This window comes from Lagenorhynchus albirostris, chromosome 11, assembly GCF_949774975.1.
Source record: "Lagenorhynchus albirostris chromosome 11, mLagAlb1.1, whole genome shotgun sequence".
In the NCBI taxonomy this organism is placed as follows: domain Eukaryota; kingdom Metazoa; phylum Chordata; class Mammalia; order Artiodactyla; family Delphinidae; genus Lagenorhynchus; species Lagenorhynchus albirostris.
Genome location: NC_083105.1, coordinates 863,533 through 998,397, shown reverse-complemented (window position 1 = coordinate 998,397; position 134,865 = coordinate 863,533). Strand labels below are relative to the sequence as shown.

At 58.6% G+C, this 134,865-nt stretch overlaps 7 protein-coding genes and 1 long non-coding RNA gene across 33 annotated transcripts; 4 read left to right on the top strand and 4 right to left on the bottom strand.

The window, feature by feature from the left end:
• The first annotated feature begins 386 nt into the window (after positions 1–386).
• Positions 387–44,769, top strand: MOV10L1 (Mov10 like RNA helicase 1). The gene is made up of 26 exons (XM_060164921.1): positions 387–483; positions 2,108–2,292; positions 7,028–7,190; positions 8,498–8,610; positions 9,032–9,219; positions 12,157–12,300; positions 12,553–12,797; positions 13,182–13,293; positions 14,594–14,788; positions 18,487–18,601; positions 22,182–22,359; positions 22,656–22,726; positions 25,823–25,914; positions 35,253–35,311; positions 35,762–35,859; positions 36,258–36,366; positions 36,649–36,818; positions 37,299–37,445; positions 37,911–38,032; positions 38,209–38,308; positions 38,415–38,579; positions 39,915–40,088; positions 42,484–42,633; positions 43,390–43,497; positions 44,054–44,191; positions 44,283–44,769. The coding sequence occupies exons 1-26, from the start codon at positions 387–389 to the stop codon at positions 44,376–44,378; spliced, it is 3,534 nt and encodes a 1,177-aa protein (XP_060020904.1). The 3' UTR covers positions 44,379–44,769.
• Positions 44,770–49,775: 5,006 nt separating this feature from the next.
• On the top strand, positions 49,776–58,997 carry PANX2 (pannexin 2). Its single transcript, XM_060165591.1, has 3 exons — positions 49,776–50,001; positions 56,001–57,431; positions 57,786–58,997. The coding sequence occupies exons 1-3, from the start codon at positions 49,776–49,778 to the stop codon at positions 58,106–58,108; spliced, it is 1,980 nt and encodes a 659-aa protein (XP_060021574.1). The 3' UTR covers positions 58,109–58,997.
• A 3,997-nt stretch (positions 58,998–62,994) lies between these two features.
• TRABD (TraB domain containing) lies at positions 62,995–72,031 on the top strand. Its single transcript, XM_060165590.1, has 7 exons — positions 62,995–67,695; positions 68,073–68,720; positions 68,914–69,054; positions 69,624–69,734; positions 69,830–69,969; positions 70,213–70,581; positions 70,703–72,031. The coding sequence occupies exons 1-7, from the start codon at positions 67,663–67,665 to the stop codon at positions 70,878–70,880; spliced, it is 1,620 nt and encodes a 539-aa protein (XP_060021573.1). The 5' UTR covers positions 62,995–67,662; the 3' UTR covers positions 70,881–72,031.
• On the bottom strand, positions 67,911–76,437 carry LOC132529271 (uncharacterized). Its single transcript, XR_009543408.1, has 5 exons — positions 76,081–76,437; positions 75,215–75,349; positions 72,228–74,988; positions 70,337–72,007; positions 67,911–70,246 (listed from the first exon to the last, which is right to left on the bottom strand). It is a non-coding gene; the product is annotated as an uncharacterized LOC132529271 (long non-coding RNA).
• Positions 76,438–76,444: 7 nt separating this feature from the next.
• SELENOO (selenoprotein O) lies at positions 76,445–95,985 on the top strand. 2 transcript variants are annotated; one of them, XM_060165577.1, is made up of 9 exons: positions 76,445–77,033; positions 87,597–87,800; positions 88,779–88,959; positions 89,794–89,924; positions 90,321–90,601; positions 94,014–94,164; positions 94,965–95,150; positions 95,247–95,403; positions 95,497–95,985. In XM_060165577.1, the coding sequence occupies exons 1-9, from the start codon at positions 76,468–76,470 to the stop codon at positions 95,680–95,682; spliced, it is 2,043 nt and encodes a 680-aa protein (XP_060021560.1). In that variant the 5' UTR covers positions 76,445–76,467; the 3' UTR covers positions 95,683–95,985. The 2 variants fall into 2 exon arrangements, with proteins under 2 accessions (XP_060021560.1, XP_060021561.1); XM_060165578.1 differs by having other exon boundaries at positions 95,497–95,673.
• A 70-nt stretch (positions 95,986–96,055) lies between these two features.
• Positions 96,056–117,963, bottom strand: TUBGCP6 (tubulin gamma complex component 6). Of its 10 annotated transcripts, XM_060165574.1 has the most exons (25): positions 116,972–117,963; positions 115,939–116,102; positions 111,943–112,153; positions 106,340–106,513; positions 105,217–105,338; positions 104,377–104,455; positions 104,156–104,265; positions 103,857–103,948; positions 103,624–103,763; positions 102,486–102,635; positions 101,787–101,868; positions 101,614–101,702; positions 101,420–101,535; positions 100,064–100,202; positions 99,679–99,750; positions 98,370–99,486; positions 98,151–98,209; positions 97,811–97,946; positions 97,562–97,730; positions 97,331–97,472; positions 97,043–97,237; positions 96,833–96,965; positions 96,545–96,758; positions 96,283–96,464; positions 96,071–96,204 (listed from the first exon to the last, which is right to left on the bottom strand). In XM_060165574.1, the coding sequence occupies exons 1-25, from the start codon at positions 117,710–117,712 to the stop codon at positions 96,113–96,115; spliced, it is 4,920 nt and encodes a 1,639-aa protein (XP_060021557.1). In that variant the 5' UTR covers positions 117,713–117,963; the 3' UTR covers positions 96,071–96,112. The 10 variants fall into 10 exon arrangements, 8 of the variants coding, with proteins under 8 accessions (XP_060021552.1, XP_060021557.1, XP_060021553.1 ...); XM_060165569.1 differs by having other exon boundaries at positions 96,056–96,204; positions 97,811–98,209; XM_060165570.1 differs by having other exon boundaries at positions 97,811–97,975; positions 98,151–99,486.
• A 137-nt stretch (positions 117,964–118,100) lies between these two features.
• Positions 118,101–123,720, bottom strand: HDAC10 (histone deacetylase 10). Of its 13 annotated transcripts, none has more exons than XM_060165579.1 (19): positions 123,409–123,720; positions 123,200–123,334; positions 122,873–122,969; positions 122,540–122,637; positions 122,336–122,440; positions 122,105–122,173; positions 121,797–121,923; positions 121,553–121,618; positions 121,325–121,384; positions 121,158–121,247; positions 120,914–121,020; positions 120,766–120,833; positions 120,419–120,686; positions 120,215–120,299; positions 119,733–119,824; positions 119,534–119,590; positions 119,182–119,260; positions 118,798–118,980; positions 118,101–118,712 (listed from the first exon to the last, which is right to left on the bottom strand). In XM_060165579.1, the coding sequence occupies exons 1-19, from the start codon at positions 123,465–123,467 to the stop codon at positions 118,524–118,526; spliced, it is 2,034 nt and encodes a 677-aa protein (XP_060021562.1). In that variant the 5' UTR covers positions 123,468–123,720; the 3' UTR covers positions 118,101–118,523. The 13 variants fall into 13 exon arrangements, 9 of the variants coding, with proteins under 9 accessions (XP_060021562.1, XP_060021564.1, XP_060021566.1 ...); XM_060165581.1 differs by having other exon boundaries at positions 120,419–120,647; XR_009543404.1 differs by having other exon boundaries at positions 118,579–118,712; positions 118,798–118,924.
• Positions 123,721–125,892: 2,172 nt separating this feature from the next.
• Positions 125,893–134,172, bottom strand: MAPK12 (mitogen-activated protein kinase 12). 4 transcript variants are annotated; one of them, XM_060166795.1, is made up of 12 exons: positions 133,939–134,172; positions 133,737–133,866; positions 131,988–132,046; positions 131,022–131,133; positions 130,903–130,932; positions 130,602–130,649; positions 129,922–130,036; positions 129,635–129,706; positions 129,254–129,333; positions 129,096–129,174; positions 128,829–129,002; positions 125,893–126,447 (listed from the first exon to the last, which is right to left on the bottom strand). In XM_060166795.1, exons 1-12 carry the CDS (start codon positions 134,061–134,063, stop codon positions 126,368–126,370), a joined length of 1,104 nt encoding a protein of 367 aa, XP_060022778.1. In that variant the 5' UTR covers positions 134,064–134,172; the 3' UTR covers positions 125,893–126,367. The 4 variants fall into 4 exon arrangements, with proteins under 4 accessions (XP_060022778.1, XP_060022780.1, XP_060022781.1 ...); XM_060166796.1 differs by lacking the exon at positions 125,893–126,447 and adding an exon at positions 126,454–128,517; XM_060166797.1 differs by lacking the exon at positions 130,903–130,932.
• Between the last annotated feature and the right edge of the window lie 693 nt (positions 134,173–134,865).

Below are 134,865 nucleotides of genomic sequence, written 5' to 3'. Positions count from 1 at the left end.
CCTAACAGCACCGAGTTGTGAGATGCTCTGCCTTCCCCGCTCCTCCGATGGACGGAAGGAGGCCCACCTAGGCGAAGCCCCGCCCATCTGCGCGAAGCCCTGCCCACCAGCACACGCCTTGAGCTCCAGGCATGACGTCACTCCCACGCCGCGCACTAACGGTCAGCAACCGCCAACCACCCGCAGCTAACAGGCTTGGCGCGTGCAACACCCCCATTGGCCGAGCTCGACCAGGCGTGGGCGCAGGCGCGGGCGCCACAACCCTATTGGCCAAGCTCGAGGGCGCGCAGGCGCAGGCTCGGCCGCAGCAACCCCATTGGCTGAGGGCAGCGGGAGCGGCGTGCCGCGTGCGGGCGCCTAGGGCGGCGGAGACGAACGGCCGGGCCATGCTGCACCTCGCGGGCAAGCTGGTGGCCTTCTTCTGGAGGAGGGCGGAAGAACCCGAGGAGGAGGCCGGGCCGCCGGGGCCCAAGCTCGCAGAAGGTGCCTCGCGGGAAGGGCTGGTACGCGCGGCCCCCTGAGGCCGCCCAGCCAGACGGTGGCCCGGGACTGTGGACGGGCGCGGGGGTGGGGGTGGGGCGGCTGGTGACGTAGTGAGAGCCGCTGAGGCCCTCAAAGCCTGGTTCCTGCGCCTGGTGGGGCGGGAGTGGGGGAGGAGCGTGGTCCGAGCCGGGTCCCAGGGCGTTAGTGTGACGAGATCGGGATTTGAGAGCTTTTGCTTGTTTTCTGACTCGAAGCTGAGGCGTGTCTGTCCCGTGATGATCTCTTCTTTGCAGTGTAACTTAAATAGGTCTTCTCAGTACGTAATAGCATTTTACGGCTTTTGGGGTCTGTGCCTCCTTGTTTCCGCTTTGTGTTTTCATGCGCCGGGAGCGCCTTGACACGTCGTCCCTGCGCGGCTTCCCGTTCTCTCTGTGTCAGTGTCCCTTGCGGTTGTGTGCTTCGACAGCTCTGAAGAGTGTAACCTGGCGGTCTTAAACTGTCATTTTAGAGTCTCGTGGCATCCTCCTCCTGTTTACTTGAAATTGTTTTCGAACCCATCTTCCTGAAGTACAAGCTGTACGTACTTCTGTTTCTGCCACAGCGTCCCTCCCTGCACCCCGAATTACACGGTTGCTTTTCCCCAAGGCTTTTCGCATTTCCTCCCAATTCCTCTTTGCATCTGAGACTTGAACGCCGGGTGGTGATTCTCTAGTTGCCTTCTCTAACCTCTGAAAAGACGAAATTCTCCGCAAGAGAAGCCAGAACGTCAGCCGTGGAGTTACTTGTTGGGGCAGCACGCTAACAGCCATCTCTGCCCAGAGTTGTTAATGCCTCTTTGCCGCCTGGAGTAAGTCGCTTCGTCCGTCCGCGGATCTTGTCTGTTAAATGTGGCTTGAACAGCAGTCGGAGTTCCAGCCAGGCTTCCGCGGGCTTCCGTGGCTGGGCCGTGCCCTGGGCACTTGGGTGTCTTCTGTGTCTGACAAGGAGCAGACGAGGTGCTGTGCGGACTCGGAGCACGGGTTCTGGCCGGGGTCTCTTGAGTGGATGAGGGCAGGCCCTGCTCTACGCCAGACTTGCCCGCCAGGCCCAGAACGTCTTCCAGCGCCTGCTTTGGTGAAATAACACAGAATCGCCTGACCGTGCTGCTGGTGGTATTGATAACAGCGGTGATGAGGATGCGCAGTAGCCACTCCCCTGATGCTGCTATAATGCTAACAGCAGTTTACGATGCCCCCAGCCTGTGCCAGCCACTCAGAGGTCTACGCACTGCACGCGCCTGTCACGTAGTAACCCTCACACAGCTCTCTCGGACAGAGACCATGACTGTCCCCGTTTTACAAGTGAGGACAGGCACGGGGTGGTTAAAGCCCTAGCCCAGGTTCCACAGATGGCTGGGGAAGAGCTGGCCGTCAGGTGCAGATGGGCTCTCCCCATCGAGCCCACCGCCTGTGCCCCTGGGAGGAACCTGGGTAGTCTGCCTCTAAAACCCTGCTTTCTGAGCACCCCAGTCCCCAGGGAGGTTCTCAGCCCACAGGGCTCCTAGCCCCACGGACGCTCTGGGGGGCTTAACTGTAGTGTGCACTTGATTTGTGGTCAATATAACCTCTCTGTTTACCCGTCTTAGGTGACACCAAGTTGAAAACTGTCCAGGGTGTCGTGACAAGGTACTGCGGCGATTATGGCATGATTGATGATTTGATCTACTTCTCCAATGAGGCTTTGACTAGCAAAGTGCTTCTAAATGTTGGACAGGAAGTTATTGCGGTTGTGGAAGAAAATAAGGTGTCGAATGGACTGAAAGCAATCCGGGTAAGGCCTGAGTTCATGAGGAAGCCTCTCTACACCTTGGGCTTCACGCCGCTGTCCTCCTGTTCAGTTACCTGTCAGAGACAACCTGTAGCTTTATGCCATGGAGAGAAACACTGTTACCACTTCTGTATCTACTCTTCTAGTCTTCTAAAAAAGTATTGTTAAAAATAACTATTTGGATCCTTTGTTATCCAGTTAGCCAAGATAATTAATGAACTCTACTATTCAGCAAGTGTTTCTTTAAAAAAGATTGTGTTTTTGTACTCTGATTTCCTGGAAGTATAATTGTTAGTCAGAGAGTATGTGCACATTTAACGTGTTAATGGTTATCATCAAATTATCCTTCAGTAACGCTGCAGTAATCATACTCAGGGGCAGGATGAGACACTTGTTACCCACGTTGGCAAAAGGATGTGGACGTTATTGATCTTGGAAATCTGCACCAATCACTTTGAAAAGGGATCTTATAATTTTAATTTGCACTTAAGCCTTAAAGTAGATTAAATTTTCACATTTTTTCTATGAGTTACTTTAGTGTCCTTTTATCATTTTTTTGTTGGGTTCAACTTTTTAAAATTAAACTTTCTACATTTTGGAAATTAGACTTTTTAAAGCAAAATTATTATATGAAAATGTTGCAAATGTTTCCCCCCAAGATCATCTTTTGACTTTGTTTTATAAAGTCTCATTTTATGTAGTTAACGTGTCTGTCTTTTCCATGTGGCTCTCGGGCTCTGTACGAATCCTTAGAGAGGCTTTTCCCACTTTTCATTCGACATGCACTCAGGTTTTCCTGTGAAAATTTATGGACATTTAAATGTTTAATTTACCTGGAACTTACTGGATGTACAGACTGAAAGAAGGAGCCAGACGTTTCTTCCCCGGTAGCGCACCAGTCATCCGCTGAGTGGTCCCCTGTTTCCTACTGAGTGGGAAGGTCCCTTTCTCACACACCAGAATCCCATCTGCCTGGGACCCCGTCTGGACCCTGTCGGTTCTGATGCCTGCACGTGGCCCACGTGGCACGGTTGTGTCCTCAGGTGGCAGGCTGTTTTCTCTCTTCCTCCTCTTTGTGGATGGACTTCTCTGGGCTCTCCCCTCGATGTGGATAAACGTTAGAGTAATCCTGCCATTTCTCCTCCTGGGCTCAGACTCACCCAGACCAGCACTGAGTGTGTGGATCCATTTAGGTCAAGAGACGTGTGGATCATAGCAGGTCTTCTCCAGCTACAAATTATGTCTGTCCACTTATTTAAGCCTTCCTTTGTGTTCTTTTGTTCACTTCAGTTCTGCAGATTCCTTGTGAAGTTTATTTTTGAGAATTGTAATGTTTTTGTTCCATTATCAATATAATTTTTCTTTGTATTTTCAAATCAATCTTTTTCTTTCCCTCTAGGAAATCTGTTGATTTTTTTTTGTTACGTAATTTGGTATCTTGCAAATTTACTGAGCTCCACTACTTTTTAAAATGGTCAAGACATACTTTGTTACCATTACATTTTAGTAAATGCCACCTACCAGCCATGTGTGGCTATTTAAATTTAAATTTATTAAAATTAAATAAAATTTAGAATTAATTCCTCAGTTTCACGAGCCACATTTCAAGCACTGAACGTAGCTGGTGGCACCAAATTGGACGGCGCGAATGTAGAACGTCTGTGTGGTGGCTGGAGGGCCTGCAGGGCCGCTGTGGCCGGGAACGTGCCGCCAGCGAGGAACAGGCGCTTCCTCCTTGCTCTCCACCTGCACTTGGACTCCGCAGGCCAAGTACTTGCCTTGTTTGTTTTTAGCTCTTCTGGAAGATGCTTGAATCACTTGATTTACCAACATTTAACAGTTTTAACTGACTTCCTTTGTGAAAGTTGTGGAATTGGCTCGTTTGCTCTACCCTCTGGATTTGTTTGCTCATTTTTTATTCAGGTTTTTTTATTGTGGTAAAATATGCATAACATAAAATTAATTTTAATTTAAATTTTTTAATGCCATTCAGTGGCACTAAGTACATTCATGTTGTTGTGCGCTTATACCCACTGTCTGTTTTCATAACTTTTCATCATCCCAAATATAAACTCTATACCCATTAAACAATAATCCACTATTCTACTTTCTGTCTCTATAAATGTGACTATCCTGGGTACCTCATGTAAGTGGAATCGTATGATATTAGTCCTTTTGTGTCTGCCGTATTAGACTTAGCATAATATTTTCAAGGCATATCCGTGTAACATGTATCAGAACTTCATTCCTTACTATGGCTAAATGATATTCCATTGTATGCATAGATTACATTTTGTTTCTCCACTCACCTGTTTTGGGCACTTGCGTTGTTTCTACTTTCTGGCTGTTGTGGGTAATGCTGCTGTGAAAAGTACCTTTCTGAGTCCCAGTTTTCAATTCTTTTGGGTCTATACCTTGGAGTAGAATTGCATGCTCATGTGGTAATCCTATATTTAACTTTTTGAGGGTACGCCAAAGTTTCCCCAGTGGCTGCACCATTTTACATTCCCACCAGCAGCACAGGGGTTCCAGTTTCTCCACATCTCCACCAACTTGAATTATTTTCCCATTTTTTGATAGTAGCCACTCTAGTGGATGTGAAGGGGTGTTTGATTGTGGTTTTGATTTATATTTCCCTAATAATTAGTGATGTTGAGCATCTTTTCATGTGCTTATTGGTCATTTATATATCTTCTTTAGAGAAATGTCTTTTCAGTTCTTTTGCTTATATTTTAATCAGGTTGTTTATTTTCTTGTTAAGTTGTAGAAGTTTTTTTATATATTCTGGATATTAATCCCTTATCAGATATGTGGTTTACAGATATTTCCTCCCATTCTGTGAATTTTTTAACTTTTTCTTAGTATCGATAATATCCTTTGATGCACCAAAGTTTTAAATTTTGATGGAGTACAATTTATCCTTTTTTAATAGCCTATGCCTTTGATGTCACACTTAAAAAAATCATTAACTAATCCAAGATCATGAAGATTTTCTCCTGTGATTTCTTCTAAGGGTTTTATAGTTTTAGTTCTTAAATTTAAGTCTGACCCATTTTTGAATTAATTTTTGAATATGGTATTGGATGAGGGTTTGACTTCATTCTTCTGCACGCTGAGAGCCAGTTCTCCCACCACCGTTTTTTGAGAAGACCTTTTCCCTCTTGAAGGGTCCTGGCACCTTTGTTGGCACCTTTGACCAGATATGTGAAGGTTTATTTCTGGGCTCTTTATTTCGTTGGTATTTTGTCTGTCTTTACACTCTTTTAATTACTGTAGCTTTGTAGTAAGTTTTTTTGGGTTTTTTGTTTGGTTTTTTACTTTTTTTTTTTTTGGCTGCATTCAGTCTTTGTTGCTGCGCGCGGGCTTTTCTCTGGTTGCGGCGAGCGGGGGCTACTCTTTGTTGCGGTGCATGCGCTTCTCATTGTGGTGGCTTCTCGCTGTGGAGCACGGGCTCTAGGTGTGTGGGCTTCGGTAGTTGTGGCACGTGGGCTCAGTAGTTGTGGCTCGCAGGCTCTAGAGCGCTGGCTCAGTCGCTGTGGCGCATGGGCTGAGTTGCTCTGCGGCATATGGGATCTTCCGGACCAGGGCTTGAACCCATGTCCCCTGCATTGGCAGGTGGATTCTTAACCACTGCACCACCAGGGAAGCCCTTGTAGTAAGTTTTGAAATCAAAAAGTGTGAGTCCTCCAACTTTGCTCTTCCTTTTCAAGATTGTTTTGGCTATTCAGCATTACTCGAGATTCCATATGCATTCTGGGATGGGTTTTTCTGTTTCTGCAAAAAACATCATTGGGATTTTGATAGAGATTGCATTGAATCCGTAGATCGCTTTGGGTAGTATTGACGTCTTAATGTTAATCCGTGAACGTGAGATGTGTTTCCATTTATTTGTGTCTTCTCTGACTGCTTGCAGCCACATTTTATAGTTTTCAGTGTACAGGTCTTCCACCTCCTTGGTTAAATTTATTCCTAAGTGTTTTATTCTTTTTGATGCTATCGTAAATGGAATTGTTTTCTCAGTTGCCTTTTTTAAATTGTTCATTGCAAGTGTATAGAAATACGACTGATTTTTGTATATTGATTTCATACGCTGGAACTTTGCTGAATTCATTTATTAGCTCTAAGAGGTGTTTTGTAGATTTTTTAGCGTTTTCTGTGTGTAAGATCATGTCATCTATAAGTAGATAATTTACTTCTTCCTTTCCAATTTGGATATTAAAATTTCTTCTTCTTGCCTAATTGCTCTGGCTGGGACTTTCAGTATTATGTTGAACAGAAGTGGTGAAAACAGGCATCCTTGCCTTGTTCCTTATCCTCGGGGCAAAGCTTTCAGTCTCTCACCACCGAGTGTCATGTGAGCTGTGGGTTTTTCACACGTGGCCTTTATCCTATTGAGGAAGTTCCAGTCTCTTCCTATTGGATTGAGTTTTTATCGTGTAAAGGTGTTGAGTTACGTCAGATGCTTTTTCTGTATCAGCTGAGATGATCATATATTTTTTCCTTTGTTCTACCAGTGTGCTGGATGGTACTGACTGATTTTCATTTGTTGAACCACGTTTGCATTCTGGGGTAAACCCCCCTCCATCGTGGTGTGCAACGCATTTCTTATGCAGCTGCATTCAGTTTGCCAGTATTTCATTGAAGATTTTTGCCTCTGTTCATAAGGGGGTCTTGGCCAGAGGTTTGCTTTCCTTGGAGTCCTCAGTATGTCTTAAGTAGCAGTTTGCCTGTCTTGCAGGTGGAAGCCGTCTCAGATAAATGGGAAGACAACAGCAAGAGGCACGGCAGAGGGCTGTCCGACTCCAGCCCCCGAGTGCTGGTCGGCTGCGTGACCTCGCTGATGGACGGCGCCGGCTACATCAACCAGACCACGTACTTCTCCCTGGAGAGTGTGTGTGAAGGTACACGGGATGCGTTTCTGTTTCATGTTTAAAATTAGGTTTTGTGGGGTTTTTTTTTTTAATGTTCATAACGAGATTTGAGATGGACCAGGGACCGGTTTTCATCTGCCAGGTCCTCAGAGTGTTGCCCTTAAAGCCTCTGCCCAACATCTGGTTCCTCCTATCTGGATCTCATCCCAGGCCTCTGACATCCCACCCCACCCCACCCCACCCCACCCTGAGGCTGGAGCTCTTTACCCCAGATGCCCCCCTGCTCTGCCCCCAGGCCTGCCCTGTATGGACCAGCCAGCCTTGCCCTTTCCCTTCTGGTCTGTGTGTTTGAGCAGTGGCTTTGCTGGGGGTGCTCTGTAGCTGGGCTGCCTTTGTGCCTCTGGCAGTCTGCCTAAAACACCCACCGACCTGGAAGCTGGTGCTCCAGGAGCTTTGCCTCCGGTGGCTTTGTGCCGCTGCACGTGGTGCAGCACGGCCCCGCTGCTGAGTAGCAGTGTCCGCAGATGGTTGGGCTGCTGTGTGCTCGTCACCAGCTTTCTTGAGAAACAAACTCCATATTTCATTAGGCACTGTTGTTTTTTGAGCTTAACTGCTGCAAAAATGTTTATTACAAAAGAACCAAAAGGTTATCACCGGTTGTGGCTACACCGCGTGCCACGCCCAACCTGTCCAGACCACTCTCTCCCCGCTTCACGTCAGGACGGCTTGGCTGCCACCTCACGTCACTGCCCCTGCCGTTTCCCCGCTTTCCCGGCCACCCTACCAGCTCCCTGGCACAGCGAGGGGCTCCCTCTCCTGGGCTGGGATACCCGTAGCCGCCCAGGCCTCAGGTCTGAGCACACCTCCCTGTGTCACCGTGCACCCTGGGTGCCCCCGATGGGGAGGGTACTCACAGTGTCTGCAAGGGGCTGGCACAGGGGTGCCACACGTTCCCATACCTCCTGGAGCCAGGGCTGTGGGTAGAGGGCTGCCATTCTGCCCACTTGGTTGCAGTTGTTGATGACACTTTGTTACGTGTTTCTTTGTTTGAACTTTGGGGAGTATCTGAAATCAGATGGGGCCCTGACACTGTGCAACCAGGTCCCCTGCTCTTGCCTTGTAGGCAGGAAGACAGGTTGGCCCGTAACAGCCTCTGCTCCGTTGGCGTGGGTAAACCTGGAAGAGAATCCAGGTGGATACGCTGGTTCCTAACAGGAACAGAGAGCACCTTTCTCAACCAGTCATGTGTGTCTCAGAACAGAAACATAACTGCAGAGTGAATTGTACACTTTGATGTTGCATTACCAAGTAACATGCCCGGTTTCCCTGCCTTGGAGGTTTCAAGCCTTGCAAGGGGGACTGGGTGGAGGCCGAGTACTGGATCCGGCCGGGCACGTGGAGCAGTGAGGCCATCTCGGTGAAGCCACTGAGGTACAAGCGCGTGGACCGGGTAGGTGCTGAGCCTCGAGCGGCCCGGGGTCCTGGGTGCGATGGGAGGTCAGGATAAATGAGGGTCCGTCTCGGGCAGAGAAGACCCTGATGTCTTACCGAGGTCACCGGCGGCCGGCCTGCACACTCACATAGTTAAATTCTAGGTCACGAAGGGACGAGGAGTGTTAAAGCGTCTGATGGTGGGGATGCGTGGAGTGGGGTGTGGGCTCTGCCCTCGCTCGTAGCAACGGCTGTGGTCTGGGGAGTGGGGACTGGAACAGAGGAGGGAATTGAGGTTGCGGGTGGAGGTGTGCGCTGGGCCCCGCTCCCTGCCTGGCCGGTCCCGCTGGGGGCATTGCTCCTCCTCCGAGACCAGGCCTGAGCCTCACTGGCTGCGGCAGCCCCTTGCACACTGCCAGCGTCTGGTGCTGTGCTTGCAGGTCTGCGTGTCCAGCCTCTGTGGGAGGAATGGGGTGATCAACGACTACATCTTTTTCACTCTGGACTCCCTGAAGCTCCCGGAAGGCTACGTGCCACAGAGGCACGACGTGGTCAGCGCGGTGGTGGTGGAGAGCAGCCAGTCGTGCTACACGTGGAGGGCCCTGTGCGTGACCCCAGTGCAGAGGCGGTGAGGAGGCGGCGGCTCGGGGGGCGGGGGCCTGGGGTGCATCTGAGAGCCGGTTGAACAAGGCAGGTAGCAGACCGTCCAGGCCCTGAGCTGGCGGGGCTGGAGGGAGAGCCCTCGTGGGGGCTGGGGGTCCTCACAGCTACCTGAAGGCTGAGTGAGAGGCCGCCTCTTGATAGCTCATGGTGATGATCTCCATATTTTCGTGGGCTTTGTGTGTTGTGTTCTTTCACGTGTTGGCATTTTGTAGAACACGTTGGACGTGGTCAGTTCTTTGTTTTATTTTGGCTATGCCAGTTGTGTCACGCATGCAGTACCTAGTTCCCCAACCAGGGATCGAACCCGGACCCTCTGCATTGGGAACGTGGAGTCTTACTCACTGGACCACCAGGGAAGTCCTGGTCGGTTCTTAAAATTACTGAATTTCCTGTATCTGGTTCTTCCTTCTGTGCGCCCGTGACTTCCTGCCTCCAACACGCGTGTTTATGCAGCACGGCAGGCCTTCCTGAGCTCCCGCCCCGTCTCTGCTGCTCTCTCTCCGTAGTGCTCGTCTCAGGGAGCTCGTTACATGGTTTCTGAAGTCCTTCTGTTTATTGTCTGATCTCCTCAGCGGAGCAGATTGCTTGCAGGGGGGAGTGTCTCATGAGCCACAGGACGGGCAGGCAGGGGAGCCCCATCTCAGGAGGACTGAGCTGCCTGGCGCAGCTGGGAGGGATGTGCTGGGACCGGGGTGTGGGCAGAAGGGGAACATGGTGAGGTGGGCCCTGCCGTGACCAGGCTGTCTGGTGGACACAGCCTCCTGCCCCACGGGACCTGCTCTCCTTTTGGAGAATGACTCTGCCCGTCCTCATAACAGCGAAGTGCGGGAGATGCATACCCTTGCCCCCTCCACCGGGAAGGCCCAGGAGGCCCGGGAGTTCTGGCTTCAGTCCATCTGATGGGCCCAGGGGTGTGAGGATGTGAGGCCAAGCAGGCGCTTGTTTGCCAGGCATCTGTGCCGGGATCTTGGAGGCCGAACCGGGGCCTCGGCTCCCTGCTGGCTCTGTGATCCTGCTGGCCGTCGGCCCTGCCCACATTAGGTATTGTCACTCGGAACCTCCTGCCACTTTAAGGGAGCTCCGTGTTGTTGGGACTCGGGCTTCCTGATCGTTGTCTTCACGGCACAGTTAACTGGGCTCCTGACGGCCGTGGGCAGGGGCGGATCGTGGGAGGGCAGCCAGGACTGGTGCAAACTGGCCATCCGAGAGAAGCAGCTGCCGTCTCGCCTGCAGGCCAGCGTGTTCGTCGGAAGGGAGTCTGGGTCCCTGTTGCCCTGTCTGTCTGATTCTTCGCAGCACTTACCTTAACCTGCTCTGTGACTCACCATGTTTCCAGAGGACCCGCCTCTGCCGAATGGAGTGGGTGGGGGCAGGAGCGGGGGGCTCCCTGGCAGTGGGCGGTGAGCTTCGGGTGAGCCTCCCCTGGTGGCCTGGCTGCAGTGGACTCTGGCCCCTCCAGTGAGGGGAGCTGGTCCCCGTAAGGGTGACCAGTCAGGCACTTACCCCGAGCTCCATGCGTCTGCCTCGAGCAGCCGTCTTCACGGGGCCAGGGAAGTCGTCACACCTTCATTTTCAGACACTGGCTGTGAGCCAACCCCAGCTCTTGGGCAGCCCCTCATCATCCCCCCGTCAGTGCGGGGCTGGGGTGAGCGGTGGAGGGGTCGCTGGCCCGGTAAGCAGTGAGGCCCCGCGTCCTGTCCACCCAGCAGATGCCCCGTATGCTGTGGTCCCTGTGCTGCATCCTGACCGTGGTTTCCTCCCATCCTGGTCCTGGCTCCACGGCGTTAGCCCCAAGTGGAGGATGCTGCCCTGCACTCAGACGCACCGTCCGGCTGCCCGCTCAAGGGTCTGAAGGACAGCGAAGTGTCGTGTGCAAAGCAGGGACCTGCACTCCTCCGGGCCAGGCCTGTAGCGGCGTCCAGCATCCCCCCTCCAGGCTCCGGGTGGGTTCCGCCCAGAACCCGCAGGTGGCTGCTGACTCGGGTCTTGGTGCGTCTCTGCCTGCCCATAAGCCGCTACGGCTGGCCGTCTGCCAGGACAGATGACCGCTCCCACGGCCGCCCCAGGCGGGGGCTGAGGCATGGCTGCCCGATCCCGGGGCGGCCCTGGCCGTGTGGATGAGGAGAGGAAGGTGGGGAGCGGGGGGCGGGCAGGGCCGTGTGGCCAGCAGGGAGTTAAGGGGGGCTGGCTGAGAGGGCGTGGCTGCTGTGGTGGAAGGTGTCTCTGGGTGGGTGTGTGCACAGGGACCAGGTGTGAAGGAGCCTGTTTCCAGGTGGCACTACGGGAGGGTCAGGGAGGGCAGGAAGGAGCTGAGGGTGCACGGTGGGCACAGCGCCCGAGCTTCATGGCAGCGTCAGGACAGAGGGGGACGAATGGTCCCTTCTCACGGGAGGGTGGAATCTGCTCATTTTCTAAAGATAAAAATTCTCATTTAATTAGTTTCAAATATTTTGAAGCCACACTCTTTTTCCAACGAAAGCTTAGTAATGGGTCACTGACGAGCAAAGCCCCTTGCGGCAGCCGGGGAGGGTCTGGGGAGGAGCATTGAACACCCTTCCCTCTGTGACCAGGGCTGGGGGGTGCGGGGGCGAGGAGTCCCGGGGCTCGGGGGGTGCACAGCTGGCGAAGGCTGCCCGTGTTCTCAGATCCCCAGAGCTCCCACCAGGGCCCTCCTCTCCTCTGGATTCAGCAGGGCTTGTAGTTTCTTCTTCAGGGTGATCTGCTGTCTTACTCAGAAGTTCTCTAAGTGTCGTCCTTACTTGGTCGCCTCTTTGGGGTTGGCCCCTTATCCCCTCGCCCTGTGGTTGGTGTGGCCCGGAAGGGCAGGGAAGGCAGGTGGGGCCTCAGGACGCGCCACCCGCCCACGCTGACCCCGACACTGTCCTGTGGCTGCTTTATCCAGGGGCACCTCTGTGGTCCAGGAGACTGCTGACGAGGCCTGTGGAGCCCTTTTACTGAAAAACAAAGGTGACATTGAAGTCACGAGGATGACAAATTTTGGAACGCTGAAAGAAGGAGAAAGCAAAAATGTGGTGATCTGGATAGAGTAAGTTTGCCACTCAAACAGAAGTACAAACTGTGGTTTAAGAATTTCTGTAGAACCGATTTTATTTTGCTTGCTTATTTTTTCCTTTATGTATATCTTTCTAGATTTTCCACCCTGAAATAGCCTTTTTACTTATACTCATAAAAGTATTTGCAATTGCCATTCACTAGTTACATTGAATTCTGTTTTATGGTAACAGTATTTTAGCTTTAGAAATCCTATCTCTGTTCATGGCTAATTTTCCTTTTCCAGGAATAAAGGAGACACTCCTCAAAACTTAGTCAGCTGCAAGTTGGGTGGCTGGGATAAAGCTAAACAGTTCAGATTTCAGATGCTGGATAAAATCCAGACGTGCCCCGAAGTGTCTCTTGTTTCCGTTCCTGTGAAGGAGAAGAATTTTGCGGATGAAAATATTAACTCATTAGACAGCTGCAGGAAAAACAAAACCTATCAGACATTGGAGAGCAGTCTGGTGAACAACAGAGAAGCCTCTCCAGGTAGACGTTTCAGCTGTTGCCATTGGATCAGCTGCGCGAGCCCTGTCGGGTCCGGGAGCTGGTGCAGCTGCTCCAGGGTCTGGGCAGGCTAGTGGCAGCGTTTACCCTGTGGGCTCTTTGGTCTGGACCCTTCTCTGATACTTGGGGCTAAAACAGCTGGAGAAATGCCCGGCGTGCTTTACACGAGCTGCTTCGTGCTTTACACGAGCTGCTTCCTGCAATGATTCTAAATTGGGAAGAGGATGCCTGCAGCCCCCTTGCCTGTCGCTCACCTGTCGGGGGCTTCGGCCACTCGTCTATGTGTGATAGTCCCTTCCACCAGCACCACCACTGTCAGAACAGTTCACCTTTGGTCTAATTTTGGATTTAAATTTCATCTCCCAGATGACTATGCCTGTAAAGGAGAAAAGCAGAAGAATGTGTCACAGAAGCCCGAACCTGGTGGGCTCATTCCTCCAGGTGGAAAAACCCTGATCGTGGTTACCTGTGATGCAAAGTACGTGGCTGGAGGGTACGGAGGGAGTTGACTTTGCAGGCATCTGCGCGTTTGTCTTGTTCGGTTTCGCTTATGGTACTTATAGGTTGGATGTAAAAAGTATTGGTAACTATTTTGATGGGACGAAATCACAAGGAAAAGCGCTAGTGGAGGAAGTGGCTTGAGTAAGGGTACCCCCGCTGACTCCTGACCACGGAGGACGGGCACGGCCAAGCCCCCACAGCCTTGGGAAGCCGGGGCCCCGAGGCCCCTGCTGCTGCTCCCCGGGCCTGGCCTCAGCTCGGCCCTGAGACCTGCCTGCCCTTCTCCCTCCACCCGGGCAGCCCAGCCAGACACAGGCTCCCGAGCCCTCGTGGGCCCTTCCGTCTCCTGCCTCCTTCCCCGTGTCCAGAACCCCCGGCTCTGCCTGCTGGTCCCCTGGCAGCTGGGCGCTTTGGTGCAGTCCTTCTCCCCTCCCTCATCTCATCTACACTTGGTGATTTAAAATTTGTCAGAGGGTGGCTCTGATTAAATCAGCGCCTTGCTTCAGGCCCGGTGGCGCGTTGAGCCAAGGGCAGTCCTCGAGCCAGTGGTTGGTGATGCAGCCCCCGTGGCGCCTCCATAACGTGACAGTGGGGCCGGGACTCGAGCAGCAGCGGAAAGTGGGCAGAAGGCAGAGTGGGAGGTGGTGTCTCTGGTCACGCTACACAGCTCTGATTTAAACTTGGGAGTACTAGAAATATTGTTTCCATTCTTAAGCGTGAGAATTACAGACAATACCATTTCAGGTGTGTGATTTTAGCTTGGGAAAACGTTAGCATTGCTTATTTTAGAACGTCCATTTTTTCCCTCTAAAAGAATTATTAAAAGCTAAGGGTGGGCTTACCTGGTGGCACAGTGGTTAAGAATCCACCTGCCAGTGCAGGAGACACGGGTTCGAGCCCTGGTCCGGGAAGATCCCACATGCCGCCGAGCAACTAAGCCTGTGCACCACAACTACTGAGCCCTCGTGCCACAACTACTGAAGCCCGTGCGCCTAGAGCCCATGCTCTGCAACAACAGAAGCCACCGCAATGAGAAACCCACGCACCACAACGAAGGGTAGCCCCCACTCGCCACAACTAGAGAAAGCCCACGCACAGCAACGAAGACCCAACGCAGACAAAAATAAAGAAATAAATTAATTTTAAATTAATAATAAAAAAGCTAAGGGTGACTGGTTTGCTAGCTCTGTGACTTTCCCTGTGTGAACGAAGGGAGATTGTGTTGAACCTGCCTCTATTACTTACGACTCACACTAAACTGTGTCTCGTTTCTCCAGGAATTCTGGCCGCTGCAAGGAGCTCCTTCTGCTTTGCTTCTCCAATTTCATAATCGGGCGATTCCTTGAAGTGAACGTCGTAAGTGAGGAGGAATCACTGATAGCTGTCCGAGAACCCTTTTCATGGAAGAAGTCTAAAAGTTCCCAGGTGTTAGCTTCCACCAAAACTACAGTTGTCATGACCATGCAGAAAAGGTACCATGAGCGGACGACAATGCAAGCCCAGATCTTGGGCTCACGGTGTGAGGGATGCACGTAGCTGCTGTTGTTGGAGGGAGGTGGACGTCCTGGATAAAGGGGTGCAGCTGAGGCCCAGCGCCCTCCATTGTCCTGGGGACACGCTGTGAGGATGGCGGGTGGGGGGGAGGTGGCTGCAGCACCCCAGCTAGTCTCAAGGTGACTTGCAGTGCAGGCTGTGATTTGACCCTTGCCCTCAGCTCCTGCCACCTTTCGTGTTCCCATCAGCCCAGCCCGCCCACCTCCCGAGACAGCCCGTGTCCCACATGGGCACCCAGGGCACCAAGCAGCGAGGGGTCAGTGAGACGTGGTTGGCATGGCTTTCGAGGGCCATTCACAGCACCCGAGTGTCGCTTGTCGAGGGCAGGAGGGTTGCTTGGCTGTTTGAAGCCCATTTGAAGATGTGACACCTTTGAAAAATGAAATTAAGAAAAAGCATGTAATCTGCTAGTGACGCGTGGCTGGGGGCTTGGGGACAACCTGACCGTATCTGGGGTGTCGTCTGGAGAAAGTGCCGCGCATCCACGCTTTCTCGTCTGCAGTTATAAATCCCAAAAGCTCTGAAAAGCAGATTTTGCTTTTTTAAGTTAGGTGCCAAAAAATCATGACCTATAGGCTGGAGGACGTTCCACGACTTAGTCATGTGGACGCGCCCCCTCCTCTGCTGCCCAGAACTCACTGGGATGGTACATGCGGTTTTTCTGTGGTGGGAAGTCCTGAATCCCAGATCACATCTGACCGGGGAACAGTTGAAGAGAAGGTACTGTGGGCTTCCACTAATGCGTGGGCTGGAGGGGAATCTGTTCAAGTATTGTGTGCTCATTGACCTTTGGGGTTAGACCATTGAATCCCAGCACTGCCACCCGGAAGCTGTGCCATCTCAGGCCAGTTTCTCAACCTCTCTGAGCCTTAGTTTCATTTGTAAAGTGCTAGTCCCCCCCTGCCCCACACGTGCCATTTCTGGCACTCAGCAGTCAACAGCAGTCAGTCAGTAAGAACAGTACTGGGCGTGTAAACAGTAGTTGAGTGGCTCTAGGGATAGAACCTGAACACAGGAGCAAGAAGTCATGTGGCCTGCGGGCGGCAGGTCCACATGGCTGGACTCCAGTTACAGGAGCTTTTAAGAACCTCTGGCTGTCGTTTAGTGGTGCACCAAGCAGCTTTCCCGTTACAGTTTGGCTTAACTAGAGGAGTGAAGTAGAGCAACAGCACAAGTATTTAATCCTCTGGTAAGTTTTTCCCCATTGAATATTAATACATTGTCACTGTACAGGAGCGTCCCTAAAGCAAACACTCGGGACTTCCCTGGTGGCACAGTGGTTAAGAATCCACCTGCCAATGCAGGGGACGTTGGTTCGATCCCTGGTCCGGGAAGATCCCACACGCCGCGGAGCAGCTAAGCCCGTGCACCACAACTGCTGAGCCTGCGCTCTAGAGCCCGCGAGCCACAGCTACTGAGCCTGCACGCCACAGCTACTGAGCCCGCGTGCCTGGAGCCCATGCTGCGCAGCAAGAGGAGCCACTGCAATGAGAAGCCCGCGCACCGCAACCAAGACACAACGCAGCCAAAAATAAATCAATAAAAAATAAATGTATAAAAAAAAGAAAATGCAAGTAATCTATATTTAGAAAAAAAAGAGAGAGCACTGGGACACCATCAAATGGGTCCCAGAGGAGAAGAGAGAGGGAAAGGGGCAGAGAACATACATAAAGACATAACAGCTGAAAACTTCCCTAACCTGGGAAAGGAAACAGACATCCAAGTCCAGGACGCAGAGAGTCCCAAACAGGATCAACCCAAAGAAGACCATGCTAAGACCCATTGTAATTAAAAAGGCAAAAATTAAAGGTAGAGAATATTAAAAGCAGCACATTAGGTACAAGGGAACTCCTATAAGACAATTCGCTGACTTTTCAGCAGAAACTCTGCAGGCTAGAAGGGAGTAGCATGATATATTTAAAGTGGTGAAAGGGAAAAACCTACACCCAAGAATATTCTACCCAGCAAGTCTCTCATTCACATTTGATGGAGAAATTAAAAGCTTTACAGACAAGCAAAAGCTAAAAGAATTCAGAGTCACCAAACCAGCTTTACCAGAAATGATAAAGGGACTTCTTTTAGCCAAAAAGAAAAGACCACAACTACATACATAAAAATTATGGAAGAAAAAGCTTATAGGAAAAGGGAAATATACAGTAAAGGTAGTAAAGCCAGCCTCGTATAAGGCTAGTAATAAGGTTGAAAGACAAAAGTAGTAAAATCATAAATATCCGCAATAAGGAGTTAAGGAATACACAGAACAAAAAGATGTCAAATATGATGTCAAAAGCAATAATCATGGGGCTTCCCTGGTGGCGCAGTGGTTAAGAATCCACCTGCCAATGCAGGGGACACGGGTTCGAGCCCTGCTACAGGAAGATCCCACAGCCGCGGAGCAACTAAGCCCATGCGCCACAACTACTGAGCCTGTGCCCTAGAGCCTGTGAGCCACATCTACTGAAGCCCGCGCACCTAGAGCCCATGCTCCGCAACAAGAGAAGCCACCGTAATGAGAAGCTTGTGCACCACAACAAAGAGTAGCCCCTGCTTTCCGCAACTGGAGAAAGCCCACATGTAGCAACAAAGACCCAACACAGCCAAAAATAAAAAATAATTTAAAAAAAAAACAATAATCATGATGGGAGGAGAGTAAAAATGCAGGGTTGTTGAAAATGCATTTGAACTTAAGAGACCAGCAACTTAAATAAACATAGATGGATGAATGGATGGATGAATAGATGATGATGGATAGATGGAGGAATAGATAGCTATGCACATTGTGGAGAATATAGTCAACAACAATGTAATATATTTGCGTGGTAACATATCGTAACTATACTTATTGTGATGATCATTTTGAAATGTACAGAAACATCAAATCACTGTGTTGTGTAATAAGGAATAACAGTGTTGTAGATCGATTATACTTCAAAAACAAACTTACAGAAAAAGAGATGAGATTTGTGGTCACCGGAGGTGGGGTTTGGCGGGGGGAATTGGATGAAGGGGGTCAGAAGGTACAAACCTCCAGCTATAAGATGAATAAGTACTAGGGATGTAACGTACAGCGTGACACATGTAATGAACGTGGCAGTATGTTATATGTGGAAGGTGTCGAGAGTGATCCTGGGAGTTCCCGTCACAAGGAGATATTTTTTTCTTTCTTTAGTTTTGTATCCATATGAGAAGGTGGGTGGTCACTACACTTACCGTGGTCATTATTTCATGATGCATGTAAGTCAGATCATTCTGCTGCGCACCTTAAATGTCTACAGTGCTGTCGTCAATTACATGTCCGTGAAACTGGAAGGAAAAAATAAAGCATAAGAGTTGAGCTTATTGGAAGCTTAGAAACAGTGTTTTCAAGCTCACTGGTCCCAGGGGCTTTTGGGAGTTTGGCATGTTCTTCTGCTGGAGGCAAAGCAGCTCCCGGGAGAGCGGCCCCAAAGCTAAACAGCGCTTTGCAAACCACTGCCTGAGGCCAGCAGTTCACGTACCAGTTGCTTTTGGTGATTGAACCTCTTTCTGAAATAGGAAAGGATGTTTAAGTGGAGACGTCCGGGGTGAAGTGCCTGGTGCTGAAGGGTGGTTTCTAACTTGCGAATCTCCTTTTAAGGAACCTGAGACGACAGCTTCCGAGTTTTCTCCCGCAGTACCCGATACCAGACAGGCTTAAAGAATGCGTGGGGCAGAAAATCGACATCCTGACCTTTCAGCCGCTACTCGCAGAGGTAGGAAAAGTGTCTCACGTGAAGTACTGATTCTTTCTGAGCAAACTCAGGGTGAACCTTTGTTGGGTTCAGCCCTGGTGTGGGCTGTGTTCACCCCGGGAGCGGCGGGGCCCATCACTGTGTCCCTTTGCAGATTGTCGGGGCTTTGAGGGCTGGGGGCAAAGCGGGGGTGGGGGGACCCCCTGCCCCGCCATCCCGGCCTCTCTTCTACCCTGTGGCCGAGCCTCCCAGCAGCTTTCCATTTGTGACAGAGCTCTGAGCAGCTAAGCAGGGGAACCGGGAAAAGGCCTGTAGCCACACAGACCAGTGGGGGGTGGGGGAGGAGGAGGCCAGGCCTCCCGTAGGGCTCCTCTGGCAGGTCGTCTCCTTGTCACCCTCCCTGGCGGGGCTGTTTCAGATCCGCTGGGGGAGGCCTGTTCTGAGCCTGCCCGCTGTGGCAGGTGGTGGTCAGAGCTGTGAGAAGGGGTGGACCTGCCAGAGGAGGCCAAGGGCAGGGGCAGCACTGAGCAAGGCTGAGGCAGGGGTCCAGGGAGGGAGGGAGAGTGTCTGTTCCGCTGGCAGCGATGGCGGAGCGCGGCCCCTTTCCAGGAGGGCACTTTCCCAAGGGTTTGGGTGTCTGCTGCCTGAGGAGTGGGTGAGTGGAATGAGGGCCAGGGCCTGTGCTGCATCAGGGCAAGAAGGAGGGAGGAGACTGGATGGTGGCTGCAGGGAAACTTGGGACTCGCCAGAGATTCGTGGAGGGTGAGGGAGCCCTGATCTGGGAGAGCTGGGGTGGCAGGCGGAGAGGAAAGGAGGCTTGGGAGGAAGCTGAAGGCACCGAGGAGCACGCCTGCCCTGGGACTGATGGACAGAGCCGTCTGTCTGCTGGGCCAGAAGCTGCCCCCGGTGCTGGTGCTGTGATGCTGCCTGTGCCACCGGCCTGAGGTGCCCCACCCCAGGGTCACACTGGCGTCCTGCAGCGGGGAGGGTGCTGCAGGGGCACTGGGCACTGTCCAGGGACGGCATGACCACACAGATGGAGCAGCACCAAGGAGGGTATGTGGGCAGGACTGTGGGTTGGAAGCGGGGAGATCCACCAGGCAGTTGTTGCAGTGATGGTTGCAGGGCCTGAACTGAGGCCGGAGCAGCAAACCAGCCCTAAAACACCTTCAAGAAGAACTTCGGGGCTGAGAAATCGATGCCGATGCAAATACAGCTTCTGGGACCATCGTGTGCCGGAAGCACGCCTGCACCTCTCCTGTAACGCAGCCTGGGCGCCGGGAAGGGATCTCCTCGTGAGCGTAGCAGTTACAGGTGTCTTCAGCATTCATGATAGTATGATAGTAATGGTCATGAAAAAGTGCTGTATGGTCTAAGGTTCCACAGTACTTGCCCCTTTGTGATTCTTTAATTCACGCATGTGGCACCCCAGTACTTCCTGACTTCCTGTGCCCTTGTAACCGCCTCCCGACGCAGGTCCCCTTCCTGGGGCTCCTCCCATCCTTCTGGGGGACCTGAGCATCCCCTGCAGTGGTTGGTCTATCAGCCTTGCGGGTCTCGCCCGGTCTTGACCTCTGGGCAGGCGCTGCAGAGACGCTGCCCCGCACATCCTCCCTCCTGGCGTTTCTCCAGGGGCTCTGCTTTCCTTCTCACCTTGGTTCTTTTGCACGGAGTCTGTGTTTTTTTTTTCTAGCTCCTCTTAGGATTTTCTCTTTTTCACTAGTTTTAAGGAATTTAATTTACAGTGTGAGTTGCTGTAGTTTTCTTCACGTTCCTTGGCTTGAGTTTTTTGAGCTTACTGGGGAAAGTGAATTTACGGTTTTTCTCAAATTTCAAAGTTCTTGGCCATTCCGTCTTCAAGTATTCTTCCTGCCCCGCTCTCCACGTTCCCATTACATGTGTATGAGGCCACGTGAAGTTGCCCCACAGCTCACGGCTGCTCCGTTCATTTCTCTTCGGTCTTTTTTCCTCTGTGTTTCATTCTGAGTAGTTTCTGTTGCTGTGTCTTCAAGTTCACTGATTTTTTGTTTTGCAGTGTGCAGTCCCATCCAGTGTTTTGTTTGTTTTGTTTTGTTTTTTGCGGTACGCGGGCCTCTCACTGTTGTGGCCTCTCCCGTTGCGGAGCACAGGCTCCGGACGCGCAGGCTCAGCGGCCATGGCTCACGGGCCCAGCCGCTCCACGGCACGTGGGATCCTCCCAGACCGGGGCACGAACCCGTGTCCCCTGCATCGGCAGGCGGACCCTCAACCACTGTGCCACCAGGGAAGCCCCAGTATTTTTTTTATGTCAGACATTGTTGATATCATCAGACATTGTTGCTATTATCTCCACAAGTTCAATTAGGCTCTTTTTTTTATATTTTCTGTCTCTACTTAATATGCTTAGTCTTTCCTCACTTTTGTTTTCTTCAGTTTTTTTTTTTTTCAACTTTTTGAATGTATGTAGTACAGTTACAACAAGTGTATTAATGTTCTTGTGATACTGGTTACATCACAGGTGTCATTTTTGGTTCTGTCTCTGTTGATAGGTTTTCCTCCTCATGGGTTGTAGCTTGTGCTGAGTTCCGTGCCTGGCCATCTTTGTTTGGACACTAAACATTCTGGATTTTACCTTGTTGGGTATTTCATATTTTTCCGTTCTTGAAAATATTTTTGAACTTTGTTCTGGGATGCACTTAAGTTACTTGGAAATGGCCAGATACTTTTAAGCCTGGCTTTAAAGCCTTGTTAGGGGCTTCCCTGGTGGCGCAGTGGTTGGGGGTCCACCTGCCGATGCAGGGGACGTGGGTTTGTGCCCCCGTCCGGGAGGGTCCCGAGTGCCGCGGGCCGGCTGGACCCGTGGGCCGTGGCTGCTGGGCCTGCGCGTCCGGAGGCTGTGCTCCGCAACGGGAGAGGCCACAGCAGTGAGAGGCCCGCGTACCGCAAAAAAAGAAGCCTTGTTAGGAGGGACCAGAGTTGTTTCTAATATAGGGCTGATTCCTTCTGAGTACTCTACCCGGTGCCCCTTTACCTGAAGCCTTTCCATTTGGGCTGGTGGGACCCACAGCATTCTCAGCCCTGTGTGAGTTCTGGGATTTGTTACCTCTGACCCCGTGGTTCTCAACAGGTGAACCTCCCCCCAGGAGACATTTTTGGTTGTCACGACTGAGAGTGTGAACAGCATCTAGTGGGTGGAGGCCAGAGATGCTGCTAAACACTGTGCAGTGCCCGGGACAGCCCTGCCCCAGAGACCGGTCCACCCCAGTGTCGGGAAGTGCCGAGGCTGAGGAGCCCCGTTCTGCTCCCATCACGTGCATCTCCCCATCCGATGTGGTTTCTCACGCACGTGTGCTGACCTCTGCGTGGCGGAGGGCTCACATGGCTGCCCCGGGCTCGCTCTGAGCAGAGCTTGGAGGCTCTGTCTGATAGGAGCTGGGCGGTTGGGGCTTCACTCAGATGGTTCCCCATCTCAGGGCCACTGCCCTGAGCTGCCCAGTCGTCAGTGTTTGAAGGCTGTTTCGTCTGTCCGTGGGACTTACCCACCCCAGAGCTGCTGGCTTCCTGATGTGGGTGTGTGTGGAGTGGTCCTCAGCGCTCACTATCTTGCTGGCTTCTTTTTCAGCTTTTGAACGTGTCAAATCACAAGGAGAAGTTTTCAACTTTGCTCTGGCTTGAGGAGATTCATGCAGAAATAGAACTGAAAGAGTATAGTATGAGTGGGGTCACCTTGAAAAGAAACGGGGACTTGCTGGTTCTGGAGGTCCCAGGATTAGCTGAAAGTAGACCTTCTCTTTACACAGGTAGGTTTGTTACATGTCATGTTTTCCTAGATGGACTAGAAACATTGAACCACAGTCAGGAAAAAGAATGTTTTTAACTGGCAACGCAGTAGTCACGCTGATTTTCTTTGCTTTGGGTTATAATTTCACTCAGAACTTGGCCAGCCTCTCTCTCTTCACACTGATGTGATTTTAAGCTGTTGATCCCAGTAATGTTTTTGTCTTACTCCACTTCTTCAGAGTGTTTGATTTTACAGTACAGCAAAAAAAAACTTATTGATTTTGTAGTTTTACGTGTGGTAATGTTTTTTAACTAGGTGATAAACTGATTTTAAAAACTCAAGAGTACAGCGGACACGTCATCGAGTACATCGGCTATGTGACTGAGGTGAGAGGCCACTGTTAGTTAGTTCATGTTGGACTAGCCCAGCGGACGGTTGCAGAGGTAAACTTCCTGCCTCAGCTCGGGATGGGGGTCCCCTGGTGTTGATGGTATTTTGGAAAATTTGAGGATCAAATGAATATTTAAATAAATGTGATGTGTAAAGAAATCTTATCACTTTCAGCCGTGTAAAACACACTTACCTGTTAAGTACATCACATGTAAGGCGTGCATTTAGTCAGATTCGGCGTTCTGAATATGTTCTAGGAGAGAGAGCCTGCGAAGTAAAAACACACCTACACATTGAACACTCTGGTGTCTCCACGGGGAAGGCTGTGTTGGTCTAAGGCCCCGTGCCCATGCGGCTCTGAGCGCGGCCAGGGCTTCTCCAGCTACTCTCCCTGCTCCCTGCCGGGCACAGCGCAGGGACGGAGCTCGGGGGCCGCGTGGAGGGACCCACGGAGCCCGCACGCTGCCTGATGTGGGAACTGGGGCACCGAAGCCCCGAGCTGGGGTTGGGGGGTACGAGGACCAGCAGAGCCTCCCCCAAGGGTGGGGCCGGGCCCTCGCTGGGGCAGCAGGCGATGTGCCCCCAGGGACAAGGGGAAGACGGGCATGAATAATCCAGTGTGGAGACTCGTTCCTCTCCTCGAGAAGATGAGGAAGTGGCATCTGATCACCGTAAAAGACAGCAAGGATGTTGTTAGTGGAAAGGGCCCAGAAGGCGTCTCCAAAGGCGAGAAGCTGTGAGCACATCACAGGGACGGCCGCTGCAGGCTGGGAAAGGCAAGAGAAGAGGCCGTGAGCACATCGCAGGGGCCGCCGTTCCAGGCTGGGGCCTCGGACTCCGCAGACCTCGCCATACGGGCTGCCGGGGCGCCAGCCAGGACCGCAGCATCACACGAGCCCGCTGGGGCCGATAGAAGCAGAAGAGGTGGTGGTTTGAGTCGAGTGGGCCTCTCAGGTGGGCGAGCTGTGCCTGGAGAGCAAGGTGGGGTGCAGGCTGGCCCGGGGCAGGAGTGTGCCCCCGCCTCATGGTGGCGTCGCTCCCGCCAAGTCAGAGAAGCTTGGACGCGGACGCTCCCACCACCCTTGAGACGCGGTGCGCTGTCCCCACGCCCCAGGCCGCTGGACCAGGCCTGAAGGTCGGGCGAGCCTCTTAGGCCTCGCGTGTCGTGGTTTACCCAGAGTAAGTCGCCGCCCTGGAGGGCGTGTGTCCTGGGCACCGGAAGCCTCCCTGCCTGCACAGGCATCCACGTCACTCTCTCCCTTCAGAAGCATCTTGCTCCTGCCTGACGTCCTGCACTGACCCAGCTCTGCAGACAAGGCCCTCACCCCCCGAGGGGGCGGTCCCACGTCCCTCACTCAGCACTCCCCGCACAGGGCCAAGGCCCCGTCTCGGGACACGCCTGTCCCTGTGCTCCTCGGGGCATGCTCAGGGCCCGTGACCATGGCCACAAGGGCCCACGTCTGGGAAGGGAGGGAGAGCACGGGGCGGGGTGGATAGGGGGTTTTCGAGGCGTTTGTAGAAAGATGGCCACAGCTGCAGCCCTTGTCGCCTGTGAAAGCAGAGCCGGGATTTCCTGGGGCAGGAGCTCACTCTCCTTGATGACAGGTGGCCTGGCCGGGTGCCCCCTCCACTGCAGGGCAGGAGCCACTCAGCCTCAGCTAGAGGGCCCATCACCCTCCCCAGCGTGAGACCCCCTAGCTGCTGGCAAGGGCGTGAGGAGCCCAGAATGGCCAAGTGACCATCTCAGCTTCCAGAGAGTAGACCAGTTGTGCCCTTAGGACTGCCCTGTGGACTAAAACCTCCGAAGAAGCAGGACCAGGGATCTCGGGGGAGGCCCCCTTGGCCCCTGACTCCCAGGCTGGCGAGTCCAGAGCTGAAGCTGCCCTGCCGACCCTCCCGCGGGACCGTCCGTGCAGCTGGCCGCTCCTGAGTGATGGGTGCCCGCTAGAGCTGTCCTGTCTCGGGTCTTGGCTGTTGCTTTCCGTGATTCTCCGGAACCCCATGGCCAGCGCAGTGGCCTGGGTGCCATGAAGGCACCGGGGCCCTCAGGAGCGCCCCCGGATGGTGGGGCAGGCAGAGCGTGGTGCTTCGGGGAGCGGCGGGGTGGGGGGATGGAAGGCTCCTTGGGCTGAGCCAGCACTGCCCCTGGCCCATGCGCACCTCTGCAGAGGGCCTCCCTGTCTGCTGGGAGCAAACAGGTTGCTTGTTCCCTTCTCTCCGAGTTTAGCTCCATAAGCAGAGTTTTTGTTTCTAAATGCTATTTGACTCATGAGAGCTGCCCTATTGTGTGGTTTTATGTTATCTTATGCTTGCTTATCTTGGTTTTCCCAGTTTGTTTTGTTTTGCATAGTTTTTCAAATTTCTGTAAATGATAGCATCAGTAGATGATGTCCTTGGGGCCTCAATCTGTTGATAGCAATTCAAGTCAGTCCTCACTGCTGGTGGTTTCCTTGTGTGCCTGATGGTCTGTGATTACAGATTTATTTTCATTTGTCTTAATCTCTGGGAAACCCAGGACCCTGTGCTGGGCTTGCTTTCCTTTTAAGGGGCTTGTGTTTGCTTCTGCCGAGAGCAGGGGGTACTGTGAGCTTCACGTCGCAGCCTCTGCCCTTGCTGGCCCCCAGCTCTTGGGAGGCCCCGCTGCCTAGTGTTCCCGTCCTGTTTCAGCTCCTCTCAGCGTGGGGTTTCCTTCCTGCTCCTCTGAGGATTCTTATGCAGGACCTAGCTTTGGCTGGAGGGTCCCTGAATGTCTGCTTCCCTGTCCTGATGGGGGAGGGGGTCTCATGGCCGGCACCCCCTGCTCTTTGCGGTCGATCACGTGTCTCCTTCAGAGGTGGCGGCCTGTCTTGCACACCCTGTGTTCGCGAGCCCGCACGCCCGGTGGAAGCGTCGGCAGGTGTGCTGCTGGGGGTGGGGGCGGAACAGCGTGGTGACTGAGTCCTTTCCCATCATCTTGTACTCATTTCAGATGCCAGATTTCAGCTCAGATCTGCAGGATGAATGCTTCATGATGAGTTGCTGAATATGAATAGGAGATTGTCCCAAGAAATCAAGTACATAGTATAAAAAGTCAATGATTTGTTTATTTTTAGATTCATGAAGAAGATGTAACCCTTAAACTTAATCCAGAGTTTGAACAAGCATATAACTCTGAACCTATGGATGTGGAATTTACATACAACAGGTAACGCTTCCAGGGACTCTTCCTTCTGGGTGGACGGCTGTCTCACCTTCCTCGGTCCCTTGATACCTAGGGGGCGGCATGCGTGCTTGTGGGTTGTGAGCGGGCTCCCTGCACCCGTGTCACATGCCTCTGTGGTCACAGCTTTGTCACCAGCCGTTTGGTAAGCGTTTGCATGTCGGTTCCTTTTTGGATCTTAAGTGAGAATCCGTGGTCCCTCATGTGCCGTCACCACCAGCCGCTCCTCCTCCACCTCACTTGTCACGTGTCACGAGGCGGGGACACCACCACCAGCTGTCTCTCCCCCTCCTCCACCAAGCCCCCACCATTAGCTGGGATTTTGTGTTTCTCTCTCCTTTACTTTTTAAAACAGAAGTTGGTGTGTTTGCGCACAGACACACACACGGGCAAGTGTTTGCGTTAGTTGCAGCTGTTTTGCACTTGCCGCCTGTGGTCTGGAGCTGTGGGTTTGCTGACACAAGGTCTGCGGGCTGTGTCCGCAGCCTCCTTGTGCCCCACCGGGCGCGTATGCCCTCCTGCCAGTGGGTACAGCGCTGCCCGCGCTCTGGCGGCTGCTGTGGACACCCGCTGTCTCCTCGTGCACACCCACCCCCAGGTTTTCTCGGCTGCGCACTCGGGGTGGGCTCGGGGTTTGGGGGACGCTAATGTTCCAGCTGTACACGTGGTGGCAGAAGTGCCCCAGCAGCTCAGGGTCTGTAATGCCCTCCCGAAACCTGATTTTGTGAAACCCTCGGCGTGTGCCTGCCTGGTAGGTGTGAGCTGTGTCTCGCTATGGTCTTGATGTATGTTTCTCTGACTACTTCTAAGGTCAAGAGTCCCCCTGTTTATTGGCTGTAAAATTCCTTCATCTGTGAAATGCTTCCTCGTGTCTTTTATTGACTGTAATTTGATTTTTTAAATTATTTGTAGCTGTCCTTTCTGTATCCTTTATGCTAGACTATTCTTAGATACACCTGTTACGGACAGCTTCTCTGGGTTTGTTACTTGTCTTTTCACTTTCTTAAAATATCTTTTGAGTAACAGAAGGTGGTAGTTTTAAGATAGTGGAATTTATCAGGGTTTTTGTATACCAGTGCTTTTCGTGTTTTGTCTAAGAACTCTTTCAGTGTTTGGGCTGCAGCCAGGTTGGAAGGTGTTGCAGGTGAATGGATGGTGCAAGCGTGGAGTTGGCCCTTTTGAAGGGTGTTTGGCTGGGAAAGCAGAGAAGCCAGGACAGAGAGATGAGTGAGGAGGAGGCGCCCAGGGTCCGGGCGGCCTTGCCTGGTTTGCTGCTTACAGTGAGAGGAGCCAGCACCGCTCGTGTGAAGCCAGTGAGGGGGGTGTGGCGACCAGGCAGCAGGAGTGACGCGTGGGGTCGCGGGCTCCGGACCCTGGCCGAGGCCGTGGTCTTTGGCAGAGGCACACGTCCTCCATTGTGCTGGGCACACATGAGATGGGAGCCGATGGTGAGTGGGAATTTGTAAGGGCTCCTTGTCGCTCTAGGATGTGAGGTGAGGATGTTCGCAGAGAAAGAAGAGGATGTGGACCTGGGGCGGGGGCGGGGGCAGAGGAAACACTGCTGCAGTCGGTGCAAGAGCCGCCCGACCGAAGGACACGGGCAGGTGGGCGGACGGATGCGCTGTGGGGCGTGAGCCTAGGAAGAAAGTGACCAGGAAGAAGCCAGAGGGCCGTGGGGCTGAAGACCACCGGGCAGTTTCCTGACCCAGAGTGTTGGAAAGACAGGAAGTTGAGGTCGAGGCAGGATGTCGGAATCTGAGTTCAGAGGGGATGCTGTCTGCAGCCGTCCAAGTGGGGAGCGAGGCGGGAACGAGGGCCAGTGGCTGCTGCTTCTGCGCAGAGGGTTTGCTCGCCCCACATAAGTTTTTGGTGGTTTTGCATTGTTACTCAAAATCAGGCGATTTCACACTTTAAAAAATCTGTATTTACCACTTATTTTGACAAACGGAAGGACTGGGCGGCACCGCAGTGCAGCAGGAGGGACAGAGCCAAGAGGCCGGGCCCTCTGGACGGGCAGACGGCTGCACCTTTATGCTACGTGCAGGCATTTTTCCTTTTTAAGAAAGTAGGTTTACTGAGAGGTAATGAACGTAAAATAATCTATGCGTGTTTAAAGCGTACGGCTTGATGGTGTTGACATTTGTACACCCCGTGAAACGAGCTTCACGGTGAAGGCTGCGGGCAGGTCTGGCTCCGCAGGTGTTTCCTGCTGCCCTTGTCATTCCTTCTCTGCGCCCCAGCTCCCAAGCAGTACACATTAGTTTGCATTTTGTAGAATTTACGTGAGGACCTACTCTTTTTTGCCTGGCATCTTTCACTCAGCTTAATTACTTTGGGATTCAGCCTTGCTTTTGCATGAATTCATTCCTTTTTATGACTGAGTAATGCTCCATTATAAGAACATACCCGAGGTTACTAATCCAGGCATCTGTGGGTGGACACTGGGCTGTTTGCAGATCTGGCTGTTAGAAGTGAAGCTGCTGTAAACATCCGTGTGGACAGGCATTTTGATTTCTCTTGGGTAAGCGCCTGGCAGTGCCATGGCTGCAGGCGGCAGCAGGTGTACACTGAGCTTCCTGAGACACTGCCAGACTCTCCTCAAGGGGCTGCACTGCTCCTGTTCCCACCGTGCTCCCCACGTGCACAGCCCTGGGGTGCTCGGTGGTTCCTCCTCAGGCTCGGTGTGCAGTGAGGGCTCACCTTGCTGTGATGACCGACGCCGAGCGCCTCCTCCGCTTGCTGGCCGGCATCGGCCTTCGTGAAGGTGCCCGCTCGGGTCTGTGGTTCACGTTCTGTATCGTTTGCTTTATTGTTGAGTTTTCAGAGTTGTTCACATATTCTCAGTACAAGTCCTTTATCAGGTATGTTTTTTGCAAATATTTTCTCAGACTGTGGCTTGTATTTTCATTTTTAGTAGTGTCTTTTGAAGAGCAGGAATTCTTAATTTTGATGACGTTCAGTTTATCGGTTTTTCTTTCAGGGATCATGCTTTTGGTGACGCATTTAAGAAGTCTGCCAAACTCAAGGTCACAAAGATTTTCTCCTGCATTTTTCTCTAGAAATTTTGCAGCTTCAAGTTTTACATTTAGGGCTGTGATCTGTTTCGAGTTAATTTTTACAAGTGATGCAAGGTATGGATTCATTTGGCGGGGGCTGTCCAGTTGTCCCAGCACCATTTGTTGAAAAGACAGACTGTCCTTTGTCCAGTGAGTGACCTTTTCACCTTTTTGAAAACCAGTTGAGGGGATATATGTGTACATATAGCTGATTCACTTTGTTCTGCAGGAGAAACTAACACAACATTGTAAAGCAATTATACTCCAATTAAAATACATATATTAAAATAACATTTAAAATAAAGGTTTATAAAAACCAAAAAAAAAGAAAAGAAAGCCAATTGGCCTACGCATGTGGATCTATCCCTAAGCTGTCCATTCTGCTCCACTGGTGCGTCTGTCAGTCTTGCAGCCTACACCACAGAGTCTCGGTCACTGCCTTTGTGATAAGTCTTGAAATCAGGGAGGGCACGGCCTCCACTGTGTCCCTCTCTTGCAGAGTTGTAGCTGTTCCGGGTCTTTGGTATTCCCATGTGGATTTTAGAATCCGCCTGTTGGTTTCTACAAAAAGCCTCTTGAGATTCTGATCAGGACGACATTGACTCTTTAGGTCCACTTAAGGGAGAATTGACATCTTTTTTTTTTAAATTGAAGTATAGCTGATTTACAATATTCTAGTTTCAGGTGTACAGCAAGGTGATTCTGTTATATAGTTTGTATTTTTTTCCGATTCTTTTCCTTTATAGGTTATTAGAAGATATTCGACACAGTTCCCTGTGCTGTACAGTAGTTCCTTGTTGGCTGTCTGTTTTATGTATATAGTAGTATGTATTTGTTAATCCCAAACTCCTAATTTATCCTTCTCCCCTCTCCCTTTTGGTAACCGTAAGTTTGTTTTCTATGTCTGTGAGTCTGTTTCTGTTTTTGGTAAATAGATTCATTTGTATTACTTTTTAGGTTCCACATATAAGTGATATCAAATAATATTTGCCATTGTCTGTCTGATTTCACTTAGTACGATAATCTCTGGGTCCATCCATGTTACTGTAAGTGGCATTACTTCACTCTTTATGGCTGAGTGGTTGGTATTCGGAGAATTGACATCTTAATATTGAGTTTTCTAACCCTTGGAAATGGTATATCTCTCCATCTAGTTAGGCAGTTTTTCATTTCTTTAGGCAGTGCTTTGTACTTTTCACTGTACAGGTTTTGTATATCTTTTGTCAAATTTGTCCCTGACTCTTTAAATGCAATTGATGTTTGTATATTAATCTTGTATCCTGCCAGCTTGCTAAACTCACTTGATGGTTCTAGTAGCTTTTTACAGATTACATAGGATCTTCTGTGTATACAGTAAAATCATGTATTCAAATAAAGACGGTTTTGCTGCTTCCTTTCTCATCTGGATGCATCTTGTTTTTTCTCGCCTCGCACTGGCTAGAGCCTCCAGAATGGTGTTAAGTAGGAAGTGGCGGGAAGTGGCGTCCTTGCCTTGTTCCTGATCTTAGGCCAGTAGCGCTCACTCTTGAACCATCTAGTGCTGTGTGGGCTGCAGGTTTTTGTATTTGGCCCTGTCAGGTTAAGGAGATAGACTCCTAGTTTGCTGAGATTTATTTAATCAAAAATGGATATGGGATTTTGTCAAATGCTTTTTCTCTATCTATTGAGATGATCATGTGGGTTTTCAGCTTTGGTCTATTAAGATAGTCAGTTACATTGATTGTAAAATCAACTTTGCATTCTTAGAATAAACCCCGCTTGGCCATGATGTAATTTCCTTTTATATATTGTTAGATCTGATTTTCTAAAATTGTAGTAATTTTTTCGTCTATGTTCATGAGGAATATTGGTCTTTAGTTTCTTGAAGTATCTTTTTCTGATTTTGGTACGAGGTAACACTGGCCGCACAGTAAGTTGGAAGGTGTCACCTCCTCTTCCATTTTCTGGGACAGTTTGTGTAGAATGGGTATTACTTAGGTTGACAAAAATATTAATCAGTAGTCAATCTAAGAAACAAATGAAGAATTTTATTTTAGCTAACCTGAGGATTATAACCTGGGCGACAGTCTTTCAGAAGCTCTGAGGACTGTTCCCAAGAGGTAGGGAGGAGACCAGTATAGGTGTGAGTTTGAAGGGGTGTGTGCAACCAAGCACAGTTTGGTGGGAGATCACTGCTATTCACACGGAACAGATGCCTTAGCTAATGGTTTTAGTGCTTTTCTGAACATGGGAAGAAGCAGAATACTGGGTTTATAAAATTTTCTCCTGAAAATATCTAACTATCTGCGGACCAGTTCTGCCAGTTTTCCCAGAGCACAAATGCTTCATCCTTATCTTCCCTGAATTCCTTTTGGGAGGTACTGTGCAGTGGTTAACGACTTGATTCTTGTAGAACTGGAGGGTGGACAACATTTTTTATGTTACAGTCCCCTCCCTTTTGGTCTTAATTTCAACCAAGGTTTGGGAGGCATTTAGTGACCGTTTTGTCCCATGGTGCTAGGAATGCTCATTGCCAGCTCAGATGGGGATTTCATTGCTGGGCTCCTCAGTGTGCTGGACTAGGCCCTGTTAACAGTATAGCCCAAAGCCTCCGGACCACCTGTCGCTCTAGTCATTTATGGTCCAGGAAATGGTTCCCGCTGGTTGCTTCTTCCCACATCTAGAGTTACTCTGCTGCAGTCATTGAGCTTATGGAACTATGTATTTGGTCAATTGTTTCAGGTCACCTAGTCATCATTATTTTTATCGGGGGCTCAGTCACACATTTGGTAATGCAGGAAGCAATAATCTTGTTGTTAGGAAGAATAGGAAGAATACAGGTGATAGAGCTGGTAACACTAATAAGGTCATAAGTATTTAAGCTGAGAACTACCATTCACTGCAGCCCAGAGTCTCCCCAGGTCGTCTGACCTGTCTGTTCTGCACCAATCACTGTCTTTAAGGGAAACGACACATTGGCCTTGTCCATAAAGTCCACCAAAGATGTCTGCACGTGTACAAGGAGAGTGGTGGGTCACCGTGACCCCTCACAGGACTGAGAAAGGAATGTTATCTTCTAAGGAGTTACATGGCTGGCTCCAGAAGGAGAAAAATCAGTCTTTGGTTGAGCAGGTATTTCTGCCATGGGGGAGGTCAGGTTAACACATAACGCAGATGCAGATACACACTAGTCGGAGGGAGGAGGCCGAAGTGCAGAGAACAAGTTTATGTTTAAAGTTTTCTTGTCTTGCCTTAAAATATGACTTTCATCAGTTCTTCCTTAAATGCTTGGTAGAATTCACCAGCAAAACCTTCTAGGTCGGAAGTTTTCTCTGTGGGAAGCTTCCTGACTACAAATTCAGTTTCTTTAGGAGATTAAGAACCTTAGTTTCTTGCCACATGGACTCTGGTAGTGTGTGTGTCTTTACGGATTTGTGCGTTTCATCTGCGTTATCTCATGTATTTGTGTGAAATTGCTCATGATATTTCCTTATTGTTCGTTTAGTGTTTGTAGAGTCTTTGCTGACGTTACCGCTCTCGTTCCCAGGACTGGCAACACGTCTGCCCTTTCTTTTCCTGTCAGTTTGGCTAGAGCTTTGTTGGCTTTACTGATCTCATTGAAGGATGGACTTCCAGCCTCATCAGTATTCTCTCGTGTGTCTCTGTCTCTAGTCTATCGGGGTTTTGGGGGGGGGGGTTTGGCTGCACTGCGTGGCTGGTGGGGTCTTAGTTCCCCAACCAGGGATCGAACCCGGGTCTACGGCAGTGAAAGCCCATGTCCTAACCACTGGGCCACCAGGGTACTCCCAGTCCGTTGGGTTTTGCTCTGGTCTTTATTATCCCTGCTGGACCTTTAGGTTCTAAGCTTCTTCCTATCACAGACAGTGAAGCAATAAACATTCTTACGTCTTTGTACCGTGATGGTGGGAGAATTGTCATCGTTGCCGTATGGGGTCTAGGAGAGCTTCCTTTAAGTCCTCTCTTCTTTCTGTTCTTTGTCCTCCTTTGGAATCCTTGTCTGTCATTGTGTTAGCTCCCACCCAGCTGCTTTACTTTTCTCTCGTGGCTTCCATCTCCGTGTCTTTGTCTTGTTTTTTGTTTTAGTAAATACTGCTGGTATTTTACCATCTAGTGTCTTGCTGTCCTTCGGATTAATTGTGTTAAGGAATTTTAAGGGTCAGTTTCTGTTCTGAGCTATTACATTCATTTCCTTTTTGGCATTTCTTGAGATAATAATTTTTTGTTCAGCCTATTCAGGAGATGGATATTTCGACTGGATAACTTTCTGTCGAACCTTTCTTATAGGCCCAAGATGAAAAACGTGGTGTTCTGTGTGGTGAATTCCTCCCGTAATGTGCTCCAAGGATTTCCTGGGAAACGTTTGGCTCGTGTTTTCATGCTGTTTTCATGCTGTTAGGGGTAAGGTGCTGGGCTGCAAGTTGGCGGGAAGTCTGGTTTCCTCGGGCGTTTTAGAGTCTTTGTTATGGTGACTTCCCACTGGAAGGTTTCTTCCTCTTTAATTCACCTGCTTTAAGTTGTCTTTTCTTTCTTGGAGTCACAGCCTTGCTAAGTCCTAGGAGGGTCTTTTCTGGTTGCTGCTCCTCGTGAGTGGAGTTTATTGTATCCCAGGGGTGATGGGGCTGCCAGGAGCCTGGGGCCCTGCAGGTGAGGCTCCGGTTCCTTCTGGCCCCGTACACGCCCACAGAACGCTGCGCTGTGGGAGCAGGCCCTGACGGTGACCTGCATTTTCCGGAAATCCACCTGTGGCCGGAGTTCTGAGGTGGCTTGAACCAGCTCTCGTGCCTTTGCTTGTTCGAGGCCAGATGCTCCTTTCTGAGCATTCTCTTCTTTTGTGCTTTGGAGCTTTGGTCATCTTGTTCCATTGAAGGTGGAATTTTATTTTCCATTTTTTGTTCTTTTTGTTGTGTTAAAATACAAGAGAGCAGGGACTTACCTGGCGGTCCAGTGGTTAAGACTCCACGCTTCCACTGTAGTGGGCACAAGGGTTCTATCCCTGATCAGGGAACTAAAATCCCGTTTGACGTGAGGCAAAGCCAAAAAAATAAAAAAAAAAAGGAGAACAGGCCCACAGTGGAGTCGCTTATACTAAGCCCCACGTCACCAAACTGAGGTTTTACTGAATTGCAGTCTTGGCTGTCCCAGAAATGGAATTGTGAACCAGTCAGCCAGGAACCCCCTGATTAGCACTGGGGGGTCGTCTCCCTGAATGACCCCTGCCGTCCCCTCAAGGACAGTGACCTTTGCCCCAGCCCGCCTTTTGGCCTAAATCCCTCCTGTCCCTGCTCCCTTCTGCCTGTAGAAGTCTTTCATTTTGAGCATCTCCTCAGAGCTCTTCTGTCTGCTAATGGGATGCTTTACTGCCTGATTCGAATCAATTTTTGCTCTAATAAACTTAAATTTTTTTTTTAATTTTATTTTTGGCTGTGTTGGGTCTTTTCTATAGAGATTCCCCATCTGCTCAACCATTATGTCCATCTTTAAATCTTAAATGTATTTATAACAACTGTTTTGAACTTCTTGTATGCTAATTGAGTGTCTAGTTCATTTCTGGGTCTGTTTCTTTTAACTTTTCCCCTGAGGATGCTTCTTATTTTCCTGCTGTTTTGCTTGTCTAATAATTTTTTAATGTATTTAATTTTTTTATTTTTGGCTGCGTTGGGTCTTTGTTGCTGCGCACGGGCTTTCTCTAGTTGCGGCGAGTGGGGCCTACTCTTCGTTGCAGTGCGCGGGCTTCTCATTGCGGTGGCTTCTCTTGTTGCAGAGCGTGGGCTCTAGGCGCGCGGGCTTCAGTAGTTGTGGCTCGCAGGCTCTAGAGCGCAGGCTCAGTAGTTGTGGCTCGCGGGCTTAGTTGCTCTGCAGCGTGTGGGATCTCCCCGGACCAGGGCTCAAACCCGTGTCCCCTGCATTGGCAGACGGATTCTTAACCACTGCACCACAAGGGAAGCCCCAATACTTAGCATTTTTAACATGCTTCAGTTTATTTTTTTACTGTTGTTCTGAGTAAATTTCACAGGAGTGAATCTTTACCATCAAAGTTATTTTCCTATTGATGCAGCTCTGACAGTTCACAGGCTATATTTCCTCCTTTTTCTACTTGTCCACTTTATACATTAAAACAGGAATATTCCCAGAAAGGAAGGCATCCCTGCTGTCCTGACAGGTGTTGAGAGTTTCCTCGTAAAACTCCTGCTGGTTGCTCCAGCCTGGTCTCATGTGAGTGTTTCTTAAGGGTCCCAGGATGCTGACCCACATCACTCTCTCCCACAGGACCACCAGCAGACGGTGTCACTTTGCGCTTGAACAAGTTGTCCACTTGGGCGTAAAAGGTATTAACTTTTGTGGGATGACGGTGTTACATCTTCCCAGAGTATTTTTAGAAGCGTCACGTAAAAGTTTGTCTAAACCACGGTCTCTTCATTCATACATTAGAAGTAAAACTATGTGATACCCAGTGTTTTCCTTTCTATTGGGGACGTTCAGTGTTTTCTTACAATTTCAGCTATGTAGAAATAGCATGCTTAAGTTGTTAAAAATAAAATGATTGCACTCTGCTTTCCCCCCAAATGTAACTCATTTTTGTACTTACAAAGAGACAAGTACCTGGCTTTGTTGCCAAGAATACGCGGTGCTGGCACTATGCTGTAGGTGAGAAGCAGTGCACAGGGCCAGAGGAGAGGAATACACAGACGTGAATTTCTTCAGGACGAGCTGCCTCTGTTCATCTTTCTTAAGCTTTCCAGTAATGTCTGCCTTCTCGCTTTTTCTTGTTCTAAAAGTGTTGTTTCCAGAAGAAATCATTTTACAGTCTCCCCAAGTGACATGGGATTGGAAACACGCACAAGACATCAAAAACCACGGACAGCCCACCTCCAAGGTATTGCTTTATTTATTTTATTTTTTATTTTTTTGGCTGTGCTGGGTCTTCGTTGCCGCACACGGGCTTCCTCTAGTTGCAGCGAGCGGGGGCTACTCTTCCTTGCAGTGCGCGGGCTTCTCATTGCAGTGGCTTCTCTTGTTGTGGAGCACGGGCTCTAGGTGCACGGGCTTCAGTAGTTGTGGCACGCGGGCTCAGTAGTTGTGGCACGTGGGCTCCAGAGCGCAGGCTCAGTAGTTGTGGTGCACGGGCTTAGCTGCTCCGCAGCATGTGGGATCTTCCCGGACCAGGGATTGAACCTGTGTCCCCTGCATTGGCAGGCGGATTCTCAACCACTGTGCCACCAGGGAAGTCCCAAAGCTTTCTTTTTAAGCCATTTTTCTGCATGATTTTTCTAGAATAGGAAAGCCTTGAAGGACCAAACTAAGCACACCCCAGAGGAGCAGCGAGCGGGTGCCCAGGACACACCAGGGCCGTGGGCGTTCGCCACAGAGACAGGCAGGCTGGGTGAGTCTGGGGACCAAGCCAGCTCCTGCAGGACTTGGTGGGGGGGATCTCGGGCAGGCGAGGGGACATGTGTTCTGACCCTCCTGATGGTGGGCTGCTCTTGTCCACCTGTTAACAACCACTCTTAACACCTTGGTGACACTGCACAGGTGACGCGGGGAGTGGGCGGAGTGGCCTATGCTTTTGCTCTCAGCCGACTATCCCGAAGCGAGTGGCGCTGGGACGGGTCGTGAGGGGACCAGCCGTGACCTCCGCCGACCCTGTCTCTCCCTTTGGATGCAGTCAGCGGAGCCCCGAAAGCGAGAGAGGAGTTTTTCAACCCCCTGCTGAACGAAAACCAGAAGTTGGCGGTGAGGAGGATTCTGAGTGGAGACTGCCGCCCGATCCCCTATGTGCTCTTCGGGCCTCCTGGGACTGGCAAGACGGTGACCATCATAGAGGCTGTTTTACAGGTAATGGTGGGTGGGGACGGGGTCACGGTAAACAGAGCTGTGTGCTCCTGTCATCGGGAAGCATCGGTTTAAACCATAGATCAGAACGTTGGAAAGAGTTTGAAAAATCCCAGTTGTTTCGTATTTAACAAAGTTTGTTATGTGGCTAGAGGACTTTAAGAGCTCATTTCCTACGTTTAGACAGGAGTCGCTCCACTTCAGAATCGAAACTGCACAAGTGTCTGGCGCCTCCACTGAGATTTAAATTGAGTTGTGGACATTGTGTTCAGTGTCCTGCGTTGCTGGGGACTCGGGTCGCCCGTGGGTACCCAGGCCCGGGAGACGGGGACTCCACCACCTGCACACAGTGGCAGGGCCAGGCTCAGACGCATGAGGGGTGACGTGGGCCCATGCAGCAAGTCCACGTCAGGAGCCCTCATGGGTGGGCTTGGCACTGGCCGCTGACCCGTCCCCTTTTGCCTCCCGTGTGTCCTGGGGAAGGTCTTCCACGCTCTGCCGGACAGTCGGATCCTGGTGTGCGCACCCTCCAACAGCGCGGCCGACCTTGTGTGTCTGCGGCTGCACGAGAGCCAGGCACTGCGGCCGGGCGCCATGGTCCGCGTGAACGCCACCTGCAGGTTCAAGGAGGTGAGCGTCCTCCCCCGACCTTGTCCCAACACCACAGCAGAGCACGAGGACTGTTTCCTTCCTGAAGGTTTAGTGACGTTCTGGGCGTTCCCAGCTATGTTAAATGCTGAAGCTACTCTCTTATTTTTCCCCAAAGGTACAGTTGCTTTTTGGTTCTGTTGGTTTACTATAAACGCTCTCAGTTTGGTTAACAAAAGAGATTGAATCTAGAAAATGTATGTGGTGGTTTTGGGGAAGGATCTGCGGGATTCACTGTTATAGTCGTGGTTCTGGAGTCTGTAAAACATGGACTAAGTTGATAGGAAAACACAAGACGCTTGATAGAAAGAACAATCTTAGATCAATAGTGAGTCACAGCTAAGAAGTGGCAGCAGGACGAGGTTATCATTCAGAATTCCAGTCAGCTTTGTGACTGTCCAGTGTAAAGAAATGCTCAGTAACCTGGCAGACGGCCTGCCCCCACAGAGCGCCACAGAGACCATCAGGCCGTATTGCAGAGATGGGGAAGACATCTGGAAGGCCTCTCGCTTCAGGGTGGTCATCACCACGTGCAGCAGCGCGGGACTCTTCTACCAGATAGGGTTGAGGTGGGCTCTTGGGGCTTCCTGGGCAGAGGCGGGGAGGAGGTGGTGTGTTCGCGGAGAGTCGGGAGGTACCCGGGGGTGGGGGCAGGAGCAGGGGGGCAGGCGCCCCAGGCAGCGAGGCAAGGCCTTGCTGGGCAGGACACGTGAACAAGAGTGACCCCGGAACGTGCCTTCTCTAGAGTCGGACACTTCACGCACGTGTTTGTGGACGAAGCGGGCCAGGCGAGTGAGCCCGAGTGCCTCATCCCCCTGGGGCTGGTCTCAGACGTCAGCGGCCAGGTGAGGCTCATGCGCTGTAGTCGCCCCAACCTTGGCCCCTGCGCGCCACACACCAGGGGACTCGCTCATGAGACGGATGCCGAGAGCCGTCCCGTTCGTGTCACAGATCATCCTCGCCGGAGACCCCATGCAGCTCGGACCGGTCATCAAGTCCAGACTTGCCACGGCCTATGGGCTGCACGTCTCTATGCTGGAGAGACTGATGTCCCGACCAGCGTATCTGCGAGACGAAGATGCTTTTGGAGCCTGTGGTGCCTACAACCCCTTGTTGGTGAGCTTGGACCCCACGTGCTTCTTGGTGGGACTCGAGCAGAGGGGCCCACGGGGGAGCTCACCACCCTGTGTCCCCTGAGCCACACCCAGGGGCAGGGCCCAAGCAGCCCACCCTCCTGCCACCACCCCCAAAGTGCACCTGAGGCACTTTCAGCAACTCCACGGTCCCAGGAACTCAGGAACTGCTTCCAGGGCCTGCTGAGGGGCTCCCTGGGGGGCCGGCCCTTGCAGGCAGCGCCAGCCCCTCAGTAAGAGAGCTTCAGTCTGTGTCGCTGTGGGAAACGGGAGGGAGCTCTGGAAGTTTACCTGGGAGAGAAGGCAGCGTGTCTGCGGTCTCCCGAGGTACCGGTGGATGCCAGTCCCTGGGTTCTCAGCCGACCTCTGATGACACAGAGGGATGGGCCTCAGGGTCTGCACTGCAGGAGCCCCCAGCACCCTGGAGCTCGGGAGCTTTGTGTCCGTGGGGTCCCCTGTTGAGGTGAGCCAATAACATTATCCTCTGGGCTCCCCCAGTATAGAGACAAGGAGAGGTTCCCCTCTGGACTTCGAACAGCAAGCCAGGTACGGTGATCGTGGGCAGATGGTCAGGGCAACTGCCTGGGGCCTATTCCACGTTCCAGATTGTCAGCCACGGGCCCTTTCCCCCTGGAGAACAGGGAGGGCACGTGGGCACGGGGCGGATGGGGCGGCGGGCAGGTGTCCAGGCCAGTACCGCGGGGCCCGGCCCGGCCCGGCCCAGGGAGAAGCCGTGCTGCTGGGTCAGGTTTGGGGTTTAGATTAGTGTCTCAGAGGCTGGACCTGTCTTGGTGACTGAGTTGAAGTTTGTCAACAGGAGAGTCCTGGGCCTCTGGCCTTCTCACCCCAGGAAGAATGAAAGACTAGGGTGAACTTCCTGGCCAGTTGGAGGCAGGAAACAAAGCTGTCCTTGCTCCCCGTCTTGGCGCTTCGTCCCCCGGCGCCTCGGGGGGCTGGCTGTGGGTAGCCATCCTGCCTCGGGGCCCAGGGCCCGGCTCCCACCGCAGCCAAGCCAGGACCAGCTCCCCGGGCTGCTCTAACGGCCGGGGTCGCAACACAGGGAATCAGGGTACAGCTTGCAGACAGCCTGCAGCCCCACACAGGGACACTTTCTCTCCTGTTCTTTTCTGTCAGAGCCCAGTCGCCCGAGGTGGAGGTGCCAAGAGCGCTTCCAAGTCCAGTGGAGGTGACGGGGGCGGGCGTCACAGGCAGGGCCGCCCGGGTGTGATTCGAGGTGACCACGCACCTTTCCCCTGGAGGCACGTCGGGTGCGCGTGCTAGCTTTGGCCCTGGACCTGCCCCTGCTTCCTACCTGCAGGTGACGAAGCTCGTGAAGAACTACAGGTCCCACTCAGCTCTGCTGGCCCTACCATCCAGACTGTTCTACCACCAAGAGCTGGAAGTCTGCGCAGACCCCAGGGTGGTGACCTCCTTGCTGGGCTGGGAGAAGTTACCCAGGAAGGGCTTCCCCCTCATCTTCCACGGAGTGAGGGTGAGTGTGGGCCGGGCTTGGCAGGAGGGCGACCCCTCAGTGCTACCTACGGTTACACGTCTCCTGGTTACCATGTGGAATCTGGTGGTTAACCCAGCATCATTAACCCGGCATTTCCTGAGAGCTTGTGGTGGGCTTGCTCCCTGCTGTTCCCGGGGCAGAAAAGCCAGTGAGGAAGGGGCTCTGCCCCTGCAGGACCAGCCCCTCAGCACTCGGGTGGCTGCACAGAAGGCCCCGGAGGGGGGTGGCCCGAGGTGGGCATCGAAGGGGGGCATCCTGAGGGAGTTGACAGGGTCGATCGGGGGCTGGGAGGTGAGCAGACCTGAGGAAGCTCCTGCCACCGCCCCACCCCTTCCCCCTGTGATTTGATGGTATCGAGGGGGAGGACCAATCCTGGGGACAGAGCCTGCCCTCCTCCAGGGCCTCACTGGGTGGGGGGCCCCCAGAGGGAGGTGTTAGACGCCCGGTAGCGCTCGCTAAAACCAGGGAGTTTGTACTGGGAGTTTGGTGGTTAGAAGCCGAAGTCAGGTTTGGCATGAGCCCCTCCCTCGCCAAACTCTCCTGCAGAATTGGGGCTGGAGTGGTGTCTGCCCGTCCTCTCAGCAGCCTGCCTTCCCGGGGACAGCACTCGGCCCCTCGACGTTTAGCTTGACCCGCTGTGTCAGCGGTGGGCTCGTGTGTCCAGGTGTGGCTTGGGGTGCCCATCCTCTGGATGGGGGCGAGTTGGAGGAAGAGGGGGCCCTGTGGGGAGACCAGCGTGGTCGCTTGGCACGAGGCCCCTCCAGGAATGCCGCTCCCCCAGCCTCTGCTCGAAGGCTTCCCCAGGTTTCAGGGGCAGCAAAGCAGACGCGGTGGGGGCAGCAGAGCAGTCAGCCAAGAAGGGGAGGTCCGCCCGAGAGCACCCACGCTCCCAGTGGAGGGACTGGCCTTGAGGAGAGGTCAGCTCTGCCCACAGCAACCCATGTGTTTCCTGCAAACTACGTAAGGGTCACAATAGGCTCATTCGCGACAAAAACTGGGTGTAGAAGGGAGTGGTAAATGTGCAAAAACGTTGTGTAGAAGGAAATGGAGACTCGAGGTCCACTGGATAACCTGCCATGGAGCTGTGGAGACTGAGGTGCTCGCTGTGAAAAGAACAGAGTCCAGAAAGGTTACCTTATTTAGTGGGTATTTCTTGGGGCCTGACTGTGTACTGGCTCCATTCTGGGCCCCCAGAAGAAAATGAGGGTGAGGCCTCTGGGGCTGGGTTGCAGGGAACAGGGGGGTCCACTCCCACCGTTGGAGCAAAAGGGCATTGTCGTCCGTTGTTTCGAGGCTGCAGCACTGCCAGGGCCCTCGCTCCCCCACAGGGCACTCCATCCCTGGAATGAGACCTCCAGGTGTCACCTGTGTGCTCCCCTCGTCAGCCCCTCCCCCAGAGCTCCAGAAGGACCCCCATCTCCCTCACTGCTCTGTCCCCAGCCCAGGGCATCTCACAGAGGGGCCCAGTCAAGGGGGCAGCTGAACCCCAGCAGTGCCCAAGGGGGGCTGGGCCCAAGGCAACTGGGGTCTTGTCCTAAAGGAAGTGCGGCCGGGAGCCGGGAACCTGCGCCCAGACGGCAGGGCTGAGTGGGCAGCGTGGCTGCACCCAAGCCTCAGATTCTGACCGTCTGGCCTGTTACAGGAGAGGCAGCAGCCTTTGGTCTAATTGGAAAACCAGCTTTGGACTTTATTCTCACCTGTTTTCTGCTTCATTCGTCTCAGATGTATCTCTGCTCCTCCCCTCGCTGACTTGCTTACCTTTCCTTTGCTTGTTGTAGTTCCCACGAGGCGGGCGCGTGGCCCCTGTGCTCCTCGCAGGGGCTCGGGTGGCCACGCCCCCCAGCTCTGCCCTTCCACGCGCGTCTTCGTGTCTGTCGAGGTGCTTGAGACTTTATTTTCCCCTTTGACCCAGGAGTTCTAAAGAAGTGTGTTTCCACGTGGTTAAGGATGTTTGGGTGACCTATATTTTACTTCTGAGTGTACTAGGTTCTGATCAAGAACGAGGGCCTGTAAATTCTGCTTTTAAAAACTTGTGGCCACATAGGTATCAGCCGGCCGGCCGCCTCCCCCAGGCGACGAGGTCTGCTCTTGCCAGGACGCACGGGCATTTTGGCAGGGGGTGGGGTCCCATTTCAGAGACGCGCCCAGCCAACCCTCCTCCCCTGGCATCTGTGCATCCAGAAAGAGTCCTTACTGCTGAGCATCCGTCTGTCCTGCTGGACCACAAGTCTGCACGAGAGCAGCGCTCCTCCTCTGTCTCTGCTGAGTCACCACCCTGACTTCTCCCTAGTTCGTAGACCCTTCACAAGCTCCTATCGAGAAAATGACGTTTTTGTGATGGACGTGCCATTCTCTTGTCTTCCTGCTAACTCAGGGCGAGGAAGCTCGAGAGGGGCGAAGCCCATCGTGGTTCAACGCTGCCGAGGCCGTCCAGGTCATGCGCTACTGCTGCCTGCTGGCCAGAAGCATCTCCAGCCAGGTGTCCGCTGGCGACATCGGCGTGATCACGCCTTACCGGAAGCAGGTGTGGGTCTGCCCCAGCCAGCTCCTCTGCGCCTTCCTGTTTGTGGGGTCTGAGGAAGGAAGTTGGACACGGCTCTCTCTGCATCTGTACAGCCGCTGTGCCTGTGCCCCAAACAGGGTGGGGGGGCGGGGGCTGGGGACACGTGGTGACCTCACCTCGGTGCGCATGCGGTCACTGCGTGTGAGAAGGCCCGTCCCCTGGGCTGAGGGAGCCGCCTCTGGCCTGCACCCTCCAGCCCCTTGTGCTGGCGGGAGCTGAGCTTTTGTCCTCCTCACAATTTCAAGTTGCGTCTCCTTTACTAGCACCTCTGGAGACCTTCACACACCCCCAGTCTTGCTCAGCTCATCAGCTGCCCCCGCTTCAGAACCGTCCCCCGCCCCGTCCTCTCCCTCCTGGCTTTCCTGTTGTGGCCACACAGCCTGGTTCCTGTCATAACCACTCAGGCCCTGGGGGTGGGATCCTCTGGACGGCGCTCTCTCCCCGCCAACCCCAGGAGGCGCTCTGGACCCACCCCCACTCTCAGCACAGGGAGTCCTCGCCTCTTGACGCAAAGCCCTGCTCCTGGGAGGTGCTGCCCCGGCCCCGTACACCCCACCTGAGATCGGCGTTTGTGCTGTGAGCGGCTTAGAGTTGATGAGCCGAGATCAGGGGTTGAAAGGCCATGGGGCTCAGTGGTTAACGTTCAGCTTACGCTGTAATATGTAAAGAAATGGTCAGATTTGTGAAATTTTATCTTTGATCTCATCTCCTTCAAAGGTGGAGAAAATCAGAATTCTTTTGCAAAATGTTGATCTGATGGATATAAAGGTTGGATCCGTAGAGGAGTTTCAAGGGCAAGAGTATCTGGTTATCATCATCTCAACTGTAGGTACCCCCGTCCCAGGGGCCTGCGCCAGGCTGGCTGCTGTGCGGGGCCTCCCGGGGGCAGGAGGGGCCTTGGACCATCACCTTGAGCAGTTAACTGTAGGGCGTTCTTTTTAAAAAAAAAAACGAAGTACAGAAACCCAGGAAGAAGTAGTTAAATGTTGGAGAAGGAGGGCTGGGATGTTGAAGGGGCGGGATTGGCAAGGAGCCTGCGGGCCGGGAAGGTTGGCTCGGCTCTCGGAAGTCTGTTCTTCTCTTTAAAATTCCCTTTATGGACAGTGCGTGTTAACTGCTGGCAGGTTGGGGAGTTCAGGTAGGAGGAAAAGCAGCGTCGCCTCAAGCCCCGCAGCGGAGGTCACCCCTTGGCGTGTGGAGCGCCCCCTTGGCTGTAGGCGGAGCGCCGGGAGGCCTGCTCCTCACCCATTGCCTTTCTCTTCTGTGACCACAGATGGAGTCATACTGACGCTGAACGCTTCTAAATGCTTTTTATATATTGAGTTTCTTTCCACACCGAAAAATTTTAAACACTATTTTTATCCATCTCTGGGTTTCTTAGGTGCGGTCAAATGAAGACATATTTGAAGATGATAGATATTTTTTGGGATTCTTGGCCGACTCAAAAAGATTTAATGTTGCAATCACCAGACCCAAAGCCTTGCTGATTGTGGTGGGAAATCCTCATGTTCTTGTCAGGGTGAGCTGGGGCCCAGGGCTCAGGGAGAGGGGCCCAGGGGGGCAGCGGGATGGCTGTCAGGTGCGAGCCCCGCCCCTTTGTGTGTCGTCAGGATCCATGTTTCGGGGCTTTGCTGGAGTACAGCATCACGAATGGGGTGTACACGGGGTGCAACCTGCCGCCCGAGCTGCAGCCCCTGCAGGAGTGAGCACTGCCGTCTCCTGCCCCTGCGGGCCCTGCCCCTGGGCTGCGGCCACCCTCCACCCGGCCCTGGGAGGACATTTGGGGTCAGCGCCTCCTTCCTTTCACAGCTTAACGAGCAAACTTCAGTGCCCCTCGTAAGACCACCCTGGGAAGAGGGGGCTGCCAGCCCCCCCCCACGGTGGTCCCTGAGCGTGAGCCTGAGCTGTCATGGGGACCCCGCTCACTGGACCCCACATTTCCAAGTCTGCTGCCATGGCCGGGTGTGCGGCCGCCCCTCTCTGCCCAGCAGAGCCCCTGCGGAGAAGCAGTGGCCGGAGGCCACGTTCCACACCCCGAGGGACGCCATCCGGGCTGCGGCCTGCCTAGTTTCCAGCCGTGGCCACAGGCCTGAGACCCCTGGTCTGACGTCTGCTCTCGCTGCTGTCAGCTCCGCACGCAGCCTGTGCGCACCCCGGGCAGCCTCTGCAGCTGTCACCGAAATAAATGCTTGAGTGGGACACTTGCGTGGCCTCCGCATCCACTATTGGGCTTGGCGGTCAGGCTTTCACATGGCCTCCAGGCCCTTGAGCCACGTTCAGTTCACACGCCAGCTGTGTGAAGCCTGGGGGCTCCAGGGCTCTTTGCCCAGAGCTGGGCCGGCAGGGCAGGGGTGGGGGTCAGCATCCTCCCCGCCCTGCATCCTGGTGCAGCTGGGCGGGGCCTGTATCCGAGCCTTTGGAGGCCACAGGCAGGGCCACAGAGACCCTCCCGTGGGTGCTGCAGAGGTGGAGGGCGTGGCGGGAGGGACAGGGCAGACAGTGTCCGCACCAGGGTTCCCAAGGCCACCCCAGGACCCTAGCACCCCCCGTGACGGGCTGCCCCCGCCCCTGCTCCTCAGGGCCTTGTCCCTTTGTCGGCAGCTGTGAGCACTGGAAATGCCGTCTCCTGGCTCACAGGTGGGGAAGTTGAGGCCCCGGTGGCTCAGCCCGGAGCCCACAGGGGCCCCCGGGCCTGGGGTTGGGCCCTCCTAACTGCGGACACATCACAAATGGCTGCCGTGGGTCAGTTGGTGGGGGAATGGCTGGGTTCAGAAACAGAGCCAGTAGCTTGTCAGGACATGAGAAGGTTCTGGCCTTGACCGCCTGCATGGGCTGCCAGGATGGTTGACAGGTCACTCTGAGCAGCCTCAAGCCCCACCTGGCAGAGTCTGAGTGGAAGTCGGTCCCACTGAACCCCCTCGGGCTGCACCTCCTGCCCACTTGCCACCTGGCTCTGCCCCCCTTGGTCTTCTCCGTGGCCGAGTCCCAGTCCAGCACACCCTGCTTTGCCGTGCCACCCTCTCCAGAGCAGGGTCTTGGGGGCCGGGCCTCTGACACCAACCGGTGACAGTGGAGACCTAGAAATTCCGGGGGTGGGGGGAGAACCAGTGTTGGCTGAGCACACGTGGCTGGGTCCCACCCTCCATCCTCCGTGGCGAGTAGCGGGATTTGGTCACCACCACGTGCCAGGGCAGGAGCGGCAGGGGCTGCAGGCAGTAAGGGGCTGGGCGGGCCGGGGACACCTCAGCAGGGTCCCAGAGGTGTCTCTGGGGCGGCAGTACTCAGGGCACACCTGTGTGCCAAGGGCAGGAGGGCACTGCACAGCCTGGCTGGGCCAGAACAGGCAGGACCCCCCATGTGACCTTTGGATGGGGATGGGGGCCGGTGCCCAAGCAGGGACGCCTGCTGCCTGTGGGCAGAAGCGCATGGTGCCTGCCCTCCAAGGGTCAGTCTGTGGGAGGCCGAGCCACCTAGACCAGCATGGAGACCTCGTGAAGCAGAGGTAAGAGGCGCCACAGGGGACTTGCCTGGTGGCGCAGTGGTTAAGAATCCGCCTGCCAATGCAGGGGACATGGGTTTGAGCCCTGGTCCGGGAAGATCCCACGTGCCGTGGAGCAACTAGCACGTGCACCACAATTACTGAGCCTGTGCTCTAGAGCCCGTGAGCCACAACTACTGAGCCCACGTGCCACGACTCCTGAAGCCTGCGTGCCTAGAGCCTGTGCTCCACAACAAGAGAAGCCACCACAATGAGAAGCCCACGCACTGCAACAAAGAGTAGCCCCCGCTCGTTGCAACTAGAGAAAGCCCGCGCAGCAGCGAAGACCCCACACAGCGAAGAAAAAAAAAAGCACTGTGGGCAGGTGTGGTTGCACAGAGACCCCCTAAGCGAGACTTGGAAACTGTGTGTCCCGCCCCTCGTTTGTAAGTTACCCAAGCTGCTTCTTCCTTTTTTAAAGTTGCTCATGCCCAGCATGTTGTAACTGTTGCCATTTTAAAGTAGAACAGTTCCAGCAGCCTTTTCAGCATCTCCGGCAGATTCAAAATGCCATTGCAATTTGACGCTCGCCCTCGTCCACTTAAAAAGGACCCCAGCAAGCTGTCCTTTCACAGCTGTAATTGTCATGTTATTCTTCCTTCCCACAGAACTGCACCCCAGTGCAGAATGTGCTGGGTTGGAAGTTATGGCGTCACAGAGGGTCTGTTCTCCCGGGCACACAGTGGGCTGTGGCCCGCCTCCCCACCCAGCCCCGCGGGGCCAGCTGAGAGCTCTGGCCAACGAAGGGCCAGCAGAAGTGCCGCAGACTCGAGTGGACCAGCTCCACCTCCTCCACCAGGTGTCTGGGCGCCCCAGGGCAGCGGCTCCAGTCTCCAGAGTGAGGGGGCCGGTGGGGCAGAGCTCCCAGCCCACCTGCTGTCCAAGTGTGCGGTGAGATGACCCTCCACCGTGTTGTGCCATGGCCTGTCCTATCCAGCACCCTCGGCTGCTCCCAGACAAAATACCTGCAGTACATCGAGGGGGTCATTTGTCCTAATCTGTGAGACCATGAGGCCAGACCTGGGAACAAGAACTTCCTCTGTGTTCTCAGAATCGTTAGGTACGTACTCAATCAACACGATGCACAGACATTGCAAATATTCGTAACAACGTGGAAGTAGAATTGGAAATGCGTCAGTTGAGCCGCCCGTCTTCAAGGGCGAACATTACTTGGGGTTCGCCCAAGTGATAAGACATGGTTCGAGCGTTAGGCTTTCTTCCTATTTTTCGTCTTCATTGATATGCGAGCTGATAAAACGTCACCTAAATAGAGATGAGAATGAAGGTTTGACTGTAGTAATGTCCCTCAACCTTCCAAAGCCCTTCCATGTGTCAAAAGCCACATGTCAGTGGATCAGCACGAGAAAGGGCAGGCTGCTCCCCTAATGCCATCCTGCCCCAGAGACAGGATTTGGGGAGAGTAGCCTCCCAGTCTGGGCTGGCCGGGGGTGAGGACCGGAGCAGCCCCTGCTGTCCACCCATGCCCAAGTGGCAGGGAGGGTGGAGCTTGGAGACTCTGCAGGGTCAGAACCCCTGTCCAGGTGTCACCTCCCCACCCAGGCCCCTCTCTGAGATGAGGACAGCGTCAGAGGGGCTGCCGTAATGGGGTAGGGGTGCAGGGCCGCCAGCTCCAGCTGCGCCCTCTGTCCTGTGGGTCCTGTGCGCTCGTCCTGCCAGCATCCGCCGCGCACCCGCTGTGCTCCAGTGGCACCTCTGCCACCTGCCATAGCCACTTGCCAATTCTGAGAGCACGTGGAGACCAGCGGTTTTTCTCCTAACCAGACTAACCAACTGAAATACACCTCAGAAAGCGGCGGCTGTTTGCAGCGGAATTACTACAGGGTGTCTTGGAAGTAACCTGAAGAACCAACGAGACGTTACAGAGAAATAATGGTTCTATTACAGGAGGCACAGCAGATGTAAGTAAATGGAGGGCTGTGCCCTGTCCGTGCATGGAACAGCCTAAGGCAGCGCAGACTTCCACCTTCCCCGTCCTCCAAATGTATACGGAAAAGGAAAGGCCATGAATACCTAAGTCATTAAATGAGGGAAAAGGAGAATGTGGGGGGCCTCCAACAGCATGTGGGATCACGGAAACGTGCTGCTGCAGGGGAGAGGCCAGCCCTGACTGGAGGTGTCTGGGTTGTTGGGGATGGAAGCAGCCCGACTCCCTCAGTGAGCAGTACACAGGTAGAACGGGTGGGCGTCGCTCAGAAACGCTGGTGAGTCTTCAAAAGCACAGCGACCCCCGGACTTCCCTGGCGGTCCAGTGGCTAAGAGTCCGCGCCCCCAATGCAGGAAGCCCGGGCTCCATTCCTGGTGAGGGAACTGGATTCCGCGTGCATGCTGCAACTAAGACCCGGCGCGGCCTAACTAGATCGTCCCGGACCGGGGCACGAACCCGTGTCCCCTGCATCGGCAGGCGGACTCAACACCTGCGCCACCAGGGAAGCCCCGGATGAATTACTGAGTGAAGTTGAAACTCCAGCCATGCTAAATATTTTACAAAGAGCACGTGTATATCCTATTGCAGTGGGATGGGGACCTTTTATGAAAGAATAAGAGGTGATACAGCGAGTCTTGCAGGCAGTCTGCATGAAGGTGGCAGCTGGGCTCTGCGCCAGAGACCGAACCCAGGAGGGTGCGAGAGGGGTGGTGCCTGAAGGTGGGCACGGGGGTGTCGGAGCGGAGGGGGTAAAGGTCAGGAAGATGCGGGCACAGGCCGACCGGGAGAATGCCATTGACCAAGGCAAACGGATGGGGTGATGGGGAGGAGGTGCAGGGCTAGAGAGGCCGCAGGACCGCGTGGAGGTGACGCGGGGTGGGGCGGGGAGGGCACCGGGGCGACGGCTGCAGTGCCCAGGCCGTGAGGAGACGCCCCGCAGCGTCCGCCGGCCGGCTGCCCTGCGTGGGGGGCGGCAGTCCCCCGTCTGCGTCCGCAGCAGCCCGGGTGGGTGGGAGCCTCAGCGCCCACGGTGGCGGCCAGGCTTCGGTGGAGAGCAGAGAGCGGGTGCGGGAGGCGGACGAGGAACCCCCCTCTCCGCGGGGCGGCTCCCGGACGCGGGGCTGGAAGACGGGGGCCCAGGACGCGGCCGGCCCCACCGCATCTCCGCCGCGTGCAGCCACCGCCGACCCTCAGGCGAGGGGAGCCCCCCACTCGGCCTCCCCCTCCTCCCTGCCCTGAGGAAGAGGAAGAACTAGTCATTGTTCATTCATTTTATTTAAATATTTTTTGCCAAGTCATCACCGGCGCCGCATCTGCGTGCGGGGGTGGGGGGGGCGGGGGGGGCGGAGCCACGCCGCGCGTCGCCGCAGGTAAACAGCCCCCTCCCCGCGGCGGGACCGCAGCCGCCGCCCGCCGCTCGGGGCGGGGGTCCCGCCGCCGCCCCCGCCGGAAAGAAGCGCCGGGGCCGCGCCGTGGCTGCAGCCGAGGCGGGGGCGGCGGCCCCTGCGCCCCCCGCAGCCCGCGCCGGCCCGGGCGGCCCGACCCCTGCCCCGGGGGGCGGCGGCGGAGCGCCCCCCGCCCCCACCGCGGGCCCCGCGCCCCGGGTCCCCCGCGCCCCCCATGCACCACCTCCTGGAGCCGTCCGCGGACATGGCGACGGCGCTGCTGGCCGGCGAGAAGCTGCGCGAGCTGATCCTGCCCGGCGCGCAGGACGACAAGGCGGGCGCCCTGGCCGCGCTGCTGCTGCAGCTCAAGCTGGAGCTGCCGTTCGATCGCGTGGTCACCATCGGCACCGTGCTGGTCCCCATCCTGCTGGTCACCCTGGTCTTCACCAAGAACTTCGCAGGTGAGGCCGGAGGCGCGCGGCGGGAGGGGCGCGTGCCCTCCCGGGCCACCCTCGCTGCGCCAGCCGCCGCCGCGGGCCTCCCCACTGGGGCCGGCCGTGTGGGCGGTGCCCCGGGGTCTCCCCGCAGACCCTCAACACTCCCCCACCCTTGCATGTGTCGCCGGTCGCTGGGGCTGCCTCCCTGACCCCTCTCTTCCGATGTATTGAATTTACCTTCCGTGGGCTCACACCTGGCGGACCCGGCGGTCCCAGGCATCAAGGAGATGTGGGTTCTGGTGTGGAAGAGGGGCGACCAGAAGGGGGAGTGGGCAGGGTCTGAGGGGAGGAGGAGTGGCCAGGTGGGGACCAAGAAAGGAAGTTACAGGTGATGGGGACAGTGGACACCAAAGCACGGCCTCTGGGCAGGGTTCTGGGGCGGGTGGTGGGATGAAGACCCTGAGAAGTGGGCAGATTCTGGTCGGTTGCTGTGGGGGGGGGCACTGGGAGCCTGGGCAGGTCTTGGGCAGAGGCCCCCCAGGGCAGGCAGGGCCTGGAGGAGCAGCAGGCAGTGGTGGGCAGTGGACCCTCCTGGCCTCAGCAGCAGGCCCAGCGCCTGTGAGGCTGATGCAGGTAGAAGAAGAAATCGGACAAGGGCAGTGACCACGGCAGCGTGGACGGGATGAGAGGTTGAAGGTGCCGTCAACAGACGTGGTCCTGATTAGATTCAGTGCATTTGGGGAGCACCTGAGGGCCTCCTAGGGAGGGGTGACCCCAGGTGAGGCAGGAAGGAGGAGTGGGCTCCCGGGGCCCAAGGGTCCACACGCGGCAGGTGGGTGGGCGGCTGGAGACGGGAAACGGCCCCCCACGCAGGGTCTGGCTGGCAAGCGGTCTCAGGGCCCAGATGTCCAGGGAGGCCCCTTCGCAGCCCATCAGCCCGTGGCACGGAGGGCGACTCTCCCCTGAGGGACGTGGACAGGCTTCCTTGCACAAAGGACTCACCCGTTAGGGGTCCCTGTGACATGAGGGTGGACGTTGTCCAGGCTGCCTCATCCCACCCCCGGGGGGGGCACTCCCGGCCTCGGCACGCTCCCCAGGAGCCTGGGGGGGAAGTCAGGCTGTGCACAGGTGTCTCCTGGGGCAGCCTTGACAGATTAGCACAAACTTGTGGCTCCAAATGCTAGAGCCTTATCGTCTCACAGTGCAGAGGCCCGAAGTCCAAAATCCAGGTGTGGGCGGGCCATGCTCCCGAAGTCCCAGGCAGAGTCCCTCCTTGCCTCTCCAGTGCTGGAGGCTCCGCAGTCCTGCACCCTCCTTGGCTTCATTGTGGCCGCATCACCTGATCTCTGCCTGCATTTTCACACCTCCTCCTGGGTGTCTGTCCAAATTTCCCTCCTCTTATGAGGACACCAGTCATTGGATTGGGGCCCCCTTGATCCAGCGTGACTCATGTCAACTTGATCACATCTGCAAAGACTCTTTCCAAACAAGGTCACATTCACAGGGACCAGGGCTTGGGGCTAGAACATCTTTTGGGGGAACAATCCTACCCACTCCAGATGCACACGGTGGGGCAGGCTGAGGACTCAGTCACCGTCAGGCGACCTCCTGTGACAGGGCCCCCACCTTGATATCCTGCTGTGAACCAGCTCCCCCCATGTGGGGGGGCCTCAGCACCTCTGCATCCAGCCAGGCTGGGCTGCTGGGTCTCCCCGAGTGTGTCCTTCATCTCTGCTCCTGGCGGTGCTCTTGGTCTCCCTGTGCCGCCTGCCCTTTCACACCCACCTGCGTGTGTCTGGGGACACTCCTGGGCCCGATGCTGGTCGGGAGGGGCCCGGTGCCTCCCTAGCGAGGGCGAGGCAGGCCTTCTGAGCCAGGGCAGGCGGGTGCCGGTCCTGCGGCCCAGCACCCCGCGACCCAAAATCCACTCAGTGGAGCATGTCTGGCGCGTGGGGCCCAGGTCTGCCCCATGGTAATCCTGTTCCAGGTCACAGAGCAAATGGGGAGTGGCGGTGGCTTCACGAGCTCTCCCGCTGCTGAGTGACTGAGGCCGCGCAGTCCCCTCGCTCCCACCGCGGTTCGGGGCAGTGGCGGCTGCCTCTGCTCCTCTCCTGGATCAGGGTCCGTCTACCTGGCGCTCCTCACAGAGCTCAGAATCGTCCCCGGGTCCCTTCTCCAGATGTGAGGACAGTAGGGGACCACTGCAGTGGATCAAAGGGGGGCAAGAGGAAGCAAGGTCAGAAGCTCTGACCCTCAAGGGGCGCTGGAGGCCCCTCCAGCTGCATCCCCCACCCCCAGACAGGAGCACACCCGACCCGTCCCCTCAGCACTGGGTCACCATCCATCTTCAGGTTCCGAGCCCAGAGTATGTCCTGCCACTGCTGGAAGGATCCACGTCCCATCCACCGGAGCCCGGCTCAGCTCGAGGGGACCCGGCGCTCACCCCCACCAGCCCACCCAGCGCCCAGATCCTCACCTGGTGCCCTGGCGCAGGGGGCGGGGCTCCGACGTGTCTGCCTGTTGGTGACACGTGGGCAAGCACGTGCTGGCCGTTGGGCTCATGGTGAGGAGCCGGCCCGGCGGGAACCTCCCTGGACGCCGGGGCCTGTGCGCATCCCCAGGCTGGAGGGTGGCAGGTGGTGGGAAGGCCCCGGTGGCTCCACAGATACCCGCACTGTGCAGACCCGTTGGGTGGTGGATGGAGGGTCAGCCAGGCGCGCGGCCAACAGAGAGGATGGCGGGGGAGCGGGGCATTGAAGGGCTACCGGCTTCTCCAGATGTTATGTGGGCCCTGGGAAGGGGGGACCAACAGCTGCTTTTTCCTAAACTGGCCAAACGCAGGCAGACCTCGTTTTATTGTGCTTCGCAGATATTGCGTTTCTCACGATTTGAAGGTTTGTGACCGCCCTGCGACGAGCAGGTCTCCTGGTGCCATTTCCCAACAGCATTTGCTCAGTTCGTGTCTCTGCGCCATATTTGGGTAATTCTCACAATATTTCAAGCTTTTTCCTTATTAATACATTTGTTACGGTGACCTGTGAGCAGTGATCTTTGATATTACTATTGCGAAAAGATTACGACTCGCTGAAGGCTCGGACGGTGGATAGCATTTTTTAGCAATAAAGTATTTTTAATTAAGGTACGTACGTTGGTTTTTAGACATACGTGCAGCGTGTAGACATAGACCACAGTGGAGTATAACCAGTGCTTTCATACGCGCTGGGGGAGAAAAGAATTTGTGTGACTTGCTTCGTTGTGATCTTTGCTTTATCGCTGGCCTCTGGAACCAAACCCTCGACATCTCCGAGATGCCTGTAACGGGTGTGCCTCTTCTACCCGCAGTCAGGCAGGGTCTCCAAGGGAACTGGGGCGCTCGCGCTGGGAGGGGACGCTGTTGAGGGCTGGGCTTGGCCTGGGGACCGGGAGCAGCCCCGGGATTGCAAGCGATTCGGAATCGCACACGCGGCTCCTTCCCCGAAGCGCCTCGCAAGCCCTGGCTGCTGCTCTGGCTCGATGTTCTCCACGGCACCGCAGTCGGCCCCGCGCGCTCCACGACGGGGTCTCTGGGAGCACCCGGGGCTGCGAGGGCCCTGGCCCCGGTGTCCTCTCGGGGCATAGCCAGGGGCGCTCGGGTCCGGAGTCCGCACAGTGCCATCCTCAGGAAAGGTGCCCTGGGTGAGCTGGCTGGGTCTGCGGGTCCCCGTCGGACACCCGTGCTGGCCCCGCAGTGTTTGAGCGCCCGGTGCCCAGGCCCCTTGGCTCAGCGGTCGCCCTCACCCCCAACCAGAGTCCGGCCCAGCACCCAGGCCCCTGCAGCTCAAGTCAGGACATGCGGCCACAGCTCTTCCAGGCCAGGGTCACTGCACACGTGTGTCCTGAGGCACCGGCATGACACATCCGGTCTCTGCTAGGCTGTTGGACCTGCTTTGCAGGTCAGGGAAAGACAGAGACCCCGGTGTAGAGCCCGAGAGGCCCTGGAACCGGGCCTCTCCTGAGCCAGGGCTCATCCCTCCTCCCCTCCCAGCAGCCAGGGGGCAGTGGCAGACGTGAGAGGATGTGGGGACCCATGGGGGCCCTGCTTCCATCCACGGGTGGCCCAGCTCCCCTGTGCTTGCAGCACTCACGGCCAGAGGACAGGCCCCTCCGTGCCCCAGAGCCGCGGCACCCTCCCCGTTCCCCTGGGGCCTGGACCAGGGCCCTGGGGGTCCCAGGGACCTCTCCCTGCCGTCCTTTTCCCCCAGAGAAGAGCGTCTGCCCTTCCGTGGCCTGGAGTTGGCTGTGAGGACAAAAAGCAAGTGAATAAAACGCTGTCTTCTCAACCACGAGGGGGGATCCTGTGCCTTTTCCACGTTCTCTGAGCCCAACTCACCGCTAGGCCCCAAACCTGTGTCCTCGTCAGGGGCCTTGGGCTGTGGGTACCAGCGTTTCCTGACCCAGCGCCATCCTCGGCCAAGCCCGTCCCTCACGTGCCCACGGCACAGCCTCCTCACGGAGCCCCTGGCCTCGCCACCACAGCCGAGCAGAGCTCACCGCCCGTCACTCCTGCCCCCAGCCCTCCGTGACTCCCCAGTGCCTGCCACGTGGAGCCCCAGGTCCTGCTGCCGTGGCCGTTGGACCACACCACCTGGAACGAGCTGTGGGCCCCACTCCGGTGACCCTGAGGCCCACCTCAAGCCCCCCTCAACCCTCAGGATGGTGCGGGGCTGCCACGCTGGTGGCAATGGCTGGGGCTCTGCCTATGTAAGAGGCCAGGTGACCTCCGTGCACTGGGACCGAAGACACTTGCGGGGTCTCCGTGCCCAGATGTGTAGCTGGCCCCCTCGGCCCCTGCGAGGCACCAGCAGTGACCTCAAAGGCCGGGCTTAACGTGGGGCAGGCCTTGGGAGGGGCCTGCACAGACAGACAGACAGACAGGTGCGTTGGTCCCCGCTGCTTCCTGGTCTCAAGCCTCGTGGGGTGAGGGCCGTAAGCTGGAGCGGAGGGAGACTCGGCGGACCCGCCCTGGGGGCCGTTCTTCGGGGCGCGAGGGAGGGTCCAGGCTAGGGCGGGCTGGCATGTATGCTAGCTGTGGTCGGGCTGGGGGCAGTGACGACCTGTCAGGGGGACGCTGCGCTCTGGGCGGGCGCCCGGGCTCTGCCACTTGCAAGAGGGCACATGTGCCCAGCCTGTGGTGACAAGGACTGGAGCCTGGCCTGACAGCCGAGTGGCCCCGCCTTCAGGGGCCGTGAACGGTGACGCCTGCCCTGAGCACGGCTCCGAGCCGGCCAAGCTCTTCCCTCTGAGAAGCAATCAACGGGAGGCCCACCTGGAGGGCAGGGTGGGGGGCGGGGACAGCGTCCCACGTTCTCCGCTGTTGGTTGGCACCTGTCCTTACCTGGGGGGAGACAGCTCAGTGACGACCGTTTTTCCTGCGTGACATTGTGGGCTGGGTGGTGAATCCTTCCTGTCGGATCCCCGGGGTGGCTGCCCCTGCCCACCCAGTGTCCGGGGACCCCAGGCCTGCCCTTCCCCAGGACAGTGGGTCTTGGGGGGACACTCCTCAACTCTCAAGAGCAGGCAGGGCCACTTTTGCTGTTCCTTAGATGTGCCACCGTAACCGGCTCTGGGTAGGTAGGACCCGGCCAAGACACCTGCCCTTCTCAAGATGGAGCCCGTGGCAGTGCCAGGCTGGGGGCTGGTCCAGCTGTGCCACTGGAAGAGAAGCCCCAGCTGAGTGGTGTGGCCTGTGCCGCCCTCTCTAGGACTCGTCCCTGTGTGCACATGGGGACGTTATGGCACTCGAAGGGGGGCCTGAGGTTCCAAGTGCAGGTCGGCCCCCCAGGGCGGGGTGGGCACGGCCGTACCCTCCACCTCCAACCCACCTCTGTCTGTGCCACAGCTGACTGCAGTACGTGGGGGGCAGGGTACCCGGGGGGAGACCCACGCCACCACGCTGAGATGTGCGGAAGGGGGCTCAGCGCGGGGCAGGCGGGAGGGGTCCGATGCCCGGCTCGCCCCCAGCCCCCTCTCCTCTCTGCCCCCAGAGGAGCCCATTTACTGCTACACGCCGCACAACTTCACCCGCGACCAGGCGCTGTACGCCCGCGGCTACTGCTGGACGGAGCTGCGGGACGCGCTGCCCGGCGTGGACGCCAGCCTGTGGCCGTCGCTGTTTGAGCACAAGCTGCTGCCCTACTCGCTGCTGGCCTTCGCGGCCATCATGTACGTGCCCGCGCTGGGCTGGGAGTTCCTGGCGTCCACGCGCCTCACCTCCGAGCTCAACTTCCTGCTGCAGGAGATCGACAACTGCTACCACAGGGCTGCCGAGGGCCGCGCGCCCAAGATCGAGAAGCAGATCCAGTCCAAGGGGCCCGGCATCACGGAGCGCGAGCGGCGTGAGATCATCGAGAACGCGGAGAAGGAGAAGAGCCCAGAGCAGAACCTGTTCGAGAAGTACCTGGAGCGCCGCGGCCGCAGCAACTTCCTGGCCAAACTCTACCTGGCGCGGCACCTGCTCATCCTGCTGCTCAGCGTGGCGCCCATCTCCTACCTGTGCACCTACTACGCCACCCAGAAGCAGAATGAGTTCACCTGCGCGCTGGGCGCGGCCCCGGGTGGCGGCCCGGCCGTGCGTGTCACCTGCAAGCTGCCATCTGTGCAGCTGCAGCGCATCGTGGCGGGCGTGGACATCGTGCTGCTCTGCTCCATGAACCTCATCATCCTCGTCAACCTCATCCACCTCTTCATCTTCCGCAAGAGCAACTTCATCTTCGACAAGCTGCACAAGGTGGGCATCAAGACCCGCCGGCAGTGGCGCCGCTCGCAGTTCTGCGACATCAACATCCTGGCCATGTTCTGCAACGAGAACCGCGACCACATCAAGTCGCTCAACCGGCTGGACTTCATTACCAACGAGAGCGACCTCATGTACGACAACGTGGTGCGGCAGCTGCTGGCCGCGCTTGCGCAGTCCAACCACGACGCCACGCCCACCGTGCGCGACGAGGGCGTGCAGACCGTGGACCCCAGCGCCAACCCCGCCGAGCCCGAGGGCGCCGCTGAGCCGCCCGTGGTCAAGCGGCCCCGCAAGAAGATGAAGTGGATCCCCACCAGCAACCCGCTGCCCCAGCCCTTCAAGGAGCCTCTGGCCATCATGCGCGTGGAGAACAGCAAGGCCGAGAAGCCCAAGCCCGTGCGCCGCAAGACGGCCACCGACACACTGATTGCGCCGCTGCTGGACGCGGGCGCACGCGCCGCGCACCATTATAAGGGTGGCGGGGGCGACACGGGCCCGCCCCCCGACAAGAAGCATGCCCGCCACTTCTCCCTGGACGTGCATCCCTACATCCTGGGCACCAAGAAGTCCAAGGCCGAGGCCATGCCTGCCGCCCTGCCAGCCTCCCGGAGCCAGGAAGGGGGCTTCCTGTCCCAGGCAGAGGAGTGTGGGCTGGGCCTGACCGCGGCACCCACCACAGGTAGGGATGGGCAGGGCTGGAGGGGTGTGAAAGGGGTTAAGGACTGAACCAGCTGGGTGGAAGCAGGGGGTGGGCAGGGGAGCCAGCTGCCGGGGTGACGACAGGCGGGACCCTCACTCGAGGGCCCTGTGAAGCACACGGGATGAAGGGCTGGCGGGGACACACGGTAAGGTTGCTCGGCACCTGAAGAAGGTTCTGGAAACGGGCGCTGTGTTCCTGGGGCGGCCAGAGCCCCTCCAGGCCGGCCGCTGTGTGCGGGAGCTTCAGAGCCTGAGCGGGCCAGGCGGGAGGAGGGGGGAGGCAGCGGGTGGGGAGAGGGGCCTGCAGAGGCTCTGTGCTCTGGGCTGTTTGCAGATGCACCGCTCCCCGCAGAGCCAGCCCGGGCCGCGCTGCCCTCAGGGGGCCCGTTTCACATCTGCTCGCCCTCCGCCGCCCCCGCCACGGCCCCTCTGTCGCCAGCCAGCCTGGGCAAGCCTGACCCCCTCGCCGTCCTGAGCCGCAACGCCACCCGCCCGCTGCTGCATATCAGCACCCTGTATGAGGCACGGGAGGAGGAGGACGTGGCCCCCCGAGCGCCCCCGGATGTGGGCAGCCTCCTCACCATCCCTCCCCCACAGCAGATCCTCATTGCCACCTTTGAGGAGACAAGGACAGCAGTGAGTGCTGTGGAGTTCTGAGGGGACAGGGCTGCCCAGGCCGTCGCAGGCCCCCCTGCATGACCGCAGTGCGCCACTGCCCCCAGCGCCCCCGTGGACGCGGCCTCTGCTTCGCCCGGCACCGCCCACACCCTGGCCTCCTGTGCGCATGCCACGGGGCTCAGCACCTCGCCTCCCCGGCCCCTCAGATGGCACCGTCGGGGCGCTGGCTGGGCCAGGGGCTGGCCGCGACCCCCGTCGAGCCCGTGGCCAGAAAGGCCCAGAGCCACCCCCCGCCCCCTGCATCAGGCGCTCGGCTGTGAAATGAAGAATTTATTTTTTTAGTTGATTTTGTCTTAGGCCTGGGACGCTGGCCCATGAGGGGCCGGGCAGTGGCAGGACAACTCAGGAGGGAGCTGGGGGTGGTGGCACGTCAGGGCTGCCCCCTGCAGGGACCGGGAGCCCTCGGTGGGAGGGGCCCCCCTCCAGTCAAAGGTCAACGTGCACTTTCTCCTCGTATCCCGACAAACCTGTACTTTATTTTACTATGATTACTGTAACTAGCGAGTATATTTATTACCAGGAGGCTTCAGACGCATTCAAAACAAAGGATGTCGTGTGTGTGAGTGTGGGAGCGTGCGGAAGAGAGAGCGAGGGCGCCAGCGAGCCAGTGGGTGTGTGCGTTAGCGGTAAGCGTGCGAGTGTGTGCGTGAGTGCGCACGGGTGAAGCTGGGCGAGGGCGCCAGCATGCCAGCGAGGGCAGGAGTCCAACGCAATAACCACGCCCCTCCAAGGCCATCAGCACCCCCCCCCGCCCGAGGGTCCACGACGCTTCCGTGGGAGCCCAGGGCCGGCGCTGGGTGGGGCCATCCCTATTACCTCAGCCACGGCGACAACGTGACAGTATTAACAAGGTAGCACCGAGCATATCAATAAAGATTATTCTGATACCCCTGAGTCCTGAGTGGTCCATCCTGCCGGAGGCCTGTGGTCCAACTGAGGCCTCCTGTGTCCAGGGCCTCCACCCAACCTGCACGGGGTGGAGGTGCTGGGGGCGGGGGGCGGGCAGCAGGGCCGTGGGAGGCGCCCCGATGCCCTCCAGGTCGCCTGGGGGCCCTGCTGCATCCACAGCTGAACGAGAACACACAGTCCTCGTGCGGCTGACACACCGTGGTCTCCAGCTAACGTGCGTGCATGCTGGGCCACGGGGTGATTCACACAGACTCAGTGGGGATGGAGTGTGCCCTCCCAGGAAGCCGGCCCCCCCCATCAGACGCTTGAGGGCAGGGGCTGCCAGGTACACTTGGGGGGAATAGCAAGAACTGGCAGGACTCAGGAGGGCTTCCTGGAAGGGGTGCCCCTGATGTGCTCTGGAGGTGTTCATGTCATGGGGATCGCAGGCACGGGGGTGCTTTCCTCACCAGGCCCAGATGCAGGTGGGGCTGAGGCTGGCCCCGGGCGTGCACCAGGGAGTCACACACCCCATAGGCCACAGCAGGAGACCCCGAGGGTCTGAAGAGAGGCTCCTTGGAGGCAGGTAGCTGGGGCAGCTGGGCCAGAAACCCCTGGGGGCTAGACCAGGTGGGCTGCGGGCCTCAATCACAAGGGGGCTCAGGCGAGACCGGGGTGGGACCACCTGCTGCACCGTGTGGAGGCCTGACTGGTCTGGCCTCCTCGAAGCCCCTCCGCAGGCCCCTCCCTGGAGCAGCCCTGAGCTGGGCAGGCTGGGCTTCCCGGGAGTGCAGCCGATCCGTCATCCAGGGCTGCGTCCCAACTTGGGTGTTTCTGTTTTTGTTTTTCATAAATTTATTCCTTTTCGGCTGCGTGTGGGCTTCCTCTGGTTGCGGTGCGCGGGCTTCTCGTTGCAGTGGCTTCTCTTGTTGCGGAGCACGGGCTCTGGGCGCGCGGGCTCAGTAGTTGTGGCTTGCAGGCTCTATAGAGCACAGGCTTAGTAGTTGTGGTGCACAGGCTTAGCTGCTCCGCGGCATGTGGGATCTTCCCGGACCAGGGCTTGAACCCGTGTCCCCTGCACTGGCAGGCAGATTCTGAACCACTGCGCCACCAGGGAAGTCCCCCAACTTGGGTTTTAGATGTAGGTTTTTATCATCACTCAGGCATGGTGAAGCCAAGAGATCAGGAGACGACTGCCACTGCAAAGACAGTTTATCACAGGTCCCAAGAGGAGGGGGCCCCAGGGCCGGTCAGGAGGCAGGGAGAGGGGACACGTGGGCAGGAGCCTTCACTGGGTTTCCGCAGGGAGAGATGTGAGGCAGGGTGAGCAGGCTCAGGACCGGCCAGCGTGAATAATCTCGGTGCGCTCAGGGCGGAGGGGCTGCCCCTAGTTGTCGGTGCCTGGCCCAGATGATTGGGGCAGGCAGAGGGTGGCCCCGAGGACATAGTGCACCTCATGGAGGAGGGATGATCTGGGGCTGTGGATGGCTGGTTTGCTTGTGAAACTGTTTGCTGTCTCTAGGAATTGGCTGACTCTGGGAGTGGCAGTCTCTCCAGGGTCAGCGCGGCCCCAGATGGCAAAACGGTACAATTCATACCCCCTGTTCCCAGAAAGCACTCACCCTCAGCCAGGTCAGGACACTCTCCCCAGCCCAGCATCCCAGGTCATATGGCCAGCTGCCTCTTGGGCTGGCCCTCACCATTTCCACTCATCTGGGGAAGGGACCCCACAGGACCCAGGCAGGCTGACCAGGTCCTGCAGGGTGGGATGAGCCCCTGGCCCCTCGGTCCCACATGGGCAGCCAGCTCCGTGGTGGTGGTGAGCCAGGCACTGGGGCCAAGGTGACCCTGCAGGGGTAGGGGCTGCTGTGCCCACCCAGGAGTCCAGTTCCCACTCACCTCAGGCAGCAGTGTTTGCCACGGGCCCCCCGGCAATCCCTGAGCAGGGCTGGAGCCCAGACCGGCTCTCCACCCCTGCCCATGCACACTCAGGGGCTCTGCTCAGAGTGGAGACATTCCCAGAGACCTGCGGGGCGCGCTGCCTGGCCGTGCGCTGAGTCCACAGTAGTTCCTCATGCACACGTGTCCAGGTGGGGCTAAGGCACACCAGCCACTGAGCCCCACCCCGCCCCCGGTCTCTGTCTTCGGCGGGACTGCTGTGCCCAGCCCTGCCCCCCGAGCCAAGGCCCAGCAGGACATTTCAGGCCAGTCTCCTCCAGAGGTCTGTTCCTTGGTGTGTGAACTGACCCACTGCCCTGGGGAACAGAAGGGAGGCAGCGTCCCACAGAAGCAGACCTCTTCCTGCAGATGCCAGGGATGCCACCTTGCCCGGAGGGGGCAGAGGGCGCACCGTGGGCATCAGCATTCCTTTGACACACCCTCCACCTGCCTCCTTGCTCCTTCCCTCCAGCCCCGGGCAGGGCAGGTGGAGGTGCCTTCCCTCTCCCAAGAGGAGGGGCTGTGGGAGAAGCTCAGACCCCACCCCAGACAGCCAGGCCTGGAACCCAGGCCTCTCTCCATCACACAGCCCAGCATGGACATCTCAGCCAGACTGGCTCTAGGTCCGGGGCACGTGCCTCGAGGGCACAACACTGCGCTCACTCCAGCTCTCTTGTGTGGTGGCCAAGGTGGGGGGCGGGCAGGAGCGATCTGCGCCGGCACAAAGGAGATGAGCAACGGGAGCCAGACAGAGCGGGCAGGGCAGGGGCCCTGGGCCACGAGACGGGCAGATAAACGCCAACCCAGAGCCTCTCGCGTAACAGAGCCCCGCCTGCCGACAGGAGCCTGCCCTGCATGAGACTGGACGGGGCATCACCTCCACGTCAGCCAGCCTGCAGGAGGGCCACCCCCAGACTCAGAATGTGGGAACCCGGACCCTGTGCGGGACAGAAGGGCTGGGCCAGCACCCCCTTCCTGGAACCTGAGGGGAAGCCCGGCGCCCAGCTCGGACCGCTGGTGGGCCGGCCCGGCAGGCCCAGACCAGGCCCGGGCCAGACGGGGCTATCCCTCACCCCGGGGCCCCGCCCCCACCCTGTGCCCCCCCCCTCCCCTCCAGCCGTCCCACCGCCCCCGCCCGCGCCTCCCCGGACCCCAGCCGCCAGGCCGAGGGGTGGCCCGGGTGCTCACATGGGTGCAATCCACGACCCGAACTCTCTGCTCCTCGCGTTGCACTATCGCTGACCCCTTCGGGCGGGATTGACGGTTCTGTATCATAGCAGGCCATATGAACGTCAACCCCCTTTTACTGACCGGGAGATGCGGCCAGAGAACTTTGGAGCGCTTCGCAACGCCGCCCCAGTCGGGTGGCAGGCCTGGGACTCGAACCCGGGTTCTTAGACGCCGCTTGAGTCCTCGAATCCCGACGCTGGAGGCGGGGAGGGGAGGGGCGGGGCTTTCTCGCGCGCGGCCTTCTGGGAAGTGAAGTCCGCGGCTGCTCGCGCGCGGCCCCCTGGGAACTGTAGTCCACGGGCTCGGGACAGGCTCGCTGCAAGGGCGGGCCGAAGGCGCGCGGAACTACACTTCCCGGCATGCCGCGCTCCGCCCGGCCCTCCGGCCCCGGCCCGTCCGGTCGACCCGCCCCGCGGCCGCGGTCCGCCCCGTCTGGTGGAGCGACGAGCCGCATGGAGGCCGGCTGAGGAGCGCCGCCCCGCCTTGGTACGCCGCGCGGCACGGGCCTGGGGCGGGGGGCGGCGCGCGGGGGCCCCGGCGGGTCGAGGTCAGCCCGCGGTCCAGGTCGGATGCTGCCCCGCATCGGGCCGGGCCCAGCCAGCTCCCAAGCGTGAGGTCTTGGGCCGGAAGGATCAGCCCCGACCTCCGAGGAGTGCGCGCGGGGCCGGAGTCGACCGCGAGGGTCGCGAGGGTTCGAGGGCTCGGATGGTGCAGGCCGGAGGCGGGGCCGGGGGGCGGGGCCCGGAGTCGGGGGTCGGGGCCGGGGGCGGGGTCGGCCGGAGTCGGGGGCGGGGGACCGGGCGTGAGGGGCAGGGTCCCCTCCTCCCCAGACGGCGGCGGCAGGGTCTCAGTGGAGACCCTGGGTCCTTCTGCGTGCCGGAGGCCTCTGCCCTTCAAGCCGAGCAAGCAGAGCTGCCATATGGGCAAAGGAGACCAAACTTCCGAGGCCTTGTAGGTCTTTACTTACCTTGTTTCTGTGAAGAGCTATATTGCTACATAACTTACATGCCACAAAGCCCCAGAGTTCACGTATGCGTCTTTGTGAAAACTGTCCCGAGAAAGGAAAGCAAAGCGCACCCTTCAGCGAGGAGCTCGCTCAGAAGTCCTCGGCTGACTTTAGGCGTCAGGGCAGCCTCATCAGGAGATTGATGGTTTCCAGGCTGAATACTCCTGGCTTTCGGGGTCCCCTGGAGAGGAAGATGTCCGGGCCACCAGCTCGGCGCGCTCCTGTGCAGGCTCCACTCTCCCTGGGCCTCTCCCTTTTGCCGCTGTTGCCCCCCTTGCGTGGCTGGGAGGGAGCCCTGACCTTGGGGCCACTGGTCAGCCTTACAGGATGGCGGTGATGTTGCAGCCAGGAGAGGGCCTGGCACGGTGGGCGGGCAGGCCCCTACACAGCACCCTGCAGTGGAGGTCAGTGTGGGGACCCAGCACTGGGTAGAGTCCGGGTTCCAAGAGGGTTGGCCGGGTGTGGTAGGCCTCCGGCTCAGGTGTGAGTTGGCATGTGCCCTCTGCCCCCATCCTGCCCTCAGCCACACCTCCATAAAGCAGAGCCTGCCAGACCCAGGAGGGTCTCCGGTGGCCAAGGTGCCCAGACTTCAGAAGTGGGGATGGATGTAGAGGGTCAGGGCTTTGGGCCGCACCCTGCTGCCTCCCAGGTCTCCAGCCCGCTAGTCTGTCCAGTTTGGAACCCTTGGCTTTGTGAGCAGGCCTAGTGGGTTGGTTGGGAGATGTTTTTTCTGGGAACTCCATCTGGTGCTGGTCAGCTCTTGGTCTGGGAGGCAGTTTCTGGCTTCCTAATTTTTAGAGGGGTGAACGAGAGAGCATGGCTGTCTCAGTCTGCTCTGCAATCATGACAACATACCACTGAAGGGGGCTTAACGGTTTTCTCACAGTTCTGGAGACGGAAAAGTCAAGATCAAGGTGCTGGCTGATTTGGTAGCTGGTGAGGGGTCTTTCTTCCTGGCCTCCAGACAGCTGCCTTCTCACTGTATCCTCACCGGGCAGCTCTCCCGGGTCTCTTCCCAGGAAGGCTCTGATCCCATCCTGGGGCGCAGCCTCATGACCTCACCCAACCCTCACCATCTCTCAAAGTCCCCGCCTCCCAATTTCACCCCCACTGGGGTTAGGGCTTCAAACTATGAGGGGACACAATTCAGTCCATAGCCGTCCCTGGAAGGGGACAGCTGCCTGGACTGGGCAGGCGGGAGCCCGTGGCCTGCCACACAGCCTGCACTGTCCGGTGTCCTCAAGTCTGTCCTGCCAGGGGCACCCAGCAAACCGTTTCCTACGCTAACACCCCATCCAACAAGAGCACCTTGACACGTTCCCTGGGGGTCCCTAATGCAAGTGGGGCTCTCCCTGCCCTGTGAGCAGGTGCATTCTCTGGTGAACCCGACAAGATAGGTCCTCACGGGGGTCAGGGATTCCCTCGGATTTGGAGTTCGTTTTCCTAGAAGCGCGTGGGTGGCGCTGTCATCTGCGTGGAGCCAGATAAGGGTGGGGTCCCTCTCTGTGGACGAGTCTCCTGAAACCAAGTGGCTGGTTCTCTTCATGCCCCAGCAGAGGGAAGCTGAGGTGACATCTCAGTGTGGCACGCCTCGTGCTGCTCGTGGGTGGCTGGGTGGCTGTTCTAACCACCTCGGCCCTAAAGGCAGGAGCTAAGAGCCTGGCAGGTTGGAACGACTTGCCCAAGGCCGTGCCGCGCCAAGCAGCAGCCTGAGATCTGGCCAACCCTGTGGCCGTCCCCCGCGGGACAGGTGCTGGCAGCCGCCTAGAGGGCTGGCCTCTGGTGGCCAGGCTCAGGAGGCCTTTCCCGCCACTGAGCCTGATGCCTCCCCAGGCGGGGTGCTCCGTGGACAGTCCGGCTCAGCAGTGACGCCTGTTGGGGGGGTGAGCACCGGAATCGGGCAGAAGGGTCTCCTTTGTGCCGGGCTCCCCAGGGTCTCGGCGTTGGTGGCCGCGGCGTGGCCAGGTTGCTGGGCGGAAGCCTGGTTCCGGGCTCCCTGGGGCTGTGCTGGCTATGGGAGCTGGGCGCTGGAGACTGGCTTTAGGAGGGGCACGTCGATCTCCCCGCGAGGTGTTAGCCTGGGGTCGCTGGTCGCTGCAGCCTGTGGTGGTGTGATGAGCAGCCAGGACCCGTCGTCCACAGATTTTGTGGCCAGAAACACAGCCTGCGGGTGTGGGAGATGGAGGCCGGGCCCGGGGTTCTATGGCGTTGGGCCCTTTGCTCCCCTCCCGTAAATATTTAGAGAGGCTCGGATCCCAGCCGTAAATATTTGAAAATGCATCATGGTGAGCGGGGCTGCCTAGGGGTGGAGGGATTGATGACCCACTGAACTTACTGAACATCCTACAAGGGTAGCAGCAGGGGCCCTGGCGGAGGTTGCAGGAAACCAGGATATTGGGAAGTGTGTGCATGTGATAACATCAGAGACGCTTCTCAGAATCACAGGCTCTTGGCCCTGAAGGGGCCTCGGTGGCCTTCCTGCCTGACCCCTCCCAGGCCAGGCACCCACCCCAGCGAGCTCGAGGGGACCTGGGTCCTGGTGCTGCGGTTGGTGGCCCAGCCATCTCGGGGCTCGAGGCTCGTCTGCCCCCTGGGGACAGAGTGAGTCTGGCCTGGCCTGGCCAGGCCAAGTGCAGGGAGGGCAAGGGCAGGGCCGACCCAGACCTGTGACCCCCACCCCTGTGGGAGGGAGGCTGAGGCCTCGGTGGCCCTCCTCTTACCGCCTGTCACACAGGCTTCCCAGGGCAGCACTGGACGCTCCCTTGAGAAGTTTCTCTAGTACTTTGGCAGCCCTGTGTGAAGCGGACCGGGGGGATGCTCTCCTGGGCTCGGGAACCTGAGAGGCAGGCGGGCCCCAGCCCGGCAGCACACACAGCTTCCTGTTTCTATTTCGGTCGGTGCCTTGCATCAGTGGAGCGCCTTCGTCTGTGGAGTGGGAAGGAGGCGGCCCTGGGAGTGGTGAGGCCGGGTGAGCCGCCGCCCCTGGGGACCGGGCGCCCCCGTGCTGCGGCTCCTTCCCCGATGGCGGGGCGCCCGGGGGCCCAGGCCGGGCTCAGACCCCAGAGCCGGCTCCCCTGCCCCGTGCGGAGGCCCACGGCTCTGCCTGCCGCCCTTCTCCGCTGGCAGGCCTGCCCCCTTCTGGTCCTGAGCCAGTTTCTCTTCCAGACCCTTCCCCCAACCTCATTTCTTCCAGAAAGCACAGCCGTCCTCGTCCTCAGGATGGGCTGCCCCTGCGCTGAGCCACCTGCCCGAGCCTGTCCTGCCGGCCGCAGGCGAGGAAGCGGAGCTCCAAGCAGGCTGGGAACAGAGCCCGGGTTAGGGCTGGGCTCAGGGTCACGGGTACGAGGGGGAAGGAACTTGACCTAGCGTCGTGTTTATTTACTATTTGTTTTTCCTCTTTGTTGTGAAAGTGCAACAGTGAAACTGACAGGCGCCCCGGGGGTGTCCCACTGCCCGCATGGGGCCTCCCGGCATGTCCCGTCGGTTCACGTGTGACAGACACGGACTCTAAAAGCCCACGATACGGCGCCCGCGACTGAAACCAAATTAGACTCGTTCCTCACGGGACGGCCTCCAGTCATCTGTCAGGTTCTCCCGCGGGTGCCAAGCCCCCTGTCCTTTGGCGGCCAGACCCCGGCTCTAAACTCAGAGCTGGAACCGGAGGCTCTGTCAGACTCTGGTTTGAGTTTCCGGCAGGACCTTGGGAGGTTCGGGTGAAGTCCGTGTGGCGGATGTCCAGGACACCGTGTCCCGGGCCCAGCGGGGATCTTCCCTCTGGTGAGAACAGCCTTGCTGGGCTCCTGCACCCCGTCTCCCCTCCGGAAGGGACAGCACAAGCGGCTCCCACGTGACCTCGGGGGCTCGGCTCCTAGCTCAGCTTCTTCGAGTTTGTGCCTCTTTTCTCCAACCAGAAGAAGTCTCGGTTCTCAGTGACGACGGCACACCTGTGCTGTTCGCCATCCCTCCCCCTGCCCCTCCTGAGTCTGCCGACGCCTGTGTGATGCTGCTGGTGACACGTATTGTCGCCACACGTGGCTCCTGAAAGCGGGGCTGCAGCCGCACCGCCTTCCGCGCCAGCCCAGCACACAGGTTCCCTTCTGCCGCCTGCTTTTGTGTTTTTAGGGAATTTTATAAATTGTGTTGTATTCCAAAGTCAAAGAGGAGACCCCCAGGTCTGGCCGGCTGCCCCCGGGGGTAACCCCCTGCCGGGCGAGCGGGGGGCCGGGCGGCACGTCCTGCTCTCGGGCGACTCAGGCTCGCCGCCCGGGTGTCCCCAGCCTGCTCTCAGCCCCGCACCGCAGATCCCGAGATCACCTGTGCCCGGGGCCGAGGTCCTGCCCACGGATCATTCCCGATGGACGCAGCACCACGGGGCACTGACCCCCGTGCCCGGCCCCGGGGCTCCAGGTGAGGACGCGGCTCCTGTGTTTCCTCAGGCTTCACTCGTCGGTGCCGGGAGCCACCGCCCGCCATGGAGGGGCAGGACGAACAGCCCCTTCGCGAGGTCAGAGCCCTGGGCCGGGGGGCCGGGGAGCGAGGGCGGGGGCGGGGGCCGGGGCGGCCCCGCGGAGAGTGGGGCTCCCCCCGTGAGGCTCCCTGGGGTCCCTCTGGCCTCTGTGCAGAGAAGCCCCTCACTGGTCTTCCTGGGATGTTGCTAGTCAGCTGAGGGCCCGGGGCAGGGCGCCCTGAGGGCGGGCCGCCTGTGAGGGGATCGTCTGGGGGGACACAGCCACAGGGCGCCCTGAGGGCGGGCCGCCTGTGAGGGGATCGCCTGGGGGACACAGCCGACAGGCTCTGGGGCTTGGTGGGGCAGCCGCACGAGTCCCGGCAGGCCCCGGAGAGGCGAGCACCGCCGCTCGAACGCTCCCCTTCCCTCCGCAGGCCAGCACAGAGCCCATCGTGACTTCAGGGGGTTCGGAGGTGGTGCCCAGGGTGCTCCCCGGAGAGCCCCAGAACCTGTGTGCGTGCTCCCTGGGTCACCGTGCCGGGCGGGAGGGGCTTGGGCTGGGTGATCTCCAGAGCCTGTGGTGGACCAGGGGCCCCGGCCCACCCTGGGGGGGTGGCGGGGGGGGGTTCTTGAGTGCGAGCAGGGCTGTGGCAGGAGCCCCCTCCTCAGGTGTGGAGGCCGGGTGCCCTGCACAGCCCCACCCCGTCCTGGGCCCCTCGGCGGCCTGGGGGCTCCCCTTGGCGTGGGGCCTGGCCGCACGTCCTGGTGAGCAAGTACCAGTGGCTCGAGGCCCGGAGAGGCCCCCACGTGTGTCCGCGTTCCGCGGGGCAGCACGCACCCCTGTCCCTGCGCCCCGGAGGCCCAGGCTGCCCGTGTGGGAGGATGGCCCCAAGCCGGGCCTTGCTGTCCCTGCAGCCGACGTGGACGCTTTCCACCTGCTCCTGGAGATGAAGCTGAAGAGGCGGCAAGAGCGGCCCAACCTGCCGCGCACGGTGACCGAGCTGGTGGCCGAGGATGGGAGCCGCGTGTACGTGGTGGGCACGGCCCACTTCAGCGACGACAGCAAGAAGGACGTGGCGAAGGTGAGGCCCGTGAGCCGCCACTGCTGCTGCGGCAGGACACGCAGACCCGGGCCGTCCCTCCCGCCGTGGTTACTTCCGGCACCGAGCTGTCTCCGCGGCGGCTGAGCGGCGGTGGGGTCGACCGGGGGTGGGCCTCCGGGTCCGGTGTGGCTCTGCCCATGGGGCCCGCGGCGAGCTGGCATGTCCGTCGCAGACCATCCGGGAGGTGCAGCCCGACGTGGTGGTGGTGGAGCTGTGCCAATACCGCGTGTCCATGCTGAAGATGGACGAGCGCGCGCTGCTGCGTGAGGCCAAGGACATCAGCCTGGAGAAGCTGCAGCAGGCCGTCAGGCAGGTGCGCGTGCCCGCCCCATGGGGACTCTGGTCCGGGACCCTTCACCCTGGCCCAAGGGACAGTGAGGAGAGGCGGCTGAGGCCCCAACCCCAAGGCAGGAGCTGGTCAGGGACCCTGAGGGCCCCGGAGTGTGCTGGCAGGTCACCGGGGCGGGGGCGGGGCCTCAGCTTGTCATGTGGCCCAGAGCTGCGACCCCACTGTGCCTCACGCAGGGGCTCTGGACCCAGAACCCAAGTCCACTCACACTGACAGGTGCCCCAAGGGGGATGTGGGCAGAGGAGCTGGGGGTCTGGCCTGGAGGGGGGAGGGGGGAAAGGGGGCACCCGTGGGGCAGAGGCCAGGCAGCCGGTCTGAGACTGCACGGCCTGCGGTGGGCCTGCTCTGGGAAGGTCGTCTGAAGGGCCGGGAGGGGCCTCTGAGCGTGCACCGTGGGTGAGGCGCCCACCATGAGGCCCTGCTGGACGTCAGCGTGGCCCTCGCTCCTCCCCAGAGCACAGGGCAGGCCTCCCGCAGGGCCGCAGGCACCTCACGCTCTGCCGCACGCCGGCTGACCGGGCCTCTCCCTGCAGAACGGGGTCATGTCGGGACTCATGCAGATGCTGCTGCTGAAGGTGTCCGCCCACATCACTGAGCAGCTGGGCATGGCCCCTGGCGGCGAGTTCAGGGAGGCTTTCAAGGAGGTGGGCCCGGGCCCGGCCGGGGGGCGGAGGGGGCTCGGCGCTTGGGAGCTGCCCGGGGCCTGAGGCTCCCCCGCCAACACCCAGCCTCTGCCCAGGCCAGCAAGGTGCCTTTCTGCAAGTTCCACCTGGGCGACCGGCCTATCCCCGTCACCTTCAAGAGGGCCATCGCCGCCCTCTCTTTCTGGCAGAAGATCAAGCTGGCCTGGGGCCTGTGTTTCCTGTCGGACCCTATCAGGTAGGGCCCCTCGGCCTCCCGGCCCGGGAATGGTGACCAGTGGCCTGAGATACCCACAGAGCACTTGGTCCACCCTGGCCCGGCCCAGACCGCCACACGGCAAACGCCTCTCATTCTCGGGCGGAGCCTCCTCTCAAAGGGCCTCCCCAGCCCTTCCTCCTGCCAGGATCCCAGACAGAAGGTGCGAGGTCCCCGCCCTGGGTCAGCCGTCCCTCGGGCTGGCAGCACGCCCTTCTCCCCCAGCAAGGATGACGTGGAGCGGTGCAAGCAGAAGGACCTGCTGGAGCAGATGATGGCCGAGATGATCGGCGAGTTCCCCGACCTGCACCGCACCATCGTGTCTGAGCGGGACATCTATCTGACCTACATGCTGAGGCAGGCGGCCCGGCGCCTGGAGCTGCCCCGTGCCTCTGACGGTGAGGACGGGCTGCGGGGTAGTCGCTGGGGACCCGCCAGGGCCAGTCGGGTGGGCAGTGCTGATGCATCTCTCCCCGCTGCAGCCGAGCCCAGGAAGTGCGTCCCCTCCGTGGTGGTGGGCGTCGTGGGCATGGGCCACGTCCCCGGCATCGAGAAGAACTGGACCACCGACCTCAACATCCAGGAGATAATGACGTGAGTGCCGCCCACCCAGCCCTCCGTCTCCGTCCCGCCCCACCCCACCCACGTGGAGCCGGGCTGGGGGCTGGGGGATCGTGCGTCCCCAGCCAGGCCCAGCCCGCCCTCCCTTCCCCAGCGTCCCGCCGCCGTCCGTCGGTGGCAGAGTGTCCTGGCTGGCCGCGAAGGCCGCCTTCCTGGGCCTCCTGGGCTACGGCCTGTACCGGATGGGGCGCCGTGCCAGCGACCTGCTCTTGGCGCTGCCTGCCGCCCGGCACTGCCTGCAGAGGGCCCCCGAGGCCTGGCCGCACAAGTAGGAAGGACAGAGGGAGCCGCCACGTCCGTCCAGGGGGCTGCCCGCGGCTGCTCCTGTGACACGGCCGAGGGGCACGGGGGGCCGGCCCCCTGAGGAGCTCCTGGGTGCCACCCCCCATGGGGGTCCGGCCTAGCCTCACCTGCCCTCTCCCAACCCGCCCAAATAAAGAATTATTTCACTGTCTGAGCTCGGGCTTCCCAGCAGCCCCCCTGCACCCCCTCCCTGCGGCCGCTGGGAAGTTCACCGGCCCGGGATGAGCTGGCGGGGGAGGGGTGAGGTGCGGTGGGCCGCAGCCGGCCAGCCCCTACCTCACTGTGCCTTCTCTCCGCGTCGCAGGCGGCGCCTCGCGGGGGTGCCGGGCCAGCACGCGGGGAAGGGCAGCTTGGCCCGTGCAGCCCTTCGCGTGGCTCCTTGGCGGCCCCGGCTGAGCGCCAGCAACGGCTGTGCCTACAGAGGTTGTGCGTTTCTGGCTTTTAAAAGTGTCTGAAACTTTTCTACTCAGGTATTTTTAACTTAAAACAAACCGAAGCAAATGTCAGGAAATACTAGCCTTAAATCTGGTTGGGACAAAGAGAACACCTTTCTCTTGGGGTCTCGGTCCCAGGAAGACAGGGGTGTGGCAAGGGTCAGTTTCGGCCATGGGCAGCTAGGCTGGCCTCCAACCGCTGCCCGTCCAGCTGCCCCCGTGGTCTACCTCCAGCCGTGGGGGCTGCAGGGCCGCCGCCCTCTCGGGGTGGAGCCTGCCTGGCCCACAGGCGGTTGAACCTGCTTCCTGTGCAGCTAGTGGTGGGACCTGGGGGTCACCCCGACCCTCAGTGGATGGCTGGCAGCGATCCACCAGGCCCGCCAGTTTGCACAGGAACCGCGTCGGGTGCAGCTGGGCCCAAGGTCGAGCTGGCCCCATACAGCACTTGACCCCAGTCACTACCTGTTTGCGTCGTGTCCTGGTCACCTGTTTTCGACGTAGCATCTGTGCATCCCGTCAGGGGCCCAGGGCCACGTTTGGTTGTGTCTGTGTTGACTCAGTGTCTAAATCAGGTGAAAGCCATGGCCACAATCTGGCCCGAGGAGCCTTGGGCTGGGCCATGTCCTTGTCATTCACACGCTCGTGTACACGTCCCTTAGAGACTGAAATAAAATCTAATTTTGGAAGCCTGCTTTGTGAAATGTGCGGGAATGGGACTCAAGTGACAGGGAGGGTGGGGAAGGGCATCAGGATGTTGGTGGTACCCACCCATCCCTTGTGGACCCCTGCCCTCCCTTCTAGTCCGCACCCTGGGGCTCCCCTCCCTGCCCAGCCCCACACCCTGGCATGCCGGAGGGGAGGAGGTGGGAGCGAGCCCAGCACCTTGAACAAAACTCAGTGGGGACCGGCGGCTCACATCGCCCAGAAAGGCGACAGTGGGCATGGAGAGGCGTGTGGGCCGCCCCGGGGGCGCGGCAGGAGGCGGCGGGGTGGCGCTTCTCCACGTGTTTGCCCCCCAGGAAGCATGGCCGCCTGCCCTGCGCTGGGTCTCGGGGCTCTTCTGTGCCTCTCTGCCCTGGGCCAGCTCTGAGGCACATCGTCAAAGGCTGGTAGGAGTGGGTGGTGGGCCCATGGTGGGCCAGGGGCTCCAGGGGCTACTGAGCTTCCCTCTGCCCGGGGTCTTCTCTCCACAGGTCCAGGCGGTCCTGCTGGGACCCCAGGGTCCGGCCGGGTGTGGGGGAGTGGAAGGGGCCCAGTGCGTAATGGCTGGGTGGCCTCGGAGCTGTCACCCACAGGTCTGCACCCTGCAGGCTTCTCACTCCCCTTGAGGACCCACCTGGGTGCCTGCCCTAAACAGCCTGGGGGAGGGGCAGGCAAGGACCAGGCCCCCTCCAGGCTGGTGTTAGGGGGGGCCAGCTGGGCCGAGCGAGGGAGGCGGGGAAGCCAAGGCAGACCCTCCTAGGGCAGCAGGTGAAGGCCATGTTGGACCCACAGGGAGAGGTGGGTCCAGGGGCGGCGGGAGGAATCGAGGGTCTGACGGAGGGCTGGGGGCCGGCAAGTGCTAGGAGCCTGAAGGCCAGCGGCTTCCAGAAGGGAAGAGGCCTGAGGCAGGTGTGGCCCAAGGCGAGAGGACAGTGGCTGCGCGTCTGCCAGGACCAAGGTTGTAAGTCACCTGCTGGACTGTCCACGGGCCCTTCTCGGGCTCTGGGTCTGGTCACCCGGAGAACTCTGACCCCTCCTGGCCCAAGTCTTCCCCAGGGAGAGGCTGCTCTCAGATCTGGGTGGAGAACCAGAGGGCCCCAGAGGTGTGTACGCCAGCCAGCCAGAGGAGCCAGTGCCCCGTCCAGGAGAGCAACCTGCAGTTCGTGTATCACTTTGGCAAAAACAGATGTTACCGTGGGCTGTTGGGAGGGAAGGGCCGGGCCAGGCCAGAGGCCATCCTCAGACACCTGCACCTGGAACAGAGATGCTCTCTGGGCGCTGGCTACAGTCAGGAAAAGAGAAGAGAAGTCTACTTCCAAGGGAACAAAGATGCCCAGGATACAAGTTAAGTATAAAATAACATCCATTAAATTGAAGCCGTCAGCCTGAGGCCTGGGGAGTTACTGTGAGTCTTCACCCTATTTCTGAGAATGTTAGTGATTCCAATGCAAGTTTGTATTACACTGACAAGCAGAAAAACAACAAGGTTTCATTTCTCAAACATATAAAGAGTGCTTAGGGGAGAGCGGACATCCCTCCCGCCTGGACCGTGGAGGGGCAGGCCCCTCCGACCCACCCAGGCCCAGCCAGCACGGGAGGCGCTGACGTCCTCGCCCCACCCCAGGTTCTGTGACAAGCGTGCAGACAGTGGTTGGACGGTGATTCAGAGTTGAGACGGGCGGGGAGAGGCTGCTGGAATTTGAGAGGTGCCGGCAGGAGTACAAAGAGGGCTTTGGAGACTGGGGAGGTAGGAAGGCCGTGCAGCCAGGGCCCCGGGGCCTTGTTGAGAACACAGGGCAGGCCTGAGCCTGGGTGACCACTGGCCAGGGCTGGAACACATCTTGGGCCTGCCAGCGAGCTGACGGTGGATCTGCGGGACATGGGCAACCACTCGCTGCGGGCCCGCTACGACAGCTTCCGCGTGGACCAGGAAGACCGGTTTTATTGGCTCTACCTCTCGGCCTGTACTCAGGGCCGCAGGTGAGTGCCTGGGAGGGCTGGGGGCTTTCGTACCACCCCCCTGCCCACAAGCATCGTGGTGTGCTGACATGCTTCCCGGGCTAGGGGCTGGGAAGAAGGTTGGGACCCCAGAGTCCCCAACTTCTCAGCCTACTTCTGCCAGCCTCAGCTCTCTGGGAAAGGATGTTCCTCCCGGACCACCTGCCGGGGGGCCCAGATGGCCAGGATCCAGGACGGGGGTGCAGCTGAAGGGCTGCAGTGCCACGGCCCACACCGTACAGGGTACACGTTCCAGGGCTCCGGCGGTGTCCACAACCAGGAGGGCTGTGGCTTCAGCACGCTGCACCACACGCCCCATGGCTGAACGCCCTGCGCCGATGGCCCACATCTCTGCCAGCTGCAGCCGCGAGCCCTCACGCGCCAGCTGGTGGTACGGCGATGGTGACCAGGCCAACCTCAACACACCGAGGCCGGAGCGCACCGGGGCCGACTCAGGCATGCGCTGGACGACCGTGGACCGGCCCTGCGCTCTAGCGGGCTGCGCACTCGCACTGCCACCCCCAGGGCCTAGGCCTGCCCTGCAAGGATGGCGCAGCCTGGCTGTCAGCTGAGTCTTCTTTGCAGGGAGGGGCCAGGAAGGGGCCAAGCTCAGCTCCCACGCATCAGGGCCACGTGGACCCTGCGCTCCAGCGGCACCTGCAGGTACCGGATGGGCCTAGGGAGGTCCACGAGGCCATGCAGCCCAAGAGTGAGGCAGAGGCAAGGTTGCCAGGGCTGGGAGGGCCACTGACCCTCCCACACTGACCTGCAGAACCACTGGAACCCACCAGATGTTCCCTCTGCTGTGAGCTCAGGCAGGGCAGGCAGTAGGGCACAGAGCCCGGCACTCACAGGCCCTCAAACACCCAGTCCCACCAGATTCCAGAGTAGGGGTAGGACAGTGGGGTGAGGCGGCCAGGAGATGGGGCAGGAGGGCCTGGGCCTGGGGAAGAGGGGAGTCTCAGGTCAGGTCTCCCAGGTAGCTAGGAAGGAGGCTGGGGACAGGGGACTCTGCCAGCAGGCCACGTGGGGAAGAGCCCAGGTGGGTCCAGGTGGAAGGGAAGCCGTCAGGCTGCAGGAGGGGGATCCAGGGTGCCAAGCACCTACCACGTTGTCCCCGTTGTCTGTGGGACCCCCCACCCCACACAGAAGGCAGTGTCATTGCTCACGTCGGGGAAGAGGACCCCGAGCTGGAGGGGGGTGAGGGCTTCCCCGAGGTCACAGAGCCGGCAGGGGCGGAGCTGGCTCACACAAGGTCTGGGGCGCCATGCTGGGGCCCCAGGGGGAGGTTCCGAGGCGTCTCCCTGAAGTTGGTGTGGAATCGGGGCAGCGGGAACAGAACAGCCCCAGCCACAGGCGGTCTCGGGTGTGACTCTGGGTCCAGGTGGGCAGGGGCTTGGGAACCCCCGCAAGGACCACCCGTGCCACGCAGGCATCAGTGGGGTCGCCTGGGGGGCCCTCCACAAGCCTCTTCTGAACGGAACCCCTGAGTCATTCTGCAACACTGACCCCAGCTCCTCACCTGGGGGCGGGCCCTTCAAGGCCAGGCTTGCCCTCCCCACCCTGCGCCCACCCTAGGCCTCCTGGGCATCTATGGGGGGTTTCTCTGGGCCAGGCTCTGTTCTGGGGGAACTGGTGCCCAGATCACCAAGGCTCCCACCCTTCCAGAGCGTGGGTGAGAAGAAAGACACACAGGAAACAGGAAAATAAGGGAATGAGCTAATTTCAGAGAGAAGTGCAAGGAAAAACACAGGAGGCAGGCAGGAGAGGTGGGCCTGGGATCCAGCCCGCGTGTGAGGAACCCTGCTTGGAGCAGGGAAAGAGCAGGAGCAAAGGCCCTGCACGAGGGAGTCGCCTGGCCCCAGGCTGGCAGGCTCTCAGCTTTGGCTTCGCCCTGGGGCTCTTCCTGGCCCAAAAATGTCCCCCAACTTTCGGACAGATCTGGACAAAGGTCCTCTTTCCCTCCTTCCCTGTGCGCAGTGGGCAAAGGACAATCCAGGGCCAAACCTCAGCAAAGCGTGGGGCCGGGTCTGACCTTGGCTTCACCGCGGAGTTGGGAGGCACCCCGGAGGTCCCATGGGGACGTCACTCGTCACGGCCACCGGCCCGGAGCGCTCAGCCCGGACTGGCCGGTGCCTCCGGGACGGACCGCCAGGGACCTGCCGTTGCGGCGCAGGGCAGTCATTCCGGACGGCCCAGTCTCCGCCGCACGCTCCAGCCATCAGCCGCAGCCCCGCGGACCGGGACCCGGACGGGCCGGGACCTCGCCGTCCCCGAGGCGAGACCTGGAGCAGAAGCAGATAGATGGCGTGACCAATCAGAGCCAGGCTTTCGCGGGCGCCGCCCCCGGCAATTGGGCGGTGGGGCGCGGGGCGGGGCTTCCGGTCGGGGCACAGGGGCTTCCGCCGCCGCGGCGCCTCGGATGGCCGCGCTCCGGCTAACGCTCGCGGCCTCGCTCGCGGCCTCCCGCGCCCGGCCGCCCCTCGCCCGCCGCCCGCCGCCAGCGCCCTGCTCCGCGTCGACCGGCGCCATGGAGCCTGAGGCCCGCTGGCTGGCGGGGCTGCGCTTCGACAACCGCGCCCTGCGCGCGCTGCCGGTGGAGACGCCGCCGTCTGGCCCCGAGGGCGCCCCGTCCGCGCCGCGGCCCGTGCCCGGCGCCTGCTTCAGCCGCGTGCGGCCCGCGCCCCTGCGGCAGCCGCGCGTCGTGGCGCTGTCGGAGCCCGCGCTGGCGCTGCTGGGCCTGGGCGCGCCGCCCGCCGACGCCGCCGACCGCGAGGCTCGTGAGGCCGAGGCCGCGCTCTTTTTCAGCGGCAACGCGCTGCTGCCGGGCGCCGAGCCCGCCGCGCACTGCTATTGCGGCCACCAGTTCGGCCAGTTCGCCGGGCAGCTGGGCGACGGCGCCGCCATGTACCTGGGCGAGGTGTGCACGGCGGCCGGAGAGCGCTGGGAGCTGCAGCTCAAGGGCGCCGGCCCCACGCCCTTCTCCAGGTGTGTTTGCGCCCGTACCCGCGGAGCTGTCCTCCCCGGTGGGGCGGTTGGCGGGGAGATTAACTACGGAAAAGTGTGACGTGGGGACGTAGAACGTGGTGGGTAGCAGAGCCCGAGCCACAGGCCCTGAGGCCAGGACAGGAGGCGAGGGAGCAGGTTCTGTGGCTCGTGGCCGCCTCGGAGCGCCCGTCTGCCTGGAAGAGGGGGGGAGGGGAGGGTCCTGCCGCCCCTCAGGTCAGGCTGAGCGTCTGATCACACAGCGCTGGCAGCTGCCCATGCTCTGTTCTCGTAAACTATCCAGAGAGTTCGGAATCAGTTCTACGTGCAGCACGTTCATGTTTACCGCGTGCCCAGCCCTGCTGCCTGCTCGGCGCACTCGGCTTCCGGCTTCCTCTGAATGCTGAGCGGGCAGTCAGCTTCGCTCCCACACCCTTCAGCACTGCAGATGCCTACTGTGCAGCCGGTGCCCTGGACCGGGACAGATCCTCGGCCCAGTGGACCTTCTCCCAGGCCCGGGCTTCCAAGCACTTGGGGGCCAGCCATGTTCTGACCCCGCAGTGAGGTGGGCAGTGTCAGATGCCCATCCAGGGGCTCATGGGCCAGGGCCGGGGTCCAGATGCCCACAGCCTGAGCCAGCAGGGCACCCTTCCCGCAGCTGTCATGCCTCTCCTGTACACACAGTGCTGGTAGTCTCTGCTCCTTTTCACTAAAAAAGGTCATATATTTAGCCCATATTTGTTAAATGCTTATTGAATGGCTGAAAGAATCACACCTAACTTGGCGTTTTATGTTCCAAGAAATCCCGAGGGTGTGTCTCTGGTCTGGCCCCTCCCCTCCCTTCAGGGACTGAACCGAACCGGGCCCCCACCTCTAGCAGCGCCACCTCAGATCCTCAGGATAGCTGGTCCTTCCACATCCCCCAGTCTTCAAACCTTGGTGTCTCTGAAGTGTCCTGAGTGAAGCCTGGCACCCACCCCACCCTCCTGGAACAGCCTGCTCAGAGCTGTCTGCACTCGTGGCCGGCAGAAGCATTTCTGCTCCTCGGGGTCACGGTAAATGTTTATCGCCCTGGGGCCTTCACACTGTACGAGCATCTTTCAGCTTTATGTGTTCATTTTAATCATTTGTTTTTGCCGTTTATAAAAAACATTTTTGTGAGAGTATAATCTGCTGCTGCAAGTTGCTTTTAATATTTGAAGACTTGAGCTGTAAGTCAGTGTTTCCAGACCTGAGGTCCTTTAAAAGAAAGAGCCTGTTTGACCCTTACCAGATGTGCACCCACCCACCACCCCCAGCATTTCCTGGGGTCCCCAGCCTCAACAAGGCTTGAGGCTAACATCTGAAGTGGTGTGAGTGGCTTGAGGCCAGCAGCTGCTCGAGTCCCCCCGGCGTGGGTTTTGGGGGGGTGCGCAGGTGGCTTCTTGCTTCTGCCTCCCATGGGAGTTGGGATTTCGGGACGGCCTCTCCTGCCAGGTGCAGAAGAGCTTGCCCTCAGCTGGGTCCACCCCAGCACTTTGGCTGGGAACAGACGTGGGCGCCCAGGAGAAGGGACCGTTGTCACGTGTCCATGCGGCTCTCTGGGGGCAGGGCCACCCTGAGGCCCTGCACCCTTGCTGTGTAATCATTATTCAGTTCTGCTTTCTGCTCTGGGCACTTTGCCCCAGGCAAGGAGATAGGCAGCTTGTTTTCTGGATCATTTTTACCAGATCCACAATTAGCTTGGACTGTACTGGCTTCCTGCTAAACAGGCTGGGGGAGGGTGTGGAGTGACATTTGAGGACGGATTACAGACTAGAAGGGGGTGAGTGGAGTGCAGCTGTGGACCGAGGGTCTCGTCAGCCGCGGGCAGGCACAGTCACTCTGCAGACAGCCCCGGGGTGACTGTCAGGCCGGCTTTCTAGAGGTGTCACTCACACCCAGGCTCCCAGGTGAGGGCAAGGCAGGAGGCCTGCAGAGATCTCCACTGACCCCCGGCCTAGGCCCCAGCACCCCAGACTCACGCTGGGCCCGGCTCTGGCCTCTTCCCGGCAGAGGACGTGGGCAGGCGTGCACCCTGGGCACCTTCACTCAGCCTCAGTGTCCTTCTGCGGGTGAGACGGAAGTGAGCCCAGTGTCTTCCCACCAGTTTTTGTTCTTGCCTAGAGAATTTTCCAGACTGTTTCCGGTGCCTTCCTGCCTGGGGGAGTGCGGGCACACTGCCATGCCCTGGGCCAGGCCAGGAAGCCAGGCCGACCCTGAAGAGCAGAGATCCAAGCTCACTTTGTTGTGTTTGTTTGCTGGGTGGGGGCTCTTGGAGGTCGAAGTGGCCAGCGGCCTTCATCTTACAAGGAGGGGCTGAGGACGCGGCTCATGCAGGCCAGCTGTGCTCGTGTGCTGGCTGCTACCACTTTCCTTCTTTAATTTTAAAAAGTAATAAGAGTTTCCAGTCCAGCGCGTAAGAAACTTTGGAAATCATCGCTCCACTCTAACAAGTAAAAAGCTGAACAAACTGAAAAATCAACAAGTCTTCTTATATCTGCAAGAAAAGTGAGGCCAGAGGGCAAATTGCTGCCCCACCCCCCAAATTGGAGAGACTGACGGGCAAATGCAAAGAATTACGAGTTACCAGAGCGGAAGTCTGCACAGATCCTTGCCCTGTAATTGGTGAATTGCTGGAGGCTCAGTGTGTACCAGTCAGTTGAAAATTTCGGGGCCCAGTCGTAAGGGAGCCCCACACTCTGGTGAGTTTCACCTCCTGGAGCTCTCCTGTCTTCTCACAGTGAATATTGGTGGAAAATCCCTTTGTGCTTCTGGCAGGAGGGGGGGAAAAGGAGGTCTGTGGAGTACACCAGAGCACTCTGTTCTGAACAAGGCTGCCCTTGGGGGAAGCTAATTAACCAGAGCCTGACCTGCTGGGGTGTTATCGGAGCCCCTCGGACCTGGGGAAGGGAAGGGCCCAGCTCCAGCGCCCTCTGGCGGAGAGGAGACTGAAAAGCACATATGGAAGCTCTCAGTCCAGAGGCACAGGGTCCCTGAGAGTCTGAGGCCTCCACCTGACACCTGTAACCCACCTCTACATCACTGAAGGCCTGCTTACAGTAGTTCCTTTTACCCCATACATCATGCCCGGCTATCAAGAAGAAATTACAAAACATACTAAAAGGCAGAAAACACAGCTGGAAGAGACAGGGCCAGCATCAGAACTAGCCTCAGACATGGCAGAGATGTTGGAATTATCAGACCAACACAATTCCAGTTGTGTTGGAATTTAACACAATTATGATTAATATACTCAGGGCTCTAATGGATAAAGCAGGCAGCATTCAAGAATAGATGGGCAGGACTTCCCTGGTGGTGCAGTGGTTAAGAATCCACCTGCCAATGCAGGGGACATGGGTTCGAGCCCTGGTCCGGGAAGATCCCACATGCCGCAGAGCATCTAAGCCAGTGCGCCACAACTACTGAACCTGTGCTCTAGAGCCCACGAGCCACAACTACTGAGCCTGCATGCCAGAACTACTGAGCCCATGCGCCTAAAGCCCGTGCTCTGCAACAAGAGAAGCCACTGCAATGAGAAGCCCGCACACAGCAACGAAGACCCAATGCAGCCAAAAATAAATAAATTTATTTTTTTTAAAAATAGAAATAAATAAAACGAGACTAGAGGAATTCCCTGGTGGTCCACTGGTTAAGGCTCAGGCCTTCACTGACAAGGGTCTGGATTTGGTCCCTGGTCGGGGTACTAAGGTCCCTCAAGCCGCTCAGCATGGCCAAAAATAAATAAATAAAACCTCTAAAAAAAAAAAAGAATAGATGGGCAGGCAGAGCAACTAAGCCCATGCGCCACAGCTACTGAGCCCATGCTCTAGAGCCCACAAGCCACAACTACTGAGCCCACATGCTGCAACTAATGAAGCCCTCACACCTAGAGCCTGTGCTCCACAACAAGAGAAGCCACCGCAATGAGAAGCCCAGGCGCCTCAACAAAGCCCACGCAAAGCAGCGAAGACCCAACAGAGCCAAAAATTAAATAAATAAATAAATGAAAACAGAAAAAGAATAGATGGGCAGTGTAAGCAGAGAGATGGAAATTCTGAAAAAGATGAAAAGGAAATGCTAGAGATTTCTAGCAAAAACACTGTAACCAAAATGAAGAATGCCTCTGATGGACATGTTGCTAGACTGGACACAGATGAGGAAAGAATCTCTGAGCTTGAAGATATCTCATGAGAAACCTCCAAAGATAAAAAGCAAAAAAAGTTAAAAAAAATAAAGACTGAAAAAATCCAAACACTCACCAAGAATTGTCAGACAAATGCAAAAGAAGTAACACATGTGTAATAGGAATACCAGGAGAGAAAGAGAGAAAGAAACAGAAGAAATATTTGAAGAAATGACTGAGAATTTCCCCAAATTAATGTTAGACCCCAAACAGATCCAAGAAGCTCAGAGCACACGGAGCGGGATGAATGCCTCCCCCACCCCCACCAAAAGACAAAAACAAAAACACTATACCTAGGCTCATAATTTTCAAACTACAGAGAGGCAGAAATAAAGAAAAAAAGTGAAAGAAGCTAGAGGAAGGAAACACTTCACCTACAGAGGAGCAAAGATAAGAATTACATCTGACTTCTCAGAAGCCAGGGAAGCAAGAGGAAAGTGGACTGAAGTATCTAAAGTGATGAGGAAAAAAAAACACCCACCTGGAATCCCACACCCTGTGAGATTATCCTGCAAAAGTGAAGGAGAAATAAAGACTTCCTCAGACAAACAGAAATTGAGGGGAATTGTTAGCAGCTGAGCTGTCTTGCCAGAAATGTTAAAGGATGTTCTTTATAGGCAATGAAAATGATGTAGGTCAGAAGCCTGAATCCTCATAAACAAAGAGCATAAGAGAAAGAAGTGAAAGTACAATAAAAACCTTTACTTTCTCTCATCTTGATTGATATAACAGGTAATAGCTTGTTTAAAATAATAGTAACGATGCATTTATGTATAAATGAAATTAATGACACCAGTCAAATAAGCGATGGGAGGGAGGGATTAGGATTATTTTGTTATTATAAGGCACTCATACTACCCATGGAGCAGGATGGCGTTACCTGAAAGTAGACTTGGATTAGTTGTAAATGGTACATTACAAACTCTAGGGCAACCTTTTAAAAAAATTATTATTATTTATTTATTTAATTTTTGGATGCGTTGGGTCTTCGTTGCTGCGTGCGGGCTTTCTCTAGTTGTGGCGAGCAGGGTCTGTTCTTCGTTGTGGTGCGCGGGCTTCTCATTGCAGTGGTTTCTCTTGTTGCGGAGCATGGGCTCTAGGCGCACGGGCTTCAGTAGCTGTGGCACACAGGCTCAGTAGTTGTGGCTCACAGGCTCTAGAGCACAGGCTCAGTAGTTGTGGCGCACGGACTTAGTTCCTCTGCAGCATGTGGGATCTTCCCAGACCAGGGCTCAAACCCATGTCCCCTGCATTGGCAGGTGGATTCTTTACCACTGTGCCACCAGGGAAGTCCTAGGGCAAGCATTTTTTAAAGAGTAAAACAAAACAAAAAAGTATAACTGATACGCTAGGCGAGAACTGATGAAAAAAGAAAAAGTGGAATCACAAAATGCTCAGTTAAAACCACAAAAGGCAGAAAAAGAGTGAAAGAGAAAACAAAGAGCAAGGCCAATAAATTAAAAAACAAGACCAAACTCTATATTGTCCATAAGAAATCCACTTTAAATATGAAGACACATGTAGATTAAAAGTAAGTGGATGGGGGAGTTCCCTGGTGGCCTAGTGGTTAGGATTTGGCGCTTTCACTGTGGAGGCCCAGGTTCAGTCCCTGGTTGGGGAACCATCCCGCATGCTGCCAAAATACAAAAAAAAAAAAAAGGAAATGGATGGAGGAAAGCATACCATGCTAACACTAGTTAGCAGGAGTAGCCATATTAATTCAGAAAGAGTGGACTTCAGAGTAAGCAGAGTCATTAGGGGTAAAGAGGCGTGTGGCAAACTGGTGAGGGGCCAGGGAGGCAGAACAGCCCTCACTTGCATATGTGCCGGAGTGCCACGAGGCCGAAACTGACGGAGCTGCAAAGGGGCAGAAGAACCCACTCTCATTGCTGGAGACTCAGCACCCCGCCGTCAGGAATGGACAGAGCTGGGCTCCCCTGGGGGCGCAGTGGTCGGGAGTCCGCCTGCCGATGCGGGGGACGCGGGTCCGTGCCCCGGTCCGGGAGGATCCCACATGCCGCGGAGCGGCTGGGCCCGTGAGCCATGGCCGCTGGGCCTGCGCGTCCGGAGCCTGTGCTCCGCGGTGGGAGGGGCCACAGCAGTGAGAGGCCCGCCTACCGCAAAAAAAAAAAAAAAAGAAGTGGACAGAGCCAGCAGGCAGAAAATTGGTAAGGCCATCTTTGAACTCAGTTAACACCATCAATCAACTGGATATAAAGAACATCTATAGCCTATTTCATCTAACAACAATGGGATACGTATTCCTCTCAGGCCCCCATGGAACATTTATCCAGAGAGTCCACATTCTAGGCCATAAAACACACCTTAACAAATTTTTTAAAATAAAAATCATACAGTGTCTGTTCTCAGGCCACAATGGAATCAAACTAGAAATCAGTAACATAACTGAAAATCCCAAAATACTTGGAGATTATGCAACATACTTCTGAATAACACATGGTCAAAGAAAATCTTGAGAAATTTTTAAGTATTTTGAAATAAATGAAAATGAAAACACCAAATGTATGGGGTACGGTGAAAGCAGTGCTTTGAGGGAAGTTTATAGCAGTGAGTGCATATGTTAGTAAAGAAGAGAGATCTAAAACCAATCATTTAAGCTTCCACATTAGGGAACTACAGAAAGAAGAGCAAATCAAATCCAGAGTAAGCAAAAGAAAAGAAATAATAAGAATTAGAGCAGGAGTCAGTGAAAGTGAAATAGGAAATCAGTGAAACCAAAAGCTTGTTCTTTGAAAAGATCAATAAAATCAGTAAACCTCTAGCCAGGCTAACTAAGAAAGAAAGTGAGGACACAAGTACTAATACCAGAAACTAAAGAGGGGACATCATGCAGATCATAGGGACATTAAAAGGCTAATAAAATTACTCTGAACAATTGTGCTCGCAAATTTGATAACCTAGGTGAAATGGACCAATTCCTTGAAAGACACAATTTGCCAAAACTCACAAGAAAAAAATAAGGCAATCTGAATAGGCCTATATATATATTAAAGAAATTGAGTCAACAATTAATAATCTTCCAAAACAGAAAGCACCAGGCCCAGATGGACTCACCAGTGAATTCTACCAAACATTTAAGGATGAAATTATTCCACTCTTTTTCGCAGAATGGAAGCAGAGGAAATACTTCCTAACTCATTCTATGAGGCCAGCATTACCCTAATACCAGATCCAGACAAAGACAATACAAGAAAACTACACACCAAAACCCCTCATGAACGTAGATAAAGAAATCTTCAACAAAATATTAGCAAATCAAATCCAACAATGTTTGAAAAGAATTATACATCACCACCAAATGGGATTTATTCCAGGTATGCAAGTCTGGTTCAGTATTCAAAAATTAATTAATGTGGTCCATCAGATCAACAGGCTAAAGAAGACTCGCATCATCACATCAGTTGAAGCAGAAAAGGCATTTGACAAAACCCAAGACCTATTCATGGTAAAAACTCAGTAAATTAGCAACAGAGAGGAACTTCCTCAACTTGACAGAGGATCTACAGAAAACCTATAGCTAAATCTACTTAATCATGAGAACCTCAAAGCTTTCCCACTAAGATTAGAAACAAGACAAAGATGTTCCCTCTTTCCATTGCTTTTCAACATCCCTGGAGGTCCTATAGCTAGTGTAACAAGACAAGAAAAGCAAAGGCATACAGATTGAGATGGAAGAAATAAAAATTGTTTTTGTTTGCAGCTGAACATCTATGTAGAAAATCTCAAAGAACTGACCAAAAAATGAGCTCATAAGCAGTTATAGCAAGGTTGCAGGATACAGCTACTACATAGGTCAATCACTTTAGTATATCCCAGCAGTGAACAAGTGGAATTTGAAATTAAAAACAATACTGTTTACATTAGCAACCCTAAAAATTACGATTCACACCTAAGTGTGAGTTCACACTTAGGTGTGAATCTAACAAAATACAAGACGTCTACTAGGAAAACTACAAAACTGATAAAAGATCTCAAAGAAGAACTAAATCAATGTAAAGATATTCCACGTTCCTGGATAGGAAGACTCAGTATTGTCAAGATATTGGTTCTTCCCAACTCAATCTATAGATTCAATGCAATCGCAATCAAAGTCGCGGCAAGTTATTTTGTAGATATTGACAGACTGATTCTAAAATTTATATCGAGAGGCAAAAGACCCAACATAGCCCTCAGAATACCGGGGGAGAAGAACAAAGTCAGAGGACTGACACTACCGCACTTCAAGACTTACCATAAAGCTTTGGCAATCAAGAGAGTGTGGTTTTGCAACTACCGAAGCCCGCGCGCCTAGAGCCCGTGCTCTGCAACGAGAAGCCACCACAATGAGAAGCCCGCGCACGACATCCAAGACCTGACACCCTTCACGAAAATTAACTCAAAATGGATCACAGACCTAAACAAAATGCAAAAATGTAAAACTCCTAGAAGATAAAATAGAAAATCTGGATGACCTTGGGTATAGAAATGACTTTTTAGGTACCATACCAAAGACAGGATCCATGAAGAAATAATTGATAGGCTGGACTTTATTAAAGTTAAAACTTCGGTGAGGGACAATGTCAGGAGAAATGAGAAGACAAGCCACAGACTGGGGGAAAATCTCTGCAAAAGACACATCTGATAAAGGACTGTTATCCAAAATATACAAAGAACTCTTAAAACTCAACAATAAGAAAACAAACTGATTTTAAAATGGAGCAAAGACCTTGCTAGACACCTTCCCAAAGAAGATACAGAGATGACATATAAGCACTTTAAAAGATGTTTCACGTCATGTGTCATCAGGAAAATGCAAATTAACAAGGAGACGCCATCACACACCTAGGAGGGTGGCCAAATTCCCGAGCACGGACAACACAACATGCTGGCGAGGATGTAGAGCAACAGGAGCTCCCGTTCACGGCTGCTGGGCCTGCAGGACGGTGCAGCCGCTTGGGAAGACGGTGTGGTGGTTTCTTACCAAACTAAATACACTCTCACCACGTGATCCAAGGATCACGCTCCTCAGCGTTTACCCAAAGCAGCTGAAGACACGTCCACACGAAAATCCTGTATATGGATGTTCACAGCAACTTTATTCCTAATCGCCAAAACTTGGAAGCTGCCAAGATGTCCTTCAAGGTGAATAAAGAAACCGTGGCCCATCCAGACAATGGGATATTAGTCAGCAAAAGAATAGAAAGAAAGAAAAAAAGAAAAGAAATGAGGCATCAAGCCATGAAGAGACGTGGAAGAAACTTAGATGCACATAGGAAGCGAATCTGAAAGGCCACACAGGGATTCCAACTCTGCGACATTCTGGAAAAGGCAAACTATGGAGACAATAGAAGACCAGGGGTTGGGAGGGGAGAGGTGACCAGGTAGAGCACAGAGGGCTTTTCGGGCCGTGAAAGTGTTCTGTATGACACTGTAATGGTGGATCTCTGTCAGACCCACAGAGTGGACGACACTGCAAGTGAACCCTGGTGTAAGCGGTGGACGCTGGGTGACGATGATGTGTCGGCATAGCTTCGTCAAGTGTGACTAATGTCTCCCCTTGGTGGGGATGTTGATATTGGGGGAGGCTGTGTGTGTGGTGGCGGGGTATATGAGAAGTCTCTTTGCCTTCTGATCAGTTTTGCTGTGAACCTAAAACTGCCTAGGAAAAGAAAGTCTATTTAAAATAACGGTAATAATGAAGGTTTAGCATAAGAAGAAAACACCCACGTGATTCAGAGCTGCGTGGGGGAGACTGGGGTCCTCCCCGCCACTGCAGATGATGCTCTGTGTCTGTGCTGTTGTAAAAGGATGTCCACAACGTAAATTCATAAACACAGAATTGTGGATTTGCGAGCGTGTGTGTGACCCTGGGAGTAGCCTTCCCTGACTTCTGTGTGGACTTGGCCTCCTGCCGCAGGCCAGGCACCCTGTGCTGCGGTTCCAGACCTGGAGGAGGTTAGGGGCTTAGCTCCTGGGATCGTCCAAAGCAGACTCTTTTTACAGTGATGTCAGAGCTGCTCGTGGGTTGTTTTTATTTTACTTTATTTATTTCTTTCTTTTGCGGTACGCAGGCCTCTCACTGTTGTGGCCCCTCCCACCGCGGAGCACAGGCTCCAGACGCGCAGGCTCAGCGGCCATGGCTCACGGGCCCAGCCGCTCCGCGGCATGTGGGATCTTCCCAGACCGGGGCATGAACCTGCGTCGCCTGCATCAGCAGGCGGACTCCCAACCACTGCGCCACCAGGGAAGCCCATGGGTTGTTTTTAAAAAGCCATTAGGAGGCGTTCTTCCAGCCCCTTGCCTCTGTGACCATGTCTTGGTGTTGAGTGGAGCCCAGCAGTGACCTCTGTGCTTGACCTCAGACAGGCCGACGGTCGCAAGGTGCTGCGCTCGAGCATCCGCGAGTTCCTGTGCAGCGAGGCCATGTTCCACCTGGGCATCCCCACCACGCGGGCTGGCGCCTGCGTCACGTCTCAGTCCACCGTTGAGCGGGACGTGTTCTACGACGGCAACCCCAGGCCCGAGCAGTGCGCGGTCGTGCTGCGCGTGGCCCCCACGTTCCTCAGGTAACGCCCGTCCTCGTGCTCCTGTGTCGCCCCGGTGGCCGGAGTGCACCTGCCCGGCCAGGGTGCAGGGCCTGGGGCAACCAGAGGAGATCACCCAGTGCAGGCTCTGGGGCGCGGTGTGTCCAGAGCTGTGGACCTGGAGTTTATGACCAGGAGCTACATAAGATGCACCCAGAAAACGGCCTCACTGTGCTGCTGGACGAGTGGCCGTGGGGCCTGGTGTGCCCGCTTCCTCTGGCCCCTGTTCGCTGACTGGAGGCCTCCTGGCTGCTGTCTCCAGCGGGGCCTGTCAGTCCTCAACGTCACCATGCTGTCTGGCGTCGGGTGCTCAGTACTGACCACCTGAACCCAGAGTCGCCAGGAGGTGGCTGTGGCCGTCTGGCGGGGTCAGGTGACCCAGGCCGACCCTGTGCGTCAGCTGTCACCAGCTTTCCGTTTGTCCTCCGGGGGTGGAGGTGTCGGGGCAGGCGTTGGCCTCGTCCTGGGAGACCCAGGGCCTCCGGGCACAGCTGCACTAGTGGCCTTTGGACCAGGTCGTCTTTGCTGTGAGCTGATCTGTGTCTCGCAGGGTGTTCAGGCAGCGTTCCTGGCTTCCACCCACGAGCTGCTGGTAGTTAACAACCCCCATCGTGACAACCAAAGATGCCTCCGGACAGTAACCCGCCCCCTGGGGGGTATAACTGCCCCACCGCTGAGCCTGCGGGTCACCCCACTACAGGACGCCGGTGACGGGCGCATCCCTCGGTGTGGGAGGCCGGACACAGAACCCCTCTCGTCCCTGCAGGGCGGCCATGGCATTCCCGGCCCCATGCACCCCGGGAAGTGCCCTGTGTCTGCCTGAGTCACTGAACGGCCAGCTACGTTTGGTGGTTTGTCCCCCTGCCCCGCCACGAGGGCTAGCAGCACCCTCCCTCCTTCCTTACTCGTGAGGGGGAGGCATCACGTTTAACCTGTTGTCAACGCGGGTCTTCCCTCCAGGTTCGGATCCTTTGAGATCTTCAAGTCCTCGGACGAGCACACGGGGCGCGCAGGCCCCAGCGTGGGGAGGAACGACATCCGAGTGCAGATGCTTGACTACGTCATCAGCACTTTCTACCCCGAGATCCAGGCCACCCACGCCAGCGACAGCGTGCAGAGACACGCCGCCTTCTTCCGGGAGGTCGGTGGGAGCTGCCCCCCCCCCCGGGGGCAGACGCTGGGTGCCCGGCCCCAGGGGCAACTTCTCAGATACGGCTGAGGGTCGGGGTCCTGGGACAGACCCCAGGTCACTGTTGGAGCAGCATCGAGGGGCCACGTGGGGAGCTTGGGAGGGAGTCAGGGCTGGTGGGTGCTGGGCCTCCCGCGTGGGGCCCGTGTTCACGGTGGCCCCAGACACACACCCTTGGCCTCTCCATTTCCCCCAGAACTCTCAGGCGTCGTCTCACACGACAGTCACAGTTGTGGGAGGTGGTGCAGCCTCAGCCAGTGAAACAGGCAGCAGGGCGAGGGGTCGGCCTGAGGGCCGGAGGCCACTGTCCTGCACCTGTCACTCCTCGGACCCCACTGCAGCCGCACTGTTGCCTCTCGTCTGTCACGTGGGTGATAGGGGGCGGCAGCGGGGCTGTTTGAGCCCCTCTCCCCGCAGCCCAGGGCGAGGCGGGGCCCTGGGCACAGCATCTGGACCTGGGCGGTTCTCGCCTGAGAATGTGTAACTTCCTCCCTTGTTTCCACGTGGTCATCCTACGGGGCCTGAGTCATGGGAATGTCCAGGTTCCCTGACTTTTCTGGTTTGGATAAAAGCCAAAAAACAGTGAGTATATAAGAGAGAGAGAGGGTGTGTGTGAGGAACAGAGCCACTCATGTCAACTCATCCAAAATACTTTTCCCTTCTTAACCGTCCTTGGTTGTTCTGCCCACAGCTGAGCGTCAGCTCACAGGACAGGACACGGTCGCTGGCTCGGGGGGCGGGGGGCAGAGGGGAGCACCCAGCGGCTGTCCTGTGCTACTGTTGCAGGTGACGCGGCGCACGGCCCAGCTGGTGGCTGAGTGGCAGTGCGTGGGCTTCTGCCACGGCGTGCTCAACACGGACAACATGAGTATCGTGGGGCTCACCATCGACTACGGGCCCTTCGGCTTCCTGGACAGGTGGGCATCCCGCCGCCTGCCAGGGGGCCCTGGCGGGGAGGCACGTGACAGCGCGGGCATCTCAAGGCGACGGGAAGGACCTGCAGGGCTGTGTGGCTGCTCTTGTTAGTGTTTTGTTCGGTGTTTAATTCTCGGCAAGGCCTGGTCAGCCAGCCGTCCCCAGAGCAGGAGTCCCTGGAGGGTTCTGAGCACAGGAGCACTTTAAACAGCACCCTCTCGGCTCCCGGGTGGAGAGTGGGCTGAAGGGGCGGCCGCAGGGGCCGCGCTGGAGTGCGGCTCCCCTGCTCTGGAGGCTGCGGGGCCCCGTGGGGCAGGCAGTGGAGCGGCAGCCACCCAGGGCCTGCACTGTCCTCGGCAGGTCCTCTCAGGCAGCTCCCGGCTCTCCCCACGCGGCAGGTACGACCCCGACCACGTGTGCAACGCCTCCGACACCGCCGGGCGCTACTCGTACAGCAGGCAGCCCGAGGTGTGCAAGTGGAACCTGCAGAAGCTGGCGGAGGCCCTGGACCCCGCGCTGCCCCTCGAGCTGGCCGAGGCCATCCTGGCAGAGGAGTTCGATGCCGAGTTCCACAGGCACTACTTGCAGAAAATGCGCTGGAAGCTGGGCCTTGTGCGGGCTGAGCGGGAGGAGGACAGCGCCCTGGTGGCCAGGCTCCTGGAGACCATGCACCTGACGGGTGAGTGTGGGTAGGGCGCGTGCACCACGTTGTGGTGAAACAACGTGAAACCGGCCTTTAACGTCTCGGTGGCTTTAAGCACATTCACCTTGTCTTGCAACCATCACTGCGCCTACAGAACCTTCTCGTCTTCCCAGACGGACATCTGCACCTGTGAAGCGCCAGCTCCCCGGCCCCTCCCCCCACCCCTGGTAACCTCACGCCTGCTTTCTAAGAACGCGCCTCCTCCAGGGACCTCAGGCAAGGGGATCATGAGGCTCTTCTCCCCGTGTGTCCAGCTCACCCCACGCAGCACGACGTCCTCCACGGTGGTCATCCCTGCTGTACGGACAGTCTGTGCGGGTGGCCTGCCTTTTGCTCGTCCCTGGTCTGTGGGACACTTGGGCTGTTCCACCCTGTGGCCGCCATGCATAATACCGCTGCTGTGAACACAGACGTGCCGTCTCTTTGCGTTCCTGTTTCCCATCCTCTCCAGGGTGCCGCTCCGGCTAGGACGCCTGGTTCTGCGTGGCAGAAGTGGCTGAGCCAGCGTCACTTACTGTTCCTGCTCTTGGGGGAAAAAGCTCTGTCGCACACGAGTGTGATGCGAGCCGTTGGCCTGTGTACACGTGGCTTTTCTCAAGTAGAGGATGTTTCCTTCTGCCCCTCACTGGGTGTTTCCACACTGGGCCTCAGTTGAGGTGATCACCAGGTTTTACTTCCTCATTCCCGTCCTGTCTTAGTTCAAACTGCCTCTCACGGTCTGGAAGCTGGGGGTTGAGGATCAGGGTGCCGCCTTCTGGCTGTCCTCACACGGCAGGGTAGGGAGCAGGGGCACGACCCTCGTGACCTACCTCCCAGAGGCCCCCGCTCCAAACACCATCACCCTGCAGAGCTGGGTTTCCATATATGAATCGGGCAGGGGACACACGCACGCCTTGCGTCTGGGGATAAACCCTGCTTGCTCCTTCTGGTGTTCTGCTGAGGTTTCTTTTACATCTGTATTTACAAGGGACACTGGTCTGTGGTTTTCTTTTCTTGTGCTGTCTTTGTTTGGCTTTGGTATCGAGGCAGTGCTGACCTCATGAATGAGTTAGGAAGCGTTCCCTCCTATTTGTCAGAAGAATCTGAGAAGGACTGGTGTTAATTCTTCTTTAAATGTTTGGTAGAATTCACCAGTGAAGCTGTCTGGTCCTAACATCCCCTGTGTTAGGAAGTTTCCATTCTCCTTACTTGCTATGGGACTATTTAGATTTTCTATTTCTTCTCGAGTCAGGTTTGGTAATTTATGTGTTTCTGGGAGTTTGTGTCATCTATGTTATCTGAATTATTATTCATAGTGTTTTCTTAGTCTTTTATTTCTGTACAGTCTGCAGTGACGTCCCCACTTTTATTTCCTTTATTACCTGTGTCTTTTTTTCTTTCTTAGCGTAGCTAAAACTTTGTCAGTTCTACTGATCTTTTCAAAGAACCAACTTTGGTTTCAGTGATTTTCTCTCGTTTTTCTCTCTTTCATTTATCTCTGTTCTAATCTCATTTCCTTCCTTTATGCTACTAACTTTGGTCTTATTTAGTTCTTTTTCTACTTCTTTAGATGTAAGATTAGATTATTGATTTGAAATCTTTTTTTACTGAGAAGTAACTGGCATATGGCATTATATAAGTCTCAGTTGTGCGACACGATGATTTGCTGTATGTATATAACGTGAAATGATCACCACACAATTACAAGTTTATTTTTTTCTGGTGATGAGAGAAAAGCTGCTCTTTTAGCGCATTTACAGCCATAAACCTCCCTCTGAGCACTGCTCCTTTTGGTTCATACCTCTGAGTATTTTCTAATTTCCCTCGTGATTTCTTTGTAGACCCAGTAGTTGATTCATTTTCACATTACTTGTGAATTTTCCAGTCGTCCTTCCATTTGTGACTTCATGCCATCGTGGTTGCAGAAGACACGGGTCTTTTCAGTGTATTAAGACTGGTTTTATGGCCCAACACGTGGTCTGCAGTGGAGAACGTGCATCTGAGAGCTTGGGTGGAGTGTCGTGTCTGTTGTTCACGTTGTTTCCTCGTTGACCTTCTGTCCACGTGTTGGGTGGTGACGTCCCAACTCTTACAGAACTGCTCGAGTCCACCCTTCAGGTTTGTTTGTTTGTTTTTACATTGGAGTGTGGCTGATTTGAAACGTTTTGTTCCCCTTCAGTTTTGCGAGTCTTTGCTTTGTGTATTGGGGGCTCGTTTGGTGCATGTTTGTAATTGTTACGTCTTCTTGCTGAACTGACTCATCAGTATCTAATGCTCCTCTTCGTCAAGTTCTTACATAAAGTCTATTTTTCTGATGTCAGCGTAGCCACCCCAGCTCTCTTTAGGTTACTATCAGTATGCAAATCATGGGATATTTTTTCCATCCTTTTGCTTTTGACTTATGAGTCTACAGCGAGTTATCTTACTGTAGTTGGATTTTTTTTTTTAAATCCATTCTGCCAGTCTCTCCGCTTTGAATGGAGACTTTAATCCATTTACTTTTTTTTTTTTTTTTTTTTTTTTTTGGTTTGCAGCATCTTTGTTCCCCAACCAGGGATTGCACCCGTGCCCTCAGCAGTGAAGGCACAGAGTCCTAACCACTGGATCAGGGAATTCCCTAATTCATTTACTTTTTTTTTTTTTTTTTTTTTTTTGCGGTACGCGGGCTTCCCACTGCCGTGGCCTCTCCCGTTGCGGAGCACAGGCTCCGGATGCGCAGGCCCAGCGGCCATGGCTCCCGGGCCCAGCCGCTCCGCGGCACGCGGGATCCCCCCGGACCGGGGCACGAACCCGCGTCCCCTGCATCGGCAGGCAGACTCCCAACAACTGCGCCACCAGGGAAGCCCTCATTTACTTTTAAAGTAATTACTGATAAGGGAGGACTTATGCTGTTTCGCTCTTTGTTTTCTGTCTTACACCACTTTTGTCCTTTATTTTCTCTGTTACTGCTCTCGTGCTTAGGTGATCTTTTGCAGTATACCGTTCTGGTTTCCTTCTCATTTTCCCTTGTGTCTGTTTGTTTTTTGGATGTTTCCTTGGGGGTTTTGGTGACAGTGTTTTAGCAAGTCGCTGAGGCCCTCACAGCGTCTGTCTGTGTCACATCCTGTGCCGTCTCGACCCTGCAGCTCCTGAAGCAGGCGGAGCTAACTGCCGCGACAGTGACGAGGGCCAAGGCCCGGCCTCGGTGCCTTCACTGTATTTACCTATCTTACAGATGAAGAAACCAGGCTTGGAGGCCTTGAGAGACTGAGTGACTCGTCAGGTTCAGAGTGGGGGCTGGGCTGGGAGGACTGAGGGGAGGGCTCAGGAGTCCCCAGCCTGACGCTGAGCAGGGCGCCGCACACGTGTTGGATGAACACATATGGTCCTCTGGTGATGGGACGGTGCCCTGAGCAGCTGCGTGTTCCAGGTGCTGACTTCACAAACTCCTTCTACCTGCTGAGCTCCTTCCCAGCCGGGCCGGAGTCTCCGGACCTGGACGAGTTCCTGGCCGCGCTGACTGCACAGTGTGCCTCCCTGGAGGAGCTGAGGCTCGCTTTCCGACCCCAGATGGATCCCCGGTGGGTACTGGGGTCTTGCTTCCCTAGCATTTGTTTCTGGAAAGGGAGGAACATTTAGAACGAAGCCTTTGGGAGGACGCTGGAGACGGAGTGCCCAGGCGACCGCTCCACTCCCAGGAGTGGGATGGTCAGACCCTGGCTTTGTGGCACTGAGGCCCTCTGGTCAGAGGAAAGGATGGAGATGCCGACGCAGGAATGGGGAGGCCAGGCAGCACAGGCTGGGGCACGGTGGTCTCTGCTCTGGGGAGGCTCCCCAGGAAGAGCCTGGGTGTGGGCCTGCAGACTCCAGCCAGACCGGGCTTTCTGCACCATCGTGTCACGTCCTGAGGGTGCAGCTCAAAACCCATCACCAACGTGTCCCGTCCCGTGGCAAACAGGCGTCTAGTGCAGCAGTGTGGGGAGGGGCTGAAGCTGGCAGGACCTGCTGAGCATGGAGCCAGGGGAACTGGGGAAGGGGGTGTCAGGGGCTGCCCTGCCCCCAGAGGTGGAGAAGCGTCCAGCCCTGTGATCACCGTGGGAGGAGCTGGCAGCAGTGAACCTCTCCCAGAGGGACTGGGTCTTGGGTTGGATGTCAGTGGGTGGGTGGCTGCCAGCAGGGAGCCGGGGCCGGCCCGGGTCAGCCTGCAGCGTCCGTGTGCCCCGTCACATGCGGGGGCTGCGGTAGGACAAGGGCGGACGGCTGGTAGCGGTCCCACGTCTGCTGCATCCGTCGGACCCAGGCTCACCCCTGGTGGGGCTGGGGCCAGGGCAGCGGCGGGGACGACGTGGCCCGGGGCCCCTCACGTGCCCGCTCCACGCAGGCAGTTGTCCATGATGCTCATGCTGGCGCAGTCGAACCCGCAGCTTCTGGCGCTCATCGGCACGCGGGCGAGCCTGGCGCGGGAGCTGGAGCGCGTGGAGCGGCAGTCGCGGCTGGGGCAGCTGAGCCCGGCCGAGCTGCACGGCAAGAACAGGAGCCACTGGGCCGAGTGGCTCCTGGAGTACAGGTGGGCCCCCGCCCCCCACACCCCGCCCCCCCGTGGGGACCCCAGGGCCGCGGGGCGGGGCTGCTCTGCTGACGCTCGGCTCGGGTGTGACTCCAGAGCCCGGCTGGAGAAGGATCAGGAGGCCGCCGGCGACACCGCGGCCTGGCAGGCCGAGCGCGTGCGCGTCATGCACGCCAACAACCCCAAGTACGTCCTGAGGAACTACATCGCACAGGGCGCCATCCAGGCCGCCGAGAGCGGAGACTTCTCAGAGGCAAGCGGCCCGCCCGGCCCTCCCCTCCTGGGCCCCTCCCGCTGCCGGCGAGGCGGGGCCCCAGCAAACACTGCACCCCCTGCTCTCCTCCAGGTGCGGCGGGTGCTGAAGCTGCTGGAGACCCCTTACCGTGGGGAGGGGGAGGCCGCCGAGGCCTGCGAGGTCGCCGAGCCCGAGGAGGCCAGTGGGGAGGCCGGCGGGGCAGCCAGCCGGCGGCACTCGTACAGCTGCAAGCCCCCGCTCTGGGCCGCGGAGCTGTGTGTGACGTGATCGTCGTAACCGCCTTGGAGGCCTCCACACAGGAGCCCCGAGGCCCGAGCCCTCGAGTCCACGAGGCGAGGCGGCGCCCGCCCCACCCGTCTCTCCATGACGGCAGAGATGCCCAGTCAGGACCTGACCCGTCTCCGTCCGATGCCGACTCGGCAGCACCACCCAGCCCCCAGGCTCTGCTCCCGGCGACAGGCTGCTTTGCGCCAGGACTGCTCAGCTCAGCAGAGGGGACCGGCGGCCGCACAGCCCCCGCCCACCTCGCCAGCCTGGCGGGGGACGCAGCCCCTAAATAAACTGGCAGCTGCCTCGGTCGCCTCCGCCTCCGTGTGTTCGCTCTGCCCCCGCCCCGGCCCAGGACCCGCCCGGTAGAGAGAGGCGTGAGTGGGGCGGGCAGCACCTTTATTGCAGCGCAGGCACCCCCGCCAGGGCCGCACAGGCCTCAGGCGTCCTGGTAGTAGCTGTTGAAGTTGATGCGCAGCAGGAAGTCCTCCAGGTGGGGCTGGTAGCCGCGGTTCACCAGCTTGCTCACCACTGGGGGGAGGGCGTCAGTGAGCAGCTCAGCCCCGGCCCCACCCCGCCTGGCCCTGCCCGGCCCCAGGGGAGGGTCACCTTTGAAGAGGAAGTGGGAGTAGTACTTGAAGGTGCTGTAGGACTGCTGCAAGAGGGCGAAGTTGGGGTGCTCGGGGCCGCGCCAGGGCTGGGCGATGAGCTGGCTGCGGAACTTGAGCACCAGGCTGAAGGTGCTGTGAATGATGTTCATGACCGGCGCCGCCTTCTCCGTCAGCAGGCCCCTGGGGGGGCAGGCGGGGGCTGCGGTGAGCGCGCCCGACGCGGGGGACACGGGGGACGCGGCCCCGGCCCCGCGCCTCACCTGAACACAGCCTTGTGCAGGTACTCGGCATGGGCGCGCTGGATCTCCTCTAGGTCGCCCACCGAGGCCAGCCTGGCCTGGAACTCACACCAGGTGACATGCAGGATCTGGTTGGCGATGTAGCCCTGGATGACCTTCACGAAGTGCTGCATCTCGTGCTTGAACAGCTGTAGCTGGCGGAACTGCACCGAGCCGGCTGCGTGGCTCACCCGTGCTGCGGGGGGGGGGGGGGGGGAGGGTGAGCTACAGCCACGGGCTGAGGGGACACCGGGGCCCCGCCAGGCTCACCTGTGCGCTTGAGGTGGAAGCAGACATCCTTGAGTGTCCACATCATGAGCTTCAGCTGCAACAGGAAGGAGAAAATGCCGCTGTACCTGCTCAAGCAGCCCTCGGTGACCACGATGTTGAGGGGCCAGTCAACCTGCCAGGGAAGCCAACTCAGCACGCCTGCGTCCCGGGACCATCCCCCACCCATCTGCACGAGGGGGCCCTGCTCACCTTGTACCTGAGCTCCAGGCAGCTCAGCACGTCCGGGGCATTGGGGGCAAACGTCTCGGGCAGGAACTTGAGGGCGAAGGAGAGGTTGGCGGCGTGCGGCGTGTCGCCGTGCAGGCTGTACTGCAGGGCCTTGCTCAGCACGGAGTTGAGCACCAGCGGGCTGAGGAGCTCCCCAGGCGTCTGTCCCGCCCCGAGCTGCAGCAGCAGGGCACGGGTGTCCCGAGGCGTCCCGAGGCCTCCAGGCCCCCTCCCGCAGCCCCACCTGTGCCCGCCCCACCCGGGCCTCACCTTCTCGAAGAGCAGGTCGCTGAGGGACTGCGCAAACTCCCCGTCCTCCATCAGCAGGAAGTGCCGCAGCGCCTCGAAGTGTGCCCCGAGGTGCAGCTCCACGAAGAAGTAGTCGACTGCGGCCTTGTTCACCAGGGAGACGCTGGCAGGAGGGGCCAGGCGTCACGGGCCGGCAAGGCGCGGAGGGCCGGGTGGGGAGGGCCGGGCGGGGCGGGCCGGGCGGGCACTCACTGGGCAGCCAGCGGGGCCGTGATGGAGTGCTTCATGAGCACGGGCAGCGGCAGCAGCTCGCTCAGCTGCACTGCACTCGCGTCTGCGTCTGACTGGGCCCCGGGGTCCTCGGGGAGGGCAAAAGCTCGGGGCAGCCCGTGGTGCAGGAGGCGGGCAACGGGAGGCTCTGCTGCAGGGGTGACACGGACCACGGTCCCACACCAGGGACGCGCCGGCCAGGCTCCCTCCCGCCACGGCCAGCCCACTCACACATGGCCTCGTAGCTGTCCGGGTACCGCTCCAGGCAGTACTGCCCCGCCAGGCCCGCCAGGTAGGCCTGCTCCCTGTCCCAGCGCTGGGCCGCCTCCTCGCCAGGGCCTGGGCTGCTCCGGGTGTCTACGCCCTCCTGAGACAACCCAGCCTCAAGGAGCCCGCCTGTTCCCCTCGAATGGGAGAGGACGGACTGGGCGGGGGGCATCCCCCGCGTGCTGCCCAGTCCCAGGGCGGAGCCCTCACTGCCCACGACAGGCCAGGCGGGGGCAGGGGGCCCACCAGCAGCACACGCTGCCCCGACTCCTGGTCCCCAGCCCCTGACCCCGTCTGCCCTGACCTGTGAGCTCGGAGGGCCACTTGGAGAGAGGTCCTGGGAGTCCCCACTCGCCCCCGGGCCTGAGCGGAACGAACGGGGTGGGAGGGGGCGTCAGGGCCCAGCACCTGCCGCTGGACAGCGCCCCACCAAGTCCCCGGGGCAGCCAGCTTCTCACCCGCCCCCCGGGCTCACCGACGCCCCCCCCCCCCGTCACAGGACAGCCCTGGGGGCCCCACTGACCTGGCTCCTCAGGGATACTGTCTTCCAGAGCAGTGGGCGCGGCCTCCGCAGACAGCAAGTCCTGCAGGCCAGTCTCCTCCCCACGGCCAGAGCCGCCTGAGGCCGTCTCTGCAGGCAGCCGTGGCTCGTCTTCCCGGGCAGGGCTCTGGGCTCCCAAGCTGAGGCCTGACCGGGACCCATGGTCAGGGGGCGCCCAGGGGGGCCCGGGCACGTTGGGCTCAGCTTCCCCTGAGAGCAACCCCAGCATCACGCTGGACTGAGACACGTGTCCGTGGACGTTCCACCGTGGCCGGGAGGGGGCCACATCCCACACGTTCTCCCCCACCCTGATGCTGGCATCAGACACGTGTCCGTGGACGTTCCACCGTGGCCGGGAGGGGGCCACATCCCACACGTTCTCCCCCACCCTGATGTTGGCATCAGACACGTGTCCGTGGACGTTCCACCGTGGCCGGGCGGGAGCCATTCCAGAAGCATAACCCTCTGTGGGAACACCAGGCTCTGCCACTTGCCCACAGAGCTGCCCCGGGTCCTGGCTGCTCTCCTCCTGGCAGGAGGGGTGCTGGGGGGGGTGCGCGTAAGGCAGAGCCACCCGCCCATCTGGGACACACGTGTCCAGCTGCACGTGAGTGTCCTCCCGCAGCCGCGGCCCCTCACTGCCCAAGCTGCCTCCTGCAGTCTGCAGGGCCCCTGGGGAAGCTGGGGCGGCCACAGACGGCCTCAGGATGGTTCTGAAATCGTACTCCTGTGGCCCGGAGGGCCCTGTGTCCGCTGCTGCAGACGGAGCCAGGGGAGGCAGGTCCGAGCCAATGGTCTGCAGCGCCTCGTCCAGGACGGGGGCCGCGCTGGTGAGCACAGGCTGCTCAGCCCTCTGGGCCGTGGGCAGGAAGTCTCGGATGCTGAGGCCCACAGAGAACGGCCCCGGCCCCTCCGCCTGCTCTGACGGCGGGCCTGCTCCTGGCCCTGAGCCGCAGGCCCCAGCTGCTGGAGGCTCGAGGGGCTGCGGCGTCAGCACGCTCTGCCTGTCGGGGCTGTCCCGGGCAGCCTCGTGCCACCCCTCATGCCCAGGATCACAGCTGCCGCCTCCGTCGGGGTGCTCAGGGCCCAGAAAGGAAGCCTGAAACACCAGTGCGCGTTGGTCCCTCCCATTATCCGGCTCTGTCCCCCAAGTTCGGTTCTGCACCCAGCACCAAAACCCACGACAGGGGGGCAGTGGGGACACAGGCCAGGCACGGGGCAGCCAGCTCGGAGCCCCACGCTATGTGCCCTGGGTCCTGCCCCGGCCCCTCGCCCGGGAGCGGGCACTCACCTGGAAGCGGGCACCCGGGAGGATGGCCAGCGGCTCCAGGGGCTTCCCCTCCGCCATGTCTTCCAGCAGCTCCTGAAATTCAACCAGCAGGATGTGCGGCGGCAGCCGTGGGGGTGGAAGTCACAGCCCCACCGCCCGCAACTGTCGGGCACCGCGATGCGGCGGGGCTCACGCGGCACTTGGCTCGCAGCCCGGCTGGCGCCCAGCACCACCTGTGTCGTCTGAGGGCAGCACGGCCTCTCCGGGTCACGACCCCTCTGAACACGCGATGAGAGCCTTACTCATGCTCCTCCAGCGGGCACACAGGAAGGTCTGCGTGCGACCTCAGGGCTTCTGAGTCCCCGGGGGGGCCGGGGAAGAGCTCCCCTGTGAACAGCAGCGCTACCTGAACGCGTTTCTGATCTTCTAAGAGAAAACGAAGCCGAGCGCCGGCCAATCTGTGCCTCTGGACCTTCCACAGCGCCTTCTGCTCCCGACGAGCTGCCTCTGCAGACAACTTGCTGTAATGATCCACCAGGGCCTGCCTGTAGCCACCAAGAGAGGACTGGTCACCATGGTCACCCCACTGTCCAGCCAGTGCCCCGTGGGCTGGAGGCTCCCCGTGGCAGAGACCCCTGATGGGCAGTCCACATGCCCAGCACCTTCCCCGGGCAGGTAGCTGCTCCCGCAACACCTGCAGGGGCCTCGCTGGGCAGGTCTTTCTGGCCCCCAGACTAGGAGCCCCCAGCGGGCAGGCCCAGTGAATTCACTCCGCAGAGTGAACACCAGATGAGCCCCTACACAGCCTGAAGCAGAGGGACTGGCGAGGGGCCGGGGGCTGCCCGGGGCCTCTAGGAGGTGAGGCCTCACGTCGTCAGCTGCGTAAAAGGCAACTTCCCGTTCTGCTGGTGCAAACCCCAGAGAACTGATTATCAACGCAAAAGGGTGCACAGGGTGCAGTGTAAACATTTTATTTGCTTCATTCAAAGCTGGCCTGGCATGTTAACACCCAACGACTTTGATCCTCTCGCCATCAGGAACTGGTTTCAAACCTGGACCGGCCATTTTTAATTCGGTTGTCACAGGCCAGGGACACAGCCTCTGCACCTAGTTTCCTCCTCGTGTGAACAGGTGAATAATGTCTACTCACACACACACACACACACACACACACACGTGTGTACACACAAGACAGCACGGATGCACGGGCACAGGCATACACGCACTCATCACTTGCTGGCTCAGTCACAGCTCCATAAACCGCCCCCAAGGTCAGGACAACTGAGACCCCGAGACGGTGAGCAGGAAGGGACAGCCCCTCCCACGAAGGGCCCCCCTTCGAGATGCCAGCTCTGCTGCCAGCTTATGGGAAATGCAGGGGAGGGCGGGACAAGCTGATGGCACAGCAAGAGACAGACTCGCAGATACTGTGCTGGAGAAATTCCTGTTTCTCTGTCAAACTGCTAACAGGTTTAAGAAAAAATTAGAAAAACAGGAGCTGTTTAACTTAAAAGAAACAAAGAGACAGAGAGGCGACAGGAACACAGTGTGTGCCCCAACCCTGAACCCGAGTCCACACAAACCGACCGCAAGGAGACCTTCTGAGCTCAGACCACTACTCTTCCGGCCTGAACGTACACCTGCAAGGTGTCAAAATAAAAGGTAAAGGCCCATCAAAGATCAAACGAGCCACGGTGTCCCCACGGTGCCCTCGTCCCAGGGAGGCCGACCCGGAGTGGCCACTACGCCCGCGGCCACCTACCTGGCCTTCCTCTCCAGCTGCTCCTCCAGGGCCTTCAGCCTCCTCTGCCGGTCCCGGAGCTCACGGGCGTAGCTGAAGTCATCATCCAGCTCCTCCTGCCTGGCCGCCCGGCGGCGCTGCACAACACCCCCGGCGGCCCCGCTGGTGAAGCCGCCTCCCCGAGCCTGTGCCACCCCCGGGCCAACCCCACCCACCTCCTGGTCCTTCACAAACTGCTCCTTCAGCCTCTGAAACTGCTCTCGCTTCTGGGCATCCAAGGCCATCCGCTCAGACAGCTGCCGATCTGCGACAAGACAGTAAGGGGCATGTTATGAGGAGCCCCAGCAGGCAGCCCCCCGACGCAGAGGGGGACCCGAGCCACACGCACCGCTGAGCGCGCTCAGGACCCTGGACGCCGCTTCCCGGGCCTGGACGATTAATTCTTGTTTTGCAATTTCCATTCGTAATTCCTGAAAAAGACCACCAGTGATTGACGCATCTAATCCTCCCTCCCATGCCCCTGGGATGGCCTGGGAGAGGGGTCCGCTCAGACCCTGGGTGGGCTCTGGGGGCACGGTGCCCACCCCACACAGTGGTGAGGCTGGTTCCCAGGCAATCGATACACTCTCCCAGAGCAATCTGGAGCCAAGACCCCAGGCCTGTATGCCCACCCTGAAGGGGACGGGCTTCCCTGCGGGGACGGAGGGCCAGGCCAGGCCGCCCCAGCAGGGTGTACAGCCTCCTCTGCACCTCCAACGCTCACCCCCGCCACTTGCTCTCTGGGGTCTGCCCAGCCCACATCTCCCTGCTGCCCACCAGGTGCCGGGCCAGGAAGGACTTTCCATCAAACCCCTCCCCAGGCCACAGGAGGCGCAAAGCTTGGGCCCCAGTACACCTGCCCCTCCTGAGCAGGAGGGGAGCCCACTGTCCAGCCCACGCTGGGAGGAGGGGGAGAGAGAGGCGCAAGGAACCCTGGGAGGAGGGGGAGAGGCGCAAGGAACCCTGGGAGGAGAGGGAGGCGCAAGGAACCCTGGGAGGAGAGGGAGGCGCAAGAAAAGGCCCTTGGCCCAAGGCGCCCCTCCCTCACCTTCTCCTCCTTGCTGATGGAGCTGTGGCGCGCCACCCTCTCCATCCGGCCCACGTAGATGGCACAGTCCTTCTCGATGTCCTTCAGCTCCTCGAGGGAGAATATCACCGAGACGCGAGGGACCGGGACATCGGAGCAGCAGAGGTAATGCTGCCGAGGAGGGAGGACCTGCCGTGAGCCCGGAGGCACTCAGACCCACACCCCTCTCGGCCTCCCTGTTTCTGGCGACCCACGCGGACAGCCTGCTTCCTCGGACAGCCTGCACTCCTCGCTGGCATCCTCCACGGCTCCAGGACATCACAGGCTGGGCGGGTTTCCGCCCAGGCCAAGGCTGCCCTGTGGCAGAAGCCAGGTCTGCCTCCCACAAATAACACTTCAGAAGAAGCTGCCCAGAGCCGGACACGCCCACACGCACTTCCTAAGGTCAGCTCAGACAGGACTGCCCCAGCCGCCACGCCCTCCCCCCAGGGCCGAGCCCACCATGCCGTCCAACCTCTGGGCTGCTCCTGGGGCCTCACCAGTATGAGTCTCCTCCCCTGCATGGGCCGCTCCCACCCAGCCCTGAGCCTGTCCTGGCCGCTCCAGTCTGATCTCAGCCCTGCACTCGGCCGGCTGCTGCCCCCCGATCCAGCCTGCACTCGGCGGTTCCACTGCCAGGAACCCCCAGGTCCACACGCCTGGCCAGCCTGCTCGGACATCAGACAGCACCTCCAGGCAGAGGCTGCCGGTCCACACCCCACCACTGCCACCCGGCCATCTTCCGCAGAGCCTCAGCCGCACGGAGCGCGGCCAAGCCCTGTGAGCGCTGCACAAGACCCCCTGGGTCCACCCGCCTGGCGACGCAGCCCATCCCTGCCCTGCCCGGGCGGTTTCCAATGCAGAGGAGGGCAGGGAGGAGCCCGCTGCCCCCCGGCCTCTGAAACGCCCTCGGCTCTCCTCCCGTCTGAACGAGCGCCCAGAAACCCAACCGAAGTTGAGCTCGTGAAACTCTCAAGGGAAACTGAGGGAGAGGTCACCACGACCCCTGCTCCAACACAGCTGACCCAGGGCTAAGGACACATGGCCAGGCCGCAGGGGGCCGGCGGCTGGCACGCGGCGAGCAGGCAGCACCCTGCGGGGCCGCGCCAGCCGCCCTCACCCGGGGGCAGCAGAGCTTCAGCAGGTTGATGGTCTTCCCGCAGACATACACGTCGTGGGCGACGTGCCTCAGGAACACGGGGACGCAGTCCTCCACCTCTTTGGAAATAAGCACGTAGCCGTGGGTCCAGTAAAACTTATCTACGTGCGGGACGAGACAGCCGGGTCTGAGTCCAACCACGGCCCCGACCCGCCGAGGGTGTGGGGTCCCGGCCGCAGCCGGCCGCCACCTACCTCTGAAGCCCAAGTACTCGTGGTTCACCTGGATCATGAACTCGCCGTAAACGTCTCTGAAGACCCCACTGTACACCCAGTCGTGGATGAACCTGCCAGGGTGGGTGGGCCAGTGGTGAGGTGGGTGGCACCCACGGGGGTAGACAGCTGCGCCCCGGTGCCCACAGTCCGAACCCCCCATCGTGCCCTCCCCGTGCCACCCCAATCTCTGATCCCTGCGCTGAGCAGGCGCCCCGACGCGAGGACGAGCTCGAACGTGTTAGGGCTGAGCGGGGCCCCGACCCCATGCCGGCCCCCACCGCGTGTAGGGCTCGCAGCTGGTCTTCAGCAGAGACAGCAGGACCGGGTAGTGCTCGTTGCTGCAGTTATCCAGGGCCTCCTGGTAGAGGTAGGAGAGCAGCTTCACCCCCTGGAGGCGGCAAGAGGAGGGCTCAGCGCACACGGCACAGACAGCAGGCGGGGAGCCCTGCCCGTCCCGCGGGGCTGGCCAGGCCCACACCCGGCAGGAACCCAGACTCACAGTGGGGAACGCAGCCCCGGGCGCTCCGCCCCCAGCACCCAGGAGTCCAGTGCCGACACCGCAGAGCTCAGCCAGGTACCTGGACACACAGGCCGGTGAGACCAGGTGAGCAGAACACGTCCCAGGCCCTACTCTGCCTGTCCAGATGGTCTGGCTTTAAAACCACCTGCACCTCAAGGACCTCAGGTGTGAGCCTCCTACCGGGCCCCTCCCAGGGCACCCCACGCAACGCCACCTCCTCCCCAGGTCTGGCCAAGACTGAATTCCCCTGAGTCCACGACCCTTCCCCAAACCTGCCACTATCCGGCCTCCCCCAGGCTGCCACCTCCTCTGCCCTGGATGGCTGCCAAGTCCCCCCTGGGCCCCTCGCCCCCAACACCCCGCTTCAGGCCGTGCTCCACACGTCAGCACAGCCCGACAGCACCCTCCAGATGCCCCCAGGCTCCCATCTCCAGCCCCAGGACCTCCACACTCCTGCCCCTCTGCCTGCAAGAACTCCTCTCCCACTGCGCCCCTCAGCCCGCCCCAGCCCCCCACTTTGCCTTCTCCAGGTGGCACCTGCCAGCGGCCCTTGGCCTGGCATTTACTAACTGGCTCCTGGGTGCCAGGGGCCGGGTCTGTCTGTAGGCACCCTGTGTGCCTGTCAGGCAGGAGCCCCCGATCCTGGGCAGGGCCTGCATGGTGGGCTGCCAACAGACAGCGCCCAGCACCTCGTGAACTCAGCTGGGTCAAGGGGCTGTCCAGACGCCTACCAGGAGGGCTGTTTTCATGGCCGCCCACCACCCAGCAAGCCCCACACCTGCCCCTGTCCAGCTACCAGGCTGCCGTGCTGAGGCTCACCTGAGCTGCCGGCCCAGTTTCTTGAAGAGAAAGGCAATGGTGAGGAGGCTCAGGGTGGGCGGGGTGGAGAGCACACAGGCCCGGTAGTACTGCAGGTACCTCCTCAGGCCGCTGGTGAAGGCCTGCGGGGCAGGGGGCAGGGGGCTGGGAGGAGGACGGCTAGGCACTTGGGGAACTGCCACCAAGCTCAGAACCAGAGGACAAGCCGGTGCAGGCAGAAGGCAGGGCTTCCACCCCCAACCCCGGGGCTCCGTGTTCCAAGGAACGGGCATCTGTGGGTCACGTGCGGACACCGAGCCTGGCCGGAGCCCGAGGCCACTGCAAATCCTGTCCCCGCAGCCAGGGCCAGCTGCACCGGGAAACCGGACCCTGCGGACCCCAAGCAGCTGGGCTCTGTGCACAGACGCCAGCCCTCAGAGGGTCTCTGGCTGCTCAGATCACTGGGGTCTCGAGGACACACGTGTCCTGGGCAGCCACAGCAGTATGGCCCCAGCTCAGCTCATGCCGTTCCAGGAGGTCTGCGTGGAACACTCCAGAACAAACGTCAGGCACCCCCCAGCAAGGAGACAGCTGTCCCGCCCTCACACCCCTGAGAGCCGACACATCAGTCCTGTCTCGGTTTCCTTCTGCCCTCCTAGCCCCACTGTGACCCACCCTAGAACCTGAGCCTCGTCACGTCACCCCAGCAGCCCCGCTGCGTTGCCCGCACCCTTCTCTCAGTCTGGATGCCCCTCCCACGCAGCTGCCCCCGCTGCCCTGGGGGCTGTTGCCAGCCAATGGGCCAAAGACAAGGCTTTCAAGAGGACCTGGTTCAGCCCCACGCCAGGGACCCAGTGGGGAACAGGCAGCATGGGCCCAACCCACACCGCCTGGCCTGCCCCCGGGGCCCCCAGCACTGGCCACACCTGCCTCGCACTCTCTCGTGGCCCCAACATGTCTGCCCCAGGTTTCCAGTGAAGTGACGGGCCAGGTAAGACGTAATCGCCGGCCACCCCATTCCTGAAGGGCAACTGACGGATTTGGGACATCACCGAGGAGAACACCGTTTGTACTCAGAGGCCCTGGTGCAGGACCTGTGGACAGCTCTCAGGCACACCGGCAGCAGCATGAGGCGGGGCCGTACCTGGAACACGAGGCCCTCGCTGCACGAGGAGTCCAGCACAGGCTGCAGAGAGAAGTGGCTCAGGCGCGCGTAGTGGGTCCCGCACTCAGCCACCTCCGAGAGGAGGCTGCTAACGCTCTCGGGGGATGCTCCTGAGACGTGGACACCCTGCTTCACCGTGAAGGCCTGCGCTGGCTGGACAGGACGAAGGCGGGGGTCACCGGGGCCGGGCATCCAGAGCCAGTGTGGTGCTGCATCCCGTTCCACCCGTGCACCCAACCACAGCACTGCCCACAGCACCCCCAAGACCAGGGGCCCCGACCCAGATACACACACAGGAAAGGGCGCAGGAGGCAGAAGGCCTTCCAGGCTACCTGAGGGGTGCACACAGACACCTGCTTGGGGCTGGGGCTGTGAGAAAGTGCTTGCCGTTAGATCAGGCACCTGTCCTGAGGAAATAATGGAAAAGGCACACAGACACCTGCCACGGCGTGTTCCCCACAATATGGTTTACAACCGCAGAGCACGGAAACAACCTAAGAGAGGGCTGACTGCAACCACACTTGTGGGATGCAGTGAAAGCTGTGTGAACAGGAAAACGTACAGCTGCAGGTACCTGCGCTGAAAAGAAGGTCTCAAATAAATACCCACACTGTACACCTTAATGAAGTAGAAAAAGAGCAAATGAAACCCAAAGCTAACAGAAGAAGAGAAACAATAAAATAGGGACTAGAGGGGCTTCCCTGGTGGCGCAGTGGTTAAGCATCAGCCTGCCAGTGCAGGGAACACGATTTGAGCTCTGGTCCGGGAATATCCCACATGCTGTGGAGCTACTGAGCCTGCGCACCACAAATACCGTGCTCCGCAACAAGATAGGCCACCGCTATAAGAAGCCCACGCACCACAACGAAGAGTAGCCCCCGACTGCCACAACCAGAGGAAGCCTGCGCACAGCAACGAAGACCCAACACAGCCTTAAATTAATTCATTCATTAATTAATTGGAAAAAAATAGGCTGGGACCAGCACAACACCTCCCAACAAGATAATAAATGTTAACGTCATGTGAATTTTACAATTTAAAGAAAATAAAATCAACAAAAAACCCAAAATGAAAAGTCCAACACCATATGGCTTCACTGGTAAATCCTACCAAACAATTAAAGAACTACCACCAGTTATTCTTAAACTCTTCCAAAAATTAAAGAGGAGGGAACACTTCCTAATTCTAAGAGGCCAGTATTGCCCTGATGCCAAAGCAAGATAAAGACATTACAAGGAAAAGACTACAGGCCAACATCCCTTATGAACACAGATGCAAAAATCCTTGATAATATATTAACAAACTGAATCTATCAGCATGTTAAAGGATTATACACCATGACCACGTGGGTTTTATCTCAGCAATGCAAGGGCAGTTCAACATACAAAAATCAATGTAGGGACTTCCCTGGTGGCGCAGTGGTTAAGAATCCCCCTGCCGATGCAGGGGACACGGGTTCGAGCCCTGGTCCGGGAAGATCCCACATGCCACAGAGCAACTAAGCCCGTGTGCCGTAACTACTGAGCCTGCACTCTAGAGCCCGCAAGCCACAACTACTGAGCCCGCATGCCACAACTACTGAAGCCCGCACGCCTAGAGCCCATGCTCCGCAGCAAGAGAAGCCACTGCAATGAGAAGCACGCGCACCGCAATGAAGAGTAGCCCCTGGCTTTCCACAGCTAGAGAAAGCCCACACGCAGCAATGAAGACCCGAGGTAGCCAAAAATAAATAAATGAATAAATTTATTTTTAAAAAATCAATGTAATACACATTAATAGAACGAAGGAAAAAATTAGATATGATCATCTCAGCGGATGCAAAAAAACCAACTGACAAAACTCAATACTCTTTCATGATAAAAACACTCAATAAACTAGGAAAAGAATGGAACTTTCTCAACAGGATAAAGGCCACGTGTGAAAAACCCACAGCTTACGTGACACTCAGTGGTGAGAGACTGAAAGCTTTCCCCCGAGGATAAGGAACAAGGCAAGGATGGCTGTTTTCACCACTTCTGTTCAACATAATACTGGAAGTCCCAGGCAGAGCAATTAGGCAAGAAGAAGCAATTTTAATATCCAAATTGGAGAGGAAGAAGAAAATTATCTGTCTGGAGATAACATGATCTTATATACAGAAAACACTAAAGAATCTACAAAACACCTGTTAGAGCTAATAAAGGAATTCAGCAAAGTTCCAGGATATGAAATCAACAAACAAAAATCAGTTGTATTTCTATACACTTGCAACGAACAAGCCAAATAAAGGAAACTAAGAAAACAATTCCAGTTACTAGTGTAACATAAGAATAAAATCCTTAAGAGATAAACTTAACTGAGAAGGCAAAAGACTTGTTACAGTGAAAACTAGAAAACATCGCTGAAAGAAATTAAAGACCTAAATAAATGCGAAGACACCCAATGTTCACGGACTGGAATGTCTAGTAATGTTAGGATAATAATACACCCAGGGAATTCCCTGGCTGTCCAGTGGTTAAGACTCAGCACTTCCACAGCACTTCCACTGAGCACGGGTTCAATCCCTGGTCAGGGAACTAAGATCCCACATGCTGTGTGGTGTGGCCAAAAATAATAATAATAATACACCCAAATCGATCTGTGGATTCAATGCAATGCCTATCAATATCCCAATGGTGTTTTTAGCAGAAATAGGAAAAACCATCCTAAAATTCATAATGGTATTGCAAGGGGCCCTGAATAACCACAGCAATCTTAAAAAAAAGTTGTAAAACTCACACCTCCCAAGGTCAAAACTTCCTACAAAGTTACAGTAATCAAAACAGTGTAGAACTTGGGGAGTTCCCTGCTGCCCTAGTGGTTAGGACTCGGCGCTCTCACTGCCGTGGGCCGGGCTCAATCCTTGGTTTGAACTGAGATCCCGCAAGCTGCGCAGCACGGCACCCCAAAAAAACAGAACACTGTAGTACTGACATTAGGACAGACATGAAGACCAGTGGAACGGAACAGAGGCCAAAAATAAACACTCACATATACGGTCAATTAATGCATAAGGATACCAAGACCATACAAATGGGGAAAGAACAGTCTTTTCAACAAATGGTGCTCGGTAAACAGACTATCCACATGCAAAAGATTTGAGTTGGACCCTCCCCCTGCACTTGAGTTAATACAAAATTAACTCAAACTTGATCAAATATCTAAACTTAAGAGCTAAAACAATAAACTCTTAGAAGGAAACACAGAGGCCTTGAATTTGGTGATTTCTCAAATATGACACCAAAGGTACAAGCAACAAAAGAAAGAAAAAGAAAACCTGAACTTCATCAGAATTAAAAACTTTTGTACTTCAAAGGATACTATCAAGAGAATGAAAAAACAACCTACAGAATGGGAGAAAATATTTGCAAATCATATATCTGATAAGGGATTACTATCCACAATATATAAAGAACTCCAACTCAACGGCCCAATTCAAAAAAGGGCAAAGGACATGTGAGGACACAGTAAGAAAGCAGCTGTCTGAAAGCCAAGGAGAAAGGCCTCAGGAGAAATTAATCCTGCAAGCACCTTAATATTGTACCTCCGGCATCCAAAACTATGGGAAAATACATTTCCGTTCTCTAAACCCAAAAACAAACAAACAAAAAAAAGGCAAAGGACCAAAACAGACATTTCTTCAAAAAAGACATGCCCATGAGGAATGCTCGGGACTTCCCTGGTGGCACAGTGGTTAAGAATCCACCTGCCAACGCAGGGGACACGGGTTGGAGCCCTGGTCCAGGAAGATCTCACATGCCATGGAGCAAATAAGCCCGTGTGACACAACTACTGAGTCTGTGTGCCACAACTACTGAAGCCCATGCGCCTAGAGCCCATGCTCCACAACAAAAGAAGCCACCGCGGGCTTCCCTGGTGGCGCAGTGGTTGAGAGTCCGCCTGCCGATGCAGGGGACGTGGGTTCGTGTCCCGGTCCGGGAAGATCCCACATGCCGGGGAGCAGCTGGGCCCGTGAGCCATGGCCGCTGAGCCTGCGCGTCCGGAGCCTGTGCTCCACAACGGGAGAGGCCACAGCAGTGAGAGGCCTGCGTACCGGGAAAAAAAAAAAAAAAAAAAAAAAGAAGCCACCGCAATGAGAAGCCTGTGCATCGCAACGAAGAGTAGCCCTGCTCGCCGCAACTTGAGAAGGCCTGCGCAGAGCAACGAAGACCCAACGCAGCCAAGAATTAATTAATTAAAAACAAAAAGGGAAAAAAATCTTAAAAAAAATAAATGCTCAGCATAATTAGCCATGATGGAAATGCAGATCTAAACTACAATGAGATACCACTTCACACCTGCTGGGGTGGCTACTATTTACCAAAAAAGGGGTGGGGGGATAAGTATTGGTAAGGACGCAGAAAGACTGAAACCCCAGGCCACTGCTGGAGGGAGAGTAAAAGGGTGCAGCCATGGTGGAAAATAATCTGTTGGCTCCTCGGAAAGTTAAACATATACTGTATGACCCCTGCAATTACTGCAGTTCCACTCCTAGGAATATATCCAAATGAACTAAAAGCTGGGACTCAACAGATTCTTGTGCACCCATGTTCACACAGCACTATTCACAACAGCCAAAAGGTGAAATCCACACAAGTGTCCATCAACGTGATGAATGGATAGCAAAGTGCGGTCTATATATGCATGGAATACTTCTCAGCCTTAAAAAGAAGGAAATTCTGACACTGGTTAGAACATGAATGAACCCTGAGAACGTTATGCTGAATGAAATAAGTCAGACACAAAAGAACAAACGCTGTATGATTCCACTCATATGAGGAAAATCACAGAGACAGGAAGTAGAAAGGTGGGTACCGTGGGCTGGGGGAGGGGGAAATGGGGAGTCAGTGTTTAATGAGGACAGAGTTTCAGTTTGGGAAGATGAAAAATTTTGGAAACAGACAGTGGGATGATTACACAACATTGTGAACGTAATTAATGCTACTGAATAGTACACCTGATAGTGGGTAAGATGGTAAATTTTAAGTCACGTCTGTTTTACCACAATTTTAAAAGGGTAGAGAGGGCTGCTTCCACTCCACAGAGAAGGGCCATTCACACAACAGAACACTATGAGGCCACGAACGCGGAGTCGGAACAGCGTTCCGAGCTGCTGAGAGGGCAGCTCAGCACCAGGACCGCCTGGAGTCGGCTGGAGCGCGTCTGCGCCAAGCCCAGGACGTGCTTCTAGCACACGCTCCACCTGAGAACAGCCCTGGGAAGTACACTGAAGACACAGAGAGACCGGGCACAGGACAAGGGAAGCATGTGCAGAACAACACATACAAAAGGCCCCACCCCCCCACCCCCCGCCCGCACTTCTCGAGGATCCACGGAAACAGGTACATTTCTCTTCTTTCACTGACGACAGAAAACATCTTACTTTTATTCAGTTTTTAAAAGGATGTTAATGAATTAATACTCTTTAGAACTGAAACGAAAAGACAATCACCAGGCAGGCGGTCACGTGGGCTTCCCGACCACACGCCACCCTGGACTCTGTGGCCGCTGCCCTCCCCCTCCCACCCAGCGCCCAGGTGTGTCACGTGTGAGCATGTCCTTACCTGGCAGAGGGAAAACGTGGCGGACACGACCCCAATCAGGATGTTGAGCGCGTCCTTCACCAGCTCGCACTCCTTCACCAGGACGGGCTGCGGGGCCTGCAGGAGGCCCCCGCCCAGCACCTGCAGCCCTGCTTGGCAGAGCCGGCAGGACCTGTCGAAGGCGGCCCTTCCGGCCTCGGTGAGGTAGGGCTCCTCTCGGTGGCCAGGCGGGCTGTGGGGGACAGAGGGGGGCAGCGAGTGGACGTGAACAGAAGGCGGGACAAAGCGGGTCAACAGCATAAAACGTCTAAGACCAGGTGTGACTCCCCACGGCCCCCAGCTCTCCAGCAGCGCCCGGCAGGCCGTCAGACGGTGCCGCGCAGACAGGGTCCGGAAGCAGCAGCACACGCCCGCGCCGCCCAGCGCCTCCGGGCACACGGCGGTCCTCCGGCTGCCCACCGGCTCGCGACGGCCTCTACATGGGAAACAACACCCAAGCCTGGAGCAGAACATTAACAACAGCGCACGTGTCCATCGCCAGAGGAGTGGAGAAGGACGCGATCCGTCCACACGAGGGAACTATCATCCAGCCTTAAAAAGAAAGGAAATTCTGACACAACGTGTCAGATGCTACAACATGGAGGAACCCTGAGGGCGTGACGCTGTGATACAAGCCAGTCACAAGACAACAAGTACTGAGTGACCCCACTCCTGTGGGGTCCCTAAAGTAGTCACAACCACAGAGACAGAAAGGAGAAGGGTGGGGGCCAGAGGCTGGGGGAGGGGGAGGGGGAGTGAGTGTGTAATGGGGACCGAGCCTCGGTTTGGGAGAATGAAACAGTTCTGGAGACGGATGGTGGTGATGGTCACACCACGTGAATGTCCTTAATGCCACTGAACCGTACACTTAAAAAGGGTTAAGATGGGGCTTCCCTGGTGGCGCAGTCGTTGAGAGTCCACCTGCTGATGCAGGGGACGCGGGTTCATGCCCCGGTCCGGGAAGATCCCATATGCCGCAGAGCAGCTGGGCCCGTGAGCCATGGCCGCTGAGCCTGTGCTCCGCAATGGGAGAGGCCACAACGGTGAGAGGCCCGCGTACCTCAAAAAAAAAAAAAAAAAGCATTACGATGATAAATTTTATGTTATGTGCATTTTATCACCCTCCCCCCACAAAAGCACAAAGAATGTACAGAGGAAAAAGTCTCCTGAAATTCCAGGAGAAATCAGGCCAGCTGGGTCTCACAGAGGGTGGCTCTGGGCACACATCCACCCCTGAGGTCTTTGCCTATGGGGCTCCTGTAGGAAGTTCAGGAACTACCAGTGTCTGCCCAGCCCGGTCACACTGTTCAAAAGAGGCCAAAAAGACAGTATCACTTCTCTCTTTTTTTTTTTTTTTTTTTGCGGTACGCGGGCCTCTCACTGCTGTGGCCTCTCCCGTTGCGGAGCACAGGCTCTGGACGCGCAGGCTCAGCGGCCATGGCTCACGGGCCCAGCCGCTCCACGGCATATGGGATCCTCCCGGACCGGGGCACGAAGCCGTGTTCCCTGCATCAGCAGGTGGACTCTCAACCACTGCGCCACCAGGGAAGGCCAGTATCACTTCTTAAACATTCCTTTGGAAACCACCAACCCTACTGAAAGTATGAAAGAACTGTTCTTTAAAATCCACTGGAAAGAGTAATTTCTCAATAAAAGGAGCCCGAGAAACATCTCAGAACTTGTCAAAACCAAAAATGCTTTTTAACGAACACTGCACCATGATGCGCTCCTTCCCTCACTCACCAAGTGTCTGAGAGCAGCGGCCAGAGCAGGACAAGCCCAGTCCTCATGGGGCAGGTGCGCGGACACAAGCTACAAGGAGGCGCGACTCACCGCCCATGACACGGGTCCCAGAGGGACCCGAGACACTGGTCAGGAAGGCCCCGGGAGCAAGGCCACACCTGGAGCAGTGTCCCTGGCGGAGGAAGCGGCCTGTGTGAAAGCCCAGAGACAGGAAGAGAAAGGGGCCAGGTGCTCGGGGCTCAGTGTGGGGAGGGCGAGGGCAGGGGCCGGCGGTCCACAGTCCAGATGGGGAGGCCATGAGGCATGGCAGGCAGAGTGGCGGCGCACCTCTGATTTCCATCCCTGGAAAGTGGTACTGGCCGAGTGGAGGATAGCCTGAGTGGGCAGGAAAAGCGTGCAGGACGGTCCTGAGTGCCCCGATCAGCAGGTGGGGCCCAGCCGGGCCACGACACCAGCCCACACTCCCTTGGCGCAGGAAGAGCTCGAGGAAAGGAGGAGACTCGGACCTCCAGGGTCCTTCCGAATGGCCCTCCAGGGGGTCCCCCGGGGGATGCATGTGCTGCAAGCACCACCCCTCTGCGCACTCGAGTGCTAGGCTCCTGCCCACCCTTCCAGGGCCAACTCCCGACCACTGTGGCCACACGACCCTTTCAGTGGCTCAGAGCTGAGGGAGGAGAGTCCATGAAGGAAAACAAACTCACACTTGGACCCACAGAGAACTTGGCCTTTAACATCAATGAAACCACTTCCCCAGAAAGGGCGACAGACACAGAGGACTCCTGGCAGCAGGGAGACCGACGCTGGCTCACAGGGTGAGGCACAGGGGCAGGGGTCCTCTGGGGGTTCTCAAGGAGAGGGCAGAGCTCACAATCCAGGGGCTGCAGGTGGACAGGGCGCCGCAACTGCCCATTCGTCAGAGCTCCTGGCAGGAAACTAGCAGGCGGCTGGGATTCAACTGCAACAAGTTCCCGAGATTCTCCAAATGAACTCGAGTGACAGGCCTCAGGGGTTGGGGCAGCAGGTTACGATGGAGCAGGCAGTGGAAGAGCTTTGGGGGAGTGAGCTCAGGCCGTGCCCAGCCACGAGCTGGCCGGGCGTCTCCTGCGGGAGCGCGGGGCACAGGCTATCGCACTGGCTGCCGTCCTCCTGGAAGGGACACCGCAAGGTACTCCTCACGCTGGAGCTGTGGGGCCAGTTCTGCTTTCGGGGGACACTGAGGGGATTAAGCGCATTCAGAAAAAGGGACGAGGATGTTGACCAGCTGAGCAACCATGTCTCCTGAACAGTGACCTGCAAAACTGAGCCTAGCAAAGTGGGAACTGGTAACTGAAATACCACTAGCGAATATTTACAAAAGAAAGCAGTAGCTGCTTGACGGCCAGTGCTTAGACTCGTGAGGGGTTAGCAAACAGCGGAGCGACTAGATTTGCTTTGTGCACACAAGACAGGGTGAAGACTTAACAGGAAGTCACAGGGCAGAGAAGCCCCTCAAAGACAAGACAACCACCAAAACCGACGGTGCCTGGGGGAATCCATGTGGGGGAAGATGACCACGCCAGGAAAGCGACCCCAGCAGGAGCAGGGCCCACACAGCATCCCCGAGGGCGTGCTCACCCTTGGGAGGCACTCGGCTCCCTGGGAACCCCACCTCGTTCACCCAGTGCTCCCCAAACTGGCATCCCACAAAAATGCCAGCAGATGAGATGCAACAAGAGAATCCCGTGACCAAACATTTGGGAAATGTGTCCTCTACCCCCACTCTGGGAGGTTGCGAGACACCAGCACACTACAGACTGAGAGATCCTGTGTGCAGAGGCCGTGGACGGGAAGAGCATCTACCAGGGAAACACTGCGAGGACCGAACTTCTCACCAGAGGACCACCCTCAGTCGTTATAGACGTGAAGAACGTTCCCTCGTCAGCACCCCATGCCCAGCACTGACCACACACCTCCGACTGGGAGCCACCGTGGCCAGGATGTAACTCAGTTGCCAACTGACCACTCGGACTGCGAAGTGCGATCTGCAGAAGTTACTGGTTCTGTGGGAACCTGCGTAGGCCCGAGAGCCCTCTCCGCCTGCACTTCTCTCAACCCCTCGGGCGCAGACAACTTGTACACAGCTTGACTGAAACTTGCAAGTTCCTAAACCCAACTACCTGGGCTCTCTGAGTAAAGGCCAGGTTCACCGGGGGCGGGGGGGGGGGCACTGTGCATTTTAAGGCAAAGCTCACGAACCATCCAACTTGCTCCCAGCACCTCCGCTTGCTGGCCTCGTAGGTGAGCACGGCGTCCCACAGGTCAATGTCTGGAGTCATGCCTGGCTCAGACTGGGAATCAGGAGTCAGATTGGATGCCGATTGAAACCCTTCATCTTCCGACTGATCCACACTCGAAGAGACCTAGAGGCCAAGGGAAAAGGACATTTCACCTGAACATGGTGTCTAGATTTCACCTGAGTGGGATGAGAGCTCCAGGGGCACTTCCACACGCTTCCATTTACTCTATGGGAAAGACCCGGCAGAACGTTTCTTCTATTTTCCTCAAGCACATAAGTAGTACACCATGTTTTCACCCCTAAGGAATCATTTAAGGAATTAAACTAATTCGTTACCAATTCCCAATTTCACACAACACAGGCTTGCTGAGGCTTACGAGCCTCAAAATAACTGACAATGACATTTTTCACAAGATGTCTCCGATCTGGAAATTCCATTTTGGGAAACCCAGCATAAAAAAGTCACATAGACACAGAAAAACTCACGTCCGCCAAGATGTTTGCTACAGCATTATGGTTGAAAACAATCTAAATGCCTCACAGTAAGGGAATAACTGAACGATGACAGAACACCCTTTCAGCAAAGCCGCAAAATGCAAAGGCAAAAGACAATTTACTTAATAACGGAAAAATCCCACCTTACCGGGAAAACAGCATATAACACTGCACGAACAGCAGGAACAAATGTTTCTTTGCCACCTATGGCCACTGAACACTTGAAACGCAGGAAGGAACCGGATTTATTTCATCTTCATGAACTTGAATTTAAACATCAACTCGAAGGCAAAAGAAGTGACTGAACAGTAAATACAAGAGGAAAGCGGCACGTGGCCGGGGGCTGCGCGGGAGGGGAGGGGGGTGGGGTGGGAGTCCCCACGGCTCAGCCGCCAGTGCTCCGAACTCCGGCTGTCCTCCTTTTGCCCCGATGGAAGGAAGGTCAAACGAGGCCCTTCCCAAGCCCGGGGAGCCGGAGGCAGGAAGCAAACACTCTACCTTGATGGCCAGTCCGGAGAGGTCTGCGCTGTCCGGCACCGGGGGCAGGTCCAGGCGGACGTCCAGGTCGGCCGTGCGGCTGTGCACCAGGGCTCCAAAGAGCGAGACGCGGGTGTCCCTCTCAAACCTGTCCCCGCAGGGGTCGCCATACGAGAAGAGCCCGACGGCGGGCAGGCCGGTGCCCGGCGCCGCCTCCATCACCTGCAGCGTCTTCCGGACCAGGTCCCGACACAGATACTCCTCTCCGGAGATGAGTGACCGCACGTCCGCCTCCAACCCGCTCAGGTCGGCGCAGTCGTAGCCGCCGTAGGGAACGTCTCTCCCGACGGGCCGGCTGTGCAGGAAGAAGTCCCGCCGGCGCCGCAGCATTCGCGGGGGCCCGCTGCCCGCCAGCCGCACCAGCAGGTCCAGCACGGATCCCAGCTCCGCCAGCGGCCGGCGATGCGCGGCCTCCAGCTCCTCCACCAACTCCTCCAGGCGGTCGGCCTCGGCGCCCAGGCCGCTCACTCGCAAGTCGAAGGACAGCATGAGGATCCTGTTTTTCACCGGGAGTCTCGGGAGGCCGGGCTGCAGCTTGCGGGTCTCATCTTGAAAGAGGCTCGTGAACAGAACGTTGTAGGCCACCCTCTTGAGGCTCTGCTTGGCCTTCTTGCGGCTCCCGCGGCGCTGGCCAGAGTGAGCCTTCGCGGCCGGCAGGAGGGCCTCGCACAGGTCGTCCACCAGCTGGGGGACGCTGGCCATGCCCCCTCCTCACGCCGGGCCCTCGAGCGCGGCCTGACTCGCCTTCTCGGGGCCCCGGAGAGGGGACGGCCGGCAGAGGCACCGCCGAGGACGGAGCGTGGGCCAGACCCGCGCGCCCGCTCGCCTGCCGGATCCCCTCACCCCGGAGACAGCGCGCAGCCCCAGCTCCCGCCACCGCGTCACCGCCGCGCGACCAGCCAGACAGCCGGAGCAAGCGCACCGGAACTGCGTCACCTGGGAGGCGGGCGGCACGCGCGGAGGGGGCGGAACCTGGAGGCCGCCTATCAAGGGCCCTTCCGCCCTGGAGCCTCGTTCCCACCGGTGGGGAAACGGGCCGGAATCAACTGAGTTAACTAAATCGGGCTCAATAAGGGAGACGGAGTCAGACTTTCGCTTAACCGACGTTTACTGATTGGGCGGGGAGGGAGCGAGGGAGGGGCCGTCCGTGCAGAGACGGGTCGCCGGAGGGGGAGTCCGCGCTGGGGCGGGGGGATACAGAGCCCCTGAGCCAGTGTCCTGGGCAGCCCCGTAGCCTAGCCCTCAGGACAGAAGCCTGGCGCAGAGGTGTGCTAGTGAATGGTTAACAACAGGCTCTTGGGGGACTAGTTGGTAGTGTCTTTTCTGGGGTGTAAATACTCCCACCCTGGCCGATTTCAAGCTACCAGGTTACAGCACGCAAGGAGGAGCTAGGAAGAGGTGCACAACTGCTTGACGCGGCTATGAGCTTGTTCCGGGCAGCACCCCACTCCCGGGACGTGAGCCCGTCCCCCCACAGAGCTCTAAGGCAGCTGTCGCCCAAGGCCCCAAGCGTTCAGCCTGAGCCTGGCCCCCCAGCCTCACTGGCCGCCTGCAGCATCTTCCACCGTGGCTCCAGATGCCCTCTCAGCTGCACCAGGGCCTGCGCGTCCTCTGGGGAGGCCGTGGAGGCGGGACCCAGGCTGGGGGCTGCCTCGCCATGCAACACCCTGGCCAGGACCACCACAAGCTGGGGTGTGCATTCCTGCGTCAGCAGCAGAGGTGGAAGCAGTGAGTTGCTGGCTTCTCCTCACTCCCACCCCACAGCAGGTCCACCCCGCCCAGCTCACCTCATCTACAAGGGCCAAGACCCGGCCCCCCGCTGGGCCCCGAAGCAGCGCAGCCAGGAGTGCAGCTTGGGGGTCCCGCAGGCCATGGGCGGGCCCCAGCGCCACCAGCACCAGGTCAGGCTGGAAGCTGTAGGCCAGGGGCAGCACCAGGGCCAGGACACAGCTCAGAAACCCTCCAGTCGTCTGTGGGAGGGACAGCAGCATAGCCCAACCCCTCATCCAGGGAACACCCCTCCAGCTGGCTCAGGCCGCCCCACCTCCCAATCTCAGGTGGGCGGACACACCCACAGTCCCGCCAGGAAGGGCAGGTGAAAGCCAGGGGTCTGGCCCTCATGCCGATGCCAGTGAGCTGCAGCTGCCCTGCCCTGTGACACCACCACTCACCCCTGGCAGTGGCACAGAGACGTGGAACATGGACGGGGCAGCTGCCTCCTTGCCCCCAATGTTCAGCCATAGATTCCTCCTTCCAGGGGAGAGCAAGCATATGGATACATGAGCTTGTGTGTGAGATGCCGCCCACCGTCGAGAGCCCGGACAGAAGAAGAACAGCTCAGGGCAGGGATGCTAAGACTGCTGACCCTCTGTGCTGGAGACCCTCCTGGCATTGCTCCCAGGGGCCCTCTGCCAAACTCCAGCTGCGGAACGCCCCGCCCACCTGTCACCCCTGGGGATCCAGGGTGATGTGCCCACCCACATACTTGCAGAACTGGACATACCCGTGACCTGAGAGTCATACCCGTCATCCGTGAGATCTGGGGGCCGATCCAGCTGCCCCACAGCCAGACAAAGCAGCCTGGAGGAAGAGTTGGCTCCTGGGTAAGCTGTACTCACCCCGCCTGGAGCCCATGCCCAGAGCCACTCCCACATGGCCAGCCAGGGCAGGGGGTGCCCATGGGCCCTGCCTCGTAGCCTCAGACCAGCCCTGTGAGGCTTACCTCTGGGCTCCGTGGGACAGGCCACGCCGAATGGCCACATCCAGGGCGGCAGATGCAGCACGGGCTGGGGTGGCTGCAACGCCACTGCTCACCTGTGAAGTGAATAACAGGTGTAGAGGGCAACTCCCAAAGCAGGTAAACAAGCCCGTCTGCCCCTTCTTTTGGCCCATGTCTACGTGGCTGTCACCTGTGCACTCTGAGGTCTAACTACTCCATTTCTGAAACTAAGATGCATAAAACTATGAATCATCCCCTTCACTTCTCTGCCAAAGGACATTTCGTTGAGGGAACTGAGGGGGGGTGTTCCTGAACCCTGCCCCTGGGGGCTGTTTTGGGAAGGGTCCTGGGCACAAGGCAATGCTCATGTCCACATGGTTCTGTACCACCCAGCCCTCCCCTGGACAGGCCACCTGTCGCAGGCACGTCCTGGGCCCTGCCCCTGACTACGTGGCCACCCCCCAGCCCCTCCCCAGTGCTGTTACCTGCCCATCCAGGATCCTGTCCAAAAGGTACAGGACTTTCCCGAGTGCAGTGAGGGCCCTGTCCTGGGCCAGGGCCTCATGTGGCCTGTGGTGGACAAACCAGAAGGACACGAGGACACAGAATGACACACAGACCACAGATGAGTCACACAGACACATGTGCAGACACGGTCCCGGGCTTCCCCCCAGGCCCACCCTGCCCACCTGGCCCAGGCCTGCGTCTCCTCCTGTGGGGCTGACCCCTCCTCACAGAGGACGTCAGAGGGCAGGGCCAGGGCAGCATCTGGCGCAGCCAAGGCAACAGCCGTGCGTACGGGGGGCGTGGGATTGAGGCGCGGCTGGTCCAGGAGGGAGCTCAGGGCAGCCACGTCCTGGGTTGCCGCTGCCTTGAATTCGGGCCTCCCGGTCAGCAGCAGAGACGAGGGCCTCCCCTCTGGGGAGTAGGGCCTGGGACTCAGTACAGGGGCCACACCTAGGGGGTGGTTCAGTGTCACAGCCACTGCACGAGAGCCTGCGGCACCATCCCACCTGCCGACGCAGGCCACGCTGACCTTGCTGCTGGAGGCTCATCCAGTGAGGGGCCTGGGCTACCCGGACACTCTGGATGGACTCCAGGGCGCTGCGAGGAGAAGCAGGATCAGTGAGGCCTGGTCTCCCACCCCTGGCCCTCCCCACCCTCCTCCGTCCTGCCCCCCGCACCTGCCATGCGGCACCATGGGCCCCGACAGGGGCGGGGCAGGGTCGCCCAGCAGCGCTTGCACCATCATGCACACGGACTGTGAGAGTGACTCCAGGTGGTAGCCACCCTGGGATAAGGAGGGGGCAGAGACACAAGGGCAGGGGTGTCAGGGGCCCAGGCAGGATGCCCTGCCCCACGAGGCAGGGCCCCTCCAACCACATCTCAGCCTCCGGTGCAGGCACCCTCCCAGCTCGCCACAATCACCTCCAGCACAGCGCAGACCCGGCCACCAGCCAGCACCTGCAGCAGCTGCGTGAGGTGGGCAAAGCACTCTGGCGTGGCCTGCATCTGTCCCTGCAACCAGAACCAGGTGTCATGAGGCCCTGGCCCCAGGACTCCAGAAGCCCTCCCCAGCCCGGCCAGGTCCTCACCTCGGGATCCCCGATGGCTGAGTCAAATCCCGCGGAGACTAGGACCAGCTCAGGGTTGAACTGCAGGCAGGGCCCAGTGGGGAGAGGCAGAAAAGAAGCTAGAGCTGAGGCGGAGGAGAGGCCCCTCCAGAGAGACCCTCCTCACCCCAGGGGCTCTGTTCCACTTTGGGCACCGCATCGCCCCCACCCCCCTGCCACTGAGACCGCTTCCACCCCCCTCACGGTCACCTCAAAGGCCACAGGCAACAGCACGTGCAGGAAGGCGGCCACGTAGTCAGCATTTCCCATCCCGACCTGTGGCCAAGGGGCATCAGTGCTGGCCCTGCCAGGGAGTACGGCGGGGTCCTCACCCCTGGGGCCTGGGCTCTGGGGGTGATCGGGGCACGACGCCCTGGGCTTGCACTCGGGGGAGGGGGGAATGTGGGCTGGGGGAGGGGCTCTGGGTGGGGGGCCCGGGGTGAGGGGCAGGCACCTGGTTCCAGGGCAGGTTGACAGTGAAGCCAAGGCCCGGGCCCTGCCCAACAGCGTCTGCATCTGACTCTCGGAGATAGGGCCAGAAGCGCCCGTGCTCATAGCGGTGCCAGGAGAAATAAAGGACGCTGCGACAGTCAGCCGGGGCCAGAGGACAGGCCCCTCAGCCCCAGGGCTCCTTGCAGAAGCCTAACCGCACCCCACCGAGCACACAGCCACGTCTGCTCCCTCAGACTTTCCCAGGCCGGGCAGTGCTCATCCTGAAAAGTAGGGTCGCAGGGGAGGGTCTTGTCCCCACTCCCAGCTTACCTGGGGTCGTCCTCAAAGATATACTGGATGCCCTGGCCATGGTGGACATCCCAGTCAACGATGAGGATCCTGGGGACAGACAGCTCTGGGGTCACTGAGGGCAGGGCCTCCCACCTCCAGGCCAGGAGCCAGGCCCAGGATGGGAAGGAGCTGGGTGGGGTCCCTCAAAGGCCCCCTCCCCCCCCTTCCCCGCTGGCCTGGGCCTCACCCTGCAGCCAGACCGGCACAAACCTGTGCAGCCCGTGCTGCCGCTGGGCATGTCTGGCCGCTATGGCCACGTTGTTGAACACGCAGAATCCATTGGCGGCAGCCCTCTGGCTATGGTGCCCAGGAGGCCTGCGGGTGGGAGTGGGGTGTGGGGCGTGTCAGGGTCATCCTGCGTCCTCACAGGGCTACCCACAGGTCGGGGCGGCCAGGGAAGGGGGCAGCTCTCACCTCACCAGGGCGAGCCCGTTGCGCACAGCTCCCGCCAGCACTGCATCCACCAGCTGCAGCGCCGCCCCCACAGCCAGCCGGGCACAGTGGAAGGTACTCTGCCAGGGCAGAGGTGCAGGTAAGCCCCCTGCCCACTACCCCTCACAGGCTCTACCAAGCCCTGTGCCAGGCTGCAGGGCACCAAGCACTGCGCAGAACTGGCCAGGCCAGCCCCGGTGCCCGCAGCAGCAGCCAGAAGGGCACCGGCACACGGGAACATTGCCCGTGTGAACAGGCACGAGTACCCGGATGTGTGACTGGGTGGGTGGGTGGGTGTGTCCCCAGGGCACGCACCGGGTGGAAGTAGACGGCATCGTACTGTCCAGACAGGGTCTGGAGCTCCCCGGTGCCCAAGGCCTGGGTCCCCCGCACCAGGGCCACATACTCCGGGCTGCAAAGGGGTTAGGCAGGCAAGGCAGGGTCACCTGGAGGAGCAGGCGGAGGAGAAACAGGGTCTGGACCCCCAGTGGGACCACCCCCCTCACTGCTCCCTCACCCACCCATCCAACGGTGAAACTGAGGCTTGGGGCGTAGGCTCTGTTTGCCAGGCTCCAGCAGGCTGGGGCAGGCCCAGGTCCTGGACCACGGCTTCAGGGGCAGGGGGCCCACCCCAACTCTGACCTGTGCACCAGGCCCAGTTCCGCCTCCGAGGCCTCCCGGGCTGCCAGCTGCAGACACCTTTGCTCCAGGCCACGCTGCTGCAGGCGTTCCAGGGCTGTGGTCAGGCGCTCCGGGCACTCGATCTCGCACTCGGGGCTGAATGGACAGAGAGCTCAGAGTCCAGGGCCCCTCCTCATCCCCCGCCTCTGCCCCTGCCAGGTCCCACTTACTCGTCCCAGAGCAGCCGGGCAGCTGTCATGTCCTCGTGGTATACAAGTGCGGTCCCCATGGCCTGACCGTGGTCACTCTGGGCCACTCAGGGTGGGCAGGACCCAAACACTACCGCTCACAGGCAGGTGAGTGCACTGCCCGCGCCCCTTGCCAGCCCCAGGGAGCAGCCCAACGCCTGGAGCACAGCCGGGGGCGCGGGCGCGGAGCCCGGACAGGAAGGAGGCCCCCAGGTCCGGCTGGCGTCAGAGCGGGGCAGGGGTCGATAGAGTGGCTCGCGGGGCTTGGCTTCCGGCTTCCTCCAACTCGGACCTGGCATGGACCCGCCTCCGGCTGCCCCAAACCCCGCCCCGATGCAGCGGGGCGGGCCGAAGACTGGGCCCCTCAGGGCTCTGCCCACGCCGCCCTTCCCTCCAGCTGAGGCTCCACCTCCTACTCTCGCCGGAGCCGGGAGGGGGTCGCCGGCCTCGGCGCCCCTGCGTAAGTCGGAGGGGACTGGTGCGAGGACGGAGGGCCAGTGTGCCCAGGCTCCTGCGGGCCGTCACGGCGGCCCCACCTGCGTGCTATGAGCCGAGCCACGCGGGTCCGTGCCCCCCCTCCCCAAGCCTCCCCCAGGCCCACCCTGACCCCGCAGGCCACGGGTCAGACGCGTCAGTAGCCCATTGCGCCCAGCGCTGACCGAGGCCCCCCAGCAAGGGCTCAGGGAGGAGCTGCGCGGGAAGGATCGCGAGGCCGAGGGTCCTTAGGGGCAAGGCCACAAGGAGAGAGCCTCGACCGGGGACGGTAGTCGTGGCTTAGCCCGGCCTGGGCCGCAGCGCAGCGCTGCCCCCAAGGCTCAAGAAGGGAGTGACAGTATCCGATTTAAGCTCCAGGAAGACCCCTGACCGAAGAGCGGACGAGTCGGAGGGTCAGGGTTATGGCAGAGAAACTCCTGGACAGGAGCGGCGCAGCGTCGGGGTAGGCAGGGCGGAGGCCAACAGAGGGAGTGTCTGGGCGAGGGATGAATGAGAGAACGAATGAGGCCAGTAAAGGAGGAGGCGCGGGCCCAGCCAAGACCCAGATGGCCAAAGAGGGGAGGAAACAGGGAGCCCCCGGCCTCAAACGGAGGGGATTTCTGGGGACTGAGCCGGGGTCGGGGGGGGACCCCGCGGGTCTTCGGGGACGGAGACATGGGCGGAGTCTGGTCTTGGAGGCGGGGCCCAGGCGGACCCTTTTGAGGCAGGGCTTGGATGGGGGGGGCGGTTCCTGGGGGGGTGGGGGTGTCTGGGAAGGCGGGCATCTTCGAGGCGGGGCCGCCGCGGGTTGGGTCCCGGGTCTTGGAGGCGGAGCCCTGGAGGCGGGTCTCTTGGAGGCGGGACGTGAGCAGGGGCCCTGAAGTCTAGGAAGTGGGGTCCTGGGGCGGGCGTGCCCCAGTCCCGTTCTCTGGTCGCCCCGGCTGTTCGGGGGCGATCCCTAAGGTGGGATGGATGCAGAGGGAGGCCTTGACAGGGTCCCGCTGCCCGCGGCAAGCAGCGCCACGTGGATCGCCACCTTTCTGGCCGGGCTACCTGCTGGTGCGGGCAGCCGGCGGCCTGCGGGGCTCTGGGAAGACGTGCCCGCCCCTGAGCCAATCACGGCGGCTGGAAAACAGCGTGCTGATTGGCCGTCCTGGGCACGTGGCCGCGAAGGCGGGGCCTGCGCCAGGCCGCCCCGCCTGGATCGCTGAGAGCCGGGGACCCGGGCAGGGCTCCGTCAGAGGCGCGGGAGGGCCCCTGGGCAGAGAAGGCAGGTACCTTACTCTGGCAACTCGTCTGGCCGTATTCGGCTGGACCAACTGGGTGCGTCCATCTGAGCCCCAGGCCGGGAGGAGGGTGACGGCCTAGCCCCGCTTTGGGCGCGCCTGCCGGGGGACAGGTGGGAGGAGCCAGGGCGGGCGCAGGAGCCCTAGAGTGGCCCCTGACCCAGCTGCCAGTCCTCGGAGACGTCGAATGGCCGGCAGAGGGCCCCGCGGGCTCGCCAATGGCGGTGGGGCATGGCCGGGGGAGGGGCAGGAAAAAGAGCACCGAAACCACCCTTCTGCTAAGGCACAGACGTCTCAGAGACACCTGAGGTGCCTCGAGGCGTCTAGCGTGACCCCGCCTCCCCCAAGAACCTGGCGGCCTTGGAGAGCGCAGGGAGCCCAAACACCTGGTACTGAGACCCGAGCTGGACCCTAACCCCCTCACCCCCATCAGGCCCTGCCCTGGCTCTGACTCCAGGGTCTTAGCTTAGAGGAAGGCCACCCCACAAGAGGGGCAGGGCCAAGTCCTAATGTGGGGGGCTCCAGACTTGGGGCTCACTGGCACAGGACGGGGGTGTAGGTGGGCACCAGCTTTGTGACCTGGGAGGGAGGAGGTGCCCAGGCCCGGTGGCTCAAGATGGGGCCGAGGCTCCCAGGCCAGCCCCCTTACTCCATACAAAAGCCTAAAGGTGGAGATGCAGCCCAGAAATCAGGAAGTGAAGCAGAGTGGGAGCTACAAAAGGCTTTATTTCCTCCAGCCGTGTGGCCATACCACGTGGCCAATGTACATTTAAGGGGGGTGGTGCAGAAGCGTCCACACCAACGCCCCCAGGAGACATGTCCCTGAGTCAGTGCTCTGCACCCTCCCGTCCTTCCTTTTCAGTACAGTCCAGAGCAGGCAGGGTCAGAGGCTAGGCTTTGACCCCAAACCCCATCCCACTCCACAGGTTCTGAGGCTTCTGCTGCACCCTGGGGGAGGGGACCACTGCTCAGGGGGTCAGAGCCCAGCCCCAGGTCAGGTGGGCGTCCTGTCCAGAAAGTCCAGATGCTCCTCCAAGGTTAGGCTGAGGTGGGCTCTGAGAGCAGGGGAACAGGCTTCCAGAAGAGGCTCCATGGAACGAGGGGACTCCTGGGATGCAAGCCCCAGCCAAGGTCCCAGTAGCAAACAGGATCTCCCTTCCAGGCCCAGGGCCCAGGGGTATTCACAGGGCCGTCTCCTTGGAGACCTTGGCCCCCAGCTGTCGGGGAGGCTTGAAGCTGAGCACCTCTCTGTATGTGACACCTGGGGCAGGATGAGAGGGACAGAGTCATGGGAGAAGGGGCCCATCACCTGTTAAGACAGCTCCACAGTGCACACCAAGGATGGACGCCAGTGACCAAGACGAAGCACTGGGCCCAGCTCACTGGTGCTCGCGGGGACCAGCGTTAAGTCCCATGAGATTCCACTTGGGGTGGGGGTGGAGAGCGGAGGCCCAGAGCACAGGCTGTTAGTCACTGAACTAGGGGGCCTGCCCGTCCCCCAAATTAACAGGGTCAGAGACCACCGCTGGGGTTCAGGCACCAGGTGGGCTCCTTTGTCCCACATGTGCAAGTCCACCTGTGTCCATCCACAGGGACTGTCCACCCTGACAGGGCTCCTGTAACCCACACCCACGGCCCCTAGGGTGGCCTTGGCTCCACAGCCTGCCTCAGTGAACAGAGGACATCTGAGGAATGTAAACCAATGTGTTCACTTGAGTGGAGTTGCTCAGGGTCCCACCAGGGCACACCGCAGCTTCTGGATCCAGAACGTCTATGAAACGAGTATGGGGGCCGCCCTGGCGGCGCAGTGGTTGGGAACCCGCCTGCCACTGCAGGGGACACGGGTTCGACCTCTGGTCCGGGAAGATCCCACATGCCGCGGAGCAACAAAGCCCATGCGCCACAACTACTGAGCCTGCACTCTAGAGCCCGCGAGCCACAACTACTGAGCCCACGTGCCACAACTACTGAAACCCACGCGCCTAGAGCCCAAGCTCTGCAACGAGAAGCCACCGCGATCAGAAGCCCTCGCAATGCAACGAAGAGTAGCCCCTGCTCGCCGCAACTAGAGAAAGCCTGCGCGCAGCAACTAAGACCCAGCAACGAAGACCCAATGCAGCCAGAAATTAATTAATAAACGAGTGTGGAATTCCCACCAACTACCTGCAGCATCCAGCTTCCTCGCCGGTGCTCACGTTTCCTGAACCTGGCCCAGAGCAAGCCGTCCCAAAGGAAGGGGGGCGCTGCCCCGCCTCCCCTCTGACCAGCCTGCAAGAGGACGGTTCCGCTCCACCTACCCCAGGGTGCGCACGCTCACCTGGCCACAGGAACACGCCTTTGGGGGACCACTGGTACTCCACAAGCCCAGTTCAGGAAGGACTGTGCCTTTAGAGCAGGTGGTCTGTGTGGTTTGCCCAGCACACGGCACAGTTGTATCGCTACCCCGTGAGGTGCCTCCCAGGCCCTCATCTAACCCGGGTGCAGGGGGCCATCCACACAGGGAAGGTTTGTATAGAGAGGTCCTTGCTGTAAAGCTGGCTTTTCCCGGGGAAACAGGAGGTGATGAGTTTGCATTCCTGACCAGGGGCTCAACCACAAACAGACCACATGTCCACCACGGTCTGTAGTAAAAAGCAAAAGCTCTTACTACAGTTTGTGGCGGAGACCGCAGAGAGGATCCTGTGGCCCATGGTTTTCGGTTTTCTTGTTATCTTTCTAGCAACAGAGAACTTACAAGCACAAAACACAGCACAGATAAGGGCAGGGCCGCTGCTGGGACTCCCCGATGACCCTGAAGAATGTGGTTTGAGAAGCACAACCCGTCCAGCCCCACCTCTACCCCCCACACCCAGGACCGCGGCCCCAGGTCTGAGGCACAGCCAGGATGGGGTCTAGGACAGTGGCGACCAGTGCCACAGCTCCGTCGGCGCTGACTGCTGCCCTCAGACGTCCCTGCTCCCCCAGGCGGGTCCCGCAGCCACCGAGAGAAGATGCCTGCCATGCCAGGGTGGAGCTAGACAAGGCCCGTTCCAGCATGGGGCGTCAGGGCCCCAGCAGAGGGAGGCCCGGGGACTGGGCAGGCGTCCCTGAGCCCAGCCTCAGGCTGAGGTGTCGGGAGCCCTCAGAGAAGAAGAGAGGGGCCCTCGGTTTCCAGGCCAATGCAAAGCCTGGAGACGCAGAGCACAGGTAGAGGGAGGTCTCAAGTGCTCAGTGGGGCTAGAGGGGGCGGGCGAGGGGTAGTGAGGAAGGGGGAGGTGCTATGGACTGCCTGGAGTGGGCCTGATCCTGCTGGCAGGACGAGGGGTGTGCAGCTGTCCAGGTAGGAGGGGTCCTGAAAGGGACACAGAGGCCAGAAGATTCAAGAGGTACGAGCAGAGGCCTGGGGGAGTGGGTGCTGGGGGTCTCCGGGGTAGCCCGGTCTCCGGCCTAGACGTGGGGAGGCACGCTGGCAGGCCTGGGCGCCGGGAGAGGCCAAGTGCTCAGGTCGCCTTGGCCCGGAAGCCCAGCTGCCCCCTGACCTCCACTGTGTTCCTCACCTAACCTGCATCCCAGGGTGGGGGGAACCCAGGACTCTGAGCCCTGGCCACCTGCACGGGGCTGGTGGGGTCCAGCCACAGGCCCTGCCCAGAGCCCCCCACTCACGCTTCCACTCTTCCAGCGTGCGGTCCACGTCATCAAAGGATTCATCGTACTTTTGGGCTTTGGGCTCGTCCTCCGTGTCGTGGAGCGACTCGAAGTAGGGGTGGGTCAGCGCCTTGGCCGCCGTCACCCGCCGCTCCGCATCCAGCACCAGCATCTTCTCCAGGAGGTTCACGGCTGGGGGAAGGGGGGATCAGGCCAGGCTGTGGGGCGGGTCCCAGGCCCCGGTACCCACGTCACTGCCCCGTGCCCACCGCAGCCCCACCCTACCCAGAGGGCTTGCGTTGGTCAGGATGGCGGCAAAATCCTTTTTCTCTAGCTCGGGGAGGCCGTTCATGTAGTTCTGAGCCTGTGTGGGAAGAAAGGGTGAGGCGCCGGCCGCCAGGCCCAGACCCAGGCCTCCAGCTCACGCCTGGCTCCCAAGTGACCTCGGCACTCTGCAGCCTCTGCACGAACTCGGCGGGAGGCGTCCCCGTCACCTTCATGATCTCCTTCAGCTGGTCCAGGTCTTGGCCGAGGTCAGGAGCACAGCGCGGGGCCAGAGGGCAGAGCTCACCTACCCCCCCAGCCCGGGCAGTGCGCCTGGCCTGCTCCCCCCCAGCCCGGGCAGTGCGCCTGGCCTGCTCCCCCCCAGCCCGGGCAGTGCGCCTGGCCTGCTCCCCCCCAGCCCGGGCAGTGCCCTGGCCTGCTCCCCCCCAGCCCGGGCAGTGCGCCTGGCCTGCTCCCCCCCAGCCCGGGCAGTGCGCCCGGCCTGCTCCCCACAGGTGTAGGGCAGGCCTCCCCCGCACCCAGCTCCAGGTGTAGGATACGGTCGCTGCCTTTGAAGAGCGTCTCCCCTGTGATCATCTCAGCCATGATGCAGCCCACTGACCAGATGTCCACTGAGACAGAAGCCCCTCCATCAGGGCTCTGTGGGCTGGGGAGCGGGGCACACACAGACGCAGGAGTGGGGGCGGCGGAGGGGGGCATGGGCCCAGGAGCCATCTAGCCTACCACGCCCTGCCCAGCCCCGGCCCAGCTCAGCAGCCTCCCCGCAGAGCAGCTCGGGCAGGGGCGGGCTAGGAAGCTGGTGCCGCGTCTCCGGGCAGCTCCTCACCCGTCTGTGTGTAGTGCATCCAATTCAAGATGACCTCAGGCGCCCGGTACCACCGGGTCACCACGTACCCAGTCATCTCGCTATCTGCCTGCCGGGCCAGGCCAAAGTCCAGGATCTACAGCCAGAATCAGAAGGTGGGGCAAAGCGGTCCCTGGGGAGTGGGTGGGCCAGCCGTGGGCCAGAAGACCCCAAGGGCACTGGGCACACCGGGGCCTCCTGCCAAGCCTCTGGGGCCCGAGGTTGCAGCCAGGTACCCCTAAGCCTCCCTGCGGGTTCCTCCCCACAGCCAGTGCACCCTGCGCAACCGACTGTGCCTGCCCCCGACCCTTAAAACAGGCACCCCGGGGGGGGTCTCCTGCCCCTGGACCTCCGCTCCCTGTGAACCACCGGGCCCCAGCCAGCACTTTTGGGAAGGCCTGCTCAGCCCTGCCCTGGCTCGGGCACGGGGAGCTGGGGACACCGCCCGCCCTTCCCCTCAAGCAGGTATGCCCCCGTGCCACTCCACCCAGTGCCTCCCCAGGGCCCATCTGCCCATCAGCTGCTCGGCCACTGCCTGGATGGCTGTGGTCTGTCCCTCCGCCTGGGCCTGGGCCAGTCCGCCTCCAGGCCTGAGGGCCAAGGGGCCGGCGGGCAGATGGGCAGGTGCGGGGGAGGCCCCGAGCCCCCAACCCAACACACACCTTGAGCTCACAGTCCTCGTTCACGGCCAGGTTGCCGGGCTTCAGGTCCTGGGGGCAGAAGAAAGGTGGCTGTGCAGCCCCGCCCGCCAGGGCGCAAGGGCAAGGGCCAGGGCAGCAACTGAATTTGGGAGCATCGGGCTAGACCGGGCCACCCTGCAGCCCTTCCAGGAAGGGTGGAGGTGCACAGCCCCCGGGCTGTGGGCAGGCAGGGTGCCCCCTCGCGGGTGAGACAGGAAGCCCCAAAGGTGGAGCCCCTCGCGCGCCCACAGCCAGGGGAAGCGCCCACCTTGGCCAGACTCACCCTGTGGATGATGCCAGCAGCATGGATGTACTGTGGGGACACAGAGGGGTCAGCAGCAGTCAGTTCGCAGGAACGTCTAGGGGGACCCCACCCACTCTGGCGGCACCCCAAGTCCCCACCTTCAGCCCCTTGAGCATCTGGTAGACGAGGAACTGGATTCGGTCCTCACTCAGCTTCTCGTGCTTCATGAGCTTCCCCAGGTCGGTGCCCATGAACGGCATCACCAGGTAACTGCGGGGCCAGGGAGGGGCCAGACAGCAGGGGTCACGCCCGTGGGCCTGGGCTCAGGCCCTGGAAGAGCCTGTCACCCTGCAGCACCCAGTCCCCACCCCCCACAGCACTGCACTGGGCTCTACCCTCCTACCACCCACCGGGCCCTGCGATGCCAGGCAGGTCGGGACTGCGCTTTGGGGACTCCTGGAGGGTGGCCTAGGGGCTGGGAGACCAAGGCTCATAGGCAGGGGCGGGGGCGTGAGGAAGGAGGGAAGAGCCTGTGGGCAGGGGTGTGACAGCAGGACATCTGGCTCAGAGGGGCAGGCTGGGCAGGTGGACGGAGACACAGAGAGAAGTGCTTAGCACCCTGCCAGCATGAGTCCTTGACCCCTGCCAGGTCAGGCAACGAGGAGCCTGTCCTGCCCCCCCTTCCTGGGCCAGGCCCCTGGCTCTTGGCCAACAGGAGTGTGAGGCCAGGGGTGGCCACCCAGGCAGGCACAGGGCAGCACTGGGTCCCCCCCAACCCGCCGGCAAAGGTCAGCAGCTCCAGTTACAGGCCACACTCTTAGCGCCAGGGTTCCAGAGCACAGGACCCACTCACAAACCCTCAGGTACGAGGCTCACACCTCCGGCACTGGAGGAGGCGGCCCAGATCCACCCAGTGGTACCAGCACCGTGGGTCCCTGGGGCATGTGGCAGGGGGTGGACTGTGGTGTGGTGAGCGGGTGGGCAGTGTGCACCTGACGCCCATCCAGGCTGCAAGGCAAGGCCTGCCGCAGGCGGCCCACCTGCCAACCCCAAAGCTGAAGTGGACACCCAAGAGCCACCCACCACCACCTGCTCTGCCCGGCCAGCCCCTGGCCGGCACTCACAAGTCTGTGAAATCATCCAGGGTCTCATTGGGTGTGAACACATCCAGCAGCCCAATTACCTGGGGAGGAGGCCAGAGCACCAGGTGGGCTGGGGACACAGATACAGCTGAGGGCACACCCTGCTCTGGGCAGGAAGGGCCCCTGCAGCTGTCCTGGTCCCCCCACTGCCCACACGGCCCAGCTCTGCCCACTGGCAGCTCAGCCCTGCCCTGACACACATGCCCATAAACAAGGGCTATTTTTGGATGGTGACAGCCGGGATCCTTTGGGGGGGCAGCCCCAAGTCTGGGTCAGCTCCCAGCCATCCAAGGAGCTCCAGCCCCTTGGCCCTTCCTCCCCCTCTTCCTATCCCCACTAAAGACCCAGGAACAGCATGGGGACAGCCAGTATCTAGCAGGCCCTTCCAGGGGCCGTGCCTCCGCCAGAGAGGCCCAGGCAGGCAGCCCTGTGAGCACACCGGCAGCCACAGCCGGCCCCGCAGCCCTCTGGTCGGGGCTGCTGGACAGCAGACGGGGAGTGTGACAACTGGCACCTGGGGCTTCTGGTGACAGGGCCTCCAGGGACCCCAGGAGGCCTGCACATCAGAGTGGCTGGAGGCACAGGTGGATGTGCTGGCAGGGGACACCTGGCAGAGGCCACGCGAATGGTGGCCGGGCAGGACGCAGAACGCTCGGAGCGCTTGAGGAATACGGGGAGAGAGGCCAGGTGGCCGAGGACCAGGCCACCACGCAGCCAAAGAGAAGCCAAAGAAAACCCAAGCACGCCCGCAGCACCCGGTGAAGGCTTGCTTTGATCCCAGGAGCTTCGGCAGAACAGTTTAAATAGGTGTGATGCTGAATGTGTCCCCTGGCTGCTATACGGGGACAAACTGGAGTGAGGTGCAGGGACAGCCACCACGGCCAGAGACATGGGTGGCGGGAGGAGAGAACAGTGGGACATCCAGAGAGGGGCCTGGAGGCAGGTGAGGCCCGGGCATCGGGAGGTTTTAGCAAGAATCCTGGAAGTTAAACGGGGGTCCACCAGGTTGGTGGAGACTTCTGGGCCTCTGCAGCACGGGGTGGGGGGGGGGAGGAGGCCTGAAGTGGGCACAGAAGGGGCAGGACTGGGACCTCAGCCTCTCAGAGCCTACTTCCTCCGGGAAGAGGGGTTTACGAAATGCAGCGCTGGAGGGAGGCGGCGGCACCCGGCTGCTGAGGGGCTGCTGCGGCTCAGGAGGTGGAGTGGGGTCAGGAGAGCAGCTGCAGGGGGGGGGCCGGGTGGGGCGGCAGGGGGGTGCCCGGGAGAGGCTAAGTGCCCCTTCCAGGAAAACCGCTCCTCCCACCTGAAGTCCTCTCTCACCTCGGGGCTCCTGGCTGGAGGCAGGGTTTGGAGTGAGACCTGGAGGATCCCCTCGGCCTGGGCAAGTGGCTGTCCCCTGACCAGACCCTGGGCCGAGGAGCCAGATGGGGCTCCAGCAAGAAGCCAAAGAGCTAAGTCCTTCCCGGGACTGGCCCAGGCGGAGCGGGCTAGACCCCGGGGAAGCAGCTCTCTTAGGACGAAGCGGGGCTCGGCCCTCACCACTGTGACCAGCCCCCCCCCCCGGGGACACTGCCTGACCCCTCGCCTCCGCCCGCCCCGCCACCTAGGGGAGCAGCCCAGGGGCTGGGCAGGAGGGACCGGGTCTTCGGGGCACGGTTTGGGGGGAGAAGGGAGATGAGCAGAGGCGAGATGATGGACGCGGTGCCCGGAGCTGGGGACTGCGCGACTCACGTTCTCATGGCGCATGTGCTTGAGCAGGCGCAGCTCGCGGTAGGCGCGCTTGGCGAACAGCTCGGACTGGAAGGGCCGGTACAGCTTCTTTATGGCCACCTTGGCGCCCGTGCGGCTGTCCACCGCCGAGCTGCGGGGCGCACCGCTTAGCTGGAGGCCCGGGCCACCAAGCCCCCGGCCACCCCGCCCGGCCTGTGCTCACCACACGGCGCCATAGGCGCCCGAGCCTACGGGCTGCAGGTCCTGGTACACGGCGCGCACCTCCCAGGCCGTCTTGGTCACCTCCTGGCGGTAAAAGCCCTTGCGGGCGGGCGGCGGAGAGCTCATGGCTGGCCGGGCACCGCCCCCGCCGCGGACCCCGCGGGCGCTTCGCCTCGAGGGCCGGGGACCCGGGATCCGTGAGACGCCCTGGCGCGCACCCCGGGCCACCGCCGCGCGGGCAGAGCCGGCTCCGCGCCGTCGCCGGGGCACCCCGCTGCTGGCTTTCGCGTCCGGGCTCTCCGGAGCCGCCGACCCCGGCCCGCGCCCAGCCTCCGCCCGGGTAGCGCGAGGCCCCTCCCCTGCGGGCGGACCAACCGGCCCCCGGGCCGCGCGCACGTGACGCCCCTTCCGCCCTTCTGCCCCTCCGGAAACATGAGGCGGCGGTCGCCGCCTGGGAAGCCAGAGGCTGGGGGAAGGAGGGCGCCGCTTGGCAGCTCTGTCCCATCGTAGACCCAGACGCGGCGCCCGAGACCCCGGCCCTCCTCCGCACTCCGCACTCGGGATGAACTACGCGGACCCGAGTGGAGGCTGTGTCAGCGGGGCCTCGTGGGGCTCGCGCCTCCTCCTCACGACCGCGCCCCCAGGGCGCTAGCCCATCCTGGCAGCCTGAGCTCGTCGACTGCTACCCCCAACCGCAAATCACTGACCACCAGTCCCGCCCACTTCCAACTCCCCACCCCGCAGGACGACCTTCACCGTGGGGCTGACCCATCCACCCCCCAGTACGGGGTTCCCCGGCCCCTATCTTGCTTCCATCCCCCTTTCCCAGTGAAGAAGTTGCTTCTGTCTCCCAAACTCAGGCTGCCTACCAAGCCGGAAGCAGAGAGGGTGGGTCTTGTAGGTCCCCCTGGGCCCCTGTGCTCTGAAG

Bases quoted from the DNA above. Each gene is read 5' to 3' on its own strand.
- MOV10L1 (XM_060164921.1), top strand. From the start codon at position 387: ATGCTGCACCTCGCGGGCAAGCTGGTGGCCTTCTTCTGGAGGAGGGCG. The intron at 25,915-35,252 runs GTAACGCTTCCA...TCTCTCCCACAG, and splicing joins GTGGAATTTACATACAACAG to GACCACCAGCAGACGGTGTC. The intron at 35,312-35,761 runs GTATTAACTTTT...TTGTTCTAAAAG, and splicing joins TGTCCACTTGGGCGTAAAAG to TGTTGTTTCCAGAAGAAATC.
- PANX2 (XM_060165591.1), top strand. From the start codon at position 49,776: ATGCACCACCTCCTGGAGCCGTCCGCGGACATGGCGACGGCGCTGCTG. The intron at 50,002-56,000 runs GTGAGGCCGGAG...CTCTGCCCCCAG, and splicing joins CTTCACCAAGAACTTCGCAG to AGGAGCCCATTTACTGCTAC. The intron at 57,432-57,785 runs GTAGGGATGGGC...GGCTGTTTGCAG, and splicing joins GACCGCGGCACCCACCACAG to ATGCACCGCTCCCCGCAGAG.
- TRABD (XM_060165590.1), top strand. From the start codon at position 67,663: ATGGAGGGGCAGGACGAACAGCCCCTTCGCGAG. The intron at 69,055-69,623 runs GTGCGCGTGCCC...CTCTCCCTGCAG, and splicing joins TGCAGCAGGCCGTCAGGCAG to AACGGGGTCATGTCGGGACT. The intron at 69,970-70,212 runs GTAGGGCCCCTC...CTTCTCCCCCAG, and splicing joins TTCCTGTCGGACCCTATCAG to CAAGGATGACGTGGAGCGGT.
- SELENOO (XM_060165578.1), top strand. From the start codon at position 76,468: ATGGCCGCGCTCCGGCTAACGCTCGCGGCCTCGCTCGCGGCCTCCCGC. The intron at 94,165-94,964 runs GTGGGTACTGGG...CGCTCCACGCAG, and splicing joins CGACCCCAGATGGATCCCCG to GCAGTTGTCCATGATGCTCA. The intron at 95,404-95,496 runs GCAAGCGGCCCG...GCTCTCCTCCAG, and splicing joins AGAGCGGAGACTTCTCAGAG to GTGCGGCGGGTGCTGAAGCT.
- TUBGCP6 (XM_060165569.1), bottom strand. From the start codon at position 117,712: ATGGCCAGCGTCCCCCAGCTGGTGGACGACCTGTGCGAGGCCCTCCTG. The intron at 105,339-106,339 runs GTACGGCCCCGC...CCTGCCCCGCAG, and splicing joins GCGAGGGCCTCGTGTTCCAG to GCCTTCACCAGCGGCCTGAG. The intron at 96,205-96,282 runs GTGACCCTCCCC...CCCTCCCCCCAG, and splicing joins CTCCCACTTCCTCTTCAAAG to TGGTGAGCAAGCTGGTGAAC.
- HDAC10 (XM_060165579.1), bottom strand. From the start codon at position 123,467: ATGGGGACCGCACTTGTATACCACGAGGACATGACAGCTGCCCGGCTG. The intron at 119,825-120,214 runs GTAACAGCACTG...TTCACTTCACAG, and splicing joins ACAGGATCCTGGATGGGCAG to GTGAGCAGTGGCGTTGCAGC. The intron at 118,713-118,797 runs GTGAGCTGGGCG...CTGCTGACGCAG, and splicing joins TCTTGGCCCTTGTAGATGAG to GAATGCACACCCCAGCTTGT.
- MAPK12 (XM_060166795.1), bottom strand. From the start codon at position 134,063: ATGAGCTCTCCGCCGCCCGCCCGCAAGGGCTTTTACCGCCAGGAGGTG. The intron at 129,707-129,921 runs GTGAGGAGCTGC...CTTCTGTCTCAG, and splicing joins GATGCACTACACACAGACGG to TGGACATCTGGTCAGTGGGC. The intron at 129,003-129,095 runs GTAGGGTGGGGC...CCCTTCCCCCAG, and splicing joins GACCAACGCAAGCCCTCTGG to CCGTGAACCTCCTGGAGAAG.